The sequence below is a fragment of the Scatophagus argus genome, chromosome 5, assembly GCF_020382885.2.
Source record: "Scatophagus argus isolate fScaArg1 chromosome 5, fScaArg1.pri, whole genome shotgun sequence".
Taxonomy (NCBI): Eukaryota; Metazoa; Chordata; class Actinopteri; family Scatophagidae; genus Scatophagus; species Scatophagus argus.
Window position 1 is genome coordinate 3,217,265 of NC_058497.1, and position 135,893 is coordinate 3,353,157.

At 39.6% G+C, this 135,893-nt stretch overlaps 6 protein-coding genes and 2 non-coding genes across 22 annotated transcripts; 6 read left to right on the forward strand and 2 right to left on the reverse strand.

Annotated features, from left to right (window-relative positions):
- The first annotated feature begins 240 nt into the window (after positions 1–240).
- LOC124058837 lies at positions 241–7,551 on the forward strand. The gene is made up of 6 exons (XM_046388404.1): positions 241–542; positions 1,911–1,980; positions 2,513–2,524; positions 2,792–2,932; positions 5,437–5,576; positions 6,714–7,551. Exons 1-6 carry the CDS (start codon positions 450–452, stop codon positions 6,918–6,920), a joined length of 663 nt encoding a protein of 220 aa, XP_046244360.1. The 5' UTR covers positions 241–449; the 3' UTR covers positions 6,921–7,551.
- Positions 7,534–15,585, reverse strand: sdhdb (succinate dehydrogenase complex, subunit D, integral membrane protein b). Its single transcript, XM_046388405.1, has 4 exons — positions 15,484–15,585; positions 14,290–14,400; positions 12,292–12,442; positions 7,534–9,191 (listed from the first exon to the last, which is right to left on the reverse strand). Exons 1-4 carry the CDS (start codon positions 15,530–15,532, stop codon positions 9,026–9,028), a joined length of 477 nt encoding a protein of 158 aa, XP_046244361.1. The 5' UTR covers positions 15,533–15,585; the 3' UTR covers positions 7,534–9,025.
- A 740-nt stretch (positions 15,586–16,325) lies between these two features.
- timm8b (translocase of inner mitochondrial membrane 8 homolog B (yeast)) lies at positions 16,326–17,635 on the forward strand. Its single transcript, XM_046388408.1, has 2 exons — positions 16,326–16,542; positions 17,220–17,635. Exons 1-2 carry the CDS (start codon positions 16,441–16,443, stop codon positions 17,385–17,387), a joined length of 270 nt encoding a protein of 89 aa, XP_046244364.1. The 5' UTR covers positions 16,326–16,440; the 3' UTR covers positions 17,388–17,635.
- An 881-nt stretch (positions 17,636–18,516) lies between these two features.
- il4i1 (interleukin 4 induced 1) lies at positions 18,517–24,524 on the reverse strand. The gene is made up of 8 exons (XM_046388390.1): positions 24,392–24,524; positions 23,537–23,633; positions 22,943–23,157; positions 22,694–22,806; positions 21,196–21,397; positions 21,027–21,095; positions 20,777–20,913; positions 18,517–20,240 (listed from the first exon to the last, which is right to left on the reverse strand). Exons 2-8 carry the CDS (start codon positions 23,565–23,567, stop codon positions 19,472–19,474), a joined length of 1,536 nt encoding a protein of 511 aa, XP_046244346.1. The 5' UTR covers positions 23,568–23,633; positions 24,392–24,524; the 3' UTR covers positions 18,517–19,471.
- A 1,586-nt stretch (positions 24,525–26,110) lies between these two features.
- Positions 26,111–64,647, forward strand: snx19b (sorting nexin 19b). Of its 15 annotated transcripts, XR_006843332.1 has the most exons (17): positions 26,700–26,853; positions 27,249–27,515; positions 27,653–27,847; positions 28,269–29,504; positions 29,917–30,115; positions 30,387–30,487; positions 30,603–30,722; positions 30,831–30,952; positions 31,456–31,549; positions 31,666–31,825; positions 34,115–34,244; positions 54,369–54,553; positions 54,936–55,023; positions 57,989–59,831; positions 60,091–60,131; positions 60,403–60,480; positions 64,161–64,297. XR_006843332.1 is itself a non-coding variant. In XM_046388374.1 (14 exons), the coding sequence occupies exons 2-14, from the start codon at positions 27,312–27,314 to the stop codon at positions 64,285–64,287; spliced, it is 2,961 nt and encodes a 986-aa protein (XP_046244330.1). In that variant the 5' UTR covers positions 26,111–26,244; positions 27,249–27,311; the 3' UTR covers positions 64,288–64,646. The 15 variants fall into 15 exon arrangements, 6 of the variants coding, with proteins under 6 accessions (XP_046244330.1, XP_046244331.1, XP_046244332.1 ...); XR_006843330.1 differs by having other exon boundaries at positions 57,989–60,131; XR_006843329.1 differs by lacking the exon at positions 64,161–64,297 and adding an exon at positions 62,189–62,347 and having other exon boundaries at positions 57,989–60,131.
- Positions 64,648–73,261: 8,614 nt separating this feature from the next.
- On the forward strand, positions 73,262–74,008 carry LOC124058836. Its single transcript, XM_046388403.1, has one exon. The coding sequence runs from the start codon at positions 73,328–73,330 to the stop codon at positions 73,991–73,993; it is 666 nt and encodes a 221-aa protein (XP_046244359.1). The 5' UTR covers positions 73,262–73,327; the 3' UTR covers positions 73,994–74,008.
- Positions 74,009–75,579: 1,571 nt separating this feature from the next.
- Positions 75,580–75,661, forward strand: trnas-uga. The gene has a single exon. It is a non-coding gene; the product is annotated as a tRNA-Ser (tRNA).
- An 8,156-nt stretch (positions 75,662–83,817) lies between these two features.
- Positions 83,818–83,890, forward strand: trnav-uac. The gene has a single exon. It is a non-coding gene; the product is annotated as a tRNA-Val (tRNA).
- The last annotated feature ends 52,003 nt before the right edge of the window (positions 83,891–135,893 follow it).

The window sequence follows — 135,893 nt, forward strand, 5'->3', positions numbered from 1 at the left end:
AATGTGGGTTCAACATTGAAAGCGACCCATTTCACCGAAGTTAGCTGCTTTAAGTTTATACTCATCAGACTAGGCAAAATATAATCATATACGTGTGTATATGTCTGTGATTCAGCAGTTTGATATCAATACCTATCAACTTGTGTTAAGAAATGTTTATATTACTTTACATGATTGTTTTTGCAGAATAAAGAAGGTTATTCAGAAGACGCAGTTTGACACCTCTACAGGCTTCCTGACATTTTCCCAGCACACCTTTTTGGCCCCCTGGTGGCAGGCGGCAAATTCAACAAGCCAACTTTGTACAAGATCCAACACTTCAGATACTAAAATTAAAAATGCTCTGAGATATCAAACTAAAATTGACACGTCTGGATTTTGCAGAATTTTTCCGAAAATGAAACAGGAATAACATTTTCGATTAGGTAGTCCAGTTTCACTTCCGTCTGATGTCACGGCAGGAGGCGCGCGCCCGTCTTTCTCCTTACATAGTACGTCCCCCCGTAGCACGAACATTAAAGAGCAACACGTCGCGCGGCAAGGTAAGATACCATGAAATGTATTTTTCTGAATTGACTTAAGGAGGTCAGACATTGAAAAAGAGACAGGTGTTCTGCATTTCACAGGACAGCAAAAATAAAATGGAAACAATGTTAAACGAAATTACTTTGAGACTTTAGCTTTAAGTTTTTCATTTTACTGATTTTCCTGTCATTTCCCGTCAGTATGTAGGAATATGTATGTGTCGTCAAAGAGCAGACAATAACCCTTGCTGATTTGTAAAGGTACAGTCGGGTAGACATGCTCCTTCTTCAACGACATGATGACGAAGTTCACCCGAGTATATTTACGTGTCAATAGTCACGTTTGGTTACGTTTATTTATGTTGCGTACATTATTAGGTGTATATGTTACTGGTGAACGTTGTGCTTCTCCACATATAGCGGAGGCTGGTAGTCGTTGTGATGCCAATGTGACGGAAATGATTGTTTTCTCGTCTCAGCATAACTTACATCTCTTTATAGAGTCTCCACTTAACGCTGGTGATCAATTTAGCAAATAGCTTACAAACAGCATTTACAGCTAAATCCCCCTGATGTTGTTGTTGTTGTTTAAGTCGACAGATCAGCGACTATCTGACGTCTGCGACGTTGTTAATTTGTCCAAGAAGCTGTCATTATCTACGTCGATATTTCGAGAAATAGCCCATTGTTATGTGAGATAACATTAAGCCATAAAATAACATTAAGTTATGGTTTAGCAAACTTGTTAAGCGATTACCAAAACGTTTTGTCTGTTGTGAGAGGCAACACAATCATACATTTACGCGACCGGCACTGATGGGGTAACATTATAGCTGTAGTATCATGGATTCTCCTATATGTGCTACTGGTTTTTTTTGTAACAGTCTTCTTCTGTTACTATGTGGCCTTAATTTTGTGACCATGCTCATCTATGGAGGGCAGTCCCCTCTTTGAACTGACTGTTTTCCCTTTTCTTTCTTTACTTTTCCTATGATTCACTTATGTGAGTGTGTAAAGTGACTTGAGACTAGACTGGTGACGAATATATGGAAAAACCTCTTTAACCGCCATACAAGTGCGCATTAACCACCCTGCTGATGTATAACAGTGCCGAGAAGGCCCAGATATCAGCCCGCTTGACGGCCATGAGAGACTCTCTCTCACTCACTAACTGTCTGCCACTATTACCAAAGCACCATATGAAGGAATATGTTTCTGAAAATGCTATCCATCACCGCAGTTGTGTTCCACAGAGAATTAAAGCCTAGGAGCATTGAAGCTTGAAAAAAAGTCAGACACAGTCATTGGCAAGTAGCAAGATACGCCCTGCATACATACACTGTATTCCATAACCAAAAGAGACTCTTATTTTTTTGTTTTTACCAGTTCTACGTAATGGCTACCAATTGCTTCCTTAATTATTTTGATGCAACTGAGACAGCCATCTACTTTGAAGGTAAAAATTATTTCATTCTCATTTCACAACAGGTGAATTATACAGTAAATTAATAATCGGGATGCACTGATCTGTTACTGATGTCCGTCCAGGTATCTGGATCAGGTATATGTTGCAGCAGTTCTACTACTTATCTGAACAGTTCAGTTCAGTTTTACATTTATGTCTGAGTACCTATTTGCACTAAATCTGTACAAAGAATTTTGATTTCTGTTTATTTTGAATATTTTGTTAATACCAAGTTAATTGTTTCTGCTACTTGTGTGAAACATGATTTAATTTGTTGGTGTGCGCTAGTTTCTGACTCCATTGTGACTTATACAAGTTGCTTGATCGTTACTCAGCTAGCAGCTTGACCAGCATGTATCTGATCCAAATTGGAAAAAAAAGTGGGTCAGTACATCCCTAATTGCTATTAAATAGTGCAATTTATTCTGCAATGTATTTCATTTTAACATAATCCCCTTTTTTGAATGTTTGTGTATAAATTCTGAAATCGTCTCTTTTACTGTCCACTTCTCCCTGTCTGAAGAGGCTGGAATAGGTAAGGCAATTCTCATATTGTCACACATATCCATATACACACACATATATATATACACACACACACACACACAAGTATTGGGACATACCTTTTTATTATTCAGTTGGAGCTACGGTATTTTTCAGCTGTTTTTGGGTTTGAGGGAAATCTTAACGCTTCAGCATAGTAAGACATTTTGGACAGTGCTATGTTTCCAACTTTTGATTGTACATGCATGAAATTTCTGGAGTAATAAGAGTAATAACATGTTTTTCTGTCACATTGCAGATTTGAATCAAGATTCTTTCCATATCTCCAGCTTACCAGCTGGACAACATTTGATCCGAAGCAAGAACAACAAATTCTTGATTCTACATGACAAACAGTTTCAAGAGCAAGACTTAACCATAGAGCAGCAACGTTGTTCTGGTAAGATGCAGCCAAAATACTGTAAAATATTCTAATTTGATAACCTTTGTAGATAAGCTTCTAGTTTCATAAACTACTGAAAATGTTTGCTCAACTCAAGCGTAAAAAGCGCATTGCAGCAATGTCAAGATAGCTTCTGTAGCTTCTGACAATTTCATTATTTAGAAATGAAGCCACTTCCTGGAAATCCTTAAAGCCATGTTTTAGGGGTAAAAATGTTTGAAACACTTTTAAACAAAAGGCCATTGTTAATGATGATTATTATGATGATTATGAGTGCCTTTTGGCTAACATGATTCCTGAAAGTCCCGTGAGAAATAGCCACTAGCAGAAATAGTGCTAACCCAGACACGTATGCATGTAGTGAAGCACCTGTGTGTGTCTCAGATAAGAGAATAGAAACCTCCTTGCATTAGATTTTATCATGTATGAAATTCATGCTAATTTCTAGAAATGTATACCAAAAACAGGGCATATATATGCAGTATGTCTTACATTAGTGCTAAACCTATAATATTAGAAGCAAGGCTGCCATCATACAACACTGTCAATAGAGGACTGAATAAGCACTATTTATGGGCCACTAGGGAACACAAAAAAGATGCTGCACTCCTGTTAATCATGACCAGAATAAGAACCCTCAATGCATGACAAACACTTAAATTGGTCACAAAAGCTAAACTTTTGTCTCAACAGGTAAACAGATGAAAAAGTAATAGAGATATTTATTATAAAAACAACAACATCCACCACCTCATTAAAATTCAGGGCTCTGACCAGAAACAAATAACTAAACTCTCTTTTGGAAGGGGGTGATATTAAAAAATAATCGCAGAAGTGTATCACATTCTCAGAATGCCCCCAAGTGTTCTGCTTAGTTTTTTACCCTGTGTCCGTGTGTACTCAGGCCGAGTACATGCTCTTAGTAAGTCATTTATTTGGAATTCTTAAGGAATTGATGATACGGAGGATCAATATAAATTCTTAATATCAAAGACACTGATTTATGGTTTAGCCCATGGGTGCCCAAAGTAGGTGAATACCACCAGTGTTTATTATCACATACATATGTGTATATTTATATGCATGCTGGCCACAACATAACATCGCTCATATCTTAAATAGCACAACCGAATCAACCGAAAAAAAAAAATCTCCACATATGAATACTATAACTTGGTATTATTCATTATGCAGTATTTACATACACATGGGCCACAAATAAAGAGGCCTATCACAACTTGGTATCCACCTCACAGTTTATATTGTGCACATACATATCACTATACCATATGTGTCATCTAATATCTCAGTAAAATCAAGAACAGCTGGATTGGGATTTGGAAGAATAATTTAGAATTCGGAATTATAAATGGATACATTTTTCATGCACTGGAACTCCCTCATGGTCAGGTAGGTACTAAAAACAAGATGGAACGTTTGCAAAGGCATGGTCCACATCGGCTGTGAAGTCATGCCTTCTTAGAAAGGTCCCAATGTAAGAGATGAGGGACAAAATTCACCGTCCTCATTGCATGCAAAAAAACCCCACTTCTCTCATTTCTTGCATGGAAGGAGGCTCTTGATGGACGATGAAACTTTAAATGAGGCCTTAACAACATGATTGCCAATATTATGCAACTATTTAGCTAGCTGGAGAACTGGACTGGCTTGGATGATGTTAGTGGAACGTTTTCACTGGTGTTAGCCAATGCTCAGCCGCAACACACAGCCGGCCACCAACTTCTGCAAAAATATGTTAAAACAGTATGTAAGAATTTTAGTATGTCTGAGCATGAAACCAGGAGTACTTGATGATGAGTATGAGTGACGAGTGTGCAAGCACTATGGTAGTGACAATGGTGCCATCGGCTGCAGTGTTCAGCATCCGCAACTGATATCCAACAAAAGACCTCCATGAAGGCTGCTCTCATGCATCCTCACTTATGGCTCCTAAGCGATCCCTCCTTGCTCTCTGAGATGTATCCAGTAAGAACAGACATCGCTAGTGTTACTTATTTGGACAAGGCAGACTAGATGCTGCAATGACATGTGGCTGCCTTCCCTGATTTGTTATTAATGATCCTTTTGACCGTTGTTTACATTTTTTATTTATTTCAATACTGTGTTGCTACTCCCATCAGTTTCTTCTTTTTAGTCCAGTCATCCAGGTTGAGTAAAGTGCGCAGAGTAAAAACAGTTTCTCCAGCTGCTGCCAGGTCTTTGAGCAGCTTCCTCCTTGAAGTAATGCCAATGTTTGTGTTGATTTATTTTTTACAACTTAAAGAGAGTAAAGCACTGATAAAAGGTACTCTTGTCTACTAGTTTAAAAAAGGAATGGTGCTCGACCCTAATTGATGCACAGATGTAGCAGATAACAGAGGATACCCCCTGACAATATCTTTTATCAACAAAGTCACATTTTGGAACGATGATCCACCATCATTCTGTGGCATCCCGTGTTTATCAGTCTTCTTTTTGCTTATTGTGCATTTTCTTTTTAGAGAGCAAATTTGCCATCAAGATGTACCACAAAGGGCAGGAGGGAAGGCGGGGAAGGGCAGTCATGCTATATGTCAATAAGGATGGCAAGAAGATGATGGTGTGCTGCAATGAGAAACATGAAATCCAACCTGTGGAAATGGTGAGTGTAGTTTACATGTGTTTGCATCGTGAGACATGGAGATTCTTTCTCAGTAGTTTTGTTAGCAAGGCATAGTCGTTATTTGTTTCATGTGAGAAAATTCTGACCAAGACATACTGTGTACATTATTTATGTTTTAGGATGTCTTTCTTGTCTGTGAGCTTTCTGGTCTAATAGCTTGGTATGGTGCAGGACTGTTCGGCAGATGTGCGTCCTCTTGTTGTGCTGATGTTTTGGTTGCTATTTGTCTTCTAGAAGTGACAAATTAAAGCCTCATTTTGATCCGTTCCTGTTTACCCTGTTCAAGTTACTGCATCATGCTGTCATATCCAACTTAACACTTCCTATATCCTTTTCAAATAAAGAGTCCTTTAGCATTTCAGTGGACAGAAACCCTTCATTTCTTAACAAGGCTTTTATTGTGAAATATGTTGGAATGTGCTGTGTTTACTTTTAACACTGCCATTGTGACTAACTAATTATCATTTTTCAATTCATGTATTTATCAGTAACTTCATATTGAGACAGTATAACCTGTGGTGGATGTTGCATTTAATTGGTTACATTTACTTGAGTAACTTTTATTTTGAGTGAATCAGAGTTGTTTTAAGGCAGCATAGTTTTACTTGAGTAGACAAAAAAACCCCACATTTCTTTAACTTTGTTACATTTGGATATCCTTCATCACTTTACTTTTAGTCAAGGCTCCATCTGTGAAGTCAGTAGGACATCAGAGAGCCATGTTTGAAAAATATAAACAAGATAAATCGTATTTCTAAACTACTCCTCCTCTCCACCGTAATGTAAATATTCAAGCTAATGGGGTACGAGTGCCGATTGGTGTGTGCTTAGCCAGTCAGCCTAAAGAGTGAAAGAGAAATAGACTTACTAGACTAAGTAGTTATTTTGTGTCACGACTGATAAAACCTTACATAGATGATCTTCATCAGGTAGAAGTGATGAGGTGAACACACCTGTGTTTATTAGACAAGCGGCACACTTCTGATGTGTGGCGGTTTGTGATGGGAACTGGGACTTGGGACATCTGGACTGGAAAATATTGTACATGCACATGATTTGCAGTGACAGTTAAATTGAATTACAGACTGTTAAATTAGGTCATTTGGTTTTCTATAGGAACTTCCAAATAACATTGAGGAGAATTCACACAAGGCAGTGTTCTACCTGACGGAACTCTCAACAACTGAGTATTTGTTTGAGTCCTCTTGCTTCCCAAGTGAATACCTGGGACTGGAACCTGCTCTAAGCAATCTGAGCAAGCTGGTTCTGCATCCTAAAGAGGAACAAGAAGTGGTTGAAGTTTGCCAGTTTTATTTTTCTTAATGTAATGAATGATTACAAAACTAGCTGCAGCACTGCTTGTCTACATCTTTTTTCTTTCCTATGTACAGTTCCTCAATACTGGATCAGTTCTCAGTTGAGTTCTCAGTTGAAGAAATGATTTTCCTTCCTTGTCATTTATTCATTCAAATGACTGAAATTTATAATTACTTATTATGAACCAACAATCTATGCAACATTAAGAAATTGTTAAAACCCTACTTACTTTTATGATATAATATAGCATTTCATCATTCATTTTCATAGTTTTATGGGATACATTTTTTATTTCATTACAGATGTTTTTTTATTTCAAAATGTACTTTTTCAAGTGTTTTTATATTTCACTTTTTCTATTGACACTTATGTTGTGATTCATATTCATGAGAATAATGTGACACAAAGGTGTGTTAAAAATAAATTGTAGATGTGATCACAATTCAAAACTGTGTGCGAGTCTGTTTTTGTATTTTGGAGTAATAGTATCACTCAATTAAATGTGCAACAATGCAGATCATTTGTGATGTGATCATTTTTGGAAAGCTTCTGATGTCACATACCTTTTCCTGATACTGTATCCATTGTATACGATGTTGGGTCATAAAATGTCAAAATAAAACATCTGTAAAGCCAACTTTATTCTGCTGAGGCAGGAACGGTACATTTTTCGAATCTGAAATGACATGAATTGAACAGACATTACAAATCGATCTCTGCTGTAAGGAGCAAACAGACCAAACAGGTGAGCTCTCATCAACAGTTTGAATGCAGATTTTACAGCAGTTAACTCAACCTGATAAGGTCTGACTGGTCAACCATATTAAATCTTATCACACTGGCTCACTAGTTTTTGAATTGTTTGCCAAGAGGTTAAAAAAAGATGCCAAGAATTTCAAATCAGTCAATATAAACGGATCCTTTTCATAATATATTATAAGTATGATGTGCCAGTTTTAGAAATTTGTTTGCTCACTCACACAGTGAAAGGAGTTTGTAATTCCTACATAAAGTACAACGTGACGCAGTACATAACAGAGGCGTTTGTATTCTTGTTGCTGTCTTGAGTGATACTTTATTGGCAGAGGACGGCATTTTGCAGCTGTTAATTTCATACCCTGCTGTGGACAAGAGTTTTTACATTTCTAGACTTATGTTATCCACTGTGCTGATGCACGTGTAGGTTCAGTATTGGTGGATGGCTTGAGTTTATGACTACACTTCAGATCTAGCCTCCGTTACCTTTAATAAACCTTCAAAAGCGCTGCAGAATAGATCTTCTCCTGGATTAAACAGGCCAAAACAAGCAAATGCAGTCTGCTCTTAGACCCCCCCCCCACCCAGCTCCTGCTGCTCTCCACTCAAACCACAGCATTTGCCCCCGTCAGTCAACAGACCAGGAGTACACCGAAGCCGAGTGAGATGGTGAAGCTGCAGTAGCAAAAGACAAATTAAGTGGAGCTTGTGACTCTGAGGTGCTGCCCCATTATTCACGATAGATTTAAGATTAAAAGGTAATATGTACACACCATGGTGAAAACAAAATACAGTCAAGAAAGTCGCCACAAAGAAGACCCAAATGTGAAATGAAAAAGGGTGCTAAATAAATTAAATGTCAAACAGCACTACGACATGATAGAAGTCATGGCTGTTACGCTGAAATCACACATGTCCCCAGGAAATATAACAAGTACATGTCATGGAACTGAACAGCTCTTACTTGTAGAACTGGTAGTGAAATGTAAAAATCACTGGACATGTTGCTCAGGATTCAAATCTACAGGTGAACATAGCTTGAATTTAGTCCATGCTGAACAGAAACAGATGCTAATTTTCCACATATTCAAAGAGAAAGTGAATGTCAGTTGCAAACTCATTACTGCAACTAAACTGAGCAAGAACTGAACAGAGACAAGCTTGAATTCACCGACGTCGACTACTGTTACGCACTTGTGAATCACTGTAATATTGTCAAAATGATATATGTATAAGAATTTACACTTTGAATTCTTCTTTCTATATATTTTTTTTTTTAAACAATCGGCCAGGAAAATATTCCCAACACATTCCCATGTAGAGGTTCTCCCAAGGTTCCCAGTTCACACTTATGTTCATTTGCTCCAGAGCAGGGCAATGGCTTTGCAGATGCCCACGTCGTTGTAGTTGAAGTAGCAAAGACCAGCGAATGTGACCGTGGACAGGAGGAAGAGACCTGCGTTGGCAATTTTGATTTTTGTATCACCATGAACGTAGTCTGTTAACACCTGCCCGATACCCCTGCAAGACAAAAATATATGCAAACACACAGAGCAGTCAGCATACAGAGAAACCTCAGAGTGCTTCCTAAACAACAAGGGAGCACCAGGTGACTAAGGCAAAACAGAACATACTTATATTCATGATGCATTCACATTTCATTCAGTCATTTATTCAAAGTTTATCTTCAAGTCTTGTCAGTTTTGACACTGAAGAGGGTGAATGGTGACAATGGAGTAATTCACAGGTTATTTCAAACGTCTGATTGCAAGCGCAAGTAGAAGATTCGTCATCATGTCGGCTTTGTTTTTTCACACTAAACCAAACCGCGGCACAACACCATCGCAGTGTGTGATTTTGATGGCACGCCGCCATTCTTGAAGCGAAAAGCAAAAATTACAGTCCAGAAATGAGTAACTAGGTTTGAGCTCGTAAATAAACGCTGTCTGCACTGCATTGTGTGTCTACTGATCATGATAAATATAATATGTATATATAATACAGATATAAACAATCTGTCTTCGGATTGTTGGTTTAGGTTAGCACTGATGAGACTTTCCTGTCCCTCTAAGATATGAAAGTACTCAGACAGGGTTAGGTGTCATTTGAATTTTAGCGATTCAGATTCTACTTAACGATTCCTGTTCTTAATGATTTTTCTGTCCAGTTCCATTCCAATACGTATAATATATATAGGTTTTTTTATTTGTGTCTTACCTACTCTTATCAGTGTCACTGGCGTCCAAATCACAGCAACTACTTTGGTAAGAGCAATGTTATCGTACCCATTAAAAGCAATGGCAAGAGGTATGATAAAACCCGATTTACAATGAAACACAGTTTTCGTTTAACAAATTAGTTACACCATCCATTTTGCCCCTTCTACCACCTTAATTCAAAAAGCCTAATGGCTTATTAACTCCAGTCAACCAATGGTGATGAGGACACCAAATGACTTTTGAGCATTTGCCTGTGAGCGGCCGGTTTGACCCTTCGGGATAGGCACCTGCCCTGGAGGCTGTTGCTTAACGAGACTTATCACTGCTCATGACTGGGATTTGTGGCCTCCACTTGCCTTGTTGTTTAGGCTGTGTTCTAACTGACGGAAGAACACATCGCTGTGACACTAAGCTAAAGCCACCTTCTCAAAAGTCTGCAAACAAAGCCAGAAGTCAACAGGGCTGAATTAATAGCTGCTGACAGCAAAGATGAATTGGCTGACCGCCCCCCAACCCCCCACTTTTCTAAAATATATATATAGAACAGTACAAGTGCAACTAGTCTGGCCATAAAACAATCTGAGGAAAAGTAGCAAGTTTTCCAGGAAGTGAAACTACAGTGGCTTGCGAAACTATTTGGCCCCCTTGAACTTTGTGACCTTTTGACACATTTCAGGCTTCAAACATAAAGATATAAAACTGTAATTTTTTGTGAAGAAACAACAACAAGTGGGACACAATCATGAAGTGGAACAAAATTTATTGGATATTTTTAACTTTTTTAACAAATAAAAAATGAAAAATTGGGTGTGCAAAATCATTCAGCCCCATTGAGTTAATACTTTGTAGCGCCACCTTTTGCTGCGATTACAGCTGCAAGTCGCTTGGGGTATGTCTCTATCAGTTTTGCACATCGAGAAACTGATATTTTTGCCCATTCCTCCTTGCAACAGCTCGAGCTCAGTGAGGTTGGATGGAGAGCGTTTGTGAACAGCAGTTTTCAGTTCTTTCCACAGATTCTCAATTGGATTGAGGTCTGGACTTTGACTTGGCCATTCTAACACCTTGATATGTTTTTTGGTGAACCATTCCATTGTAGCTTTTGCTTTATGTTTTGGATCATTGTCTTGTTGGAAGACAAATCTCCATCCCAGTCTCAGGTCTTTTGCGGACTGCATCAGGTTTTCTTCCAGAATGGTCCTGTATTTGGCTCCATCCATCTTCCCATCAATTTTAACCATCTTCCCTGTCCCTGCTGAAGAAAAGCAGGCCCAAACCATGATGCTGCCACCACCATGTTTGACAGTGGGGATGGTGTGTTGAGGGTGATGAGCTGTGCTGCTTTTACGCCAAACATAACGTCTTGCATTGTTGCCAAAAAGTTCGATTTTGGTCTCATCTGACCAGAGCACCTTCTTCCACATGTTTGGTGTGTCTCCCAGGTGGCTTGTGGCAAACTTTAAACGACACTTTTTATGGATATCTTTAAGAAATGGCTTCCTTCTTGCCACTCTTCCATAAAGGCCAGATTTGTGCAGTATACGACTGATTGTTGTCCTATGGACAGATTCTCCCACCTCAGCTGTAGACCTCTGCAGTTCATCCAGAGTGATCATGGGCCTCTTGGCTGCATCTCTGATCAGTCTTCTCCTTGTATGAGCTGAAAGTTTAGGGGGACGGCCAGATCTTGGTAGATTTGCAGTGGTCTGATACTCCTTCCATTTCAATATTATTGCTTGCACAGTGCTCCTTGGGATGTTTAAAGCTTGGGAAATCTTTTTGTATCCAAATCCAGCTTTAAACTTCTCCACAACAGTATCTCGGACCTGCCTGGTGTGTTCCTTGTTCTTCATGATGCTCTCTGCGCTTTAAACAGACCTCTGAGACTATCACAGTGCAGGTGCATTTATACAGAGACTTGATTACACACAGGTGGATTCCATTTATCATCGTTAGTCATTTAGGTCAACATTGAATCATTCAGAGATCCTCACTGAACTTCTGGACAGAGTTTGCTGCACTGAAAGTAAAGGGGCTGAATAATTTTGCACGCCCAATTTTTCGTTTTTTTATTTGTTAAAAAAGTTTAAAATATCCAATAAAGTGTGTTCCACTTCATGATTGTGTCCCACTTGTTGTTGATTCTTCACAAGAAATTACAGTTTTATATCTTTATGTTTGAAGCCTGAAATGTGGAAAAAGGTCACAAAGTTCAAGGGGGCCAAATAGTTTCGCAAGCCACTGTATGTAGACTGAACTGCTGTGGTTTAGCAACAGAGGGTGTGGGGATAGTGCGGTGCTCAATGTTAAATGCTTACATGAATAAATCCAGAGAAAGAAATGGTTGGTTCCTTTTAAGAACTAGTGCTACCAGGATGCAGGTTAATGTCTGCCAGTCTCACCAGTGTCCATGGAGGGTCAGGGCAGCAGCCAGAGAGTAGTCCATGACAGGACTTGGGTTAAAATAGGCTACAGGTCCCATGGCCAGCAGCAGGATGCTCAGGACTCGCTCGGCTGTCCAGTGCAGAGATGCAGCTTTGGTGCCAGATTCCGCTGTGGAGCAAGAGAAACAGCAGATTTTCAGCAGACTAAATTATCTGCATGTTAAAATCAGATGCCCAGAACATGACTGTCTTTACCTAGCTAGAGGACTCTCTCGAGTTGTAATCCATATGCACAAATGGAAATTTGAAGGAATTCTGGGAAATACATGTTCTTGCTGAGAGTGAGATGAGAAAGTGGATACATCTCACATGTTGCTTTAGCCTCTTTCAGGATTATTTGACAGGTGAAAACAGAACTCATTTCTGTCTCATGTGCTCAGTAATCCATACACACAGCTGGTTAGTATAGTAGTAACACATAGTAACACAATCCCCATAACTCACTTATTAACAGGTCATATCTTGTTTAGTGACCAAAAGCAGCACTGCCGGCTCGGGCCAAGCCACCAACCCAAAGCCTTGGTATTTCACAATACTGCAATGAGCTTAGACAGTAAGGGTAGTTGAATGAGTACAGATACAGCTGACTTTACTCTCATGTGACACTGGTTCGATTCAAGCCATTTACTGTAAAACTGACAGCTAACAGCTAACCGGAAGTGAAGCTAAAACATCCTGACTGCCATGCAGTGACTAGCTGCCCTCTTCCCCTCTGTGTTATGAGATGGGACATGGGCCAAACCAAAAACAAAGTACAAGTCAAATAAATGCTTCCTAAACATGGTTTCTGTCTTTTTGGTAGTTCTTATGTTTGGTTAATTAGATATTTAGATATTTGATGCTACAAAAATGGTGTAAAGAGGGTATAGCTATATCTATAGCTATATAGCTGCAGGAAACTCACTACATTGATGAATCTAATTTACTGCAACTCAGGACATCTCTGCAGCACTGCATAGTCACTAGTCAGTGCTGCACGTGCATTTCAGCTGGTATTAAAAAGTACTGAGGTTTGAGGTTTGATATCATTGGTTTGGTATTCTCAATTTAAAGCTGCTAGTGCCAACCTGACACCCAAAATCAGCATTATATTTAGTATCTTGGTGGACTGTAAACAAGTTTTCTTCTTAAAAAAAGAAAAAAAAAAAACAAGAACTTTTTTCCATTTCACAAAACACTTAACAAAATGAACAAACTTAAATCAGCAAAAATAAGGTCTTGATGAATGTTGTGAATGTAATGAAATTGAGCCCACTTGGTTTTTGACAGATACATCTGGCATTCCCTCACTCTGTGTGACCCCCTAACTGGAACAGTAAGTGAAACCGCTAAGCAGGACTTTAATAAACCTGGTGTCAAAATAGTGCCACCACTAGCAGTTAGTGTTCCAAATCTGAACCACAAAACACTGGTAACATGTCAGAGGCCACCTGCTTTCATACCTAACTAGAAAAACTGTGCAGCCTGTAAACCGAGAGGCACGCACACACATCATTCTGCAGAAAAGCAACTAAACCAAGCCCATTACCAAAATAGCAAAATTAATCAAAAAAGGGTACCAAAAAAGATCATGCTAGACACAAATCAGGCACTCATGCCTGTCCATTGGTATAATATGCTCTGCAGCCAGAATATGGTACACTGGACTTTGACCATTTTAACAGATCATTATCACATGCATACTCCTTGCATGATGCTATGATACCTGGACTGAATATCACTTGGTTTAATGAGCTCTCATTGACAGTATGTTGCAGTGTTAATGGAATTCAGTTCTGTTAAAGATGGAGTAAGTATAGTTTATCATGTAAACAAGTCGATGAAATTGTGTCAGATTCAACTGTGTGGTCACGTTTGAGGCTGCGGTATGTCACGCTGTTGAATTGTTACATATACTACAGCTTTCCTGTTCATCTGTTTACTTCCTGTATTGCATGAACTACAGTCAGCACTGACCGTAAAGTGCCTTTGATGCATGAATCCTCGCTGTCAACACGTGAGACTGTTCCTGGTATTTGTGTGGTACAACCAGTGGCCTGGCCAGCAAAGCGTTTTGGTAGAACAGAGCTGAAGAGAGAAGAAAAACAGTCACGCTTTCATTAAATTATGAAATTACTACAGTTAATAGTAAACCAAAGAAAAAAAGAATATATAATACAGTGTCATAAAGTATGTCATTTTAGAATATCTGAACTCCACAAACAACACATTATGTTGTTAATATTTTCCCTGAAAAAATAAAAACTCTCATGCTGCTGCCACTAATGTATGTTAACATTATTTAAAAACCTGCAAAAATCTTTCAAACAGTTTCTGGCAGTTCTCCCCATGTTGATAAGATAAATGCTCACTCAATTCTGTCTTGTATGCTCAATAAATCAGATCTAGGCCACAAAGGATCAAAACTATTTTTTTTCTTGATTTTGTGCTTACAGCAGCCCTAGGGGTAGAATTAATATATGATATTTTTTTATTTTCACAGGATGGCAGTTTTTTTTAATGTATGGTTGGTATTTAAAAGCTGTGTTAGACGGGAAAGAAAGAAAAAACAATGTGGTTAAACCAATCTGGTTTTTCAAAGCAGCCAAAGGAGGGCGGTGGCGAGCAGTCTTTGCCTCACATAAACTTTTCACTGAAAGAGCCACTGTGCTCTTTGGCTTGTGTTACATACGCCGAATTGAAAACTGAATCCTGACATTTCAGACACTATCGACAGTTAAGTCTTTACTATTATGTCTTTTCGTTAATATATATGTTAACTTATAATTCCCGAATTTCTGAATCGTGTCAAGCATACAGTTCTGCTCCTATCGTGCGAAAAATAACGTCATGGTCGGACAGTCTGATGTCATCATGATTAAAAAAATAAAAATAAATCATTTCTCCCTCGGTGCATACCATTGTTGAACCGTCTGATAAGACCATGTGTCCAAGCTACTAAATAACGTTACACAGTAATAATTACGCTTAAGGTGTGCATAATTGAAGTTGTGAACTTGAAAACAGTAGTGTCTGCCAGTCGTGATTTGTTCGTGCACAGAGCTCGATCTTCCTTCTGAACAAAACGTCCCGGGCTCAATGTAACACACTAAAGCAAGCACATACATTTAAAAACAGACATAAACACTAAGAACCGGCAGAGGTACTCACGTTTGACTCCTCTACAACACACGGAACTAAACCTGACGATAGCCGCCATGATGATCAACTAACCAAGGTCACCACACTTACCCGGATGTAGTTAAGTCGTCAGAAGCACAAAGATGTTGCCTGATTGAGAAGATCATAAACGACTTCAACTTAGAATATTGTGTCGTGCATTGTGTGGTACTTACACTAAAGGCTGTAGAAAGAGAATATCTGAAAATATGGTTGCGTTGTAGTGATGATGATACAGATAAACCCTGGACAACGCTATTGTGCCAACTGGCGCATGGGCAAATGCTTTTGTCTACACCGCTGGAGGCTCCTCATTCAAGTTAAACTGGAATTGAATATGTGGAATGAAGTTAGTTCCTATTTTCGTCTTGGTACATTTCCAAAATGCCATATTATATAATATCATCGTTAATTATGTCCTGGGTGGAAACTGCAATCCAGATGAACCCAAAATAATTAATCATTTAATTAAAAAGTTCTTGTTTTTCTCCTTATTTTGTTGTATTTTGTTTGTTTTGTTTTATGTGAGTTCTCATATAGGTCACTGAGAGTTTACTAGTTTTTACTTAATATATTGGTCATCATTATTGAGGGTCTATGATTACATTAAGGACCCTTAAGATAACCACTGCATACATTAATTGTTTTGTCTGATATGGACTGAACTCTGAAATACATTTGAGTCTGTATCTTTAGCGCTTCTGAGTCAACTATTTCTTCCGCTGAAGTATCTTTGTAAGCGTCACTCCTTGCGTCACATTTGCGACGCTGATTTACAAATCATGAAAGAAGGAGCCGCCGCTGTGCACTGAGCGGCTCATGATTTGTGTATCAGTGGCATTTCACACGCTGTAGCGCTCACTCGTGGTGAAACCGAAGGTCACCTCATCCCATCGCAGCGGCTTGTTCACGGGAATAAAAGTTGCTCTGTAACTATTCAATAACGAAATGGACGGTTTTGATAATTTCAGTGCGTCGGAGAAAGCCGAGGCGTCGGAGCTTCAGCGTATGATCGCTATAGAGCAACAGAAAGCTCAGTTCCAGGCCCAGGTTTGTATGCTAACCATGCTAATCTGTATCCAGCCCTTTAGCATTCATTCACTTTTGATAGTGAGTCGGTACCACACGCAGCGATGTGAGCCGTTCTCTGTTGGTGATATGCCATTTCACTAATGGCTTATTTTGCTAATTGAAAACTTAAGCAAACACTTCAGTCTATGTCTCAAATTACTTCGTTCTTGTAGTTCATACAGGACTATTAGTATAATATACTAGGGGCTTACGGATCAAATCACGTTACGTCACGTCACTTTTATCCAATTCACAGGTATACTGTATAACCTCATCATGGGCTGCTTGTTATCAAAAGCATGACACGTGTTGTGTCAATGTTTGGTTTTGTTTCACATTTATGTTAAGAACGAGTAGTGGCTGATATATCCCCATGAAATCTTTTTAAAAAACTCTTGACTTATGATTGGTATTAGCCTCTAAAAACGTACATTATTAATCCTCCTTTACAAAATCCAGTATCTGTCGGGCTCTTGGTTCAGTCAGTGATCACTGTAAGGCAAATGGTAATTCACTCACCCGTGGTCAGTTCTGTTCTGGAAATCTTGTTTGTGCAGCCTGTTCCATAGGCCATCACCGTAACTTATTAATCCCACATGCTACATGCCACATGTTACATGCATGAAATGTTAATGTGATATTTATATTTATTCCAGGTGCACACTTTTACTGATGTCTGCTGGGACAAGTGTGTGGACAGTCCTGGCTCGAAGCTGGATTACAGGACCGAGACGTGCCTGCAGAGTTGTGTTGAGCGTTTCATCGATACCACCCTGACCATCACCAACCGCTTTACACAGATGGTGCAGAAGGGCACCCATTAATAATGGACTAAAGATGCCAACAGGACTGTGTAACAACATAAATAAGATGTATTCCTAACAAATTGCTAGAAGATAATGTGAAGGGGACAAGGTTTTTTTTATGACTTACTGTTTAAGCTTTCGTCTGGTGGAGCTTGATGGGAAATTGCATGGTTGTAGCTGCAAATGGCAGCAAGAAGTACCTGTTTGAAATGAGAAGCCATGTAAGGTGACATGAGTAAAGTGACTCAATGTGCTCATGTTCAGCATCCTGTCTGTGATCCTTCATGTGCTAAACAAAAGAGAGAATGAAGCAGGGACAGAGTGTGAGACACCAGTGATGGGGGACAGATCTGAGTTCTGTGACAAGTCGCTTTCTCTGTCATACCAGTGGAGAAAGCATGTAAACGTGTGCAACCGCAGCAGCGTTGGTTAAAGACAGATTGTTTTCGTCTAAACATATTCAAAAAATCTTTTAATGACTGTATGTTATTGAAAGCACACATCACAACATTGCTAATTATCAAGACATTTCCTCTGGACTCGGCAGCCAAATTTCTGCCATGGAAGTACTGAAGTAAATGTATCCTGTTAGAATTAAAACTTTAAATAAATATTACACATTACGCAGTAGCACAGCACAGATAATGCTTCAAGTTATGCACAAAAACCCCACTAGAGGTCAGTGTTCAGATACCTGTCTGTTCGTCTTAACCTTGTAGTGAGTGCGGCTCAACTCTGATGAAGTTCCCTATCAGTCACTACATATATCATATCAGTCTGGACAGACGTGGGTGTAAAGTGCAACTTGACTGGTTGGCGGAAACAATAAAAACCTGAAGACAGATATGTGTAGCAGGGGCTCGGTCTGTAGGCTGGGAACCATTGAACTGAACCACCTGGTTATATTATGAGTTCCCGCTAAACCAGCTACAGCAGTAAAATGTTACATATGTGCTAATACAGCAGTATTATGATCAATCTAATGAATATGAATATAGTGATACAGAACTCATTGGCCAGTTTTTGCAGGATAGTTTTGATAGCACATTTTACTGATTTGTACTTAAACTTTAGAGGGATTTTGAATGCGGGACTTTTACTTGCAATGGAGTATTTTTATGAATGTATTGTACACTTTGTACACTTTTATTTAGATTTGTATGTAAAAAAAACTCCAGTTTTTTTGATGGATGTTACCATGTTTTCAAAGCAACAGTGATGGTCCCAAGTAACTGACAATTTAAAGCAATTCATTTATTCAAATATTTTACCTTCACTTTTCCTAAAAGTAAAATGAAATATAAAATAGCTGAAATGGAATAAAAATACAGAAATGAAACAGTTTACTGTGCGACAGTACTTGACAAGTACTGATTTAAGGGGTCACATCAGGAATGCCATTCATCAAACACAAATGCCATTATTTTGCAATGCTGCTCATAAACACTGTCTTACAGGTGTTCAGCGTGGAGCTGAAGTGATAGATAGATAGATACTTTATTGATCCTGAGGAAAATTCAAGGTGACTCACTGATTAGTTGATTGACAAACTATTTATCAGCAACTGCTTTAACAATAAAGTAACTGAGTCACTTTTCAAGCACAAATGCCGAACTCTTGCTGGTTAAGCAGCTGCGGTTTTCATCTTCTTCACAATATTCTGACATTTTCTAGCGCAAATTATTCATTTTTTTAATCAAGAAAATATTCAGCTCATTAATCAGTGCTCAATGTTTTAATCATTTGCAGCTCTAGTTTAGTTATATTCTGTAGAATTCTGTAGTATTCTATAGAATACCCTCTGAATCATTACATACACCAACAACATAACAGATCATGATCAGGATAAATCATAATAACTACATTTATATATATGGTATGATTTGTGGAATATGATCACAATGTCAGTTTATGGGCAGCCAACATACACACTTTGTACAGCCAATCTGTAAGTATGTAAATAAATCATTAAATATGTTCATGATATATCAGAATAGCAACCAGCATTCAAAAGATTCATTGGTGAAACAACATAGTAGACAAACCCTATGAGACTGAACATGAGGGAACGAATGTTAAACTAAAACATTTGCCAGACAAAACTAAACTGTAAGGCTATTAATATTTTTAGCTGCTCTGAGCGCAGACTTCATTGCGGTTTCAATCCAGCCATGCGGCGTGGCTGTGTGTTCTCCTGCGAAGTGCACTCGTCCCTCGCTCTGGAACAGTTCTCTGGCATAGTATTTCCTCTGGTAGGGTGTAAACAGGGCGAAAGCTCCCAGACTGTAAGGATCTAAGCCCCACTTCTTTACCAACCCCCCTGTACAATTTGGCCTGATGTACTCTCCATGGATTTTCACCAGGTCCTCTAGGACTGCAGCCATCAGGTCCTCATCGCTCATCCCTTGGAAGAGGGTGGAGTCGTCAGAGCAGGTGTAGGATGCCAGAAGGGCCCCTGCATTTGTACCAGGGAAGCTGTGGCTGGGGTAGTAGATGAAACGAGAGGGCCGGTCTGTGATGCTTTTCCCCCCTTTGATGCCCTCTCTCTCCCAGAACCGGTCCTTGAAACTGAGCACCACCTTGGTGGAGCTGGCATAGTGAACTGAGCGCAGGGCCTCCATCTTGTCTCCTGAGAGAGGGGGATGGAAGTCAATGAAGAGGCTGGCCTTTGCTGTGGCTGTAACCAAGGCATAGTCCACTGTTAGGTTGGTCATTGAGCCTGGATTACGCCGTTCTTGATATGTTACCGTCACACTGTTGCCGCCTGTTTGACTGATTAGCTTGACCTTTGAGTTGAGGTGGATTGTGGAATTTAACACCTGGTAGAAAGCTCTTGGGAGGTGGTCAAAGCCATCTGTCACTTCGTAGTACCTGGAAGAATCAGAAATCAGAATCAGTTCCCTGACCTCAACTCTACACCAAGTGCCCACCACCCCACAATATATAATGTAAAATACTCTTTTACAAGTGAAGGTTCTACATACAAAATGCTATTTTATTAAGTAACACAAATTAGCAGTAACTACTTGAAACCTCTAATCACTATTTTTGGACATTCTGTAATTCCCGGATGTGAAGCCTAAATATGAAACATTATTCTAACAAGTTCTCCGCATCAAATTTAAGGAAGGTCAGTGTTGTGTTCAGAATTTGTTTCTGCTGCCCTCAAGTGGCCAAAAAATGTATTGTTTTATTACAAGTAAGTAAGTTAATTCTTTTTCAACACTAGGCTGTTCATTAAATTATTTTGTGTTAAAAAGGAATGGAAATGGAAAAATACCCCACAGCATTTCTGTTTCCTGCCCCTTAGACAGTGATATTATTTCTAGTTCTAGAGATGTTCCATAAGAACCAGGGGAGCAGTATTGTCAGACCCATAATAAAATGGTCAAGTAAATATTCCTTACTCAGTGTTGTCATTGATATCTGACTGTATGTACAGCATCTCTATCAGTGATGTGTAGAAGAGGCTGTTTTCATTCAGAATGTCCCCAACCATCCTCAAGGCACCACGACTCAAGTTGCCCTCCTTCACCAGATACTCCTGTCAGTAATAAAATGTAACTTGTTATTTATGTGGTGAAGATTTTCATTCAGATAAAAGATGCGAACTGCGTGACATTTGTTCAGAGAATGTGAAGATAAATAAATCTTTACCATTACTGTGTAGGAATCATACTTATCCAACGTGGCACCGCAGCCCATTGTTTTAAGGTCATCCCTCACCTGTACACAGATCACAGAAGTTGGAAACAGACACTATCCTTGTGCATAAATTTAAAAAAAAGTGATAATTACACTGTCAGTGTGTGAAATGTGTGCACACCTTCCAGAGTGCCTGACTGAAAAGCTGGGCAGCTGATTTTCCCTTCTCTCTTTCATACAAGCTGTAATTGAGCACATCGGGGTTGTTTTCCACGGCATAGGTTTTCTGACGCACTCCATTCACCAGATAGTAGGTGTTGATGTTATCTTCAATGAAGGGGTTCAAGGAAATTTGTAGTTTGGATGCAAATGTCCGCAGAATCCTGTGGGATAGATACTATATGTCACATATATTTTGGAAGAGAGATTTGACATTCTTCTTTTTAGGTAACACCAGTGGTGGACAAAGTATTTAGATCATTTAGTTAAAGCTGCATTCATTAATCTTTTACCACGTGACATATTATCAGTGTGTAAGAGTTCATGGTGAAGTGAATGGGTTTGCAAATAACTGAACAATTACACATTGGGTCATGTCATGTTTCTGGCCATTGTTTTGCTATCTGTGTATCTTTGCTATCTGGGTATCTTGCTGCTAAAGGATCTGCTCTGTTTGCTAGCCAGTTGATCACTTTGCTGTTTGGTGCTGGGCAGGTGTTCAGCGACAGCGATAAGTTTCAGTGATAAGCTGAAAACAGCAGCTGCTGAGTGTATAGCCCAGTCACCAGAACAAAAAGCTGACATCATATGCTTCTGTAAAACATGAATATGTTAACTTTGTCTGTTTCATACGTATCACTTGAACATTTCTTTAATGCACATCAGCTGACTCTTCACTGGGAGAAGGATGGTGATGCTGTGTAACAAAGTGAAACTACTTCTACTCACATTTTTTATCTTTGTGGTGACCAAAGTGCTTTTTTCCAGCAAGTTGTGGGAACATTATTTAGCTGTGTTTGTGTTGACAAAAGCAAAACTGACCCTTTCTTAACCCTTATCAAATGTTCTTTTGTGCCCAAACCTAATCAGACATTAAGACAGCACTGTCACAACAGAAAATTGAAGGTTATGTGATTCTTTTTACATCACACATAGTGGTAATCATTTGTTCCATCAGAAAAGTGAATTTATTAGAGCAGCTTTAGATTAGCAACCACTATAAAACACTCAATTACATTGCCACAACACATGTTCTACATTACAACTTTTATTTCAGTGAAAGCACACAAGTAGCATATTATTAAAATATTTAATACATGATAATTGAATAATGTAAATTGCAAGCAGCAATTTAGAGTAAAAGGGAATTAATTCTGCATCCAGTGCAGAATTAATTTATTAGCACCTTATTAGCAATTGTAGCTCCAGGACTATCAGAAAACACTAAGCAGCCAGTATCTACAGCTGCTGGCAGATTGATAACAGAGTTAAGGTGCAGTGTGAAGTACATGTACTTGAAATTGTATGAAAATCTGGTACTAAACTGAGTACTTGAGTACTTAGTGGCTGTAGTTAATTGTTGATGGAAATAAAGTACCTTTAATATTATTGGGCCATTCACATCCCTGTAATATTGGCCTTACAGACAGTTAAAAGAGACAAGTTATTACTGTACTTACTTATGAAAGCTGGGGATCCTCATGGCACCCAGTTCTGCATACCAGCCTTCTTGTCTGTTCCTGAACGTCTCCACACGTCCTCCAATACGGTCACTGGCTTCTATGATGGTCACCTTGTTGTCCACGAGGATAAAAAAAAACATCATGTAAAACACACTTATGTATTTCAAATATCATCAGTATCCATTCAGAAAATGGATGTTTACAGTAATATTCCATGCAATATTCCCACACTATAAGTTGCTTTACTTTATGTCCAGCGTCTTCTAAAAACTTTGCCGCCGTCAATCCAGCAATGCCCCCACCGATGATGGCTATATGACGGGGTGTTTTAGTCCTGGGAAGACCTTTATCCACAATGTCGAGAAGCTCTCTGTAGTCAGTGTCTTGGAGGCACTCGTACAGAGGGTCTCCAAAGATCCCACTCACAGCGAACACCACAACCCCGACTAAAGCCAAAGGAACTGACGGAGGAAGAAAATATTCCAGTGATTCAAAGCATCAGCTGAAACAACCACATCCCCACCCCTGTAATCACCAAGCAACCGCCAACTTCCAGTTTCCTTTCTTCAGTGCTGAGCATAGAAACATAAAAAAGTCTCATCTCTAAGCAGAACTGAGCATTTATGACAAATCACATAAAAATATCCTGGTCATATTGGGGATATTTTCACAATAATCCCCTTGCGTTACATAAACACTTCTCCCTTCCATGATTCCAGTTTATTTATGCATTCAAGTACACATCAAATATTAATTTCAAAATTAAATCCCAATAGAACATCAGACTTTTAACTATCAAATAAACATATTCTTATTTATCATAATTTATTTAATACTTACAAAATTTGCACAGCGCTGTGTGAGGGATCATATTGACAATGGAGCTCCACAAACTGGATTTCTTACTTCTGCTGACGTTACGAGACGAAAATGAAACCTGCCAAAGACAAATGTGTCACAGGTTTTAGCAGGAAAGTATTAAAACAGGCAGTGTCATAATAAATAAAAAAAAAGTTTAATATTCCACAAAACTAAATATGTTTAATTCAAAATAAACTATTTAAAAAAAAAAAAAAAAACGCGGAATAAAATACATTAAATTTGGTAAAAACAAGATTAATTATTGCAGATAATTGAGGCACATCCATAATTACACAAGTGAAGTATTTAACATCAGAAGAGAAATGGAGGCATCTCAGCGTAGGCTCCACTCACCTTGATCAAAGGTAAAGTCTCGTAAGTTGTTGTAAACCTATGCATGACTTAGGAGAAATGACAGAGTCCCTGATAAAGCTAAACCTTCAATGCTGTCTCTCCATACAAAAGCAGCCTGGAAAACCTGTACACATGCATGTGTGAAAATGCACACAACGTATTTTTTAATGAGGGACTATGTGGCTCCTCAAGACCTCCAGAAATATTTTCCCACACCGGCTCGAGAGTCAACCACACTGAACAAATCAGATTAGTGAGGTTATACTAGTCATCAGCATACCTCATTTCCTCCATCTTCACTCATTTCAATATCTGACCTGAAAGTGCTCATTCAGTGGTATCCAGAAATGCCAAAATCAAACTTAAGGCTATATTACATCATACTTGATTATAAAACACATAACTCAAAGTATTAATTTTTCTATTGCAAATTTCATTTTGTTCAGATTTATTTAAAAATCAATCAAGTAATCTACTTACTTGTCCAAATGTATGGTCTTCCGACTCACTTCCCCACTGTGAGTATAGGACTCTGTGTCCAACAGATGATGTCTTTTATACTCCACAGTAAATGAAAGCAAAAGCAAGAAGAGTTTCAGTTTTCTGACTGCATTCTCAGCTACATTGTGTGGTCTCGTATTCAAACCTGAATAAATGATGTATAGCTCCTTTTGAGAAAGTGATAAAAAATATTGAGAAATTATTTTGATTATAAAAAATGAATGACTAAAAAAAGCTATTGAAAAGATTTCTAACGGTCTGCTGTCTTATGTCAAAACTGGATTTGTTTCGGTGGAAGCCTCGATGACAGAGACGCTCACCTGACCTGCTCGCTGTAGCTCAGGTGAAATTTTACATCACAGGTTACAAAACTATCTAACGATCTGTAGGTGATGCATAGCTTAACACAGCATTGATGGAGGTCAAGGGGCAGGTTTTATTTCGCATTTTTGTCAGCATGTGTAAAAACACTGAGTTCACTGAACTAATGAGGCTTTTCGAGTTAAGTCAGCCATGTTAATGTATAATGTAAAGTACATCTGTCACAACACCCTGAGAAGTCAGGCAGATCGGACAATTAGCTCTAAAGTCAACTGAGCCAACTGAGCCAACTGAGCGTAGCTGTGGAGAATACTCCGGGCGTAGTGGTCGAGAAGAGAATGAAAAGGAAAAAAGAAGAAGAAGATGACAGTAAGCAAACCGGCGGTCAGCTGTTTAACGTGACAAAGGTTTCATACTTGCTGCTGCTTGACACACAACTGCCATGGGTTTTCCACAGTTGCTCAACTGGTTCAATTACTTTTGTTATTTCAAATCCATAAATAGAATATGTACAACAAATGTACAAACAACGCTGAATACCAGGGACATAGCTAATGCATATATTTAAATATAGATATTTAAGATAATTAATAAAACTAAAAATAAAAAAACAACCATTTAAAGTGCATCTACCTTATTCACCAAAACATTTATGTTTTCAGTTGCTTCTTCTGTTTGTGTGCCTGTTTTGCTTGTGCCATAGTCAAAAGAGGTTTGACAAGTGCCCAAAGTATTTTGGAGTAAGTCCATCTTTCATGTGTGTGAAATCTATCCATCATTAAAGCCTATTAAAAACGTTCTCGTAAAGAAAATAAAATCTGTTGTCATCTTTCCAATAATCTTTCTTAGTCTTCCCGAGCAGACTGAAGAGTAAAACGTTTCAATGTGTGTCCACAATATCTTTGTGTCAGTCCAATGAAAAAACATGTGGGAAATATTTTATAGCTGTAAAAAGATAAAGTGTATTGACCCCAGACTGAATATATATCACCACTGTACTTCACGTCAGCTTTCCATAAAGAGATGGTTAATCATCGCCAGACGGCAAAAGCCTTGCCTTATGTGCTTTTGATATATTCTCCCTCTGAGCATATTCTGTTGCCATATGTGTATCCTGTTGAATTAAATTCAGAGACAAACTCCTTGCGTGTCATGTGACCATCTGCACCAAAAAAGCTAACGTCACTAGTTCATCATGATGAAACAACATATCCCGTGAGTCTTTGCCGCTGACAAAATCCTCATGGGAGCTGTAAATGTTGAACGTTAGAAAAAAGTAATCCACTGTACTTTATCCGTACCCTTTTAATGATCATAATTTTAGTTAGCACTTTTTTTTCTTTTTCTGACACCCTTCTTACTGTACCTCCAAAAAAACAATTAGGAGCTCGCGGGAGTCTTGGACAAGGCTTTCATATTTAAACATACGTCATGATACAGGAAGTAAACAAAGCGGGCGACATCAAAACGCTCACGAGACTTCCCACTGAATGCGTTGACAGCTTGTGCAGGTTAAATTATTTTTCCTTTCATTTAAATCGAAGCTAGGGGAAAGAAACGATACGAACTCTACGACAGAACGACATTGTCTATGTTGCAATGCTCCCCTTTTGGGTTTTGTAAATTTTTGCTGGGTAAGGATTTTGAGACGTAGCCTAACGCAACAGTATCTCTTGTAAAATGTTTTGCAATTTAAAAAAAGCTATGCTTATTGATATACACCCCGCAGGACATTACTGAAGAAGGCCTCAAACAATTCGCTAGGAGCTTCCCTCCATTTCGACTTTAATGAATGACGTGAAAAAGCATTTATGCCATTAATGTCCGTATTTGTGATGGAGACCGTGCTAAAGCGTCACCTTGATCATAACGTCCATATTATAGTGAATTGTATTGCTCCAGGTGAATTAACCTGCATGCCGAATTATCTGATATTGTGTGTGATTAAGTCGGCAAGCTTTTAAAACCACGCCTGTCGCGCGTATAAGAGTAATTTAGCAGAGAAACGTTAAATTCTCAAATCTATGATTGGGGTTTGGTCTCGCGGATTCTCACCAGTTGAGATGACGGTGTGTATCATGTACAAGTCAACTTAGTCAAACAATCTCCAGATGGTGGAGGTCAGTAGAAATGATAAATGCAGATAAAGAAATATTAATAGTGTAACTGAACAGTGGCTGGGTAGATAAGCAAGCTAGTATACATTCATTTTCTGCCAAGGCTTTATGCAAACTAACGTTAGCAGTTAGCATAGCTGAACATGTTTTGGCTTTGCAATTAAATCCAGTTAAATGGGTTGTTTATCATTAATGTGGTCAACCGAATTTCCGATAAAATTAAGCAGTGCTTAATAACACTGTCCTTGGTGGGTAATTGCAGCTCCTCTTGTAGTTAATCTGACCGTGCCTTCATCCTCTGTAATTTATATTAATCACATACTAGCATATGTGCACCTTTTCAGTTTGTTTTGAATGTTATACCTAATCTGTATTCTCCCTTGGTTTTGTGTTTAAAGATGTGATGTTGCTCTGACATGCATGATATCCACATTTCACCCTGAGGAGTGAGTAACAGTGCCATGGCTGAGGTGTTGGGACAGAAAAGCTTGTTGGGCTTTGGTGTGGTACTGGCATGGCTGCTACTTTTCCACTTGCTGGTCAACATCTGGCTGCTTTGCGTGTTCACCAGCCTGCTGGTAGTGCTCGGTGGCTGGCTTGGCTCGCAAGCTGTCCTGGAGTCCAACAGTGTGATTCACCTGGAGAGGTTTATCACCTTGGAGCAGGTAAGTGTACGGTTAATGGTTAAGATTAAGATAATCTTAACCTTGCTTGCTTTTGGGAAACTGGGACCCCTATCTCTTTTCCAGTATTAATTAATTTACACTTATTTTGTGTATTTTGTGTTATTGCTAAATTTCAGGTTCCACCCTCTGTGGAGGATGAGCATCACTTAGACCAGGAGATCCACAACACAGTGAGGAAAATCATCAGGGACTTTGTCAGCTCCTGGTACTCCACTGTGTCCTCTGAGAGTGCCTTTGAAAAGGAGGTTCAAGAAGCCATGATCTCTATGGCCATGGAGCTGAAAATACGTGCGAGACAGGTCGACAGAAAGGTGCTGTTTAAGGACACGAGTATTGGAACAAATTTATGGTTGCCTTTCTGAAGTCACTTGATTTATTAAACATTTTGTGAATGAAAAAAATGCTCTTTAAATGCTTTGAAACACTTGGAACTTTCCTCAAAACATACAGTTATTTCTTTCACATTACATGTAATGAGTTGAAGACTGTATCAAGAAAAACATCTGGTCATCATATAGGAGACAGTAAATCTTATTGCAGCAGTCAGACCAACAAACAGGATACATGTTTAGTTGATAATGCCAACAATCATCATTCAGTAATGTCGTGTATTGTATATAATGCTCTGGTATTGAGAAAAACTATCACCAGATTTACTCTTAAGATGTCTTGTGAAAGTGAAATTTGAACACCACAAATGGTCTTTAAAAAGATATTTTTGAATGCCTGCAGGAGCTGACCCAGAGGATCCTGGATCTGTTTGGCTGCCACCTGCAGGACTACATCAGAGCCAAGGAGCTTGTGGGCGAGGAGCAGATGCCTCTGACGTCAAAGTGGAGCGCTGACAGCAAGCATTTGTGGAAAGCGTATTCCAGCATTACCACGCCTCATCTTGCCATGACCAGTGACACAGTGGAAGTAAACTATACCAGAGCAGTTGTGGATTTGTTGCTGCATGTTTTGGTGCCATCACCACACTTGGAGACCCGCACTGGTCGGTTTGTTGTTGGAGAGCTCATCACCTGCAACGTTCTACTGCCTCTTATTGACAGATTGTCTGACCCTGACTGGTTAAACTGTCTCATGATTGAAATATTTGGCAAGTCTAGCAAACCAGAGGAGCCAATCGCAACAGAGCCACTGACACCGCTAGCACCGCCACCTGGTGAGTCAGAGCTTCTTCCACTACAAGAGACGCATGTACCTCAAAATATCCATCAAAATAATGAGGTTCTCCCACTAAGAGCTGACCCTGAAATGTTTAATAACATAGAGGTGGGCACAACTGAGCTTGTTGCCTATGATGTGATTGATTCTGAGGAGGTGAACTGTCCACAGAACAACACTGAAGAGGAAGAACCCACTCAAGCCTTCTTAAGTCACTACATGCGAGGAAGCAAGTCTAACCCATTTTACCAGGAAAATGACTCTGACCTGGATTCTCCTTTAGCTGACTTTAAACAAAGTTCCATAGATTCCCTGGTCATGGTAGGTCAAGAGGAAGGCCTGGATGATCGACAGAAAGAATGTGCCAAATATGCTGAGAACTTCAATGGTGTCAACATGGAGGATGTTGGCATCAGTCCAGTGGATGGCACCTGCCCTAAAGTCATGGTGAATTCACAACCAGTAGAGCATCCTAATGGCTGCAGCTCCTCAGGTAGAACAGCAGAGGGAACTCATAGCATAAGCAGCCTCCAGGACCTGGAGAGAGAGGGCAGTTACCCGTCAGTAAACCCAGCAAGAGAGCTCCTTCTGGGTGTAGAACAGAGTGGACTGGGGAATCCCAGTGAGCTGACAGAAGTCAGTCCGTTGCAGTCCTCTTCCCCCATGCCATCATTCAGTTTTGAGCCCCTTAGCAGCCCTGATGGACCAGTCATCATCCAGAACCTGCGTATCACTGGCACGATCACAGCTAAGGAGCATCGTGGCACCGGCTCACACCCCTACACACTTTATACTATTAAAGTAAGGACAGGACATAACTTATTTCTCTTTTTCTGCTTTGTTTCTTACATTACTGATGATTTTGTTCCTGTGTGGTGATATCATACTTTTTCAGATGCAACACATCAGCATTTTTGTCTTTGAAATATACTTGCCCTATGGTGTGCACTTCGAGTAGCACAAGGCTGACGTAAGACCCAAAGGTCAACGACATCTTTAAAAGTTACAATGAAAAATTGTTGAAATGTTAAAGGTACCCTGTGGCCCTTTTACCAAAAAAATAGATGCAATTTGAATCTAAAATATGTGCTGAATTTTGACAATTGCATAGTCATTTTGAGGAAGTCATCTATAGGGGTCAATATCTTCTAACCTTTACAGTGAACTTAAGAATGCTGGTACAAGTCTTACACTGTGTTGTGTTGGTTTTCAGTATGAGACAGCAGTGGGCTGTGAGAGTGCAGGAGGCATTCAGCCAGTCTCTGAGGATGTTGAAGTTGTACCGTCGTGTTGTGAGAATCCATCACCCATTCAGCCAGTGGCCTATCACATGGTCAACAGACGATACAGCGAATTCCTCAACCTGCAAACACGGTTGGAAGAAAAACCTGAACTACGGAAACTCATCAAAGGTGAGCAGGACGGACTCTCGATCAGCTAAGAGAATGCGTATACGTGCGTATTTCAGTTAACATTTGAAACCATTTGTTGCTGTTTGGAGCCACTGGTGTGCATTGTGGCCCAGTTATCATTTGTGTGGCTCAGAGAAATTCATATATGGCTTCCAAACAGACCTGGATTTGCAGTTGAATTTCTGGCCATTGCTTAAAACAATCCACTCTGCTTGGCATTTGGTATTTGAGCCAACATTCAGGATGCTATTGTTATCGGACTGTGTTTCAGGTGTTAAAGGTCCAAAGAAAATATTTCCAGACATGCCATTTGGAAACATGGACAGTGACAAGATAGAGGCCAGGAAAGGACTTCTAGAAACCTTTCTAAAAGTTAGTGGATTGATTTTTTTTATCACATTAATCAAGCATTCGTTGGCCCAATGTAACATTTTATGTTGTGTATGGTGTCTAAGGTTGTAGACGAGCTTTCTGTCTTCTTTTTCAGCAACTCTGTGCCATCTCTGAAATAGCCAACAGTGAAGAGATGCAGGAGTTTCTGGCTCTCAATACAGATGCCAGGATCGCCTTTGTCAAGAAACCTTTTATTGTCTCACGCATAGACAAGGTTTGACCTTGAATATTTCATTGTGGAACAACTGGATAATTCTTGACAGCATGTATGCGTGTACATGTGTGTATTTTGTGTATTTATATTGTGTGTATTTTTGTTTAGATTGTGGTGAATGCCATTGTGGATACCCTGAAGACAGCGTTTCCTCGTTCAGAACCTCAGAGCCCAACAGAGGATGAGGGAGAGGTGGATGGAGGGAAAATAAGTGGTGACAAGAAGAGCAAGTATGACTCCAACTATGAGAACAACTTTTAATCTCTGGTGGCTATGATACCAGTTTGGTCAGTGATTTACATCAGTATTATCAGCTGACAAAACCTCAAGGTCTGCACGGTTGTTGTAATATTCAGATTTCCATTTGTAATGATGTCACTATGTAGTTTCAAAGGAAAATGTACTTTGAAACTAAAACACTCAGTGTTCGTTAGTGGGAAACCTGTCAGGGATCATGGCTTGCATTAGGAGGAAGAGGGGGTGGGGTAGGGTAGGGGCCACCTGGGATCTGGGGCACAGAGTGAACCTCTGCATGTGTTATACCCTCCTGATGAAACTCCCCTCTGGCAGGTCAAAAGAGCAGCGTTGTTCTTGTAGCAGTTAAAGGTTATATATTGTAATTAATATAATACTATATATGATAATTGATAGATTGCAGTCTTTATGCAGATTTCATTATTGCACAATGATGAGTATTAAGTTATTGCGTGTGTGTGTGTTTATATGATTCTAGGTCTCGTCTGAAGTTCTCCAGTAAAAATATCCCCTTCGTGAACGGCTCAGACATTAGACCATCGGTTTTGTTCAGCTGGGAGCAGACTAACACGGTAAGCAACTTACATTGAAATCTGCATTTTGATAAGCATTACTGATATTCGCTGCTTAAGTATTATAGTGACATTTTCAGGTATGATTCAAGTTTTCTGTTTCTCTGTTCTTGAAGGTTTTTAACGGCATGTCTGTGGGAGATTTGGAAGCTTTTCTCTCTGAACAAGAAGAAGTGATCACCAGAGCTGAGCCAGAGAGGGAGGACAGTGCCATAGTAAGGAAGAAGGGAAGCTGTCTTGTCGACACTTTGAGTGGACAGCACAGTCAGGAACCTGGTAAGACCGTGGCAAGAAGATATATTGTGAGATATAATGTTCTTTGTGCTTTATCTCAAGGTTACCTAGTTGGCACGTGCCTCAAAGCTGCTGTAGGTAAATTTAAAAGATATCCAATTGTGAACTTGAACTTTAATCAGCATGTCTGACCTGTTTTGTCTGCTTCTGGCATTCCTGTCTGCTTCGTTCCTCCATCTTCCATTCAGTATCTCATCATAATTCCAGCAGGACTATCTGATCAAAACCAGCTTGTTCCATATTCCAGTTACTCATCATATTCATCAGATTGAATGCATATTTTGGCAAGTCTTGGCATGCAGCTGTAGCTGAAGGGAAAAAAAAACATGAAAGTGACTTGGTTTTACAGTCCTTTTATTTTATTTTTCCTTTCCACATCTAAAACCTCCTATTAACGCCATATTCATTGACATGGGCTAAAACTGGTGGCAGTAATGGAAAAGAGTCAGCGTGTATCTGAATGCAGTTTGGACACTGGCTTTGATCAATGCGTGTATGTGAGTAAGTAAAGTCTAAAGTGAAAGCGAAACTGTATCTCTTAAGACCTTTTTGCTAAAGAGTAATTTTTTTTTATTTAAAATGAAACACAAGCCGGGGGGGGGGGGGGGTCCTCATCTTGGGAGAGGTGAGTTGTTGCAGGATGACCACAATGGAAACTTTGGAAAATTTGGAGTTTACAGTGAGGACCTGCCAGCAAGAATTTACTTTCATAGTCATGGCTGAATATTTAGTTGTCTTTGACAGTCTAGATGAGGAGACAACTGCAAGAATTCACCTCCGCTGACACTTGTGTTTCACGTGTTTTAAAGAAAAAGGATTTCACTCTTCCACAAAAAAAAATCTGTATTTGTAGGGATTGTTTCGGAAATATTGACATTTGACTTTCACACAGAGTAACGATCTCAGCATTCTGAGTGGCAAAGAAAGCACTTTTGGTGTATGTAACTTTGATGGTGAGAGTTGGTCAAAAGGATCACTTTGCAGCCGCGGCAGGTGATTTATGGGACCAGTTCCAAAATGTTTGGATCACTCACACATGTAAATATGCAAACAGAGGGTCCAAGTTTAAAAATACAAAAATTCCCATTTTATTGCTATGTCACTATCCACTATGTTACATCATGTGCCACCTCTGCTCCACCTGTCTCCATGACAGGGAATCACCAAATGTAAAATGGATGATCTCATGAACATCATATACATGGAAGCTGTCTCTGCATTTGCTTTACTCTGGAGTGAGACATTTATTGCATTTCTTGTTAAGAATTTGGTCATTGTATTTTTGATGTTACAATACCTTGATGCGTGATGTGAACAAGCCTTCTCGGTCTTCCATGGTCCATTTAATATCAAAACAACAATCGCTTGTTGTTCTTCCATGTTAATCTGAATGCCTGTTACTAAGTACTTACCCAGATTCAGGCACTGGTTTGATTGACTACGTGGTTGTTTATGTGGTTTGTAGCACAGGTATACACCATACCAGAAAGTGGAGAGAAAAGTCCCACATTCCAGGTTTAAATGTGACTGTTGAGCTTCAGTTTTAGTTAGAATATAATTTAATTTTTGTTAATTTTGAAACCAAAAAAGTGCTGCCTCAAATTTCTTTCATTGTGCTTATTGTTAGCAATTTTTTGTTGTAAAAATTAAAAGTCAGTCAGTCGTCAGTCTCAAAACATGGAAGCTACAGTCATTTTTAATTCATATTTGTCTTTGTGGGTTCTTGTTACAGGTTTCATAGTAGCAAAAAATCTCAAATGCCTGTAAAGTATAAAACTGCTAATCTTTGACGGTAACCGTTCAGCACTACAGAAAGGTGTGCATTTATATCTCAGGATTCTAAGAAGTCTGTTGAGTTTTGTGGACATCAGTCTGTTTTCTTTTTCTTGACTGGGCTTTTCCCTCTTAGAATAGTCTTAAATATATCCTGCAGATAGCACTTCTGTGGACCGTGATAACCAAAAGATGGCTTTGACTAAAAATGTAGTACATGTAACATCTGATTCTAACCACGTGAGGGCAGTATTAATAAATGTATGAAGTACAGGGCTGATGTGATGACTGCACCCGAAAGTCAGAAGAAATGTATTTCTCGAAAGTAGATTATAATATTTGGTTTCAAATAAAGATTGATGTCCAGCAGATCCATCTGTCTGACAGATACTGCTTTTACATGCTGAATAAAGCTCAACTTTGCCTGGAATACAGTAATAATCTTGCATGTCATATTGAGTTGCTCTTTACTGTTTATCTTTCATGTTGTGGGCATAGCTTCAGAGACGGCGCTGGCTGAGGTGGCTCTGAACATCATGTGTCTGCTGATGAAGAAGCAGTGGAGCTGGCTGTGCAGTGAGAACATTCAGAAGACCATCAGGCTGCTGTTTGGAACCCTTATTAACAGGTGACATGAAATTTATGTAGCTGTTGTGGGATGCCAAAAAAGAATTTGATAAACAGACCGTCAACCCAACTCCTTCATCCACAGTGAAATATCATAAGCATAAACTGAGAGTCAATTCAACGAAATCGGCAGATTGCAGTGTTGAAAATGTGTCTCCTGTTCCCTGTTTTAGAATTTGTAGCTTCTGTGAAGGTTGTCCCAATGCCAGAATTTTACACTTCAATACAATAGGAGTAATACACATAATACAAACAAAAGGCGCAGCACCGGCAACTGATGCAAGTGATGCCTGTTCACAGAACTCAGCTCTGTACCTGGATGCCGCAATCTACAAATCATCTTAGTTCAGGCAGCTCACTTATCAGTTCCTTGGAGAGAAAGCCAAGAATCAGAATCAGTATCAGAATACGTAATTGATCCCTGGAGGAAATTTGGTTTGTCATATTAAGATCATGTTATGTACTTAAGAAGTATTTTTTTCTTTTTCATACATTGGATTCATTCACAATTAAATGATGTCTACAACTCAAAGGCTCTGTCTTCTCAAAAGGTTATGTCATAGTCCTAAACATAATGTAGATTGATTGCTATCCCACAGTCCTTCTGTACATCAGCCCAGTAAGTCTCCTTTTGCAGAAGGTCATACAGTTCCCACAACTGAGTAATTCTGTGACCTGTAGAAGAATTTGCACTTCATCAACGCTGCACTTAGCTGTAAAGGTATGTCTGGTCAGTGGTTAGTTGGTGGCAAACACATGGTATGTGAACTGTAAGTAGACTGTGAAGGAGAGCCTTGATATATATGGCACCCTGTGCATGCTCACAGCATATAATAAGGTATCTCAGATGTTCATCTTGTCAGCCACATCCTCCAGTGCCTTTGGGATGATCCAGAGGCCTAGGGTGCATGGGATGAATCTAATGTGTTTTGGGTCTATCCTGGGAGTCTCCTTCGAGTTCCATGTGCCTTGAAGGCCTTGAGAGGGAGGCATCCAACACACATTCTAATCAGATACCCTAACCATTCTACAAGAACTGACTTCTTCCAAGTGTGAAGGAGCAGTTAGTTTGTACAATGTGTCGTTGCGCCTGACCATCAGAAATGGTCAGATGTTACTTCAATAAGTGAGGGTTGATATTGCCTTCACCATCTCACCCTACCTGTTTGACCTTACCAATCCTGTCCAATCCATGCAGTTCTTTACTGTTGGTATCTTGGCACTACAAAGTGAAAGCAAAGTCTTATAATTTGGCTGCAGGTCAGCCCACTGATGGCCTTGCTTAGTTTTGCGTTTACAAAAGTTGTTGACAAGTATTCCAGAGGAGTTTGTTTACATTCACCTTCCCAATGCTTACTCACTGCTTGTAAGTAGATGCTGGTGACATTTTACAACAAAAAGATCAGAATCATGCTGATGATGCTTCCAGACAACAATGCAAACTGTTCTTCTATGCTTTTAACAGTGATTGCCTGTGGATCACTCTGTCTTTTTGAAGTGCTTTTGCAAGGGTTTCTGCAGAAAGGAAGTCTATGGCTATGTGTTGGAGAGGGGATTATGACACAGACCTAAACAATGAAGTCTTAGACAATTCTTGTTACTATTACATTTGCTGTAGGTATCTGTGTATACATGTATGTATGTAAGAATTTAGAATGACAGACATCAACTCCCCAGTCATTTATCACAGATACGTATAGCTCCTGCTGCCAGTAAACTGAACATGGAGACAATGTTCTCAGGTTCTAGTGTTTGTGCTGTTAGTGCTATGACCTCACGTTCCCTGGGGGTGTCAGGACCAGAATATAGTTTCTTCATATTGATACTGGGCCCTCTATTTTAAGAAGTTCACCGAGCCAAGTATGAACGTCCTTGTACTTTTGTTCAGCCTCGTCTATATTAGGCAGCGATCTGTCAACACTGCAGTGACAGCTCCTAGTGTAGCAGGTATCTCCTCTCATCAACTGGTTTCACTGTGCAGAGGAGATGAGATGCTCTGGCTGTGAACCGCTGCTGATAGAAACACTACATATGAACAGATTGCTCTGTTCATGTATGATTTTGCATCAATTTGAAAAACAAATGAAAAATGGTATATAGACAATAAAACAACCAAAACCATGAACCATGTAACCTTTTATGGATATAAATGTTCCAAGTAAAATGTAAGTATAAGACAGTGAAGGCTTATATAAAGACCATTCCACTATAAAGAAAAAGTAGCCTGAAGAATGATTGCTTATGAATTGATGTCCCTTTCATACCAAATTATGTTACTCCCCTGTCACCGATCACCTACTACCAGTTAACATGTTGACCTGTGAAATGTTTGTGTTTTACAGGTAAAATATTCTCACAGCCATTTTTCTTATTAAAAGGAAAATACAACTGTACACCTTTTGAATTTAGGTTTCTATCTTTTACTGAATGATGAGCTTAAGTGCCTTGTTAAATCATCGTAAAACAATCTTCATTCAAGTTTGGTCGCCATCACCAACTCTGGTTTGGTTTTTAAATCCTCAGTTCACCTGGTAAGGTGTCAAAATATTGGTCTACTTTTACATTGCACTTTTAATGTAATTGTACTAATGTTGTGAAAAATATTTGTTTCTGAGTGACTGGCAGATGCTCTTTAAAACAAGGTAGGCGGCTGCCGTCACAGTCATATTTACAGCTGAACCAGCATCTTGCGCCCTTTCAGTAAGCTACACGTAACCGTGCTTTACACTGTCATACCAGCTAATTTACTGTTGGGCCTCAACCAGCCATGAGTTAATACTGTCAGCCAAATCAGCTACCTTTTTTTTTTGTTATCATGGTAAGATATTATATGCACATAACCTAATGGTATAGAAGAGAAACAAAAAGACTCATTTAACACCACATTGATTGTTATTCTTACTAATAAACTGATCCACAAATTAATCTAAAAATCCCATGTAGAGCATTCTTAGTAGGAGAAACAGCTTACATCATATGCCATGAAGGTTTTTATATAATCTGACAGCAGAGGAAAGAGAAGCTGCAGGCAGCAGAAACCTTATCCCTGCTAGTCTACATCTGTAGTGGATGCATGTCTGTCACAATTTAGTTTGGAATTGCAAGTGAATAGAAAATGTGTGTGTTTGTGTGTGGGGGATGAAACCAGGACCCAACAGTTCAAATCTGGTTGTCTGTGTTTGTGTGTGTGTGTGTGTGACAGGTCTGGCTGGAAAAGCCAGCTCTCTGCTCCTATAAATGGGGTCCAAGGCGAGCCTCTGGTTTGAGCCTGGAAAGGGGGCAGTTTAAGATGAATATAGTCTCCTTCTCTTAGACAGCAGTCTGGATGGAAAATCCAGCCGGCAGCAGATTGTTGTCAGTTCTGAATGTGGTGTAGATGTAGCAAAGTGAAGCCACTTATGCCAACATCACACACATTTGTTGAGATAAACCATTTTCTTTTGGCGTGTGTAAATATAATGCTTCCTTCATTTTGTCAAATAAAAAGCTGAGTAAATACCAGTTGATTATAATGAGGCAGAAGCCTGTCATTACAAATAAATATAACTTACACTTTCGGAAAAGCATGCTGAGACTTATGTCAGACATTAAAATGTGTGAAAGGAGCTCCATAAATGCATGCATGAAGAGTGCTGAGGTAGGCTTGCATTCCAGCCGAACGAAATAGGCCCTTTGAGACTGATGGGGAAAGTGGGTCAGTGGTGGTGATGATACAATATCCTTATTGTAATGAATCAGACTGCTTCAAGTGTCTCACATTTTCTCTGCAAGCAGTTTTGCCATTGGACTGTGGTCAGTAACACACTGTAAATGTGGAACATTCTCCCTGTGAATCCAGAGGACACGTCATATCTGCTGATGGACCGACATTTCTACCACTCCATTACTTGGAGAATACACAGGTTCTCGTTGTCAGTGCACCTGAACTACTGTGCTGATACTCAGCAGTCTTTTTTTGGTTTGTCAGTGGGTTGTTTGTTAGTCTGTCTTATTAGTCTGGTTTCACCTCACCAAACTCCATGTGGCACCTCTGCTCTGCCAGTGTTTTGCTGCACCTGTCACGCAATGACATGATTCATTATTTTTACCCCCTCAAACAGCATATTAATACTTCCATGAACAATTCAAATGGTACCATAAGTCCTCGCTAACAGCTTGATGATGGGGGTGAGCATGAAGGGGAGTATGGAGGATTTAAAGCTTGTCAGCAGTTGACAAAGAGACTGCTCTCACTCTCTCAATCTTTTTCTTTTCTTCGCTCTGCCTCTGCTTCAGCTACACTTTTAATTAATACCCAGGGATCTCCATCTGACATACAGTGGCCTGCTTGGGTTTCGCTGGCACTGAACAACGAGTTGTCTGGCTTCAGGGAAAGTGGTTTCTGTCTCACTGCTACACTATTTAGCCAATGACCACACTGTGGCATTTGGAAAGAACTCTGAAGATGTGGTCAGAAATCCAACATTAAAAAAATATATAACATTGGCTTTCCTAAGTAGTGTATTTTATTCGCCATGAGTCAACTTGCATGCTTGTTTTTCAAGAGGTGTTTTTTTTGTGTGTGTGTGGGGGGGTTTGTTGTATACAGAAGATTATGCACACAGTTTGGGCAGGTGGATTGCTTCAGAGCACTGGAGCAGACTCTGTCTAAAAGCAACAGTCTTTAATGTTAATTATAGTCATTCCTGATATAATGTTTTGCTGCTGTCAAAAAAAGCAAATTAACAATAATTTTAAAGTGGTAGTCAAAAATACTGCCTCATAACAAGTAGTGATGAAAATATGAGTGGGAGTGGGGTTGTGATGAAAACTCAAAATGGAATGTATATGTTAGTGTACGTGCTATTACGATGAGAAGAGCTTAATTTGAATTGTATAAAAATATTTGTGGAGGTTAGCAAGAGACAGAGAATACTGCAGTTAGACTCCACTGACATACAGTATCCTCATCAAATGTGGGAGATCCACTGGTGGTGATCGTGGAATAAAGCCAATGGATGTGGATGAAAACGCTCAGTTGGATCTTACATAACATCCTGAAGGTCATAGCAGTGATGGAAGAGCGGATGGGGTTGGGGAGGTGGGGTCTGAAAGACAGAATGACAAGAGATGAATAAGAGGAGGATCGTACTATTATTTAAAAACCTGCATCCAATAACTGGTTGATTCCAGGAACACCACCAGAAAGACGATTGGCCAGATACATTCAAGTTAGAATTTTTCAAATGAAAGATACTTTGATGTAGGAAAACCTGAGTTATGAAGAACATTTTAAGGTGTCTTTGTCAGTGAGTGGTTGCCGCTGCTGTTTCCATTCAGCCGTGCCACAGAGGTCGCGATCAGCGGCAGTCCTGTCTCTTGGATGCACACTGCCCTTTGCAGCTGCATTTACGGTTTATGATGATGCAACTTTTTTAACTTCCAGTTTATCATCAGCTTCAAAGTCTTATCAGTGCTAATGACATTAGTCAGCAGAACGTGATTGACTGCATCAATATTTCTAAGCATTTTCTCAATTTTAAGCTGCAGCCTGCTCTGTTCAGCTGTGTCATGAGATTCTACAAGGTGGGCAGAAGCAGCTGTAAGATTGGAGGTTGCAGGGAGCCAGAGTGGAATTTCACCCTTTGGCTACCGATTCAAAATACAAATACTGGTGTCACCTGGTGACATTAAAGGTGAGAGCAACTTAAGTAGAAAGAAATAACAGAAATTGTCTAAATAAAGGCAAATTGTGAGAAGAGATCTTTTTATACAGTATTTTTAAATACCTTATTTGTCTTTGGAAAATTCGTAGCAGCAGAAAGCCATTAAATAGATACATATTGAGCCCCCAGTGCCATGTGTGATAAGGCTAAGAAAAAAACAGTATAATTGATTTCAAATTTGATGTTGTTTCACTTTTGCTACCAAATCCGTACACAATCCCCAGCAATAGCAGTACAATTTAGGCACAACTTTCAGCTTCATGCTGCCGTCATGTGTTCAGCAGATCCACATTTAGTGATGTTTACCCACTTCGAACCAGTCCATGGCCTGGTAGCCTTCTGTAGGCCCACTGCCGTCTCCACCAGAGAGAAAGAAAAAAAGTACTTGATCAGATTAATTGGCCCAGACAGTCTGGTCTAAAATTACTACAAGCATAATATGTGAATGTGTATCAGCAGGTATTTAATTTGAGATATTAACAGTATAAGAAAATAGTCATATGTGTCTGGGTCTGAAGACAAGACTATTTTAATCTTCTAGTATTTAGTAGCTGCTTTTCTTAGAATTTATTCTTCTGGACACAGTGTTTCTTTTGGCACCTCTGGCAGACTTTGCAAGTGTCAGAGTTCATTTTTTATAATGTCTTAACATAACAGAAGACCTCATGCCATGTTACTGTGTGTAAACTTAATGACTCTCAGTGACAGTGATGTGGGGAGTCCAGGGATAGTCTCCTCTAAATGATGGGCCCAAAAACAGAGGTCCCAGGATTTTGGCTGTTTGTTTTCACAGTCAGGAGGAGATATCAAAGTCTTCTGCTGTTTTTCTGTTCTGTTGCTGTTCATGACACATGGATCCTTGAGCCAGGCGTGAGGTATAAACAGAAAATCCCGCTTGGAATCTCCATGCTTCTTCTGTCAGCATCAATTCACTCTCAGGCTGTGAGCATGCCAGTGACCAGATGGGTGGGCCATAGATGACAGTTTTGGTATTAATGAGAGGAAGAAGAGGGAGCGCCGGATGGAAAAGATGCTTGTTACATAACCGTGCAGGCTATCTATCAGCCTCCTTAGAGTGGAGGAGGTGTGACATCCCTGGACAGACTGTTCCTGGGATAAGACAAATTCAGATGCTCTCCACATAGTGGGATCAGGCTGTCTGAGTGGTTTATATCTCACCCTGTGTTTTACTTGGAAGCTTGCCCTGTGTCATGTCACTATCATGTTTACTCTGGGCATTATTCCGTTTTTACATCTCTGGCTCTGTCTGAAATCTAAATATTGTCTTCTGTTACAGGCTAATTGTAGTCTGCAGTTGCTTTCCAATTCCTACAGACCTATGTAATCGTCTCAAGGGGACATTATAGGCCAAATACCTAGGTCACTTCTCATGAGGATTATGAAACGCACTTATCCCCAGCCCCAGTGTCCCATCAGTTAAAGCTTAGTGTGTTGTAGGGATGCTGAAATCCTCCCTTGGAAGGACATGAAAGATAATGTGGCTCATAATTGTCTACACTCTTGATAAATGGAGGACAAGTGCCACGTGCTTAAACGCTGTCGAAATGTTTGCGACATTAACTTGATAAGTGACCCCTAGGCCTTTTCACATCTCTGGTGTCTGTTTTCGCTGCTCACCTGAGCCTGTGGCCTGGGGGAGATGTGGCTCAAAGTCGTGGTTCGTCTTCTGTCTCCAGAGACATAGTTGTGCAATGACATCTTGTCTGATGAAAACTGGCTCTAGGTTTATTTTAGCTCAAACAGGACCTGGCTATTCTTGTCTGCGTTTACCATAAATGGAAACTAAGATAAATCCCACGGGAGTCCAACACCTCCATAGTTATTGGTCAGCTCAGCTGATGTTCTACAAATATTTGGATTCTCTTGCGTCACTGATCTTTTCATTTCCTGCCAAGTATTCAAATCATCACCCCTTTATCTTGATTGTCATAGATTAGAGGCTTGATTGAGTTGATTGTTGGAGTTGAGCCCATTAGTTTTTCATGTACCGTAATCCATTGATTCACACTTTTGAGCTGTACTTTCTCTTACATCTCTAGGCATCTTATAGACTGACACAGTGTGTGTGTGTCACAGCTAAAGAATGTAAAGACAAACTTATAAAGAAAATAATCAGCATATATATCCTTAGTTTTTGTTTTGATTTGTGAACATCTTTTGGTCAAATTGTAATTGCGTATACACAAAAAGCTTTAGTGGCCCCTACACTGGTGTTCTCAGAAGGATGTTAAATAGTTTCTGTGCATTTTCAATTTGCACATGAAGAACCTGAGTTGAAATGCAGAAAATTGGGTAACAAACTGTTAACCAGCTGAAAAGACCACAGGCTTCAGCGTTGTCAGCAACTCCATGTTTACAGATTCCTTCCAGACTATTGTGTGGGTTGTACTTACAAATATTGCCATAAAAATCACACTAGTGCTGAATCAGATGATTAATTACTGATTAAATAACTGGCCTTGGAGCAAAGAAATCATAAACAAATATGTTCTCTATAAGTTGCTGTGTAATGACTAGGGCTTGCCATGAAGCCTTTTCTGGTTAGGACAAGTAAGTGAATACGGATCAAGCATGAATTACGAGTTGCTTGTCCTAACGTGTAAATAAATAAACTATCAGACTATGAATGTTAGAGCAGCAACAGGGGATTCACATTTAGACAGACAGGTTTGAAAGCCCACTAGGGTTTTTCCCATATGTTTCACTCACTCAGATGAATTATAGTTTTAATTTCAAAGCCCTGCATGTTTCATTCACAGGCTTTGAGGCTAGCAGGGTGATGTTAGCTAACACGCTAACCCGACCAATGTTGGTCTGGAAGCTCATCGGCTCATTTATTTATTATTTATTCATTATTTTGCTGCCACAAACTGAAACAGGCTGAGAACAGCACAGGCTGTCCCAGTCTTAATGATAAAGGGACAGATATCGTAAAATCACTAGTTGATAGCTAACACCATGTTAACTGTTGAATAAGTTGTTATTAATGTTTGCAGGATAAATATTATAATTTTCTCCTGTCACTAGTGCTCCACAAATCTGTTTACATTTGGACTGTGGGGTCTGGTCTAGGCCTGCTTTATATGAAAAGTGCCCTGAGATAACAATGCCAGCCCTCTGGCATCTCACTGATTGACATTCAGTTAGCATAACAAGTTTGGCAGCTTGCTGAAAACAAATAGATTTAGAGACTAATAGTTTCCATTCAGTCTGTATGAATTAAAGAAGTAGGAAGATGCAGTATGTGGAGCTGTGTCCTGTGTTTCACTCTGTCTGTAATCTTCCTCACAGGTCATATTGGGTAAGCTCTGCCTACTCTCTACACCTGCTACTTGTGTATCTTTAAAATCAAGGGCAGTGCTCAAGGGTATTTTCCTCATAAGATTATAGTATGTCACCTACAGTGTAAATGTCTTTTTCCTGGCAGGCCCAGAGGAGCCGGAGTAATAACTATCACAAAGAGTAGCTGACTAGGTCCTCTGCTCTCTCCTGTGAGCAGCGGTCTTGGGTCTGCAGCAACCATCTGCTCCTTGTTTACAGCACTGCTAGACTAGATTAAATCAGCCTTGTAATAATACACTGTATCTGTCTTTTCCTTTATGATCAGTGGTGTATACTTTCAAAACATTTTTTAAAATGCCAGGAAACAGGACTGAAACATCATTAGCAGGCCGATAGTATTTTGCAGCCTTCTCCCCAGGTGATCTACACTTCTTTAAAAATGTGACTTTAATACAGTTATTCTGCATGTTTTGGTGAATCAAAGCCACAATAAGCCCACAGGCAGGGAGCAGAACATTTGTTGGGCGCTCTCCTCTTGCTTGAAAAATATCTCTGACAGAGTGGGCCTGGAAAACAACTCTGGTGGTTTGCATGGTAGCAATAATGCTGTACAGTCTAAGACTCTACCAGACCACAATCTCTCATATAGAATTACTTGGCATTTGTCGCCTCTAATTGGTTGAAAGCAGTGTGCTCTGTGTGTGTGTGGCTGCATGTGCCAAAGGGAAAAGTAATCTCTCTGTTGATTGCCATAAGACTGTAATGATGATGACAGCAGAGACTAAGTTTAATGGATGTTATTGTTGCATAGACAGGGGCCTTGACCTGTCTGTGTGTGTGTTTGTGTATTTGTCTTAATGTTTGCACACCCTGACCTGAGTGTTTGTCCTGTGTGCTAAGTGTGTCAGTTTGTGCATGGATGTGCTATGCAAGGGGACCAAGACAATGAACCCCTGTGGGCCATGTGTGACTGGATTCTGGCTCAGGGCTGTAACGTCACATGTCTGTGTTTTGACCAGCCATGGGGAATGAGGCGCCACAGCAGTCCTAATAAAACCAGACTGGGCACTTACATGAGCACACTCGAACACTCACAAAGAAACAGGGCTGACTTTAGACAGCAGAGCAGACGGCTGTAAGATGGCCCGACTGGAGGTGGTAATGTGATGAGCCCTGTGCCAGAAAGCTGGACAACTTAGGTGTGCGTCTCACTGATGAAAACAAAGTCTGGCTGGTCTCGTTCTGTTTCTGCTGCTATAGGTCTGCAGGAATGGATCTGTCTGTATGAAGACTGTACTGTGTAGACTATTATATGATAAGAAATAGCACAAGTCATTTACTAAAAGTTTATCATTCAAAAACTCAAAACTCATGTATGGGTGTAGTTAAAATGGTTTCACAGTAGCCTGGAAGAATAACCAAGCAACCCCACAACTGTGATCACAGTTCGAGTCATATGTTGTGAAACTGATTGGTGAAGAGAAGTGTGTGACATCACCCTCTCACAGCTGAGCTCTGTCCTATACTCAAAACAATTTTTTACTTCAGAAGAAAATCTTGTAGGATAATGTAGGATTATATTTAATAAGTAACTGATTGAGGTATGTTTTTTAGGGACCTTAAAGAAAGAGTTTACCCAAAAAATCTAAAATTCACTCATTATCTGCTTACAACCATGCCAATGGAAAGAAGTTTCTTAGTCGACAAAACATCTCTGAAGCCTCACAGCAAAACAGCATCGCAGAATTCTCCTAAACAACTGAATAAGTTGGGTACAAGAAAACAACCCAGAAGCAACATAAAATGGCTCCATACAGCTCTTCTGGTGTAACCCAAGTCTCCAGAAGCCCAGTGATCCCAGACTAATTTAATAAGAGGTTATTTACACCATGTTTTAAGGTAAAATTTTCATGCACGCAGCCTGAAATTTTAGGATCTTGGGGCGCCTGGAGACTTGACTCATGAGCCGTGTGGGTTTCTCAGCACACATTTTAAAAGGAAAAATATATAAATATCTTTTTGGGCGGGAGCAAGTCTATTTGGGTGGGATGTTTTCGTGCTCATACTACTATATCTACAAATAGTGCACGTTGTATATAAACAGATGTAGTGTTAAGTCTCTGCTCTGTCTATGGACTGTTCTGAGTAGGGGTTGGCTGTTAATGCTGGACAATTAACACTTCATCATATTGAGTGACCTCTAATTTTATCCCAGCTGCTAAAACTGAACAGAACTGGTTTTAGTGAGCACCTGGCACTGACTTTATTTATTTATTTATTTACCACCAGAGTTTCTCTTTGAAGAAACAATGGAATGAACTATGATTTCATGATGATTTTTTTTTTTAAGTTGTATCACTAATATCAGAGATCAGTATCAAAACAGTCAGGACGTGTTGCAGTGTCTGGAACTGATCGTTGTTGTTGTGGTGTTCAGTTACTTCAAGATACACACATCACACACATCAGTAAATCTTTCTTGTGCCTGTATTGGCCTCTTGGGAGCTATTCTTTTGCAGTGATGACCTCGTTTGGACAGGATTTATTTTTGAAAGGTAAATTGGATTATTTTCTAATAATGTGTGTGCTGATCAGCAGTTATACTCCTGTTTGGAGTGTGTATATATTTTGTTAATTTTGCTCCCATTAAGACAAAATGGAACAGCAGTGCTATTCAAAGGGGCTTTAGGGAGATCTCAGTACTTCTCCAAAACAGTAACTAGTTAAGTGTCTAAGTTAGTCTTTTAAAGACACCTTGGGGGGTAATTTTGTAAACAAAGTTATGTAAACAAAGGCTCAGTGTTTCTCCCAAAACACACTGTGTGTACCCTTAGGTCTAACAAACCCACTGGACGTTTGCAAGGCTGATTTCTTGAAATATTTCCCAAGCTGCACTGCATACATCTGTGTTTGGTGCAAACGACACGGTCACCCACTCACGCCAACATGATACCAGTGGTCAAAAGTACCACAGGGTGTCCTGAAGACTTGGTTAAGAGTGCATAACAACTTGTTCAGGACTTGACTTGGACTTGGTCCCACATCCGGCAGAAGATCACTAGCGGATGGTTGCGTTCTTCCTTCTGAAAATCTGCAGACACTTCTACAAACTGATTATTCGGATGATTACACTAAAGCCGTTCTAATAGATACGAGCTTATGTGTGCCTGGATCTTGATTAAATAATACTGAGATAATATTATATGAACGTAAACCAAAACATCCATATAATATTACATTTAGGATGGTAAAATATGAATTTGGTAGGAAGAATTTCTTTTTTAGAGCTTATCTAATGGTGTGTCTGCACAGAGAGCATGTCATCTGTGTTTTCAGTCAGATGATGTGCGGTGAATGTGCATTTTCTGATGGCTCCCAAAAAGCAGGTGATCTGTGTTCAGTAGAGACACAGAGAATGGACTGCAGTTTGATGCTCACATCATGCATCCTGTGTAGACATGCTGTAAGAAGCAAAGATCTTTATGCGCTGAGCTGAGAGCTGAATTCTTTACTTTAAGTATAATTTATTTTCCCCCAGAGGGGATGTGACCTGGTGACGTATTGCTCGTCTTATATTTGCAACTTTGGCAGGTCCAAAAAAAAGAAATTGAATGGTGTAAATCGAATCAAGTCATGTGGGAAAAAAAAAAAAAAATCAGGAAATTATACTTTTCTTAGGAACTTCATAATTTCAAAACACATCTGATACAGTTACAACACTACTTCAGACTGCTTACACATGGAGTGAAATTAGCATCAGCACTGACACGATCAGAGTCTTTATATGGTAGCAACAGTGACTCAAGATCCGGTTTAGAGAAAAGTGTATGTGTTCATCCTGTTTGTGCCATGGCTCCACTTGTTTAGCTCTGAAAAGACGTCTGAAGTTTTTATTCATACAAGTGCACTCTGTTCAGGAGGCTTTGCCTGCAGCTGAAACATATGGAGGTAATTTAGGATGCCAGACAGACTTGTCTATGTGAGCGGTGATGCACTCACTTGGGCCACAGCCTCTTAAAATGTGTTTATATGCTGTGTTTGACTCTGCATCCTGTCTGTGTAACTGTGGTCTGAGTACCAGCCTGTCTTTCTAAATCCTGAAAAGTTTCTCTCTGGACATCCAGTGCACATAGATTGAGAGGAAATGGGGCCTGGATGAGTGACACGCTGTCCAGTGAAAACTGATGCTGTCCATTCCTGTGAGGTAAAACAGGCAACATGGAGCTTGCTGTCTACTGTCCAGCCACAAGTTGTATCAGTCTTTTATGGGCTGTGAAGTTTGTACCGGTGTGACAGTGACAGAGCACACGCATGGAAAGACAAGATGCTAAAGGTTCCCTGTGCAGTTTTCATAGTAGTGACAGATATTTTTCGATGAGTCTCTGTTTTGTTCATCTTTTGTCATGGAAGTAGATGTGGATGTAAACAAATAATTTAAAATACTTTAAATAAGCTGTGCATTATGAAGGCAGAAATACTGAACACTTGAGAGACCTCAAGAATACATTTAATGTCTTTTATTGCTCTGTTGTTTGTTTACAAGAAAACCCTGTTTAAACCCAGCTTCCATTTAATTTCTGTTTGCTCACATGTATGCAAATTGAAAACATACTGTAGGAACAGAGTGCTGGTTTGAATACTATTGTGGTTGTTTGAGGGATTTTTTTTTTCAACCTTGTTTTCAGTAACCACTAGGGGAAAAACAAATTTCTAGACTGTTCTGACATTTTTTCTTAAACTGATTTGAATTTTATTGTGCATGAGAGATGATAAATGAGTGCTACACTCATTACAGTGCTCGAAATAAGGCAGAAGAATGCTACTGAACAATAAATCCACAGACAATACTGATATGAAGTTATGAGATATGTTTTCTGAATGTTTTTCCGCTTCACGTTGTCCTACCATATTTCATATGCAGGACATTATGCCACAGTGACATGTTGTTGCTGATATGGGATTAACTTACAGTAAATATGTCTACTGGGCTTTAGTTTTCACTTTGTATGGTGCATGGCATTAGAGGCGGATATTTTGCAGAGATCACTGTACTTTTTACATGTGCTTACAGCGTGGCCATAATTTTAATGAATATTCCCTGTTTGGCCTTGACAAATTGCTGCCAGGTATTCTTGCCTAGTACTTCGTATTTTGTATTTTTTGATCATATTCTGATTGGACTCAGCAGGATGCCTCAGCCTGGAACATTTTCAACTTTCTGTCTGCTGCGTGCCTTCAATTGAATCAGATCCCAGTCAGAGCAGACAGTGTCAGCATGTTAATTTAAACTAGAGTGTGAAGCTTGAAGACTGACAGTCTGTTTTTAAGCAGAGGGTTGTTTTGAGTGCATGACGCCTACCAAGAACAGAGTCAAAACACTGCTAAAGTATTTTTATTTGCTTCCATTTACTGAAGGTCCTCAAAACATTTTCATGGTCCCCACATAGAAACTGATTCTCCTAATTTGTTAATCATAACTAGTTGCTTAAAAGGACAGCCCTACTGTTAATATTTGTGGTGTCAATTATTTGTAATCGAGTTGGCTTGTCATTATATTTGCTTGGCACGGCAAAGACTTTGAAGCGAATAAATTGGTGCAGTCTATTAATGGCCAGTTCATGTGGAAGTCACAGCGTTAGATCCAAGAGCCTATGGTCGGGTGTTGTTTAGCATTCAAGAAATGAATCAAGAAGGTGAAGTCATTTTTCAGAAATGAAACCTCACAGCAAACTAGATTAGCAAACAGATTTTAGTATGACTTTACTCAGCTATTAAATTAAAAGGGGTCTCAACAAAGACAGACTTAGCAGGCAGTGCCCGGCTTTGTAGATTCTGGTTGATGCAGTGGGTCTCAGGTGACCTGGAGAAATCAGAAAGCAAAATAAAATGTCAGAATCACAGGTTTAGAAATGATAAACACACTGTATGTACCTCTGAAAAGTTGTGTGGACTGACCCATGAAACAAAGAGATGGACAGCTGACAGACAGTGACTCAGAACTTGCTTAAAAAATAGATTTCAGAGTTTGTATAATAGACTCAAATTACATGCAACCAACATACCAAACAAAGACAAAGTTGTCTCATGAGACTTTCCATTTAGAAAAGGTCTAGACCAACAAACCCCCATTAGCAAGCACTTGGCGACCATGGTGAGGAGAAACTTCCTTTGAGAAGGCAAAGCCATGTTATTAAAATTAGCACCATAACTTACTTTCAGGTTTTGTTTGTTTTTCTTTGTAAGTAATAAACTATATCACTGTAATGAAGTGCAGAAATATGAATGTATGACTTTGTCATGTTGTCACACAGGTGTGTGTGTGTGTGTGTGTGTGTGTGTGTGAGAGAGAGAGAGAGAGAGAGAGAGAGGAAGAGAGACAGATTTGTGTAGCTACATGTCACTTATCAAACTAATGTGAAGTAGCAGCATTTCAGCTTCATCAAATATGAGACGGCCTCAGAGCCGGCAGTTATGTTATCATTCTGTTATACAAATGAGACACGCGAACATAACCTGAGCCAAAACACATTCATTAAATAGCAATGTATATTTTCAGTGAACTGCAGCTGCTCATCAACCTTCAAGCACTTCTGCCAACTTGACACACAGTCCGTTAATTGTCAGCCTCACTTGTCCAAATGAACACCGGCTTCTCTTCTCTTTGCTCACAGAGCCACCCGACCTCACTCCTCTGCCTCTGTCACTTTTTCCACTCTATTTGTCTTCTAGACAAGGTCATTTTCCTGCTGGGATATTGTGTGGTTATTGCTGGGAGTGATTTTGTTTATATTTTTCCAGTGTCAGTAGAAATCACCCACCAGAACACCCCACTCTAGTTGGAAAGAGTAACAAAATGCATTATGTTTGTCTTCCTTTTCATCTATTCCTGTGCAGCGTTTTCAGTGTGGGAGGCATGAATCAGGGTGTTCACACAAGCCTTAACTGGGCAGTTTGGTTTGTTTACTCGCTGTGTACACAGCTGTGGCCCATTAATCATCATAGCTGAGGGATAATTTTGCTTTTTGCTGATGTTTGTACTAGTAGTAAACGCCTAAGTAATTTTCTTGTAGTCACCTGAAGTTTTTCTTTGTTCTGTCTCATTGGTCGCCCTCATCCTGTGCAGCCCTGATTCTGAAAAAAGCTTTGACGCTAGGCAAAACATAAAAGAAAGCAAACAAAAAAAAAATAAAAACAGTACAAAGAAAATATATTCAACCTTTTTTTTTTTTTTTTTGTAAATGTATGCTTATTCTGAATTTGATACCAGCAACAAATTTCAAACAAGTTGGGACAGGAGCGACAACGCAGTGGGAAAGTTGTGTAGAGCTCCAAAAGCACCTGTTTCCAATGTTAAACAGCTTCTTTGGTGATATTATTGTGGCTGAGTATGAAAGGGGCATCCTCGAAAGGTTCAGTGTTAACAAGCAAGGATGGCCCAAGCTTCACCTCTTTGTCAAACACATGAGTATGTAAAGGATATTACTACATGGGCATAGGAACACTCTGTAAAACCTGTTGGTGGTAAACACTGCTAGTTGCACATAGACTGATGAGCCACAACATCAAAACCACTGACAGGTGAAGTGAATAAAATTAATCATATGTTTGCAGTGTTCTGTGGGGAAACCTTCTTTGACAGACAACACCCACCTAAACATTTCAGACGCCCCCCCCATCAGCAACGGCTCTTCCCCTCAGCAGCAGTCTCCCCACCAGCTGTACAATGTACCCCGTCACGTTTTGAGAACAGCTCAGGAACATCTCAAGGACCATAACGGCAGACTCCCCACATCCCAACCTGATCGAGAATAGGCGGGATGCACTGGAATAAGTCGAATCTTTTACCATAAAACAATTGCAAAGCTGATTTTCTTCCACTATGAATATACCAGTAAGCTGTGTCTCCGCCTTCCTCCTTTGTACATAGACATGGGACAGTTCAGCCTCTCCAGCTCTACTTCGTTCTTTCTATTCTCCTGCTGGCAGTGCACTGTAGAAAGCCATGGAGGAGGTTGTCATCAAATGTGTGATTCCCATTTGTTTAGGCTACAACCACATTCAGGAAAGTTGGTCTTTTTCTGGTCCATGTTTGGTTTTGTTCAGGATACCATCACTTGCCTGCTAGTTCAGAAAAGACACTTAAAATATCACAATTAAAGTGTGGCAGTTACCAAATCATGGGAAGCCTTTAAAGAATGCCAAACATTTTGCTCCTTTACCCGTCAGCAGATGTAATCGTTCTAAAGATTCATGGTCGTAGCACTGGAGAGACGTTGGAATCCCTGACGAACTGTAAATTAGTCCCAACAGTGTCACGGTGCTTCAGCTCTTTAATGTGCCTGACTGTAGGTGTCCATAGGTTTCAGTGTCCGTATGTTTGAAGTGGCCACTCATAACTCAGTGTGATTTAGGGAACTTGTCTCTGACTGGTATGGGCTGGTGAAGAGACAAACTTCATTGTCCACCTGCTGTGCTTTAACCACCCTGGACCAAAATACACTCTTGTTACCGGGGATGAAGCTGGGCTTCAGTGGTAAAAATGCTTTACAATGTACTTGCACAATTTACAGTTTGTGCATGGGTGGGTGTAGAATTTACTTTCAGGTCAACTTTAGGTTTTATTAACATTTTATTCCCTTTACAATCATCTTTTAAACCTTTTAAACCATTTTGACCTCAGATGTCCACTTGAAGTGGAGATGAATATGAATATGAGATGAACAATTGTTAATTTTGCGTACCACTAAGAAAAACTTGTTAGTCAGGCTTGCTAACTTAAGCACTGGTTTCCACTGCATTTTTAATTTGTGTTCTTGTTGTTTCAGTCATAGGTAGCTGCGACACACTTAGTAGTGTCACATTATACAAAGGATGGAGTCTAACTGTCTCTTTCTTTGGTCTGCTGGTGGTGACAGCAAATGACCAAAACTCAAAGCAGTGGTTAGTCCTGTGACCTCAGCCCTCAGTACGTTACAGGGTTATGTAAATCACAACACACAGGGCCTAGGGAGTGCATCAGTCTCAGGTGAGACTAAGTGATGATTGACACCTGGGACCCCAGCTAAATAATTGAATTCGTATTGATATATGTATGTTTTCATTATTGATTTATCTGCCTTTTTGATTAATAGAATAAATGTTTTTTAGAACTAACAAGCAAAAACCAACTGTGCAGCTGGAACCAGGCTTTGGGCCTTTCTGTTCATTGAGGAACTAAGGCCATCAACGAAAGCCCTCCATCCTCTCTGGTCCTGTGCCTTACCAACCGCTTTCCCCCACTGCAGCCTTAATCTCTCATTCTGTGCTTCTTCTCCAGGCTTTAGGTCTTCCTCTGTTTAACTTGCTTTATGGGTTCCAAGTTTATGTCTGCTTGGTGATTGATTGATTTATTTTACTTATTTTATGATTAGCTTCTCATTAAATAGTTGAGTAATTTCTTCTCTGGGCTGAATTATTCAAATAATTGAGTTCTCACATGCATAATTTTATTCACGTGTCCTCAAATTCAGCCAATCAGTTTGTTGTCTTTGGATAGCTTAGGGTCTTAAGCACCAACCAGTGGGCTGGCTTGTGAGATTTATTTCTGTAGTTCTGTGTGTCTCCCATGTATGTTTTTCCTCTGCAGTTGTACAACTTGAGGAACTGAAAAGACCATGAGCATTGGGTATTTGGCTTCTCTTGCACTGTTATAAAATACTACGGGCCACCAAAAATTGTGGCTGGCATAACTTGTCCATCCACATCTTCTGTGAGTGAAGCTCAGAAATGTGGTGACTGGCCAGCACAAGCTAATGAAATAACTTCATTAGAGGCCACATGAAGTGAGCAAAAGGAGCAGAACATTATGCCCAGAGGGAAGTCCCTGGTTCTTTTTAACAGAGTGCTCAGGTTTTGAACAGTGTTGCATAACAGCATCTGCACGGTGTTAAGCATTTTTAGTGTGTGTGTGAATCCTGAAAACTAAGTATATGAAATGATCTTTTTTAAGGTTAAATGGTCTTTAACATCACAGTTTTGTATGTACTTGGTAGTAATCTAAATTGAAGACAGTGTAACAAAATTGCTGTTATCTCCTGCAGCTTTACAGGCCTGACCTGTGCACTGCTTGAATACTTGAGCTACATTGAGATGTTGTTTTTAGCTTTTACTTTGTGCTTTAAATAACCCTCCACATCCAGTCTGGATGGTGACTGACTGTGTTTCCACTCCTCAGATGGTAAATGTTGGTGTGAAAAAGGTCAGGGAGAATGGAAGGGTCAATGACTTCCAGCTTCACACAGCATGTTGAATTTACTCATCACAAGATATTAAATCCAGCAGGTCAGCGGACATCTTGAGGAAAGTGGGCTCAGTCTGAGATCAATTCCAGCATGAGAATGTGCCAGGCTGGACTCCTTCTGTTGCACTTTGAGTCTCAAATCCGTGTGGGAATGCAATGAGGCACGGCTTACATTTAAAGGGATTGGCTGGTCTGGGGCCAGGATCATTCAGTACTGCTCAGGTCAGGCATGATGAAAAGGTCACATTGAACTTACTGACTTAAAGTCAGGAGGTTAACCAACTGTTGCCAGGGTCATTGTGCCATGATACACTTTTATGTTAAGCGGCTGTCACACCACAAAGAGACATTTGCTTGTTGCAAAAATGCTTTTAAGAAAAAGAGCTGAAAGAGCTAACAAACTTGTTAAAGGTGATTTAGCACATTCATTAACTTGTGAACTTACTAAAAGACTATTTTGTATTTGTACTAGTGACTCCTATTTCATAACTGTCTGCAAACCATTTGTAGAACAGGCTGTTATAAAAGTAATAAAAGTGAGTGGTCCAACATAGCTAATAAGCTTCCTGAATTTTGGTCTCTGGCTCTGTTACCATAAGGGATTATTGTTCCAAATGTGTGGTTCAAAGTTGAATGGATTCACTTTGCCCAAGGAACGTTTTTAAATATTGTTGTGAGCAGGCTTCAAGAGGAGATTGTTTCAGTCCCTGCACATCACAAAAATACAACACACATATCTAGTAGAATAACAGAAAATATCTGACAGGCAGGGCTCAATGTTTTGACTTGTTAACTGTGCTCATTTGCTCACTCTCTGTTGTGTGTTGGTACCTTTCAGATGGCTGGATGTGAGTGTAGCCAACTTAACATGCACCAGGTACTGGGTGGTGTACCTGCAGGTCATCCAGGAGGCTGTGTGGCCAGGAGGAACTCTGCCTACGGCCCCTCGACTCGAGCGCAGCCCGCAGCAAAAGGACAGCAGCAGGCAACAGGCCTTACACTGTCTGATGGGGCTCCTACCAGGTGCATATACACACAGACAATGCTGAGCACAAAATGAGAGCCTGACCAATGTCTAGCTTATCAACGATTTATTGAAAACTGCAGATGTGTGGGCCAATAACAAAGTAACTAACTAACAAAAAAATGCAATACAAAAATTCCATAGATATTTTTGAGGTAGTTTATAAACTGTATCACCATTACATAGTTTGTCCCGCAGAGAGCACTGACTAAGCATCATTTGGGCCCTGTTGTAAGTTATGCTGAAATTCTATCATTTGGTCAATGTAAAATGAGTTCCTCAGCTTGCAGTTATGAGATAGACACACACACACACACACACACACACACACACACACACACACAGACAGTTATGTCATTTTCTGTGTCTTTGCGTCTACAGATCTGATCACAGACATGTTGGGCTCAGACAAGTACAAACTCAGCTGGCAGACTGCACTGGACTCCTTTCAAGACCCATACATTAACAGGTGAATATACAGAGTATACTCAGTGGCCCTTTTACTACAGTCAGCTACAGTTTGGAGTATAAGACAACACAGGCAATTTGTGTAGGGCACCAGCATGGGAGGTGCATAGAGAACGGTAAAGACAGGCCTCAGCTGTTCTTTACGCTCCTTAATTCAGTTGAGACATGCAGACATGATGCATGCAGCTGGAATACCTCAAAGCATGATCGGATCTGTAGATTCCAGACAGGAGCAGAAAAGGAAAAACAAGTAATAATGTTAACTTTATCTAGCAGTACATTTCAGTTGTAATAGCGGTATATCTTTAGTAACGGCAGCGTCACATTGAAATAACAATTATTGGATGGTCGTTTTGGTGATCCCCTGACCTTTTTTACCCCACCTTGTGCCACCAGCAGGTCAGTGTTTTCACTATTCAGGGATTATAATTCAGTACTTTGATTTATGACCAAATACTTCAAAAGGTGGTGGCAATTGCATCAGCTGTAATGCAGTAATTACACATTTTAACAATCTGTCCTAAAAATACCAATATATGGCATGTGGTGACTCTGCATCCAGGACAGCCACTGATTACGATCTTGCATGGCCAGGCCAGGCCAGGCCAGGCTAACTCCAGGGCTTCATTTGGGCTGGGACCCAGCTTGTAAAACTTTTCTCACCCACTGCAGTCCAGAACTGTCCTTTCTTGGGAGAACCTAAAAGTTGCCAGCATGTTTTTTTGCTTCTTTTTTTTTTTTTTTTACATTTTTCTTCTTTTTGCATCGTATTTTCTCCTCTGTGTCCCCTTAGGGACCCTGCAAATATGCATTTTGGCCAGTCAAAAATATTCTTGGCCTACCAATCCATTTGGCCAGAGAGTCAAAAAGTTATTGAATAGTTTCAGTAATTGGCCAGTGAAGGTGGCCTCTCTCCCCTGGTTTCCCCTCTCCTGTGTGTTGATACCTCCAGACCTGCCTCTGAATGCAGTCATTCTTGGCAAACAACATACACTGTAGTGCACGGTCATAGGAGGGAATGTGTTTCTGACACATCAAGCTACAATAATGGCACCACACGATACAGCTCACAGGTCATGTCCCCTCCGATATTAAAACAGTGCCTGATGAGCCTCTTGAATCTGCCTGCATGCTTTGTATACTTGGAAGCAGCCACATGATTTCCTGTTTGTTAATGAACCTGGTGTATTCAATCAAGTGGCCAGGGAGCGCTCACTTGTATACAGACACGGACAGAAGCTTACCTGGAATCATACAGCGTGGACAAATGTCTTCACTAAACAGCAGACAGTTGATTACACAACGGCTGGAGAAGTCTGGAAAAGGATGACAGATGTTGAAACAAATTGCGGTTGGAATCGGTCTGCTCCTCTTCATGTGGTGTTTTCATTTGGTATGCCGAGTCCCAGACACACATCAAAATGCAATGAATAAAGAAAATATTGAAAACTCGTTGCTTTTCCCACATTTAGTTTAGATAAAGACTTCATTTACATATTGGATTTGATGCATGCTTACTGAGTTTGGCCAGACAGACTGAAGTCTTACTGGTTTCAAACTTGTTCCATTCGATCGTAAAGGAGCCCACTGTACTTCTGGGAAATGTCTGTGGGAGAGCCTCCTGAACCTGATGAATTTTTGTTCTGACATTGCCTGTGAGTGCTGGCACCTTGAATAGGTATGTGGATTACGAAATCATTTTTCACGTGTGGGGTTATTTTAAGGACATCTCAGGGATGAAGAGACAATGCATTAGGTGCCCAGGCTTTATTTAGGTCCATGTTGCGCTCAGGATAAGTTAGAGTCTGAATCAGACTCTGAACTTGACCCCTTCCTCATCAGTTTATTAGTGATTGCTTCTATAATATAATCAGCGGTGCACTGTTTTATCTCTTCCATTTTCTCACTGTCTGATGTCAGATCACCGTGTTTTGGTGGTTTGAAAGAACTAAATTCGATAATACCAATTTTTTTAAGTGAACCATTCCCAGCAATTGATTAAACAGCCAACAAAAGGAGTTATTTCTGTGAAACATCAAAATGAGGTGGATGTGTATGGTCGCGTTGAGAGTCGATTGCACCAGCTATTCCTGACTACCACCTGACTCCATCTACTTCTGCTTCATCCGGGACCGGGTCGTGGGGGCAGCAGCTTGAGCAGGGATACCCAGACTTCCCTCTTCCCAGACACTTCCAGCTCTTCCAGGCAGACCCCAAGGCATTCCCAGGCCAGCCGAGTGACATAGTCCCTCCAGCGTGTCCTGGGTCTTCCTCGGGGCCTCCTCCCGGTGGGGCATGCCCGGAACACCTCCCCAGGAAGGCGTCCAGGGGGCATCCGAAACAAATGCCCGATCCACCTCAACTGGCTCCTTTCGATGTGGAGGAGCAGCGGCTCTACTCCGAGCTCCTCCCGGGTGACAGAGCTCCTCACCCTGTCCCTAAGGGAGCGCCGCGCCACCCTCCGAGGAAAGCTCATTTCAGCCGCTTGTATCCGAGATCTCGTTCTTTCGGTCATGACCCAAAGTTCATGGCCATAGGTGAGGGTAGGAACGTAGATTGACTGGTAAATTGAGAGCTTCACCTTATGGCTCAGCTCTCTCTTCACCACGACGGACCGATACAACAACCGCATTACTGCTGTCGCTGCACCAATCCGCCTTAAATGCTGTCTTCAGTACTTTGTTACAGCTAAGTTTGAACTTAAAGCGAGCTGGTGCAACTGCCTCTGTACGCTGACTGTAGCACGTCTAGATTTACAGTGCAATGTGATTCGGCACATTTCTTCTCAGCAAATCAACATAAAATATGACCAAATCTATGCACAAAAATGTCATATATTAAACCACAGCACTGATAGAAAGACAAATGAAATAGGTCAAACCATGCAGACTCAAATCAGCATTTAGTCTCATTCACACTGAGTCACTGTAGCAACGGCTCTGACTACTGATCCTGTGTTCCCTTAGGTACCTAGTCTACTGCATATTTGATCTTCTGTTGGAGTTCCTGGTTCCTGAAATGTCTGAGGAGGACTTCCAGAAGAGCCTGTTGCAGACCCTCTCCAAGAACCCAGAGAAGCTGCTAGCATGATAAGAAACCCCACAAGAACACATGCATCATCTTAAGTGATCATTAAGCACTGATGATTAGCTGAAAAGCAGTGTGACAGCTCGGCTGCTCCTGTCCTACTAATGTCTCTTATTGAGAAAGTGAGGGAATGTCACTGTCCCCATTTTAAACTCCTGACATCCCTCAGGTCTCTCTTTAGGTACGTATTGTTAAACAGACTCATGAGGCTCATGAACACCATGTCCTGTATACACACACACTTTAACACAAACTACATTTGACACAGCTTTGATTACATGAGAGCACCTGGTTTGTGTTTAATCTCAGAATGTGTCTGATCTGAACATGTGGCAAAGCCTCCTTCGATCTCCACATCCCGCCTCTTCCTGCCCGCTAAACTCCCCAGCTTTGACTAAACTCACTTCAGATGGTCTTCACACTCTGTCCTCATCCCCTCTTGTAGTCTCTGGGCAGAAAAACCCACACCTGTTGCTCTAATCTGGAGAAGCAGGATTTGCTTTTTCCCCTAAACTTAAATCTCCAAATGCTCTATTGGGATTTAGCATCAGTGTTTTTGTTCTCTGTTGACCCATTCTTCAACATCCCTCTGGCTCTGTATAGAGCCACACATGTGATCCTGACACAATATGGGCTATACTTCCTAAATCTGAGCCTTCCTGAGGGATCACATGTCTCTGGTAGTGTTTTTTTTTAACCCGCATGTGTCCAGGTGTAGGAAAAATACACAATGTTGTGTAGAGTGGTGAAGGACTGCCTGTGATATATTTTACTGACTTCAGAGATGCGTCACCCTTCTTTTAACAGGTCCCTTGGAGAATTATCTGTGCAGTTAATGTCTAAATCATATAGGAACTGAACTCTACGAAATCAGGTTTATGAAGGCTGTATTGGAATGGTTTTGGTCCACATTCGCTCAATAACTTAAAAGTTTCTTTTACTTTCTTACTTTTCTTTCTTTCTTTCTACTTTCTTTTTCTTTTGTTTCTTTGTCTAAAAGTTTTTTTGTAGGTTACTATAAAAAGTGAACTGCTACAGTTTCTACTTAAAGGGACAGCTCACCTAAAAATCAAAATGCATATTTTATCACTTACTGTTTATCCATCTAGATGGTTTTGGTGTGAGCTGCAGAGTTTTGGAGATATTTCCTGTAGAGATGCCTGCCTTCTCTCCTGCATAATGCAACTAGATGGCACTTCACCTGTAGTGCTCAAGATGCCAAAAAATACCTTTGGAAAAACTCAGTAGCAAAGTTGAGAAATCACAAAGCTGTATACTCAAGATAATCCACAGACTTTGTTGTGAGCAGTTTCACATAGGAACTATTTTCTTTTTCCTGAACTACACCGTATCACAGTGCAGAGGGAAACGTGTATATGGTAATGGACGAGAGGCCCGTGCTCATGACAGGGTGGGATGTAAACATTAAGCCGTCCTAACTGGGTGAGCTGTAGCATTAACCGTCTCAGCTAGCTTAGTTAGCTTAGTGAGCTAGCCTTTCATCCATGAGCAGATGTACTAATAGACCTTAGAAACCATCTGAAGAGAGTTTTAGTTGTGTCCCCACACTGTCTATATTCACTTTAAACATTCTGTTTTTTGCACTTTGTTAATCTGCCTTAGCATCTTATTGCCTTCTTGGTGGTAACACAACAATCAGCGCTTCTTTCCAACTTGGATAAACACAGTGATAGAAAGCCATTGCAGTTTACTGAAAGTATCGTAAGTATGTATCCATGTTACAACACAGACCATTATTAATATCTCCATCGCAGACGTGATGTGTTAACACAGATGGTCTTATACTGTTTAGTTCATCTTCAGCTGCAGCTAGCCAGGATGATGATGTTGCAATCTACAGTAAATCAGACTTTCTCAACCTTTTCTGCCAGCATTTTAATGTTCCAATATGTCATGTCTTAAATTTTGAGAAGCTGTTGTGTGAACTGTGATACTGTGTAATTTTGTATTTTACTTTTAGGAATATGAAGTAAGCAACAAGTGGGTTATACTAAGACTAAGGTACGCAGTATTGTCATTGATATTAACACTGACTGAATCTACATATTCAGCAAAGTCATGAAGTTGTTTAAGGAGTGTTACATTCCATCTAGTAAGTGAAAAAAAGAAGTTAAATCTTAATGTTACTATAAATGTTTATGTTTCTGTCATTCCAGTGTTTTGCCCTCTCACTCTTTTCCCTTTGTATTGTGTTAACTTGATTCAGCCTATTTATTAACCTATTTATTTAACTGACTAATTGATGACCCTTTCTGGATTCCGTCCATTAAAGAACGAGCAAGGTGCCAGTGCTGACAGAGAGCAGCATCCTCTCTTCTGAAGTGCTTTTAAGTGGATTTTGCCTTACAAGGTGACTTGATGATGCTCTGGTCTGCCTGTCCTACAGCTGTAATCCAGCTGCAGTGTAGCCACTGGCCACGCCTTAGCAGAACGTCAGCACACAGTTCCAGCTCGCTGTAGTGAATCGCTTCTTTTTAATGTGGCGAACTGAGCTGAATGTTACAGTTGTTTATTGTGAAGAGATTGTGACATGCATATTCATTCTCTTATGTACTGCTGCATATTGCTGCGTCCATGACATCAACTATTTGCTGTGTGTATTAAAAAGTAGCTTAAAATTTTCTTTCTTAACAAGGTCCTATTAATGTCATAATGATAGATTTTTCTCGTCATTACTTTACCTTCTTGTTATCACACCAGATCAGTGTATCTCATTAAAATAAGACATGTTGCTTGTTATAACATGAGGTGGTATATTATTGTAATAAGAAAAAGATCCAGTAAGTGCATGAAGAGAGGACAGTGTACCCTACAGAGAGCTAGATACTAACAGGGACTGGTTTATATTGCTTGATTCAGATTTAATTAGATGCTTGAGATGAGATACAGCAAAAGTATCAGCCATCCACTCATCCAGCCATTCATTCATCATCTAGATATACTTGTGGTGTGAAGGATTGCAGGGGAGCTGGATCAGATCACTGAGTAAAATCTCACCACCAGTCTGTTTCACATCTACACCTTCAGTTCTAACTATTACAATTATGTTTTTTTCTGATACATAAATGAAGTAAAATAACCTGGTGGTGCTTGACTTCAGATACCTTATTAAGCTTGCTACATACTTGAAAACATAGAGAGAGCTGAAGAACTGGGTAGGATGCCACACATGCGTTAACCACTGTTCCACCAGCATGTGTAAGTCAGTGCAATCTGTCTAGTTTTTCTTTCATTTGTGTGAAAAAATGAAGCGTGTTCATAGGGTTTACTGTCCAACACAAACCAGCTCCACTACATCACCAAGTTAAAAGCTTGATCATTTTAACTTAGTTAAAACAACTGTGAGCATAGAAAATAAGTGCATCTTCCATCCAGTTTGATGCACACGTTTATGAGTGAGGTTAGAGTTTTAGTTGTTTACGCTGTGACAAATGAAAGATGTCCCCTCACTTCTGCAAAGTAAGCACAGATGCGCAAAACAAAAGAGCTTTAAAAACACCCATGTTTTATGACTGATCAAGGCTGCAGTGTCTCCTTAGGCCCCCGACTGGACTTTTACCTCAGTATAACAATATACTCATGTTTTAATGAAAAACATTTCTTGTTTTCATGAGACACTTTGTGTAGTGATGAAAAGGTTTCAGTCTGACAAGATGAAGGATGTGATGTTATAGCATGAGAGGTTAGCTGGAAATCATTTTGACATGTAGCAATAACCAGCTACATCATAATAACATACCTTGTTAATTAAAAGGATTAGAAGGATTAAAAGGATTTTCTGTAATGGCAGCAACAATACGCTGCCCTACTTACCTGCTTTGATTAATGGTGGATGTTAAATGTTATATTATTCATCAAAAAGTACTGTGTTGTATGTCTTCTATGTCAGACGTTGACTAGAGCAGTTTTAGAGACAACTTAGACACTAAAGCTTCATCTGTTTTAGAGAAATATGTGGCATTGTACAGTTGTTAACTATAATCCTGCTTATGATGATCTTTTTTGCACTCTTTCTCACCTTTTGACTTTTTAATTCATGTGTTTCTCTACGCTGACAGTGGAGAACTCGTGGAGTCGTGCTGTGCATGTGGCCTCTGTGAATCTGTCTGCGCCTGCTAGCTCAGATTGTGTCGGTCATTTTAAACATTTGCTGGTCTTTCCTGAGCACATTGGCAAAAAACAATAAAGTTACCAAACGTGAGTTATTAAATCTTCAAGTGTTGTTCACACTCATTATTTTCTTGGCCTGAGGTGGCTGATACAGTTTACAAGAGGCTGGTGAGCTGCTCGGTTATCCTTTATGAGATTTTACTTTAAATTCATCCCAGGCATGTTTTAACTGTCTGGAAGTTCACCAGAAATGTACTCGGCCTCTTTTGGCTTATTTATTCATTCCGTGTTATGAGCTTCTAACCCGTTGTATACATGTTGTACATTCGCTCTGCTCCATCAGCTCCCCACTATTTTGCTGTAGCCTGCAGAATCATGGTTCCTATCCAACAACAGCAAAAAGTGTGTGGTTGAAATAGCCTGTAATAAAGATCAGAACCACTTCTTGGAACGGGTTCTGTTAAGCTCCACTTCTCTAACAACAAAGGGGCAGTCGGGGGGTGTTGCGGGCCGGCTTTGCAGTGCCAAGAAATGGTCTTAAAGGGGATTTACAGATAAAAATGTAAGCAACACTTTGGATCAGTCCAGCACAGAGGGATGCGGGTGAGTAAATGTGACTGGACATTTACATAGGTCACTTCTTAATTCAGGTTTGATTTGAAAAAGTTAGTCTGATGTTCAGTATGATTTGCGTTAATAGTTATTTTGCCTCTACCACAGTAAAGCAACACACAAAATCTAAAGCCACTCACAGCACGCTTCTCAAAAAAACTCTCAACTCAAAGTTCACTTGCTTTTGACCGTATCGCACGACCACATCTGTGGAACCTCACAGAGCTGCTAGCTTGGCTCTAGATGCTACAGCTGCATTTACGTGTAGGGCATACTGTTGCATGCAGTATGCATACAATTGGAAGATACTGCTTAATCATAACATTGCTCCTTGAAGACAAAGTATAGGACTCAGAATGCAGCTGAACTGTCGTGTGTGTGCTGTCACGACGGCTCAGTGGATGAAATGTGTCTTCCCCTGTGCAGAGGAGCCATAAAAGCTGGCTCGCATTCTGCAAAATAAGAACAGATGCACATCCTGGTATTTTTGGCATACTGCATTTGACATGCAATGGTATTAGGACATAACACATTTTTTCCTTGCATGCTAAATAATGTGGTAATACTGGTTATTGGAGTATTATACCCCAATGTTAAAAATCATGATTGAATTTCTGTTGATTGACTAGTCAAATTGTTTGTGCACCTGACCAAGACCTTAAATAGGAATTTCCATGGGGTCTGTTACAGTGACTATACATGATCTGGTATTAGTGAGTCCTCATAGTTTAGAGAACAAAGTACCAAAAAGAGCAACAGTGCCAGTAAAGACCTCTCAGAGAGGGAGGAGCCTCAGTTCCTGGAAGGCTATTCAGAGAGCTGGGTCTTACTGATCGGGGGTCTGTGGCTGGGGTGTGACCTGCACAGCAATAGTGATACCTATGATGCATAGATAGATGCAAATAGTATTCAACATTTGATGGGTTTTATTGTCTTTAAATCTAGCAAAAGTCATAAGTGTTCTGTGTTTTTATTGTTTGTAAGGACAACACTAAAGTCAAAACTGAAATGTTACTTTGGTGGTTTGGCAGGGGACCTCTGGGATTCATAACTGCCTCTAAATGAAGAACTGCTGAAACTGCCCCCAAATAATATTGCACAATGAAATGAATAAATGCCATGTCCGATGAAAATAAAATTTAATTATGAGTGTCCCGTGCTGTTTTAATGTGACTGTGGCTGAGCAGGCGCCTCGTGTCATCATGAGTGGCTGACTGGCACGAGGACTGACTGAGGCACAGAGCATCATTTATGGATCGCTGGAAGAGCTTCTTTGTATTGACTGACAGCGTCCTCCTTGTGTTTCAGGACAGTGTTGGTGAAGAGGCCAGGGCTACCACCATCTCACACACATGACCAGACTGACTCACAGTGTCACTGTAGCAACTGCACCCAGAGGGGAGGAGGAGGGTTCGGGTGGCTGCTGCTGACATAGCTGATCTATGCCACAAGTTGCTATGGTGACAACTCATCACAGTTAGGTGTCTTTATTACTTATACCTCCCTGTAAGAGATCATCTAACAAGAATGCTGAAGACGTCTGTGCAAGAACTGTGAAATTCTGACGAAATTAAACTGACACACAAATGAAATTACCTGAAACAATAAATATACTGAGTTTCAAAACAAACTTGGAAATAGCAGTTGATCTCACAGTCTCACCTCAAGGTCCTTTTATCAGCTGTTTATCAGACAGAATATGCTCAATTTTTAACAAGGATGAGATCACAGGAAGCGCCACAATATAATAGAAACACAAAATAAAAACTATGAAAAACTATGACTTCAACATTTGATTGTCAGGATTAAAGAGAAGAGTTAAAACCATGGCTGGATTAACGTGTTTGAAGGCCCAGAGGCAAAACATTTGGGTCCTTGTTGCATCCAAGTCTCCATCAAGTAATTTTACTTCATTATTGTACTATTTTATATGATACATTACGTCATTATAGTTTCTTGAGACTGAGAAACCATCCAGTGGTCTTATATTGGTGTACTACCCGCTTCTCTGAATGTAAATGAGTGTGTGATAATCTAATGAGAAGGTTCAGGAAGGTGTATTGTGGTCACAGTATCAGCTGATAAAGTCATTAGAACTACATTTTGGGCCCCTCTACAAAACAGGGATATGAGACACACTGATGAGACACTGCATGACCTGGTTGATATTTTTTTACTATTATTTTGTATAATTATTAAGTCATCACACAATAACGTTGAGGCCCCTGAAGGTCTGGGGTCCTGGGGCCGTGACCCTTTTTGCAATCCAGACTTGGTCACTCAACACCAATTACAATATCTTCAACTGTTTCATATTAACACCACAAATATGCCTGAACTGAGTCCTAGAATATAAATTAAGTGTATACTGGCACATTCAAACTGTAGTGCAGAGAACCACACTGAGGCAAGACAAAGTCCTAATAAGAGCTGATACTAATCATTATTTTCATTATTGATTGCTTTGAAATCGATAATGAACATTTTAGTTTGTGAAATGTCATAAAATTAGTGAAACATGTGCAGCACTTCTTCCCTGAGCCCAAAGGTCACACATTCAGAAAGCCTCGGTACAACAGTCTCAGAGCCAAACATAATCAGTTTGCAATTATATCAAACAGACAAAAGCAGCAAATCACACTGAAGCAGTGGGAGTCAGAGAATGGTTGGTATTTATGCTTGGAAAAAGATTTAGTTGTTGCAGATTCATTTTCTGTAGGTTCGTTACCTCCAGCATGGAGGCACATGGTTTTCATTGGACAGTGACAGAGAGGTATTTTTTCATAGTGCTTTGTTTGGAGGACGCGATTTTGGGAGACTGTTACAGCAGTGCCAACTAATATGTTATTTATTGACCGTTAAAACAGTCAGATTCACTCCATCTGCTAATGAAGGTCATGTGACATTATGGAAAGCTCCAGAACAGCTGCTGAACTGATCTAGAGCCGAGTCTCTTTTGTCATCTGCACTTTCCAATCTCAAATTGCTCCCAAAAAAATGTAAACATGATTATCTACGTGTCCACGACAACTGGAGTAATAGAGTAATGGACCTTGAGGTACGAATGTTTAACAGACTATAACAGACTTCTGTTGCATTACAATCTGTGTACTTGCACAATGAGAAACAAACATAAATCCCTCAAACAGCCACTTTAAATAACAACATTAACAGACAACAAACTGTCATTTGAAGACAGTACACAGCTGTATCTGTAGCACCGGGTCACAGCAGCACACACACACACTCCTCTGACTGGCAGTAAGCAGCAACAGGTTTGTTGGGAAGCAAATGAATTAAAGGTTTCTGTTGCATCAGCGTCAGTTCACAGCATGGGCTGATTTACATGGAAACCACATGTTCTTCATCCTCGACAGGTTACGCAATCCCCTCTCGTCGCCCCCCTCCACAAACACACACACACACACACACACACACACATACACATACATTTTCCATCACTATTTGACACCCTTTGGTCTCCACACCACCTTTGCTCCCCATCTAAAACTGTTGTTTTCTTTTTTTCTTACATAATAAACTGCAGACAGACACACACACACACACATGGGTCTGCAGCTCTGAGGACATACATGTCTGACTGCCCTTTAAAGGACAAAACCAGAGACACAACCCCAAAAGATATTTAGTCATCCAGAAGACCTGATTACCTGCTTTTCAAAATCCAAATCATACTTAATGCCAGGAGGAGACATTTGAAGTTGTTTCTTTGACAGCCTCATTATGGTTTTAACATCTTGAAACAAATAAACATAACAATTTATTGTTGTGGCCAGCCAGAAAAAAAAACAGCTCAAAGTGTGGTTTTATGTTTTTTTTTTGTTTATTTTTAATGGATCTGTCCAAGATCATGAGAAACGTTTATACAAATTCTCCAAACCGGCTGCTCACGCACATGAACACAGTACTTTATACTGAAATAAGGACAAAAACAAAAACATTTTGTGCTTTGTGCAGTGAAGCTATGAGCAGTTTACTGCATTTCTCTTCTGAGATGAGAAGCAGATTTTAGCATAAACCTGCATTAGAAGCTTTGTCTTTTAAGAGCATCTGTAACTCTGAAATGCCGGTAGTTTTCGTCACTCGCTTGGCCCTGAAACACGTCTCCAAGTCTCACCTGTTCTGAAGGTGCTGGAGTTACGAAATGCAGATCATAACAGTCATCTGACCTGCTTTAACAGAGTGCAGACTTACCCTTTTTTATGAGCAATTATTTGAAGGGCTCAACGGTCAAAGGTTCAGTAATAATATTGCAGTGTCACTTTGTTGAACTATAGTGTCCTCCAGTGGCTCATAGGCAACCTTAACTGCATAGAATAAAACTAAAAAAATAAAATAGAATAAAATTAGATTTCAAAATAAATCCCAGTAGAGTTTTGTAGATGGTACAATATGAGGGCTGATTCAGTTGTATGTTTGTGTGATTTTTAAATGTCTGCTCATAGTTTCACAATTTTAATTAATGCATTTTTATCTGTTAGCTATGATTACTGTTGTCAGACATATAAAATCCACTGTTTAATTAGACTTATATCTCTAACTTTACATGTCTCACTCAAAACACAAAACATGAAGCCAGCTCTATCCCCTATTGATTCAGGGTTCTTCGGGGGAATGTGTGATGTGTGAGTCCTTTACCACTAGATGGCAGTATGACCAAGCTGATGATTTAGTGTCCATTTTTGAAGAGACCACAGGGAGGCACTACATGTTAAAGCAACAGGAATCCACCTGTTACTGCACTGAAAAGGAGGATGTAGAAGGACTGATGAAGCAGAAAGTAACCCCTGTGTGCTGCCAGCTCAGGCTCAGTTCAGGGTGGAAGGTCCGTTAAAGGTAAACATGGGTTTTTGTTTTAAGTGGTGGAATAATAAATATTCATTATGGTTAAGTTGGTTAAGTAACTGTCACCCATAGTGCAATTTTTGAATATTTTGCTTATAAATATAAGAAATACATCATTTTGATTAAATATGATGAGTCAAACACTAAACCTGGTGTCTTACTATATAAGATAAATAAATGATAGTCAGCTTGAGAAACATGATGGAAAAAATGAGAACAGAACAGAACAGAAAGAACAGCTGGATGGTGTTAACTCCAAGTTCAGCCAGTTGTTTGCTGGTAACCAGCTCTCCGCCTCGCTGTTGCAATGCAGCTAAACCGCCGAGCAATAACAACAAGTTCCACAGCTGTATTTGTAACCAGAATCCTCCCCTGCCTAATTAATTTCCCCCGCCTGTATAATTGGCTTGCACTGTATTTGTTATTGTTTCCCTGCCGAGCTGTGTAGAGTTGTGCGAGACTGGGGAAATCAGCCTCCACTGGTCAAACCACACCAAACTTCTTTAAATGGAATTTAACAGTGCTGCTTGCGCTGGGTTTTGTCATTAAGATTTTGTTGCAGACAGTGAGGTCATGGTTTTTAAAAATATGAGGAAACAATGACATCCCAGTAGTGTGCATCATTAGTTAAAACTGCCATAATGATGAATAAACATTTCTTGTATTTCTAGGTAAAAAGAGAAATTTACAGTTAGGTCCATGTATATTGGGACAGTATACATTTTTTGGCATTTGGCCTTTGGACACCACCACATTCAATTTGAAATGAGACACTCAAGATGTGAGCCAAATGAATACTTTCAGCTTTAATGCAAGAGGTTTGACAAAAGGGTGGCATTAACCGTTTAGGAATGACAGACATTTTTATGCACTTGCCCTCATTTTTGGTGGCTCATAAATGATGATACAAACCAATCTAATTACAAAGATAGGGATTGTTTTTGATGGACAATGACTGCCTGAAGTCTGGAGCCTGTGTCGTTTTTCTTCTGCTGTCAGTTTGGTCTTCGGTAAGTGAAAAGCATGCTGTATTGGGCTGAGATCAGGTGACTGACTTGGCCAGTGAAGAATAGCTCATTTATATGCCTTGAGAAAGTCTTGGGTTGCCTTTGCTATATGTTTTGGGTCATTGTGTATCTGTAATATGAACAAACGTCCTATCAGTTTTCATCATTTGGCAGAATCTGAGCAGAGTACAGTATACACAGCTTTCATCCTGCTACTTTTATCAGCAATCAGGTCATCAATACACACCAGTCACCCAGTTCCATCGGCAGCCATGTATGGCCATGCAGTAACACTGCCTCCACCATGTTTTACAGTTGATGTGGGATGCTTTGTATCATAGGGGTTCCTTTCCTTCTCCATACTTCTTTCTTCCCATCACCCTGGTACAAGTTAATGTTGATTTTATTAAGAATTGTATTCCAGAACTGGGCTGGCCACCTCCTCAAGAGTGTGCTTGACTTGGATAGATGTTGTGAAAGGGCTTTCCTTCACTGATGACAGAATTCTGGGGTCATCCACTTCAGTTATCTTCTGTGGTCTTCCAGGCCTTTTGGTGTTGCTGAGCTTGCCAGCTAATTCCTTTTTGTTGAGAATGCTCTAAACTGTTTTTGTTTTGGCCACTCCCAATATTTTTGATATCTCTCCGATGGGTTTATTTTTATTTATATATCTTTTTTTAATGATGGCCTCTTTCACTTGCATAGACATAGACATCTTTGGACCTCATGTTAAAAGTTCCATTGAACAGCTACCAGATATAAATGCAACACTCAGAACCAACTACAGACCCTTGAACTGTTGAACTTTCACGGACTAACAAGGGAACAGGCCATACCTGGTAATGCAACTGCTTATCAGCCAGAAACTGCTTGTCAGCCAAACCCCTTGAATTAAAGCTAAAAAATATTAGCAATCATACCTGCTGTTGAAGAAACAGTTTTTTAAAAGATTAGATGAGATAGAACTCTCATGTCTATGCATTAGGTACTGAACCAGGCTCGGAAGGCAGTTAGCTATTAGCCCAGCTTAGCATAAAGCAAAAAACGCTACCCTGTCTCCTAGAAAGTACATTTGTAGTACGAATTTGGAATAGCAAATATATTATTACAGTATTGCCATCTGAACATTTTAATGAAGATAAAAATTTTCATGATTCATTTTTTTATTAGCAGTGTTAGCAGCATGTCATGTTCCTTTACAGCACTTAAAGTACTAGCTGAGTGAAGCACAAATAAGTTGAAAGTTTATAAAAGTCCACTCAAACAGAGGTTAAACCACTTTTTTGAGAAAGAAGAAAGACAATCAGTTTTGTCTGCTGATTAAGGGATGACAAATGTGTGAAATCAAACATTTTTGTTTTATCATGTGTAGCCCTCTGTGGCACCTTTCCTTAACATGTTAAATATAGTCATTAGATGTTCATGGACTAAAAAGCATTGACTCGAGAGCAGAGTCTATGCTCTGATAGAGCTTAAACATGTAAAATACCTGTTCATTTTGTTATATTTGTGATCTTTAGAGGCACTGATAGGAGTATTTTTTAAGTTTGCACACAGCCAGGCTAACTGTTTACCCTGCTTTCAGACTTCATGCTAAACTCCTACCTTTATCTTCTTACTCAACACACACACGCACACACATACACATGAAAGAGAAAAATAAGTGGATTTTATGAATTCCTTTAACATGTTTTCATACAGATACACAACCTTTTCAGGAAAATAAAGTGTTATCATGAATCTCCTAATGCCTGTTATTGATACTACAGTTAAGTGATAACGTAGCACCTCACTGTTCAATTTTCATCATATTACCTTCATCATAACGTTGATCTGATGGCACATTTCAAGCCTTTTTCCCACTTGTCTTCTGTTTTTGTGCTTGCATCAAATTCAGCACTTAATGTGCAGCTGTTCTCAGCAGCATGACTCTCTGATTGCCTCCACATAAAGTCAATAGAGTTCTCTTTGTTGCACAAGTTGCTGATTTCCTGAAGTGAATGGGAAATAAAACGTTGGCTGCCAAAAGAAGACTTTGACAAGGCCCTCCCATTCCACAGAACTCTTAACAATGCTGGCAGTGAAAATGCACACACGAGACTGATACAACACACCCTTCACACTCAACGTGCTGGTGGTGTGTCAGCAAGACACACACACACACACACAAGACAACCACACTAACAAAGTACACACCATCATGTCTTCAGAACTGCTAAAGAAATATGCACTTTGGCTTTGCAGTGTGAACTTAAAGAGAACACAGTCTGATAATCACATGGGGATATCTGCAGAGACAGAGAAACACACACACACACACACACACAGTCATGTTTCCATCACTTTTGTGGGCATTACATATACTTACATTGATTTCCTGGAGACTTAACCACCACCACACCATGACAATAAACATTGCTTGCCTAATCCTAACCCTTACTTTAATGTAACCTTAAAGCAAGTCTTCACCCCAACATTTAAGGATTTACGTTGTGGTAACTTATATTTTGTCCCCGTAAGTAAGACTGGTCCTGTTAAGTTCTTTTAAGACTAGGACCCCAAAGCAGAGATGTGCTCACTGGTGAGTGGGAACAGAAAGTTCTTTTAATCACTCTATAAGCAAAACTCAGAACAAAAGCAGGCTGAGGAAGCAGGGTGTTGGCTGGCAGGAAGAAACCTTCGGCAGCATAAAACAGGAGAATCTGCTCAGGTAACAGGTGAACAGCACGCAGCGGTAGAGCGTAGAATAATCTGGCAGGAAGCAGGAGTGCAGGCCGGGCTTATAAAGTGGAGGGAATAGGCTGATAGAACTCAGGTGTGCCTCTGCTGCCAAATGAAGGAGCCAGTCACACCCCCTGCCACACTCACGCTCTGCAAAAAGAACAGAAACAGGGAGAGCACAAGGAGAAAAACACAACAGAAAACAGATAAAGCCAAAGCCAGCCTTGGAGTCAGTTTTCGGGACTCAGTCTTGAGCGGAAGATCACAGGAGGAAAGCCAGAACTTCTGGCCAGGCTGATACTGGGGAGCTGAAGAGCGGTGACGGTCAGCCAATCTCTGGTTCCGAGTCACTGTACGGGTACTGCCCAGGCTTCACGCCAGACTTGGTGGACACGCCGGAGGTGCACCTGCACTGAGGGAACTGCCACTTCCACCTCCTGTGCAGGGAAGAGTGGGGGCTGGAAGCCATTAGCAGCCATAAACGGAGACATACCTATGGTAGAGCAGACCAGGGAGTTGTGGGCATATTCAATCCAGGGAAGGTGGGAAGACCAGGAAGCCGGGTGATGAGAGGCGACGCAACGAAGAGCTGCTTCCAGATCTTGATTTGCCTGCTCAGTCTGGCCATTAGTCTGGGGATGGTATCCAGAGGAGAAGCTGGCTGATGCCCCATCGCCTGGCAAAAAGCCTGCCACACACAGGATAGTCAGAAAGGGCCTCCTGGACCAGCGTGACTTGGGCCAGGAGACGACCATCGAGGGCAATAACGTCTTTGGGTTCTGGAAGGGGCTCTGAGGGAATGTTGAACTGAGAAACAATGCCCGCGTCAATGAGATTGTCATCAGCGCCAGAGTCCACCAGAACATGAAGAGGAATAGTAATTTGAGACCAGGAAACAGTACCTTTAAGCTGAATGCGATTGGAGGGGCATTCATACATCCATACTAACTGTAGTATGGCTCATCAGCGCCCCCCTTGCGGCTGATCAGCCCAGTCTTTTGGCTGTTCAGGACAGGTAGCAAGGACATGACCAGCTCCACCACAGTAGAAGCAGAGTCTCTGGAGGCAGCGGTGTTGACGTTCAGCAGGTCTCATCCTTCCCAACTGCATGGGCTCCTCTTTGCTGGAGGAAGATGAGGCAGCTGGGGGGGATGCACAGGAAGAAGGTGACTCCAAAGGTGGACGAATTTCCATGGGACCTGGGTGCTGAGGGGACTTGGACAGAAGTGGAGGGGCCCTCAGTGTGGCTACTCTCTCCCTGCATCTTCCACTGAAACCGGTATGTAGACGGATGGCTAAGGAAACTAGTTCCTAGCTCCTCCCGAGCAGCTAGCTCATCCTTAAGTTCTTCACTAAGCCCACGCAGAAAACCTGGCCTTTTCATCCCACCCACTCTCGGCTGCGAGAATATGGAAGTCAATGGAGTAGGCCGCTACAGAAAGAGATCCGTGACGCAAGGAGAGCAGTCTGTTACCGGCTTCCTTGCTCTACAAAAAAAAAATTGTTTGCATTTAAATTACAGATTGTGATTTTAAAATAAAGAATGTAGACATACAATAATTCAGTACTTAGCAGCTGTTCAGACAGTTACATCATTTCAAACCCTTCAACAGGAGACCACTGTGAAAACGTGCTGCATTACAAAAGAAAATCTTTCTGAGCAAACACTGACACAGAAGACATCTGTTCACTGGAAGCAAATTGTGAACAACAACCAAAGAAAATGCAACAAGTGAGGAGAACAAGAGAGTTCCACAGGACACCTGGACCGAGCTTCACAGACAGGTCTCATCAAAACCAGAAATTGAAGAGCTAAAAGAACTTAGCAAGCAACTCGACGAGACAAAAGAAGAGTTGAAAAGACAGAAAACTGTGAAAGAAATGTTCATCAACAAGGGAAAAGAGACAAAGAGAGACCTGGAGAGACTGAGAGCATACTGTGATCCTCACACTCTCAGCACTGCAAATATTGCCGCTCAGGTGAGAGATACCACCAGAGAGAAGAAAAAGAAAGTCCTCCACAAACATTATGAGGAACTGCAAGTGGCTCACATAACCAGCCAAGAGAAGTTCACAGCTGAGCTCCAGGCAGAGAAGGAGAAAAATCAGCCTCTCCAAGCAAAACTGGACACAATTGATGCTGAATACCATGAAATCAACAACAAGCTTCAAGCTGAAATCAACAGGGCCAGACAGCAGGCTGACACCCTTCAGTGTGAACTTGAGAAGGAATCCCAGCAAAGGATGATCGTTCTAAAGTACTATGAGGAGCTGCAAGAGACACACAGACACAGCAAGGAGACGCTCACTGCTGAGCTCCAGGCGGAGAGGGAAAACAAAACACTTCTCCAGCAAGAACTGGACGGCATCAAACTTTCACACCATGAGGACCACCTAAGGTATGGAACTGAGGTCGCCAATGTCAGACAGCAGGCTGGTACCCTTCAGCGTGAGCTAGAGAAGAAGAACCAACAGAAGACCGTCCCGCTAAAAGAATACGAGGAGCTGCAGGCAGCGCATCCACATCCAGGAGACGTCCTCAGCTGAGCTTCAGGGTGAGAAGGAGAAAAACAAGCTTCTCCAAGAAGAACTGGAGAAGATCAGAGATTCATACGAAGTGATCAGCAAAAAGTATGAAACTGATGTCCTCGCTGCCAGACACCAAGCTGACACCCTTCAGAGCCAGCTTAAAATTGAGGCACACTCAGAAAGCCTTTCAGAAAGTTGGAATACAATAAACAAGCTGAAGGCTGTCTTCTGTCAAAAGATGGTGGAGGAGACCAACGACATGCTGCAGACAGAGAGACCTTATGAGAGAGAGCTGAAGGAGCTGAAAGCTCAGCTCAATGACCTGATCTCACACAACCATAACCTTTCCACTGAGATCGAAGCCGAGAAAAAAGACGACCTGCCTCCAAGAAATATGGCCAGGCATGAGGAGAATTGTGAGGATGAGCCCCACCCTGCACCTGCTGTGGACCCACCGAGAGAAGTTGAAGTCCCTGAGGAGCTGCCGAACAATCAACAGACCTCTGATGCGCCAGACCTCGAACACCAGGAGGAGGTTGAGATCTCTGAGGAGACTCCCAAACCAAAGACGCCTTCCTTCTGGAAAAGAACACGTCACTTTCTCGGCTTGAGGAAAGTGGAAAGTGGAAAAATTAGGACTGCCAAAAACACCATCACCAACAACCAACCCCAAAATAAAACCGAACAGTGACATTCTTTGGACCCTTTCCACAATAGATATTTTGGCTCGTCATAGCGTGACAAGACAAAATGTCTGCAGCAAAAGCGGTTCTGTTTAATGTCCTGATAGACAACAGGGTTTTCTTTGGGTGCTCCGGTTTCTCCCACAAATCCAAAATCTTCCAGAAAAATGGTTGATAGGTTAAAAAAAAAACAAAAAAAACACACACACACACACACACACACGTACATTAAAAAAAAAAATATTAAATACAATTTCTTTTTGACAGTTGTGCAACAAAATTTGTAAAGAACCTATTGTAGAATGTAGGTCTTCGTCTCTCTTAAGGTATAAATTTCACTTAAAACTAAAAACTAAAAGATGTCAAGGTCACGCTAGCAGCTCTGTGAAGCTGAACTAAGGCACAGCTGTACTTGCTAATACAGTGAGAAGGCTAATATGTTGTTGAAAAGCTAATATGTTTACCATGTTCAATGGTAATGGTAATTCACAATGTGAATTTCCCTTTTGTGGGACAATAAATGAATTGTATCTTATCTTCACCATCTAGAGTGTTAGCATACTAATATTTACTAATTATTACAGCTGAAGCTGATGGGATGTTATTAACTTGCAAGTATTTTCTGACAACTGGTCACTTAGAAGCAGTATTGAAACTGACAGTTGTAACAGGGCTGACATAGTTGATTCAGTCTTATAGCCTAAAATCTAAATGCCTCAGGGACCTTTACACCATGACACTGTGTCCCAGGCAGTGAGCAGGGTTACGTGGAAAGGCAGATTTCAAATTAGTTTCAAAAATTCACCTAATATCAAGGAAATTGCCATTCATTTAGACACCATAGGGATGACGTGTCCCATCAAATTAAGTCATGTTTTCATGTTCATTCATATTCCATGTGTCCCGTCTTTGAGTAATATAATCATGGTGGCTGAGAGGTTAAGGTGTTGGACTTGAAATCCAATGGGGTTTCCCTGCACAGGTTCAAATCCTGTTTGTGACGTTCTGCCTTTATTCAATTTCCCAGAGGGAGGCATCCCAAAGGGGATCAATAAAGTGAAGTTTTCTCAGCACTTCTGGAGCATGTTGCTGGGTCCAGAATTTCCTACCGTGGTTTCCTGAGGCCTGGTACCGCTTGCTGGATCCAGAACCTTCTCCATGGCCCTGCCTGGATCCTGCTGCTCCTGATCTGCACTGTTCTCTCTATCCTCCCTGTCTCTCCTCTCTCCCTCTCTTTTTTATCTCTGTCTCCCCCTCTCCTTTCTCTCTCCATCTCCCTGTTCCTCCTCCCTCACCTCTCCCTCCCAGCCGTTTGCAGCAGAAGGCCGTCTACACTGAGTCAAGGTTTCTGCCTGTTAAAAGGTTTTTCCTCGCCACTGTCGCCAAATGCTTCCTCAGTGTGGGGTTTTGCCCTGGGACCTGTTTCTCTCTGATTCTCTTCTCTTTTTTTTTTTTTTTTTTTTTTGAGTGTGTTGTTTACACACCTGTAAAGTGTCTTGAGATAACTCTGTTATGAATTGGCACTTTAAATAAAACTGAATTGAATTGAATTGAATTGAATGGAATTGAATTGAATTGAAGCCTAAATCTAAAACACAGGCTGCTACATCGGTGGAACTTTGGCCTCCTAAATGGTTGTTAGTCAGAATAGGCATACTGAGGCTTTGATAGAAGACAGGGTAACTGGTCTGTCAGGTGTTTCACCTTAATTGTAGAAGAAGGCTCAGAGTAAAAGTGAGTGGGAGGTTAACTGACAGTCAGTCAGCCTCAAGGCCCTGAAGCAGTCTGACCTAATGGGACTGTAGCCCTGAGGGATGGACAGCTTTCTGACATCTAAAATTAATAACTGAAGCTCATTTTAATATTCATCCCAAACAAATATTACCAGGAGTAACCACATACAGAGTGCTCCTTTCAGGAATTGATGGTATGTTGTTTTTTCACAGCTGTATCTGGCCAGGGCAGATGTAGCTGACTATCATTGCTGAGTCTGCCTACCCAGTATGCCTTGCAGAAAAATGTTTGCCTAGCTCTGAGCTACGTTGCTAACTGGTCCACCATTGTTAACTGATGAAAAATAGTAATAGTATTGATTGAAAAAAAGGGTCATCCTTTTTTTAAATCGTACAATCTAAAAAAAAAGTTTAGACAACACTTCAGAGTTCATGTCTGTGAGAATATGTTGCTCCTCTATGGGTTTATATTAATAATATTTTTTGCAATTCAAAACAGTTGTACATTTAATTGTAAAACTTTAAGCCTTTGGGAATCTATTTTTTTGTTAAATTAATCTGACCTTTATATTACAGTGAAGCAGGAATGATGTATCAGTAGTTTAGTGAAGAACTGGTCTCTCTTGGTCTTATATGGCTCTGTTTTTACTGGGCCTCTTTATTTACAGGACTACCTGAAGCCCCTCAGACTATTTTAGCTGACAGCTGACTGTACTGCTCTTCGTATTGGTGGTTGATCAAAGGCTTGAACTCTGTGTGACCTCTCAGTCTACAGTCTGATCCTCACATACTGTAGGTTAATGTTGACATTACAGTCCAATGAGGCAGATTGAGTGGAGAATCAGCAGCAGTCTGTCTTTCTGCAGGCCTGATGTTCCACTCATACATGGATAAACTGAAACGAACAAAAATAAAGAATCCTCCTTGTACCTTCAATTGTGTAATTTGAATTGTATATTGAATATTTCTAGATTAACAAAGTATCAAATAACAATGAAAGAAGCTGTTTGTAGTAATGTAGTGATCATCTGACTTATCTTTGCTCCATCAGGCTTTTAGTATTTTTCAATAACTTCACTGTCCCACCTCACTCTCACTGCACTTATCAGGGCTGTTTTAGCTGTGGCTGTGGCAGTTTTGAAACAAAAAAGCTCTGATAACCTCACTGACCCTCAGCAGCAATGACTTCATAACCTTTTTTAACGACAAGATTTTAAACATTAGAGACAAATTTCAACACCTACTGACCTCAGCTGGTACCGATCGACATCTAAACACTAGAACTTTAGAAACAACAGAAAAAACAGATAATCATCTTGACTGCTTTTCTCCTATTGACCCTCATCAGCTATATTCTCTTATATATTCATCCAAGCCAACAACATGCCTCTTAGACCCCATCCCTAACAACCTTCTCAAAGAAGCTTTACCCTTACTTAGCACCTGTCTATCAGACATGATCAATCTGTCCCTGATAACAGGCTATGTACCCCAGTCCTCTAAAGCAGCTGTAGTCAAACCTCTCCTTAAAAAACACACTCTTGATCCAGAGGTTTTAAGCAACTATAGACCAATATCTAACCTTCCATTTCTTTCCTTGAAAGAACAGTCGCCAGTCAGCTATGTGACTTTCTTCAAAATAATAACTTATTTGAGAATTTTCAGTCTGGCTTTAGAGCTGTTTGTTAATGGCTTGTTTCTGCTTCCCCCAAGTGTCCAAAAGGGAGTGCATGTTGACATGTCTGCTGTCAGACTATGAATAAGAGGGAGATAAGTAAATGTGATTCTGTTCATGAAAAGACTTGTACAGTACGGTTTGAGGGCCATGAGGAGCATGTTGCAAGCTCAATGGCATGGACACTTTTTAGTGACAATTAGAAGTATATGTTAAGTCTTCGAAAACTTGACAGTATTGGTTTGTGAGCTGACAGTACGAACTTGAACAATGCTTATTCATTCTGATAAGAATTTACTGACTGCAAATGGTATTAGCTATAATCTTATACTGTCATGCCTTCTTTATGCTTATTTTTGTTGCCAAAGCATTTTAAAGCTCATTAATACTTTAATTATTGCAAACCTAATTCTGAGCATAATTAGCTATTAATCAGAGCTGTCTGACTGATGGAAATCTTCATCAGGTTCTGATGATCAGCAGAGGTAGAACAAAGCTGCAGCATGATTTGAATTCAAGATTGTTAGCACTTTGTAATTCTGCCAGTCCCTCTGTCTGTTCTTTTGCATTTTAATAGATTGTTTCTCCGTGCCTCCCTGTTTCCTTTCCTCTTCTGCCCCTCTCCCATTACCAGAAGCACTCTTATTTCTGCCTGACTCCACAAACCAACCTTCAGGCCTCAGCTGGTCTCTGGGATCTCATCATTCAAGGGAATGGAAGGTGCACATTTAGCCCTAACTGGAAATCTGCAGATTAGATAATGAAGGGCAGTCTACAGAGGAAGCCCAGTCCATCCATTCTCCCATCCATCCATCCATTTATGTATCAACAGTTGGGACCATGACTTCAGAGGAAGCAGTTGTTTTCATCCCTCTATCTATTATAATCCTTAGTGAATAGAGAGCAAAATCTCTATCCAGTCATGATTGTAATCTCTGTGGATGTGATTTATGCAAAACATGAGAGGATCTTGTTCTCCCAGAATGTGGCCCATCTGCTTCTCTCTAAATAAGAGATGATGAGGTGAAATCTCATCTCATCGTCGGGGAATGGAAGTTAATGGCAGTTGCTGCTGTGATGATCCTGCAGAAAGCAAGATAACCTTCATACTGAAGTGCGAAACTTTTCCGCTATATGACATGTCATCTGACATCCAAAGGCAAAAGTGTTTTACTTGTGATACTCCAACCAGTTTTCCACGTCTTTTTGGCTTGTTTTTGCAGTCTTGATATGAAAAATTACACAAGCATTCAGCAGTGCCATTTCTCATGACTGTGCAGGACACAATAACACAATAATGACTCAGCTTTTGGCAGTTAATTGATTTTTCTTCTAATTTTTTGTTCAGACAGGTTATCATCAAGAGATATTGGGTTTCTTTGAACATGATTTTTTCGAAGAAATGCTATGTTATTTATGTTTCTTCAAGGAGCAACAGCATTTTGTTTGGAAAAAAGAAGATACACTGATTTGAGATCAGGAGCAGTGAACCATACTGGTCATTAAGTAACACACCTGTTGGCCTCAAACTTTCCATCAGTGACAAGCTGATTTGTCGTATGTTGCAGCAGCACAGAGGTTTTATAGTCTCTGGGGGTGAATACACAAGCCCCTTCAGATGTTTAAGGCATCACTCTGTGTTTTCCCATTTCCTCTGGCGCATCTAGCAAGGTTGTGGGTTGTCCATCTGCAGTATTTTTATTATATTCCCATCACACCGTTCTCATCTGGTGTCAATACAAATGTGTAATAGTGCCAGTAGTAGTGATGTTAGTGAAGATTGTGTTGTTTAAAAGGACACACACTGCAAAAATTCATCAGGTGTGGATATATTACTTGCAAATAAAAACAAAAAAAGCTGAGAGAATTGAAACTGTAGCAGATGTCAAAATCTATACCAGCCCTCTAAGCCAGTGTAACTTTATTGTTGTTTTCTTTTTACCACTGTCCTATTCTGACCCCAACCATCAGTTTTAGGGTTTTGCTCATTCACAAATGGCCATTGTAAAGCCATCTCACATTCTTTTGTTGAGTCATAACATCAGCTGGAGGACCTGAGGGCAACTTCTGAGCAGCACACACAGATGACTTAAGACTTGGACAACACTGGTGACCTTTCAGTATCAATAAATCACTGCCACAGTCATTCTGAGATATTAGTGCGATGACCATGAAACCAACAAGACCATCACTGAGCTTTTACGCAGAACAGCTAAATTATGGCTTAATAACATTCACTTAAGACGAGTCATAACTCTGTGGGGGAAAGAGGACATAAAAGCCCCATAGCAAGCATGTATGGAGTACTGTTCTCATGGCTGATGGGATGAGACTGACTAAGTTCTGAATAAGAATGCAATACTTTCAATTCTGTCACATGGTGCCAGAATCAGCCTAAGTCTTACGAAGTTAAGGCTTAAGTTTTTAACATGCTTTATTGACTTAAGCATTGTAATAACAATGGAATTCAAGCTATCACTTGAAAACTTTTTTCACAGTAGACAGATAAGAAAAATATCTGTCTAGTTGGATTGTTTGCTGACCTGCTTTGAGAACAGAGTATGATTTGACAGTCTGTCTACTCGAAAGACTGTTTGGACCAGAGAACAGTTAAGATCAGTAATTCACATAAATTGAGATGACCTTCCCTCTTAATAACGAGTGTGTTAAATAGCATAAAGTAACTTGGACTCCTAATAGTTAAAAAGCAATATGGTATTCTTATTTTATGCTGTTAAATTGGCAAAGATCTCGAAATTTGGAACTTTCCTCAAAGAAAAATTACAGTTGCAAAGATAATGATGAGTCTGTTTAACCCCTATTAGTAGTTTTGGATATTTAATGCTATATCAAACACATTTGTTCGGCAAAGCGTGTCTATAGGCCTGTCTGCTCTTGACTGTTAGCAATCAGAACAACAATTTTTTTCTCTTAGAAGATGTTTTACTCTATAAAACTCATACCTGTGATTGGCATGCAGGTGAACTGTGAACTAGTGTGGGAGATTTTGATCCTTGCATTCAAGTAAACTATTTTACAGTTGGTTTCCTGTGATGGAAAACAACTTCTCCTCTATAAGATATATAGGATTTGCATTTGTCCTGCTTTAAGACAGACAAAGTGACCTTGGTTATTTTAATATTTGCAACATGTGTCCATCTAGCGAAGCCAAGCTCTCTAAATGGGTTTTCCTATTTTTCCTACCTTGTTGCTAAAATTACAGGCGCTACTGGTGAACAGTACACAGACTACACACTGGAAAGCAAAATGATGACAAGGGCAAAACAGTCATATAATACTGGTCTGTTTAGTGGCACAAACCAGATGAAGAATGTTTTCCAACATCTTGGAAGTCACTTCATTTTGAAAAATACTGGTAGTAACATTTTCACCGGTGTCTTACCCTTGAACACATTTAATTATTCTTCTGAGAAATTCTGCTGAAAACGTGGGAACACTGTGAACACCAAAAACCAACTCAGGGCTAAAATCATATGACAAGTCTCGTCAGTACTCAGGGTCCCCCTCACTGACATGACAAAAAAAATACCTTGGAGGTTTCAAAGATCCATGCAGGATCAGATTTATTGTGCGTAATTATATTTGTATTTGTATTTGTATATTTGTATATTTTTTATAAGGTTGAAAAGATCTCAAATCTGAACGTAATTATCTCCTGGCTCTGCAGTTCTTCTGAGCTTTTTCGCCTAACTTAACCTCTTCTGTTTTGAATTATAAATAAATAAAATTTTGTCTCAGTGCTCAATTCCATTTACAGCAGCAAACAAGCTCCTTCACGTTTGCCAGTACGTGGCCTCATCAGATATATCCTCAATTAGCCTGTTTAATCATGTTGCATTTTTGTAGAATCCAACAGTCTGGATTCATTAGCACGCCACTCAACTTAGACTTCCCTTCTTGATATCACAGATGAACTCCACAGTGTCAGAGCAGTCTCCCTGTCCTATGTTTTCATCCTGCTTGACCTTTCCACTGCATTTGACACGGTGAACTACCAGGTCATCCTCTCTACCCTCCAGGAACTTGCAATATCAGGCACTGCATTGTTTCTCCTGTCCTGCTGGGGTCCCTCAGGGTTCTGTTTTGGGTACCCTCCTATCATATTTTTACACAAAGTGGCTTCACTGACATGGCTTTGCTGACTAGAGCTATGACATTGAACTAGTTCTGCCTCACTCAGTCACTCAGTGGATTTCTGCCGAAAGACTGAATTGCTGTGGAAGGCATTCCTGTCTGTAATCCTTCTATTAACTTTGAGAGTTGGTGTCACTGGCTTGGTCTGCAAGGAACCAGGCGTACGACACTGGGTGACCAGCTGTCCTTCACTGCGAGCATTGCTATCACAGCATGCTCCTGAAGATCCATATTCCACAACTTCCGAAGGATATGTCCGTTCCTCACTCAGAAGGAAGAGCAGGTTCTGGTCTAGGCTTTAGTTGTCTTATGCAACTTACCCCTGGCTAGTGTGCCTGCTTGTGCCATCCAGCTTCTGAATCTCACCCAGAATACAGCAGAACAGGTTCTCCTACGTTTACAGTTCTCCTACATTACATTGCTCCTCCTTTACCTGCACAGGTTAACAGACTGCTTGAATTCAACTTAAGTACATGGAACTTGTCCACTGTGTAGCTAAAGACTCAGACCCATCCTACATCCAGGACGTGATCCAACCATACATCCCAGCTCATCCACTCGGCTCGCTTCTGCCAAATGGCTTGCTACTCTGTCACTGCAAAGAAGGCCAAGTAATGAATGCCCTATTGGTATCAGGACAGCAGATTCTACACATATCCCATCACAGACTCATCTGCACTTTGGCCCATGAATATTAAAAACACAATCATAACCCCCAACTCTATCTCTGTCTGTTATTCTTTTTAAATGTAGTGTTTCAGAAGATCAGCTTTTTGACAAAGCTGATGTACATGCATGCTTGATTTTTTTGGTTGTATCCACACAGTTTAGAATGCACATGTTGTCTGAATAAAATGTCACCTAAATAAATGTGACTAAAAAATAAATGTACATGTAAATTAGCAAAACTAATTGTAAATGTGTTGAAAAACTTTCTTGCCTTCCAGTATGTAGAGCAGCAAAAAGGATCTCCACTCCTGTCAGTTTAGAGCAGTATTCTGAATGGCACCCCATGTCTGCTTCAGGACTTTCAGTTCTCTCTCCAATATTGACACCAGATTTCCTTGGGCCTTCTTCTCTTATGCCCTGTCAGGTGCCCAGTGGAGGGCAGTTCTTTTGATGTCATCCTGTTACCTTTGCATGACACGTCCAATCCATCTCCACTGCCTTCTCATGATGATTGCGTCTTTGCTCTGTTGATTGGATTGAGCGAGTACTGAATTTCAATTCAATTCAATTCAATTTTTATTTATATAGCACCTTATACAATCAAAATTGTCTCTAGATGCTTTACAGGGACTCAGAGCCTGAACCCCCGAGCAAGCAGACAGTGGCAAGGAAAGATGGAACAATGGTATTTTATTTAAATATAAGTGCCAACAGTTTTCGGGAAACTATATTCATGTTCAAGTTATTGGGAGCTATTGTGTCTGTCAGAATTTTCTTCTCTTTCATCCAGGAGACTGACATGAGCAGTTTTTCCCACTTAATCACTTAATTAGAGATGCAAATTTAAAGGCAAGTCCTTTTAGACTGAGTATTTAAACACATACTTATATGTACTTAATGTGGTTAAAAGATGCTGCTAACATAGTTGGTTCCATAGTGTAGTGGTTATCACATCTGCTTTACACGCAGAAGGTCCTGGGTTCAAGCCCCAGTGGAATCATTGTTGCTTTAGTAATTTCCCAGTCATGGGACTAATAAAGGTTATATTATCTTAAATACAACACGCCCTATTTTTATTGAGATAACTGATTAGCTGAGAGAATGTGCCTTATGAAAGTGGTGTAATGGTGTACACTTGAAAGAGCTTGAAAGAGGGCGTCACACTGTATTGGTTTTGTTGGGACTACATGAAACACTTAGCCTGCTCTGATTGCTCAGTGTTCAGAGTGAAGGCTATTTTACCCTAAACAATCTTTGGCATAGTACCAACTCAACAACAGCCAAGTAAATTAGTGACGGCTGATTCAACCTACTGACGGCTGCATTTGTCATTTTAATTGGTGAAAGCATCTAAAGTGGCTAGCTGGATGCTGTGTAGGCTGCTCATTATTTATAAGAGAGAAGAGTTTCATTACTGTTGTAGTGGAGGAGAGGTGTGTCTTTACCAAATCAGACATCAAAACAGTAAATCACTGACACAACCAGACCATTTTTCACGTTCACACACTCAGATTGGGTTCAAAATGCTTGCAGTGTAGAGCCTGGCTGTGATTAATAAGAGTAGTGCTGCAACACTTGCAGAGGTAAACAAACACAGCAAAGTTCAGGAAAGAGAGGTTTTTGATTTTGATCTGGCTCATTGTAACTGTTTGACCTGTTATGGTCAGATTGGCACCAATACTGATCCTTAGATTTGGCTCCTCCAAAATAGCCTCCAGCTTGTGTAGCACAGTACAATCCATCCATCCATCCATTTTCTATACCGCTTATCCGTCAGGGTTGCGGGGGAGCTGGAGCCTATCCCAGCTGACTACGGGCCAGCACAGTACAATCGCTCACTGTATATTTGTGTTATTTTTTTAACAAAAAAAAAAGTAAACATTTTCCTCGGGTTTGTTATTCAGATTATAAAACAAACTGGCACTTACTACAGCATCTACTATTAGCTGAAACCTTTGTAGTTTCAACAAATTGATTTTTTTAAATTTGTTCAACAAATAACTACAGCTACCCACAAAAGGCTGATTTTATCTTTATCAGTATCAATATCTACAAAGGTTCTCTTTTATTGGTTGGAATTTTTGCTGTCAAAAATTCTACTATCAGCTGTCCTCTTTGTCCTGCTGTTGTTACAGACATGTCTGAACTTATCACGGCCCCTAGCGCTGCCCACCAATTCACCTCTCCTGTGAAGCTGTGACATTTAACCTGTGATTGTCCAACACTTAAGGGAACAAGGGTTCTTTAGCTCTTGTGAAAAACAGAAATAAAGATTAAAGAAAGAAATTAGTCCTTTTTTTTAAAAAAAAAAATCTAAATCAAAAATCTTTCTCTAGACACATGAATTAACCCATGCAACATACTATTGTGTAAGTTTGCAGGAAGTAGGACCATTTTTGATCTGTGTGCAAGCAATGCTTGCAAATTGCTTTTGTGAAATGGGTCCCTCAAAAACAATATGAAGGTCACATGTTCAGGTCACTATGTGACTTGAACAACCCATAACTCAGGGTTGTGTCTTTCAGCTTGTCCTTCTGTCCTCAAACATCTGTCTCTACCATCATGTTTACATGGGGCATACTGGTTTTACAATTAGTCTGACGAAGACATACTGATTATGTCCTTTATGTGGCATCTACGAGAAATAACAGTTGAAACTGACCGGGTCAAGCAGATGCAGATCTGAAGTACCATTTGTGGTAAATTAGGAAATCAGACCTCAGTGGATGGTTTTTTGTGGGAAACTTGTCAGTACCTGATCAGTTTATAGTCATGTTGCACATACCAACACTGGGTATCTTGCCATCAGCTGGTTTCAGGTAATAATTTCAGCCACAGCTGTATGAGAATAAGAAAGGAAGATGTAGGAGGAGGAAGCAGTGGGAGGAAGAAACAGGGAGGGGAGTTATTATGGCAAGAGAAGAAGAAGGAAAGAGAAGAGGGACTGGAGGAGGAAAACTATCCACTGAAACTCTCCTCCTCACACCCCCTTTGATGAATGACATGGCTGTAGGTTCATTTAACAGCCATTTGTACGTTCAGACACCATGGTTGTCTGACTATTCTCAGACCCAGGATTATAAGCAAAGTCATTAATTTCCCTCTATATCATTTTACCTTTTGTTATTCTACAAGGAATATCATAGAGTGTGATGTCTTGCAGGAATTTTTACATTGTTGATTCCATTGTCCGTTGAAGCCTTGTTGCTCTCTGTTGTGCCAACACTGTTCTGTGATTTGTAGCTTGTGTCAAATACAAGAGGATGAATGTTACAAGCCACTGTATCCAAAACAGTTTCCTCTCATTTGCTCCTAATCAGCTGACCTCATGTAATGACCCTGAACATTAATTTAGTAAAAACTGTAATTTCTCCCTTGACAAGCTCTGGTGATTAATAAGAAGATTTGGCACTATTCCAGATTATACAGATTCAGGCATTCCAGACTTCTAAGGTGGAATGATTGGTTTTAATTTCACACTGCATTTTAGAAAACATAATCAAGTTCAGGATGTGTTAAAGGCCTGCTTTTTTCACTAATGAGTGCCACAAGCTTGTCTTCAGAGAAAATGTCATATATCCAAAATATCACCAGGTAAAACTTCCCCTTCATGCTAAGCTAAGCTAGTGGCTCCTGGCTTTAACTTCACATTTACCACGCAGACAATGAGAGTGGTATCAATCTTCCCACAAAAATACGGATATGATAATAGATATGAAATGCTGTAGCTCAGAGTTTGGTTCTGCACATTAGATCCTTAATTTTTTTATCTCAACTGTAGCATTTTGTTAATGTCACCTCACAGTGTTAATTTTCTGTCAGGAGAAAAAATGGAGTAAATATGCAAACAGTAACTGTTTGCATATTTGTTAAAAATGTTTGAGAAAAGCATTGGTGTAATGGTTTTATGATTTAACAGTTCATACCTAACATTGGTTTTAAAAGGGATCTGACGAGATCAACCCATAAAACAGCTCGTGATTTATAATCTTACCACCACCCCCACTAAAGTTCACCTCAGAGAGCCTTGCTTTTCATCAAGAGACTGCGTTTTGGCTGGGTTCTAGTGTCATCACTCTGAATCAGAGGTCTGTCAACACAGTTTTAAACCAAAACCACTTGGCATGTCTGGATTGCCTGCAACCACTGACGGTGACACAGTTCACCGCAAATCCAGGAGATGGAGATTGGTCAGTCTGAGCTACAGCCTTGACAACAGAACAAACTTCTTTGACTGATGAAGACAGTGAAATGTGGCTGTGAACCTTAATATTTAGCTTTTATTCAAAGCATAAGCTATACTTTTATATCATTATTAGTAGTACTAGTTTAAGTAAAAACAATCAATCAAAAAACAAAAAACAATTCAAAAACAAATATCAGCCTGTAAAAAATCCAAAATATATGTACATTCACAGTTAAAATTCACAATAAAATCATGGCACTGTATACTACAGCAAACGTTTATGCTTCGCATGTTTATATTAGTCACACCACAACATTTCGACAATACGTCACATATCATATTTTGATTAAAAGCATACAAGCTTATTTTCTGGTGGAATGTTCAGCAGTGGTGTGGGTGAAACCATTTCAACCAGACAAATCACGTCATTTTATCAACACTGGGACATTTTGGAGTCATTTTTATGGCACTAAAAGCAGAGTGAGTTTCTTCAATGTTTGTGGAGATAAAACCAAGTATTTTAAGGCAAAACATGATCTCTTCCTAATGATAACCAAGTGTTTTTGGTGCTTAAACCCAACCAGACCTCAGTACAGCACTGTCACAATGTAAAATTGAAACATAAAGAAATTTGAAGTAGCTTACATGCCAACATTTATTCTAGCAGTTACATTGATATCCAAAATCTAGTTTCTGGTTTAGTTTATAACTCAAACCCTGGAAAATGTCAGGATTTGCATTGTTAGTAAAGCATCATAAAACACTGTCTGTTGGAATGCGTTATGCGTAATGTGAAAAGCCTTGATATCCGCAGAGTGACGACTGCACTTATACCCATTATGGACTCGAGTTTTGAGCCTGGAGTTCTGGAGTCTGATGGATGAGGAGTGTCTGTCCAGAGAGCAGCTGAGATCTCTCTTATTCTATCTGGTGAGGAGCCAAATGGACGAAAAGCAAATGTTCCCACTGGGAGAGGAGCAGAGTGGAGTTTTTCCTCTTGCAAAATTCCTTTAAGAGAGAGAGGGATTAGTTAATCAGCTGCACCTGTTGCAGACTGGGACGGCTTGGTGGGAATACACGCAGACGTTTGCACACGCATGTATAACCACACACCCCTATGCATGTAAAAACACAAGCACGCACAAGAGCAGACGGCCGAAAACACACAATCACACACAGATCCGGCGTTTGTGGGAACATGCCTGTGTGATTGGTCAGTCTCTCTGGAGGTAACTAAGGTCAGAGGTGAGTGTTACGCAGTGTTGTGATCATTGCTTTCACATCTCACTAGAAACAGAGGGACTTTCCACTGCAGAGGGCTCCAGCAAAAAAAAAAAAAAAAAAAAAGGTTTATGCATTCATGATGTCATCTTTCAGTGTGTCACAGCACATTTGGAAGACGTTAACGCTTCAGCCTGGTTTCAGCACTTGGATGACATAGCTCAAGAAATTCTAATCGTCTGTCTATGTTTTTGAAAAATATCCAAAGACATACTTTTCAAGGTCACTTGGAAGATTCCTGCACTGGCCCATACTGAAGCTTTATTTAATGCTTTGCTTGGGCTCAAGCCACATGACGAACAGCCAAGGGAGGAATGGAGGAGGCATATGATTTTGATGATAACGTCTCCAAACAGTTGTGCGTTTGTTCATGTTCAGACCGAGGGGCTAATGCGGGGCAGCACTTTCCTGCCCCCTATTAATCCGATTATCTGATTGGTCATTGTAGTATTTCTCTCATGAGATTAACATTCCTCTTCTGTTTGACTTGATTGTCACCATCGATTCTGGTCAATACATCGGCCAAATGCTGAGAGATTTCTCACAATGACAATGAAATGTCCAAGGGTGGGAGAGGAGGCTCTGTTAGTTAGTGTTTGTCCCGTAAGGTGAGCTATAGCCAACAGAATCCTCTTGCCATGTTTATGAATATCATCATTATGTAACTGTATCTCTACACGTATGTAAAGTCAGTATTTCTCATGAATCAGTACAGATGGTAATAATGAGCCTGAAGCTGAACTGTGCTCACTTTACGCCACAGTGATCACACTCTGCTTACCATCTCATTATACAGTGTGTGATATACAGTACAGGAAATATTTTAAATATAATGTAAAGTAACAAAAAGTTTCTTGTATTACTTAGACCCATAGACCCGTGTGGACCTTCAACAGCATTTCCACCCATTGGGAGTGCTAGCTAGCAGACATGCTAATGCAGAACATCTGCCCTTGCTCAAGTCCTGTACTCCAACAACATTATGACGTAAACGACTTCACCAAAGAAGAGCGAGCAAACGTGGTGTAAGTACTGAGTCTATATTTGGAGAGCCGGAGAGCTCCAATCTGTCAGGAAAAATGCGGATGATGCTGTTGGCGCAGAGCGGCAATGCAGTGCAAAACAAGCACATCGGACCCATGTGGGCCTCATTAGTGTAACATTTACCTGGAACAAGCTGATCCACAATGAGAGCAGGGCAGGGAAAAAGAGGGGTAGAAAAAGGGGATTTTGGGCTGCGTTGGTTTTGGGTGTGGTGGTTAGATGATGGTGTCTAACTGAGCATTAAACTCAGCGAGGCGTTTCAGCTGTTAGTGTTGGCCAACATGCTGTGTGGTTACTAACTAATGTGGTGGGTCTGGCCTCAAGGGGAGATTTTCTCTCTCCCCACCTTTCTCTCATTTCCCTCTCATTCGGACTCACGCATACACACATGCCCCCCACCCCAGTCATACACGTGGTGCACACATGGCACACACACACACACACACACACAAACGGGGGTGCAGAATTGGAGGGTGAATTCAGTTCATCCTTTGAAATAAATTGACCTCACATTAGAAATTAGTATCAAATTTGTATGTAATAATTATGCTTTATATATTTTTACAATCAATGCTTCGTAAAATTTTTCTCAGTTTGTTTCAGGTTTCAGGTTCAGGCGTGTTTCAGGTTGTTAAAACATCACTTCACATCTCTTTTTTTCTGTAACTTGTCCTACTTTTTTTTTTGTTCGATCATCATTTAAAGCTATACTGAATTGCACTGAATGCATTGAGACACTTGAGCAGTGCAGCTTTGATAACTACATTCAGTATATCACCTTAAGAAGCTGATATGGTGAACAGTCAGCTAAATGCTAAATGGTAAATGTCTATTTTTCATTTGCATACCAAGTGTTTCCTTTAATATTTTTTATACAATCAGTGTAGTAGTGCGGGAGTACAGATCAGATAAGATAATCTTTTATTAGTACCGTAACTGGAAATTACAGTGTTACAGCAGCAAACAGGATATAGAGGGTGCAAAACATGCAAGGTTAAGGGAAGAACATTCAAAAAGAATAAATACACAGGAAACAGGTACCTGCAGCTGTACACAGTACAGAAAAGACTATTCACACTAGAGTCCGTCAGGTTATGATTAGTGGATGGATTGATTATTGTACTGCTTTGTTGTATAGCACATACATACTTATTTTTCAGTCAGCATTTTGCCCAAAATAAAACACACAGAGTGTTTGTCCTTGTCTAGATGGGGTGTAAATGAAGAGTATAACCCCCTCTCCACGAGCTATTACACCTTTGCATGAAATACAAAAAGCTTAATTATGGAACTTGAACAGTTCAGTTTTTTTTTGTTTGTTTGTTTGTTTTTTTGCAGACGAGGCACAAACCAAAGACGTTGGAGCAAGATGAATACTTTATGGGTAGGAGTTACAGGTGATTAAAGATTAATCAATATTTATCAGAAAACTGTTAGAAGACTGAGAGAAACAAATATATTAATGACAGATTCAGCTTTGTGAAAATCTAATCAAAATCAATGCAATAAGAGCGCCACAGCACTGCAGCGGTGAGAGACTATTCTTTTAAGGTTTTGACATCACAAGATGACTTTTTAACATCACAAAGAGTCATTTCACTCCGTGTTTATGTAAAATGTTGTTCAATTCAAGTTAAATAAACATCCTGAATCTATGATTAATTTCCGTAATGCTGGTGATGATTTGCTTTTTGATGAGCACAATCTGGAGTTCATCGTTTATCAGAAGTCATATTTACAGCACCACTACAAAAATGCACACATCCATATCCACCCACCATGTACACATACATTTTTACCCACAGTGTTGTGCCCCTCGGCACCTAGACTGTGATTGACAGCTGGGTGGTGGGTGACTCCCTGTGACAGCAGCAGTGATCTCAGACGGGATGACGTCGCAGCGGCTGGCCAGTGCTGCCAGATGTGAGGCTGCTGCAGGTTTTCACAGCTGTATGGAGAAAGAGGCATGGACAGTGTCCAGTAACAACCTGCTCTAGTTCCATGGTCCCAGGAGACTTGTGGCCACGGGAAAAGAGGTTTTTACAGGAGTTGGAGTGAAGAGAAGCAACTGTTACTGTAAGCTATTGTATGTTCCCATAAACAATCTAGACTTTGTGACTGTGTGTTAGGGTTTGGCATGTATAGACTTTTAAAGACATTAAAGACAAATGTACCCAGCTCATGTAAAAACTATGAGTATGTACACCTTACCACCAAAGAATATAACTTTGGTTTTTGAGATATCCTACATGGCATACATTTCAGAGGTAGACTATATTGATTGACATGTTACTTTTTGTATGTTTTGAGTTTTACATTAGTATTATTATCATTATTAATATATTTCAGGGTAATGCTTGTATTTGTGGGTGGAAGCTTTGGACTGCACGGTGTCTCCTGGGACAACGCCACAGTAACTCCAAAAAATGTTCTCTCCACTGATTGGAAATGAAGCATAGGTTGTTTATTTGATCAGGGTGTGTGAATGGAATTTAGCAGAGCTGATTGTAATGTAAATACTTCACACTGTGGTTCATTCCCAGAATGAATATTTTCTCAATTAGGTGTCCTTTTGTGTCTCTCAAATAGCATGTTGTGTGTGTGTGTGTGTGTGTGTGTGTGTGTGTGTGTGTGTGTGTGTGTGTGTGTGTGCTATTGGATGCATATGTCTGATTTGTGATGTGTTTTTAATAGAGGGTGGTGTAAAAGGTTCATGTTTCTTCTTCAGTACCATGTGGATGAGATATAAACCACAAATGAACTTGTATTTAGACAGCTGACTTAATTTAGACACCTCTCTCACTCTCCTTCTGCATGACCTCATGTGATATGAAGTTCTCTCCACATTGCTGTGCATGTTGTTTTCTTCTTTCTGAACTCCACATGTTCACACCAGGCTTCTGCTAGATAATTAGTGCCTTTAACCCCTGATCTGTCAGCTTGAACCCATCACCATTATAATAATTGCATCTTTAGTTTAAAGGCAACCTGCTTCATTCATTCTTTGATAAATTATTTTGTACCCACTGATAAAGACAATAGAGGAATTTATAAACCAGTGTTATTTTCGTCAAACAGCTAAAGATAAAGATAAAATAGATCTTCATTTAAAAAAACTGAACGATCATCTGTTATCAGTTTTCAGTGATGAGACGAACATGGGACTAAAACGTGGTGGGCTATCACATATTGAAAAATTGATATTTTCCCCCGGTTGTGCATCTGTCAGTCTGTCAAAATACGAACATCCCTGTCATTGACTGATGTGACGTGTGTCGAGATTCCCATACTTTTCTAAACCAACAGCGGGTTAATGACAAACAACAAGGAAAAAGTGTTTTTTCTTTTTCTTTTTTATTGATTGTAAACAAATCATGTTTGTCATCCATCAACATGACAGAAAGCGGACTTTGACGCTAAAATAATGAGTGGATTAGCCGTGTTGTTTCAGTCAGCACAAGAGGAATAACAGAAAACATGAATGTGTGTCACCAGCTTGGATAGACTATATTTGTCTCTGCCAAGCACAGGACAGAAGTCTAGTCACTTTACATTGGGTAAGACACAAAGTTCTCACTTGTAAGTTAACATTAAGTTGTTAATAGCAATCAGATGTGAAACTGGTGTAGATTGGGTCTTTGTCTCTTGATCCAGGTTTGGGTCCAATATTTCTCAGCCTGAAGCCCAGCTTTCAAATTATATATGGCTCTGGTTCAGTTCTGAACCTGTGGAGATCTGTGCTTGGAAGGGTGGGGTGGCTGGAGTGTTCAGTTGGGTGCAATCTGCAACCTCACCACTAAGTGCCACTAAATCCTAAACTGGTTCTTTTAAAGAAAAATGACCCTTGTAATAACAATTGGGTTGCCAAATTGTTAAAAATAGGTTGGTTGTATTTTCTTCCTTCTGAAATTCATTTTCATCCAGTTCTCATGTGGTGAAGAGCTCTGGGAACAAATTTATTAACAAACGTGTTAACATTTACAGCTGCAGACTTATTGGACCAATGGGAGAATACAGACAGAAAAAGACGAAGAGTCTACTGCTACGCTGCCAGCTCTTGAAGCTGTAATGCTTCCCTGCGAGGACTACCAAACCAGTTCAAAATGTTGGACAAATTACAATTTTGACCCAATGGTGGTGAAATGTTAGGGGATCACCAAAGTCATGATGATTCATCAATCTGGGGAACATCTGGGGAAATCTGGGATGTGGGAGAGCTACAAGAGGATATCAGTAATAGTTAGAAGTTGATATCACTGGATATTATTAGTCATCTAGCATTCTAGTATGAATCAAAAACACCAGTACCAGTGAGTTCATACAAGTTGGACCTGTTCTGCCTGAGTTAATAAAATATCCTATTTGTTTAAGCTTTCATATAAAATGTAAAGCATATGAAAATAGATCAATAGTGAAATATAGAAGGGTGTCGAAATAAGGGAAAAAATGAATGAATATGTGGAGAAACATAAGGAATGCAAATCCTTCAAACAGGACACAAGGGTTCACTCAATGCCAAGACCGTCACAGTCGCCAGATCTGAGCTGAACACCTCTTACAGTTACACGTTACACAGTGCTGTCCACCACCATCATCAACACACTAAATGAGGAAATATTGTTTAGAAGTATGCTCTTCATTTCTAGAGTAGAGCTAAGAGACTTGGAGAATCTTTAACAAGTAGTAGTGAAGTTGTTCTGGCAGGTCAAAGCAGACCAGCACCTCATGTTGCTTTTTAGACTGAAATATCTCAAGAACACTTGATGGATTGCCATGAAAATTTGTGAAGCGGTGTGTGATGCTCAGAGGATGAAGCCCAAAGATCCTCTGACTTTTCGTCTACCGCCATCATTAGGGCAAAATTTCAATTTGTGAAATACAGTGGTTTTTAACTACATATATGCAAAACTAGCAGCCCCAGCTGTACATCATATTTAACACTAATCAGCAAAGTAAAGCATGTTGACATGCTAAACTAAGATGGTGAAAAGCATACCATTATGTTAACATTGTTGCTGTGTATTTTTTAAAGAGCTGATATTAGTATTTAGCTAAAAGTACTTCTGTACAAATACACAACCTCACAGAGCCACTAGCATGGCTTTAGACTCGCAGTCTCGTTCGCTTGTCTCCCACCTGTATGCACTGAAAAAAGTCTGGGCCAAAAATTTCCTTCACGGTTGATCGTAAGAGAAGCTAATGTGTTAACAGCTCAGGTTAAAAGTGGATCTCTGACACGCTCACACCATCACCCCAAAGGCAATATAACGGTGCACCTAAAGAAACATTTCAGACAGTTATTATGTGTCCAGAGCTGGACAAGGCTCGTTCTCTGAGAAATGATTGTTCTCTGCTCTTTCGCTGTTGTGGACCGTGTGTGGGCCGTAGTCAAAGAAATTTGTAACAGCAGGTGACTTGACTAATGAAAATGATACGGGATGTATGTGCAACTATAATGAAAAGCACACTGAGTGCATGACTTTGTCCCAGGGATTGGGGTGATAAAAATTTTGATGACCTCCTCATTGGATGAGTAATGGCTAGAGTAACATTAGACACATGCAGAATGTAGAGCACATTGCGTTCTGCTGTGTTCTTGTCCTTTCTGTTAAACTAATATATAGAGTTCTCGATTACATAACAATATTACGTTATATCATCTCCTCCAGGGGCGTGTTAGCCCTCTAGTTAACATCTCTAAAAAAACATTTACATAGTGTTTCACTGGGTATCAGGTGACAAGTGGATTTCAGTGGTATGTTGAGTCAAGATGGGCTCTTAAGTTGTGCACCTTATTAAAAACAACAACATATAGGGAAAGCCAGCTTGGAGAAAAAAGAAAAAAGCTTGTGATAGTTTGTTTTTCACATTTCTAAGAGAAAACATGAGCTCATTTTATCTTCATCATTCATATGCCGTAATATATTTTCATCAATAGGCCTATTACAAATATAAACAGAAAGGCTGAGGACACAGTGAGTGTGCAGCCAAAACCTGTTCTTCCATTTTGTCACCTCTGTATTAACTCAGTGTGATGCTGGAAGAGTCAAAAATAGAATCTTTCTGTGTTTCATTTATGACATATGGCAAAACTGTGCCCAAAAAAACCCAATTAACCCCAGAATAAAAATTAATGTACTAAACAGTCGCCTTATTTATTCTAAATAATAAAAATTAGTGACCTAGTTTTTCCAAATGTCCAGACTTACCCTCTCATCCCCAAACGGGGTGGGGAGTACATGTGGCTAGTTTTTCATCAAATACATCAAGGTCATTTAGTGAGTGAGTTAATGATCTGGTTCTAACTGCTCCTGACACATTACATGACAGTTATACAACACAGGAACAACACAGTATGCACGGCATGAAACTAAACAGGACTGCTCAGGTCAGACCAGGCAGCAGACTAAACATTCTGAGGCCCATGTTGCCTCAATACCCACAGTGCTTTGCCCTACAGGCAAACTATAGTGGGCCCAGCTGTGTGCAGTAGCATTTTAACATATTCAGCCAACCCAGTACGATGCCAAAGTGTGTATTAGACCCCCGTGTCAGTGTCACCTTTTGCCTTACCTATAGGCATGCTCATTAATTATTCAAGGTAGCAATGTTAAATATGCAACAGCCAGTTAGACTTTCAAAATAAAGCTTGCTGAAAAGCATTTGAGTTTAAAAAGGTTTTGGCATCAAACCTACTTCCTGTTGGTTGAGAGAAAAAGAGTTAAAGAAGACACTGCATAGTCATAGAACCAGTAAATATCAATGTGATACTTATATTTTCAAGTTTTTACAGTTGCTTCTGGGTCTGATTCTGTGAGCTCCGGCAAACAATGTGACAAGAAATTACGTATTTTACAGCCTGCTGCGTGCATTGCGCAACATTCTGGTGGCTCCAAGGTCCTGGGCAACAGACGGAGATGAGCAAAATCCCTAAAAACACAGAAAAATATTGTTCTTCAGCATGACATTGCCAAGTGAAGTACTGTTTTCCCTGGGAAGCTTTGAGTAAGTGGAGAGGTGAGTGCATGCACACGTGTGAACAGTTGATGTCCTGCACATATTGCAGCCCCCAAATCTCCCCATCTTGTCAGCCAGACAGCATCTGTCAGCGGAGAGAGCTCTGTTCTCTGCCTGGGCTGCAGTCATCTACCCCATGGTGGGTTACCATGGTACTGAGATACACTGGAGAGAAACAGTGTTGTCCCTACAGAGACTGTGTCATCCACTGTTTGCACATTCCACATAGAACCTCATCTGAGGCACAGGGAATTAACTAAGTCAATACTGAAGAGAGGGAAAAAGAAAAACTAAACATCACATTTGCTCTGACCCAAGCTTTATTTGGTTTAAGTTTCAACCCAAGGTACTTCTTTCTCAAACAATACCCCTTTTACAATTTTACTACCATTACGTAAATGCAGAGGGGGCGAAATGTTGCACTAGGGGGTAGATGTAGAGTGCAGGTATTCTTTTTCCTGTGTTCACCTTTGATTTAAAGTAGTAGTAGTTGGTAAGGTAGCTCTCAAATAATTGCATTTTCCTGTGTGGCACAAGATATTCATTCTCTTTATGGTTTTCAGCTGATGATTTGACAAAGTGCAGGAAGAGGCCAATTTTAACAGAAACCCAAATGAATGTTTTCACAGTATGATTTTATGACACAGTGAAAACGATATGAAAAGCTTGAAAAAGTTTTTTTTAGATCATAAAACACAAGTAGTACAGGTGGCAGTTACTGGTGGCTACAGACAGTATCTCAACTTGCACTTTGCCGCTGTATTTACACAGGTTTTAAGTGTCGGTGCAGGCTGCCACATCGACATTAACTAAAAGTATGAAAGTTTTCTGACAATCCTTGGCATCAGCAGATAATAGCACATGGTTTTGAAATGTAATTGCCGTGTGGATTATGTTCACTTTCAACATGTTTTTCCATTCCACAAAATGCTACACTGTTGGATCATAAAAGAAAAGAAGTTAAAAACATGCACAGAAATATACAGTATTATCATATTATAAAGTTCATATGGTGAAGTTGTTATTAAACAGTTTCCTATTTATACATCTAGTAGAGACAGAATAAAATTGACATTCATTTAGAGTTCTATTTCTGTATACCTGTTGAATATGATGCCATTTTAACCACTCCAACTCTGAATGGTTCTCCACCAACTCCTGAGAGAAATATCTGTTTCTATAGACATTGTTGGGGACTTTTTAACCTTTATTTGGAAAAACGATTTAGAGCAGTGATCATCAATTTGGCCCACCAAAGTCTCCCATCCTTTCCATAACTTTCACTAGGTGTTTTAACTAAGTTTGTTGGCACCAGTGGATGATTTAGGAAAAACAGATGCAACACGCTGACAGTGAATGTTTTGCAGATACTATTATTCAGATACATAATCAAGTTAACATCATCCTTCAAAACGTGTTTTCTGTTGCAAAATACTAGTACATAACTCTGCTTTTTACGAGACAGGCTATTGCTGGGAGCGATTTGTCTGCTTAAGCTCGGTTGACTCTTAACCAAAGCACAGTCCTAAAACTGTGTCATCTCCAAAAAATGTCCTTCAGTTTGCAATGTTGCATACCTCAGGAATCTGGATAAGAAAGAAAAAAAATGCACATAACTCAATGTGCATGTCTTTGTGCCAAAACAAAATATCAGTCATTAAGTACTGTCTGGGCTGGGGCATAGTTAGATATGGTTCTGACTGTGAATTCTTCAATGCACAGACATTATTTTGTTCTTGATGTATGAGACTTGGACATGAAAAAAGGCTTGGACCATGAGGGAAAATATTTCAAAGCTGAGCAAAGGCAAAAAGGGAGAGAGACAGAGAAAGAGAGAGAGAGAGAGAGAGAGAGAGAGAGAGAGAGAGAGAGAGAGAGAGAGAGAGATTTTGCCATACACGAAATAGAATACACTCACAGAGTCAATAGTTCTGCTTTATCTATTCTAAGTTAAACATTATCACACACATGCATGCCTGGACACATTCTCAGACACACACACACACACACACACTTCATTTCCTCTGAATTTGTTCACTTAAGTTGTTCAGTGTTTGCACGATTTCAACAAGTCTTTATACACTACTTGTAGAGCTGTAAACAGCTGAAGTGGAGCACTGTGGTGAGAAGAAGCTGACACTTCCTGAGGTTTCAGCACAGTGACATGTAGAACAGCTGCAGCTCCAGCCTGACTCAGCCTGAGACAGAAAGGAATGGCCATATCTGCAGCATATATCACATCACACTGCAGCAGCCACATTTATTTCTCTTTGGTGTCTGAGTATCAGCGTCACCAGTGCTGTTCCAGTATAATATAGAACAGAAACTGTCATCAATCATTGCATTAATTTTCACATTTATCTGTCAGCATTTATTCATCTGCTGCAGATGGGTGATATTCACATGAACTCCATTAGGGTTTGACTGACACTGGAGTTTTTAGGCTCATATCAGTATTGACTTGTGCGTTTAACAATATGCTAATAGTGTAGTCACCAGTTTAAGTTATTTATTCCAGTAAATGTTTTTGTCCATTTGATGACAAAAAAGAAAAAAAAAAATCCTTTCTCTCTGGGCTCCGATGTGATTTTGACAGCACAAGTGCTCTGTTAGCTATTAGCTTGTCTTTATTCTGTCTCTGTTACATTACATTTATTTGCTTTGACTTTGCTCATGACCAGATGCATACCATGTTGTTCTACGCCAAAGCACTGTGGATTTATGTCATGCTTTACAAGTAAGACATGCAATGCCCACTGGGACACAGAGAGTACTGTGTTACATTTGCCTGACAAACTAATGGTTAGTATCTGAAGAAACAAAGGAGAGCTTCTCATAATTCCTCCTGAGGTTTGAGAACATTGTGATGTGGTGTGACCTGTGAATCACAGGCTGTGATTGTGCCTGTAAATAATTCTGTTCTCACTTATGACTTTGAACTGTCAAGTTCGGCTTGGAGTGAAGTCTGAGTACTTTTCATCAGGCCAGTGTTGAGAAAAGGCAAAGATGAGATTGACATTAACTATAAGATAAAACATGGTTTTATAAGATCCATAGCAGCAGTTTTTCTTGAAGTGTTTTGAATTAGGCGTCTGTCTTAGCTAAAGTAATAATCCACACTGACTCAAAAATTCTTTCAACATTCATTACCCTGTCAAAATAAATTGTACAATCTTTGGTGGTCCTTTGACTTTTCATCCAGCACTATCATCAGGGCAGATTTTTCACATGTCCACTACTGCAAGACTAGTAACACTCCAATCAGCAGTATCTTGTATTTAGTGCTAACTGTCAAATGTGAACAGGCTAAAGTTCATGTGTAAGGTGGTGATTATGGCAAATACATTACCTGCTATTGTCTGCATGTTAGCATTGCTTGTATGGTAAGTAATATTTTATCTTAAAGCACTGCTGGGCCTAAGTACAGCCTCAGATAAAAGTGCTGACATGGCTGTAGTGTCGAAAGTAATGTCACAATTAGGGCTTAACCCTGATAGTCACTACTTATTCTATAATGATTGTTTTGTCTGCAATTACTGTAGACAAATGTCAGGACTGAAGACTGAGGCAATAAACTGTCGCATTGCTTTCCGAGGTGCTCAGCCTGCTGCTGAGAAAAGAAAAAGAATTTTAAATACGTCAGAATTCAAAAGATTTCTGCAGTAAAAAACAACCGAAACTCTGATCTGCACACTTCCTAGCACAGGAGTCTCATCACATATCTGATTGAACTGGTTGGTGTGCTTGTACAGTGATTCAGAGCACACAGAACACACACTTTCACCAAAAAGAACCTGTACTCCCTGGAGCTCAGTCTTACTAAGCGTTGCAAGATATGGTAACTACATTTAAAAACATGTTTAAATATAATTACAGAGAAGCTATACTTATTGTATTACTTACAAATGAGCAGAACGTAACAACATCACAGAGACCCAGTGTTTTCCAGCACAGGCATGATTTCAATTAACAGAAACAAATTTCTTCTGACATCCAGTCACAAGTTATTCAGTATGTCAATAATCCCTCCACCTTATGGCCACACGCCATTTAAACCACAAGGAAAAAAACAAAACAAAAAAAACAGTTTACTTAGTAGATATGAAATCATAATCTGAGTTACACATGCCACATCATACAGTATGTGGTTGACTTTGAAAGCCTCAGTTATGCAATAGCTGTTCCACTGACTCATTGTGCTGGCAGTATATTATATTAGGGACTTTTTGGAATGGCAATCATCCCACTAGCTCATAGAATAGATGAGTAAATTCCCCAGTTTACTCTAAGGCATATATTTACTCTGTAATGTATGTTTATGGGTTGTTGTGCTCACATTAATCCTTTTAACATACACCCATAAACCTGAACTGATGAGTTGGCAAACCTGTCCAGTCTAAATTAGTAACAGATGTGTTATCTGATATCACATATAAACCTGTGTCTACATTGTAGAGCTACATGTATGCCTCATGTGCAAAGGTGATTTGGGTTTTGAACGCTCACGTGTGTGAATTTGTTGATACATGTATGCCAATGTATGTATGTACATGTACTAAATTGTATAGCGTTGCAAGTCACTACACAAGCATACTACCTCATTTCTTATACATATGGTGGAATGTCGAGGGCCTGGCTTGGCAGCATTGCGGCATCATTTAGTGCAGCTGTGGAAGTCTGTGCCAATGGCTCTGCTATCCATCAGTCATGGAGTCCTAGCAGGCCAACAGCTGACCATGCTCCACACAGCCCCATGGAGCCCATTCTCAACCACACACATGCACACACATTAAAGAAAACTGACAAAACAGTGATGTCATTGTATTTGACAGGACATAACAGCAGAATTGGCGTGGATGTCCTGCGGTTTGTGGAAAATATCCCCAGCTATATAGAACCAGAAAATCTGCAGCCACTAGTCCAAAAGTCTCCCGTACAGGGCCGTAAACATGGAGTCAACATTGGAGGGGACCTAGCCCCAGTATGTGAACTCATTACATCTCTAAAAAAGTCACATTCGGGTTGAACTCTTTTTTATGTCTAATAGTTACCAAATTACATTGCTCTGTTTTCTTTCTTTTTTTTTGGCTTTGTCTTAGGAATGAATAAAATACAAATATGACTGTAATCATGTAATGCCTGCACGCAATGCTCATAAAGACTAGTTAGACTAGTTCAGATTTTGTGACCAAGGTTCAGCAAATTGTTGTATGTATTTTTTTTTTTTTTTTTTTTTAATCTTCCATGCACACTGGGGTGGGCAGCAGGGCCATTTGCCTGTCATGTCTTTCATGGTCAGATTTTCATAATTCACTGCTTCTCACAATTTTCCTAAAACATTTAACAAATTTTTTATAAAGGTTGGAAAAAGCAATGCTCTTTCCATGACCTCCCTTGTTTTTTTTTGACAGTATTAACCGTGGTCATCACTGAATCATTCTCAAGATAAGATTAAGATAAGATATTAAGATTAAATCTACAGAGTTCACATGGTCAGTGTGTACTATTATGGACTAGGGTTTTTGTCACAGCCCTTAGGGCTGCTGTCTGTTACCTGCTGCAAGCTCACACACTTTGACATTCACATAACATAACAGGAGGGTTAATCCATCAGCAAAAAAAAATGTCTCAGCCTTGTGTTGCTCCATAAGGGCCTTTAAGCATCACTACCAAACATCCCCAACCAAAGTTGCTCATAAGCTTTAATTGTTCAAATGAATAAATAAACTACATTTTTATAGCGACCTCTCATCCCAGCCAATAGGTCAGAATTGTAGTTTTCTGAACAAGGCACTGAGTGACAACCACCGCTTTTAGTCCAATTAATTTTGTTGCACATATTTAATAGTTCTATTGTCTGCAGTGTGTCACAGTAACTGCAAGAAACATTTTTATAGCATGTAAGCCAAAATCCTCCAAGCACATTAAATGATAATGGGTGAAATTTGTAAGTGCTTAATATCTCCACTTGACACAGGAAAAACTGAACGTAATTGTCATGAGTTGTGAAAGTATGAGAGCAGGACACTTTCAGCTCCTAACATCTTCCACATGATGGTAAATACAACAGATTTACAACACTGCAATAATCAATTCCAAATGATATAAAACTCTGCAAGCAGCTGTATAATCCAAATGGGAATTGTGCTCTGAACACTGTGTACAGTACAGGATGTGATGTTCATTCATGCACTTTCAGTCATATGTTTTGTGTAGATGGAAATCCAGTGGACTTGGGGCCATTTAAGCACATGTAATTTTATTATTTCTCCAGCACATTGTTTGGCTTGGAAATGTAAATGAACAGATATGCACACTGGCAACATACACGCTAGGTGAATTCTAAATAAACAAAGTCTGTTCACCATATGATCTTTACAGGGGTAGTAACACAATGGCAATCCCACATGCACACACAGTCATCAGCATAGTTGGTAGGACTATTTCATATCATTCCAGTGCTGATGAAGACATCTTGATAGAAGCTCAGAGCACTTTTGTCACCCTTCAGGGGAAAGGCCAGTGAGGCATCACTTGAAATTTTCTAAAAGATTTATTCAGATTCAGGACATTGAAGATTTGTGTTGACCAGTTCATCTCTTGGCTTCGAGGATGTTGTCAACTCTCTCCACTGACGTCAGTGTTTTCCACAGTTTTGCTTTTCAGTGCACTGACCTCATCAGTTTCGCCACCACAGAATACGCAACAGTGAAAAGTGCAGAAAGATTGTACCTGCCTTACCCACAGTGCATCTCCCGCATGTCCCTCCAGGACATCATTCCTCACCCTCACCTATCATTTAGGGAAATGATAGTTACAGGTTTTCAAAGTGACACAGTGAAGAATTGTGCTGTGTTTTGACAGTACCCTCCTACTCAGGTAACAAATAGGACTTGCTGAGGCCAAAGCCCTCATTTGTAAGTGAGGCATTTGTTAATGCCAAATAACTTCAACTTTTCTTTTCCTCTTTAACGAATCCTGTGTCTTCTGTCTGCATGTGTCTGTCATTGCCCCAGCTCCCACATTTTTTTCATTTAACTTTACAGGTATTGTAGGGTTTACCTGCACACAGTACATCTAGCAGGATGATGTAGACTGAAGGATACATCTCTGCAGTTCTTGCACTTCAACATTGTACTGTATTGTCCTTTTAGGGCCACCAGATGATACCTGCTTCCTTTCTAGATTTTCCAATGTCACCCTTACTCTGTTTTTTATTCTGGAAAAACTACTATGTCAAGATTTGCAGTATCAACACAGTAAATAATCATTAGAGCTGTTGTTGTTGTATACAACATTTCAGCATTCACTGCCATTAGATATCACAGTAGACCATAACAAATGCATGTATCGTTCACTCAATAAAGTTGGAATAAAAAAAAAAAAACAGCATATGAACACATTGCTAACAAAGCTCAGAGTACACAGTAGTAACCTTTTAACCTTGTAACACCAAAACAATGAGCTGAAACATGCTAAAACTGCAGACATGAGTGTAAGTTTCTGTGGATATATTACTACAGTAGGGCTTTCATCTTTTTACAGCCGATCACATTTGGCCCACTGTGGACTAAAATACTGACTAGCATAGGTTTAAAGATGTCAAATAGATCTTTTGAGTGTACCTGGTATCACTACAAACTGCTGCTTCTGTGTGATGTACAATCAAAAATGATGGGTACAATTGTAAATAGATTCTTATGAGCATCAAAACCCCTTGTGGTGCATTTCAATCTTTCAACCAACAATTTGGTACCGTACACATAATAATGGCCACATTCTCTGAAAGTATGTTTTTTTTTCTGGATTTTTTTTTTTTTTTTTTTTTTTTGTCACAAACAGAGGTGTAACATAAAACGTTCTGAAGATTTTCCTTGGGCTGTTTCATTGACATACTCGGCCTCTACATGTCTGAGTGGCTTTAGACTTGGCTTTTACCAGTTAGCAACCATTATGAGTGGTCGTTCATTCAGTCAGCCAGTTCACAGCTGTCTCACCTTTGATGGGCAGCTAGAAACTCAAGCCTTACAGTATTTTGGCTTCTTCTCAAAGCTGTTTTGTTCTTTGGCTCAGTGAGACGAAGTCCTGGTGGTTGACTAAAAGAGGAATGTTTAGGGCTGTCAGTGGGATCAATTCAACCCCCACCCTCCCAAATTGTCAGTTGTGTGAAGTTTAGGAATTACTTTAGCCTAAAGCAATGCTCTTTTCTCTGCGCTCTTCCCACCCACTAAGGACAGCAGAGCTATGGTACCTTTGATTTAGACATACAAAGAGCCTTTATTCCCACTGGCATCTTAAATACTCCCCAGCATGTATTGTTATTGTTCTTACAATCACTGCAAATGTTTTGCAATATTCAGGGGCCGATTTGTTCAAAGTAGACTATATTTACATTTCTCAGATAGGTTTGAAGTTTCTGAAGAGTTTCTTTTATTTGTGTGTCTCTTTTCTCTCTCTTCTTCTTTTTTTGTGTTTGTTATTTTTAGAATTTATATATATTTTTTTTTTGCTACAGTCCTAACAAATCCAAAAATGGACGCAGGTAATTTTTTGAATGGCTTCTCCAGTCCAGTTGCTAAAGGTTACCCATTAAACTTATTAAGACTATGAAATCTAACCTTGCTGTTACAAGGTCTGTTACAGGTTAAATAACTAGGCTAGTTAGCTACCGTACCTCGACAGCCCCACGGGATGACAGTTATGAATATAATTCATATAAATAAACTGAACTTTAACTGTCCTAACTCAGTTCTCTGAATTGAATCAATTATTTGCAAAACTAGCTTATTTATTAATTACCTTTAACCACCTTAAAGCATGCAGTGGGCTGTAGCACACAGTACATTTCAATACATGAATTGTAACATTTTCGCATCTAGATTTCCAATATTAACAGCAACTGCTTGTTGAGTTGCGTACTGACATTATTCCAACTGAAATCTGTCATTTTATTTGGGGTATCAGTGCATTTCATTTGTCACTACACCTTCCAGAAGAGAGTAAGAGATTAGGGAGGGGAGTCAACAAACACGACTAAATCTTACAAGACCGAAACTTTATCTCATCTGTGAACATCTCGGAGTCACATCACTCCCATGATCCCGTGGTACTTGCATCTTTTGATTGAAAGACCCCTAGTGGCAGAAATGACATACTGTTTGTTTGAAGCTTCTTTTTAAATGAATACTGTACATTAATGAATACTGTACATTAATGGTTATGTTGTCTTAGCTGTGTAGCCAGAATTATGGACTCTCTTTTTGTTAACTATTACTCTAGTAGAACCGGATAGTTATGTTTATGTACTGAAAGGAAATCATAAAACTAAGTAACCGGTTTTAGGTTGTGGTACACCCTTGTTCCATTCTCCTAAAGCTTCTTGATTTTTTTAACTGATAATCCAATCAGAAGTTGCCTACTACCATTGTCTGGTAAATTGGAATTTATTAAGGCACAATTTAGTTGAGTAAGCACAAACCAGGCCAATCTGAAAGCATGAGACATCAAAAGAGTAAGAGGAGTGTGAATGAGTGGTTTGTAACACACAGCAGACTCACCGAGAGGCTAAATGGTTAAAACTGATTGAAAAAGGCTGTTATTATTAGTTTTGTTGACAACACATAACATATTACATAAGATAAAATAAAATAGCACATTTTTGAGGACCAACTAGATTTTTGTTAGCTTTTTTCTTTACATGAAAATGATTTCTACAAAATATAATTTATGTTCTTTTAAAAAAAAAAACAAAAAAAACCCCTTACATTTACCCATAACACTATAGACACAAAGGTAAAATGCACAAATTAACACGATGACAACTCATGACCCCCGAAAGAAACGAAATGTATCATACAATTAAACGCACTTTACCTAAGTACATAAAAGCATATACAATGGCTGACTTTTATATTACATCATCTCCCAAGGTAGAAATGATCATCAACAAAATTGTGAACCACTGTGACAAAATGTGTAAAGAATGCGGGACAGCAGCGCCACAAGTGAGCTTTCATTCTTCAGGTTAATGGTGTGGATGTAGAGCAGTCTACCTCTGGCCCATAAGGGGCAGGTGTTAGTTGTAAAATTCAACTGCTAAGCTCCCCCCTGCTGTTTACTAGCCCAGCAGGCTAGGCCAGGCGTGAGCCTTGCACGGATTGTACACCAGTGCTCAGCTCTACCATAGGTAATCTCTACCAGGTGCTGTCATTCATGCCAACATGAGCATGTGATCGCAGAGAACTACCATGAACAGCATGAACATAGTATGTTGAGGCATTTCACACAAAGACTGTGTCTGCTTGGATGAAGTCTAAGCACAAAGAACTCGTTTTAGTCTGGGCTTCACTTCAAGGAAGTTACACTCAGACACTAATTATTAGAGATTTACAAGGAGCAATATAATTGATTGACTTAATTTAACGCAGTGTGAATGGTCATTTCTCACTCACTCTGTAAAATGTTGCTCCAGGTGGATCAGGTGACAACTCTGTCTCTGGAGGCAGAGTGTAGTTAAAGCAGCCCTGCACAGACTACAAGCATATGGTACCATTATTTCTCCATGACTAAAAGCGACCTCTGACAAGAACGAGATTCACATTATATGTATTACACGGCTTAAAAGTCTTTCAATGAGACTTATTATATAGTTAAAAATCATTATTATATATAGTTGTATGCTAGGTAAGGATGTATGGATGGATATACAGTACATAAGAACAACATGACTGCAGTGCACAAAGCAAAGCTCCATAAAGACATGGCTGGATGAGTTTGGTGTGGAAGAACTTGACTGGCCCACACAGAGTCCTGACCTCAACCCCATCCAACACCTTTGGGATGAACTGCAACACAGATTGTGAACCAGGCCTTTTCATCTACCATCAGAGCCTGATCCCAAATGCTCTACTGGATGAATGGGCTGAAATTCCCGCAGAAACACTCCAAAATCTTGTGGAAAGCTATATAATGTATCTGATACAGGGCATACCACAATTTTGTTTACTCTATACCCTTGAGACATATTATCCCTCACCACAGCATTCTTTTGTAGGTGTAGTTTTTCCTTTTCTAGTTATTTGGAAGGTACACATTCATACCAGTCATTCAAACCTGTAGACAGCAAACTTGCTTCACTACACACCTACTGTATACCTAGTCATGTACCTAGTGTATAAGTCTACATTTAAGTCTGCGTGCCCCATAGACAGAGGTCTTGTCAGGTCACCACTTCCTCACACAAATACAACCACTCCTCGATGACCTCACTTTGAACATAAATTCAGTCACAAAAAATGTGAATGCTATATTTGACTTTGGCTTGAATCTGGAAGAACATGTAAAGAATTTAGTCCAGTCATGTTTATACCAGCTGAGAAATACCACTAAAATACAAAGTGACTATATGTACCTTTAAATCCGCTGTATCGATTTGTAATGCGATGTTTAAATGTCTTGAAGAAGCAAGTCAAACTTTGAGGGAAAACCCTCCAAATGGTACACAATACAGGTTCAAATATTGCAAGGGGCCCAACAACAGTGACACCCACTTTATCAGTTCATCAATTTTGCTATTTTTGTCTTTCTAATTTCTCATGTTTTCATGACCATGATCTTTGTGGTCCTCACCTTTCCATCATCTCATTCATCTTCTCTTCTGTCTCTTTTCTCATGGAATCCATCCCTTTCTAATAGTTCTGTGCAAAGAAAAAGGGGAAAAAATAGTCTTACCATGGCACTATTATCTCCAGGAAGTCAGTAGAACCTTCAAGGAAAGCACAACCTCCTCAGTGTGTTTAGGATTCTCAGAGAAAATATATAATATGTTGAACTGATAAAAGAAGCTATGTATATTCAAAATAATGTATATTTCAAAGTTGTTATGAAGGCGCAAGTAAAGACCAAAGTATGTGTGAGTGTGACCAGAGAGTAAAATCTGGAAAATGAATTAAAAGCAAAAGTGAAGAATGGGGTGGACACCCAAAATGTTCTTAAAAGAAAAACTTTCAAAACACGTTTAGTGATGAAATGCCATTGCTTGATTTACAACATGAAGTTGTTATTTTATTCCTATCAACCACAAGACTAACACCAGCTGGGCTCTTACCTCCCCACAGTTAAATTGCTTTGCGTCTTTTTGGGTGACTCAACAACTAAAAAACAGAAAATAACTGAGGGACTGAGCTTGACAGAGGAGAAGGATGATGAGATAGGAGTGTGGATGGAGAAAGAGAGGTGGGTGGGGTAAACAGTAACAGACACACCAGTAAAATAAGAAAAAGAAGAAGAGCTTTGACAATACAGTATATGCATCAGTATAAGCTTTTTCTGCTCCTTTTATTTGTTACTATTTATTGAAGCACAAGTCACCACAGTCAAGTTTATTATGCAGGCTCTTCTCCCATTTTTGTCCCCTTGTTGGCTCCAAGATTTTCTGTTTGCAGTTATTATAGTCCATTAATGCAACACAAAACAATTTCCCACTAAAGTATTGTGCATTTCAATTTATTATACACATGCCAGTATAAACAAAATTCAAATTTCAAAATTCAACCATGGACACCCAAGGGGTGAATAAGATGTCAACTGTAGCATTGTCCCTTGGATCCATCATTCTTTGGTACTCAAGCTAATAACTGGGTTAAGATTTTTTTTATAGACTTCCATTTAAAAAAAAGCTGAACAACTTAACTATTTTCAGATTCCTGCTAATACATATTTGGTGTGGCTATTACTAGAATTAGCCAGCAAGCACAGGTTACATTTGATCAGTTAGGAAACACTGTCAGTGAACTGGTAATATTAGCCTATATTTTGTTAAGGTTTTTGTCTTAAGTGCGACATTTACAGTTTTACATCTTTTTCCATGTTTCCCACCCTGAGTGTGACTTGCATCAAACATCCTGTCACATGAACGAGGCCAATGACGTTACTCTGAGACGCAGAGTTACAAGGGGTCACTGAACATACCAGAAAACAGAACTGCTTTATGACTGCTGGAGACTCTAAAGCTGTAGCGCGTGCCACACTGCCAACCAGCTGTTTTATTATTCCTCCTGCCATCTGTGTTTGTTAGGTGTCTGTAATGGGACTCTGCAAGCCTCTAACAGACAGAATGCAAATAACGCAGTGTTTAGTCTAATTACACAATATGTAATCAATATCCTGTTTCTAGAGTCAAGGAGACAAATATCCAAGCTAGTTTTGAACTATATTATCATGATCACCACAGTAAATAAATGGGTGTGTTGATACCATAGTTACATATGGTATCAACACATCACACATACCAGAGGATTGCAGTGATGTTTAACACATGCAGGTGTGTTTCCTCTGCCACATGTGATTTAATGTTTGTGACTCAGAGATCCTACCATCAGTAATAACACCTCTGTGGCATTATTACAGAGAAAAGCTCTTCTGCCTCTACTCAGGCTTATTAAAAGTCACGTTAAACAGCACTTCAGTGGTATGTTTGTTCAGTGTTTGACACAAACATGTAGAGCTGTTGCTATATAGGATTACCTATTCAAGGATAACAACAAAAAGATTTCCCATTGTTATCCTAAAAAATAGGATAATGAGAGTTGTTGTCTTCCTTGTTAAACAACCACCAGCTGCTGAAAATCTATCTGATGTGATTCAAGCTAAAATGTTCACAGAAGATATCATGTTTTAAAGTTTGAATTCATGTTACACGTTATCATGTTCTCCAGTTTCATCCCTCATTCTCTGACTCTCTCCAGATTTCTCTGGGTTTAAATATTGTTGGAAACATTTGGAATAATCTAAGAACAAAAAAACCAAACACATAACAAAGGTCGAATAATTTTTCCACATTATAATACAGAAAAATTACATATGTCTTTAAATGTAGTCCTCAACAAATGATTTACCAGTTTTTCTAAGCTAATTCCTTTCAGCTATGGTGAACCTTTTAGTCTTCTCAGGAACAGCATCTACTGCTGATTGTTTTTGGCCAGGCAGTGGAGGCAGTGCTGACCTGTTCTGTGGTGGAACTGCTCATTTGTGACAGATAATGCTTGGGCCATCATGTATGAAGGTTGTGGTTCATGTTCTGGTATGGCATCATCTGTAGAGTTGTTGGGCAATATGCAAAATTGAAGAGTTTCCGTTAAATTAGTTGTTGAGGGAGAGCCTAGCTGACTCCTTATAGGAGCTGCCCAGTTAACTCATTGTAGGCACTGGGCAAAGTGCTAGTCAGAAAGTCCAACAGTGCCTAAAACTTCATTCCCCAACACTTTTCTGGAGTAGGAATGGGGGACAATTTTTGTAACTCTCTAAAACCCACAATTCAACAACTACGCCCACTTTAACAGGAATTCACCAGGTGTGCCGAGGTGAAAAAGCATGCAGGATTTAAACTTTTCTGTCAAGCTTTTTTTCATTGTTACACAGCAAGTTCTATCACTTTTTATTTGTACTAATGTGCACAAAACTATCAATACTATCAAGGAGAGACTGCCAAAAAATGTATTCCATATCATCTTAAACATTTCATTGTGTCTCACCATTTTCTCTGAGGCTTTGTACTCCTGTTTTATGTGTAATCATTTACACTTTTGCTGTGAAACTTTGCATGAAATGATGCGTTTCATGCCTTTCTTCAGGCACCTGGGTAACAGTGGCAGCTGTGAAGTCAGTGGTTCAAATATTTAATGCATTTGCACTTTTTGAATCTTTAAAAATTATTCGGCTTGTTTGGTCATGCAAAATTTGGTGACAAAAGATAAAAGTACAATGACTGAAGTACTTAATGATTAATTCTATACTTATGTTGTGGTTCATTTCACAGAAAAGGCGCAGCAAAAAGGAAAAGTTGCCAGTATTAGAAGAAAGAATAAAACATGACAAGCTTGCAACAAGTTAAAACATAGTGCACCTTTTTAACAAAGTTAATATGTAACCCTTTTAATCAGTCATCCATACTGATGAAGCTTTCTCAAACTTCTCTTTCTTCATTCACTGCAAAAATATTGTATAATTACATGTGAAAAAACAATTTCCTGGATGCAATAATCACCACTGAGCTTGCTGGCTAGTTCAGATACAATCAGCGCTGGAAAGCTAGAAAAATCAAAATAAATAAATAAATACAAAGCGCTTCTTTTTTACGCCAGCTTGCGAACACCAAACGTGTTCATTAATCAGCTGTTGGTGGTGTCTATAAAATGCAGGGAATTTGCTGCTAAAGGGGGAAACAGTTGTTTCAGACAGGATTTCAAGCGAATGTTTGCTCAAGCAATAATCACATTAACCCTAAGAACTCCGTAAAAGAAACTGATCCTGAATAGAGATTAAAGTGAATTAAGGCTCTTTCAGAGTGGATTGATGTCATGAAATCAAGTACTTGTGTTCATAGCAAGGGGATAGCAAGTTTTTCCAGAGCCTTGTGTTTGCCAGAAGTTACTGTAGTTTCATAATAGCAGCATATTTCTCAATGCAATTCTACACTGAAGTCCTTGGAACAGTCTCCAGACATTAAAGTTTTCCAGACCTGTCAGTGATTCAGACTATAACGTGTAAGGGTAGGAAAAGGTAGGAGGCACCTGTACTTTTTGTGTTGGGGTAGATTTAATTGGAAATCTTGTGAAGTATGCAGGTTATCCATCAGAGGCTGTCGGGGGAGGGCCTCCTCTCTTCCCCGCAGCCAACACATTCTACATATGGAATCTGAGAATGATGAATAGAGCTGGAAACGGTGAGGCAGTCAAACACCCCTGTCACTCCCACACTTCTTAATCTCAGGTCCTCATAGCATCCTCACACACCCCTGGGTTTTATCTTTCAACTGCTACAAGAGGACAGCTGTTAGAGGGAGATTAACTGGCTTTTTTTTGTCTTATATCAACTTTGGCTCTTGTGTTTGGCTAATATTTGGATGTACATGGCAACAAATCTACACGGACCAAATGTCTGCAGTGTGCCACCCATAACTTTCAACAGGAGAGCAGCAATATGTATTACTCAGTCATTATGATGTTCTGTTCGACATTGTGCTGTTTCACTGACATGTTCTATTACGTTCTCCTCAAACCCCCAAAGCAAAATTCCTGTATGTTTCAACTAGTATATTTCCCCATGCTGTGGGTCATGCTAACCAACACAGGTTACTTTGTAGACATTTGGGGAAACAAGGACTCGCAGAGAACATTATTTATTGGGGCAAACAGAATTAAATAAATAAAAAAAAACAGAATAAACAGAATTTTCACATGAATTATGGATGAATGCATGTTTCTCCAAATGAAAGCAAACACAGAGCGTCGCCCCATGGAATGCCAAGACTGCAGAGGCATCTACCTGGATGGTCAACTTGTTGGCTCTTTCTCTTAGCTGCAATTGTAATTTTGGACATAGTTGGTAAAGACAAATAAGTAACCACATGCTTGTGTTGCAATACATACTGTATTACATTTCCTCACATAAAATTTCTTTTCCTGTCTTGTAATCACCTTTCTTAGTGTCTTGGCAAGTTAAATTTGGGGATATGAAACAAAATTACCAGAATGACAGTACTTATCAGAGCCATAAATTTATTGTAATGTAGTAACACAGCTTGGATGTTGGATGTTCCAAATCTGGCATTAACTGGGAAATGGGTTAAAATATGCCAATATTTTCCTTTTAGTAGTCATAGGTTGAAATATCGCTAAAACTCAATGTGCCATTAATTAAAGAAAGAGAATAATTTCCATCTTCTAAATTATATTAAATCCTTTTTCGCAGTTACATTTTACTTTTGGTCAGCTTTTAGTATAATGGTCTTAAAACTGCATTTCCAGGACCTCCTCTTGCAGAACTTGAATCATTGCTCATGTCAGGACAACCCAAGAGGATTCTGATAAACTACACCCAAGTGGCCTTTGTGGAGGTATTTCCGCATTATAGTCAATGAAGCTGATGGATTAGAGGATGGAAGCTGTCAATGAAGGTTGTCTGATGGATATCCAACTCAGCCACTAGTCTTGTTGGAGTGGGATTCCTGTCTGGAAATGTAAATAGATTGCCCATTCTAACAAAGGAATTATCTAGAGTCAATAACGACTGGTCATGTGTGCTTATGCTGTGTTTTTATTAGCGTCATTGCTAGCCTATTAACCGTAAAATATTGCCACGAACCAGTCAAGAGATTAGCCATTACAGCATTGATCTTTTGAAAATAAACAGATGCTCTTAACTACGATCGACAACAAGGACAAGAGCTACAACAACCTAAAACATTTCCATTGGGAGAGATGTGCTGCAGCTTCAGAAATTAAACTAATTCAAAAACACATATGAAATCCAAAGACTGTTGTTGCATTTTCAACCAGTTACAGAGACAGACCAGACCTGTTCCTTTTTTATACTATTGTAAAAGAATAGGGAAAAGGGATAAAACAAATAGCATACAAATACCTTACCTACCTACTCCATTTCTCTCTTCAAGAACAAAAACTTCATCTAGTCAAACTGTTTAGACATGTCATTTAATGTTCCTCCTAGAGGCCTGGACAACTTCAGCTGTATTAAGGGGATAAGCAATGTTTTTCTGTTGCATTTGTTTTCAGGGTTTTCAGGGTGTAGGCTTGCATTTAGAGCACGCACGCATTTGGCTTGTCTCGTAATGGCAAGCATTTTGGGTTGCTTAAAATTCAGCCAGTTTGATCCATGCTTGAGAGAACACTCTGCTTGTTTTTTTGAATGCAAGAGACACCTACATCGCTTTCCACCACATCATGATTAATTAATCAGAAACAATGAAAATAAAAGTGTGTAAGCCTTACTTGAACTGATAAGGAAGATGAACTTGTCATTTCTCCAAACATGGATTAAGAATTTGCTTATTAGATCAAATATTTGAAGATACTGAAAAGCTTTAAGTACAGAAACTGATTTTAATGACTAATGTAAAGTCATTTGAAAATCATCTTCATCTTCCAATCAAAAAAACCCCAAAACAATCTTGATCCATTCTCCTTTAATAGCTCATACGTGTGGAAAGGGAGGGGAGCGTTGCCTGCTCAGATACTCATCACAGGCAGGCCCCCCTTTTTCTACTCGGACAGGAAGGCATAGCAGGTACAAAAAGCTCCTGTCACCATCAGTTCATTTTCTATAGTCACTGTGTGTGCGTGTGCGCATGCATATTATTATGTGAATTATATTAAACCAACTACTTATCTGTTTCTCAACTTCCTGACAGAAACCATCAACAAAATGATCACTAATCAATCTAAGTTTTTGAAGTTGAAGTTTATTAGCTAGAGGCAACCCCACAGGATTTGTAATTGCATTGTCACATGATGCACACAGAGTAAAGAAATAGCACAACCCGCACACCAAACGTGAAGCCTGGCGAAAGTTCAATTGGGAAGACTACCTCTTTAAGTCACAAGCGTTTTCCCGTGATCCTTTCTAACTCCACTATGTCATTCTTCCCTCTTCCAGTCACAGCCTGTCATGTTTCTCCTACAGCCAACTGCTATGCCAAATTTTAAAAGTGTTCTCTCTCTCCACTTTCACTCAGCTGTCTGTTCAGCCCCGTGAATATTTTTATCCCACCTTCGCCCCTTCACCACTGCTGCTACGATGTCTGGCCATCTTCCATCAAATCCTCCATCTTAAAATTACCCTTCCAGTCAGTGTCACTCCTCATCACCACCAGTGTTAGGGGGGAGTCTCCTTCGTATGGAAGCACCTCATTCGTCTGAGAGATTCCCATGGTGATCTACTTCGTGTCGGGGTCTAAGTGCCAAACTCTATTTTGCTCTTCACAATAAATTCATTTGATTATCTCATTCACTTTTCTCTCTCATTAGTCTCTCCAGACTGAAATACACTATATGAGCAAAAGTACTGGGACATCTGCCCATTACACCAACAGGGACTTTAATGACATTGACATTGTGTGGAGTTGGTCCCTGCTTTGCAGTTGTTACAGCTTCCACTCTTCTGGGAAGACTTTCCACAAAATGTTTCTTGGGGAATTTTTGTCCATTTATGCAGTAGAGCAATAGTGAGGTCCACTGATGTCAGAGGAAAAGGCCTCGCTCGCAATCTCTGTTCCAGTTCATCCCAAAAGTGTTCACAGTCAGGTTGGAAGCATAGCATTGTCCAAAATGTCTTGGTATGCTGAAGCATTAAGATTTCCCTTCACAGCTAATGTAGCCATAATTTTAACATTGTGCCAAACTCCATTTAAAAATCCAGACCTTTAACACAGATAAGTTGAGGAGAACTCATATTTGTGCAAGTGAAAAAGGTACATTTGGCTGCCTTCAATGTGTTAATGGAGCATGTTCTCTTCATGGAGTTATACTTACATGGATGACTATTAGATGATATCATGAAAGTAGAGGAACCAGATGTTTAGCATGGCATTTGCACAGGCATTTTTGTGGTTTCATTTGACACAGAACAAATACTGGGTCAGGTCTGTGTTTTGTCCTGGATGGAGAAGTGGTTTATTTTAGTCGTCATCTCATCTTGATCTTTTTAAAGACATCAAACTTGTATCAGCTCAACCATTCACTTGCTACAACTGTGTAATTGACCTCCAAATGCTTGTTTCCAGCTCTTCCACTCTTCTTCCACTTCTTTTTAGGATTCTCACTTTTTTTCTCACAGTTCAAGGGTTAGGTCACCTCTTTGTACAACATGAAGGGTGTTTCATTTGTCAAGACAGCACACAGTTTTAGAGAAAATGCACTCACAGGTCCGTAGGTTACTTTGGATGAAAGTCCTATGAAACACTTTGTAATTTTGGCAAAGGAGCACAATTTCAAACGTGTTTTATAACTCTTTTCAATGCCAAATTTCATGAAGCTGACATTTATGGCAAAAGTTTTTTCAGTTGTGACAGAATGACAAACTTTTAACGGTGATAGATGAAACCTAACTGACTGTGTATGGGTGTGAAAGCTGTTTTCAGGCTGTTTCCTCCCTCTTCTCTTCACAAAGGCCACAGGAAGCTACATTCTCACGGTTTGTTCCAGAGATGTGAGCCATCTCATAACTGAGAGGCAGATGATTTAAGTGTTGGAAACCAAACCCATCTTTTATGTGGAATAACAGAGAGGAAACAACAGACAGCGGAATAGCAGAGCTAAACGAGACATGAGGGCGCACATTATAATGACAAGCAAATTTTGCTATCATGACATTCTTATCCAAAAAACTTATTAGACTTTAAAGGTTTAATACTTGTCACTATTTTGTCTGTCTTTACACAAGCAGAAAAGTTAAAATACCAACCTGTGGTTTAGGAGTTATGAACTCTTTCTTTACTAACTTTGAACAGAGCTAAGCTAAGAATTCCCACAAACAGACAAGAGTGTCCTGGCAGCAGCATCTGCCCCATATTCTGCACCACCTACACAAGGAGGCAGGAGTCCCATTGCATTGCGAAGGTTACAGGGAAGGAGACGCTCTTTGTTGCACTTTTTTGCAACTCCAAATAAGAGATTTTTAAGTGGGTATGGTATTCAAAATCATTCCCAGATTCCCTGGTTAGGTTTGGTCTCCCAAATTAGACCTCATGGATGTAGTAGGTTAGAATTAGCATGGCAGTAAGCAGTATAAGCAAATTCACACAAGTAGTTTATGTTCTAAATGATTTAATTTACTTCTTTGTGCTGAGCAGACAAAAGCCAAGTTCATCTTCCTGCAGGCAACAAGCTAAAGACATGCTTTCTAATGGCCGTAACTATTCTTTGCAAATGAAAAAAAATAAAGAAGCCTTCAGAAGACTGAGAGATGAACGGATGAATCGATGTTTCACTGCTTTTTCATTTTTACTGAGTAATTGAGTTGTTGAGAGTGGTTCTCAAGGCTACTGACGAACTTTTAGGGCGGACTGCTTTCTTGCATGTTACTCGTGAATTGATCAGCACACCTTCAATGTCAATATGACATTGACATTGAAGGTGTCAATGTCATATTGACATTGAAGGTGTGCTGATCAATTCAATGTCAATATGACAACTTTGACCAGTACTTTAAAAATGTATATTCATTTTGACTGGATTATTTGTGTACAGTGAATATTCAGTTCCTTCAACTGGCAGATCATCATTCTAGTGTCTTGTGGCAGCACTACACCTGGGAATCAATCGGACTCTAGCTGACAACAGTATGTCATGTGGTTTGACTTTCCAAAAAATTTTGGCACTGCCTCAATGCTTATCCATCATGGAAAATCTCATCCAAAAGTAACATCCTGTCCTTCAAAAGTAGCCTCCTGCCCTTTTAACCAAATATTTGGTTAAAAGGACAGGAGGTTGGATCTGAATTTGAAAGCGAGACATCACCTGTAACTCATTAATTTCCTTAAAGAAGGTAAGCGAGAAGGCTACTCCAAAAATGTAATATGTCCCAGAGTTTGTTATTCTTTTTAACAATCTGATAAGAGTTACGAAATCTCTGCCAAGTTACAATTTTTTCATTAGTTAATGATACTTTTGAATAGGACATGATTTGCGCCACGTATGCCACTAATAGCATCCTCTCTCTGAGCTGAATTTTTAAGCAGTTGTGCTACCTCTACAATTTTTGTCATGTTCAGTCTGAACACACTTTTTGGCCAACCATGTTTGTATGCTTACTTTTTGAAAAAGGCAAAAACCACACTAAAGGAGCAGAAAAACTTGGTGTTTTTTTTTTTTTTTTGTTTGTTTTTTTTTTTTTTTGCAAAACTTAGAAAGTTCTTTCACATGTTATATGTCTGTCAAACTTTTCTAATGTAATACTTCAAAATGTGTACAAAAACCTGTTGATGGAAACGCAGCTTATTTCTTGCCTTAAGTACTGCAATGCAGTGGCATGGCTCTAGGAATGGCAGTGTCACTCTACTAAATGCTCATGAGCTTCTCTCATTCTATGCAGAGCATACTGACAAGTTTGGTTTTGACAATGTGCAGTAGCTGCTCATCTAAAACATATTAGTCATTCTTGGTTACAGTTGCACGTTAGTGCGTGTCTGTTTATATGGATGATGTTATCTATATAGAACTACATGATTCATTGAACAGTAGTATCTAAAACATGTGTTCTAACATTTAGCCAAATAATGAATATCCAGCCTCGACTTAAACTGATATCATGTCCTTCGTTTGTTTCAACAATACAGCTTTTAGCATGAATATCTGTAAGGCGTAGTATACAAAAACATGCTATCATGTTCAAGTGGGCCCTGTCAGACTAAACTATTTGGAACGAGGCTACATTTGCCATGACAGTGATGTATTGCAGAATGTGGTCAAATGATAAGGGGGTAACTTGAGAATTCCCACACTCACAAAGACAGACATGCATTTATGTGCACCGTTCTTGCTCACAGACACATTCAAACCTCTGACTACCTCCATGTTTAATACCTCTGATATTGCAGTTGAACAGTATCGTGCAGTAGACTTACTGACAACCTGACAGATTCAGTGAAAAAAGGTGAAAATGCTCATGAGCTTCTCTCATTCTAAGTTAGAGCAAATGCAGGTCAGAGAATAGACAGCTGAGTGTTTATAAATTGTGCTCAGGGTTTGCAGGGAAGGGCTAGAGAGGAGTGATGAGAGTTTCATGTTGACAGCCATGACTTTATCATTTAGTTCTGCTGTCTACATCTCCAGTCAATGTGAAACATCCTGTTGAAGAATTTTCACTGCGGGTCCTAAAGGTGCATTCGTGTTGAGATCATCCAAAGTTGAGTCTTATGTGAAGCTTTCTGATGTTTTTTTGTGGAAAAACAGTGGAGCATGGTGGAACATGTTGGTTTACAAATTTGGTAATTCATTTGTGGTGTGTTCCAATACAGTCTCTAAAAAGGTTTTCTTTACAAAGCATAATTAAGACACTTCAAAGGAAGGGTCACTCTGAAGTTATCAACTTCATGTTGATATGTTCATGTTGATATGTTCATGTTCATGTTCTGCCCTCCCAGCCACAGATTTTGGAAAGAACGCTGGCAACTAAAGAGGCAGAAGTGTGAATTTGAGTTGCTTGGACTTGATCCATTTGACTTGATGGCATCACCCAAGCCCAAAGAGGGTAATGTATGTTATTTAAAAAACATACAGTTATTTCACTTGCACTTTCAAGAAATGTTCCCATCACAGTGTACCTGGCAAATGGCAAACACCATGTATGGCATTGTGTTGGTGAGCGGTTTAGCAATGTCATCATGGTGAACAGAGTGCCCCACGGTGGCAGTGAAGTAATGGCATCGACACAATCTAAGGTTAACAAACATGAGTGCATTTATAGAGGCAGCTTGAGTGCAATGAGATACCGTGATGAGATCATGAGGCCTGTTGTCATGTCATCCATCCACCACCATCACCTCATGCTGCAGCATGATAATGCACAGTCCCATGTGGTAAGAATCTTTATACAGTTTCTGAAAGCTGAAACTTTTCTTGCATGGCCTGCATACTCCCCAGCCATGAGCATGTTTGAGATATGTATGACAGCATATTCCAATTCTTGCCAATACTCGGCAACTTCACACAGCCATTGAAGAAGGGCTGACCAACATTCCACAGGCCACAGTCAACAACCTAATCACCTCTGTCAGGGAGATGTGTCATACTGCACGAGGCAAATGGTGGTCATGTCTTGCCGAATCCTGCCAAGTTCTTTGGTGTATCTGGGCCCAAAAATGCACATGGCTAATCCTAGTTATGGAAAGTCCATGGTTCAAACCTAACAATGCATGTCACTAACTTGACTTCTTCCCCGGAATCTTTGTGCTTTCTTGTCTCTCAGGTTCCCATGGATCGTGTCTGGACCTCCTGATGCTGTCCTGGTTGACACCAGCAATTGCTATCACCACATGTTGTTTTTCAACATTTTTATTATTACTTTCAAATTTGTTATTCTTAATACTGCCATTTTCATTCCTGTTGTTATACATCTTTATGTAACCCCCTCGTTTTCTCTCTCTCTCTGTCTCTCTCTCACAACCTAACCGGTCAAGGCAGATGGCCACCCACCTAGAGCTGGGGTCTGCTCCGAGGTTTCTGCCTTCTAAAAGGAAGTTTTTCCTCGCCACTGTTGCCAAGTGCTTGCTCACGTGGGGTTTGTTGGGTCTCTCCAAAAATCAAATTCAAGAATTTAGTAGAGACCTGCTCTAGTTGGAAAGTGTCATGAGACAGTTTTTGTTGTGATTTGGGGCTATATAAATAAATTGCATTGAATTAACAAATGTCTTTCTTTAAAGATAAAGCTTTTAGAGTGGCCTTTTACAGTGACCAGTCCAAAGCATAACTGATGTTTGATCAGCATCTGGTTATGCCTGACCTGTGTAGTGGGCAGCTACAATATGGTGCCCAGAGAGATCCAGATCTAATCATTTCCAGCATTTCTTCTCTTTCTTCAGCATGTCCAAAAGTAACATCCTGTCACAACAGGGGTTCTGTTGTGACAGGATTGATCTCCATGAACCTCCAACTGCAACTTCTTTCTTTAGAGCCTGCACCACTTGCCCTTGCTTTTCACTGCTGCTGCAGAGGTTCTTTGTGGCTTGCCATAATCCCTCACCACAAATCCCTGACTTCTTGAGTGAACTACTGTTGAATGTATTTGTAATATGTCAAATCTCCATAAGGCATACTTTGTGTGGCGCTTTTCCTCAGTAAGCCAAGATTGATCTCTAATATGCGTCATGTACCATGTGTGCATAATGAATACAATTAAATATCATGCTATATGACATAAGAGTCACTGTTGGATTATTTAGCTTTGATCAGCAATTTGTTGACAATACTGGAGTGGATCCAGCTGCTTGTTCACCCTCTCACGTGACCACACATTCACTCTTTTGATGGAGTTTGCTCACGTTTAGTGGAGAAGAAAATGCTTTGTAGGTTCCTAAGAGCTGAGGACTTTTAAACAAGGAAACCCAACATAAAAGGAAGACCCAGTTATTGGTCCCAGCACCTGAGACCACACACAGTTCACAGATTACAAGGTCTTCATGTTCCTAAAGTGTTAGCACATTTTACTCAGAATGTCTCCCGATTGTCTGAAGTCTTCTCATATGTTCAGTTCAATTTATTTGTAAAATGTTGTGTTTTTCACTTATATCTGACCTTAAATGCTTGTACAATATAACAAGTCCACAGTGATGCTGCCATTATCATCAGTGACGTAAAATGTAGTAAACTGGACAGTTTTGGCAATTTGGTACAGCTCTTTCCTTATACTTAGTCACAACTTTTTTTCAGAAAGTTACTTGGAGAGTGTAATGAATTGTTAATAACAAATTACTGATTAGAAAAAAAAATATTTAGCAATTTTATTGAATTAATTAGTTTTTTGAGTTACAAGTAAACGTATGTGGACAGCAGGGATATTTGCTCTGCTCTCATTTTCTCCTTAAGTCCTATCTTCCCTTCTCCTGTCCTCTCCTCTCCTAACCATTCATAAAATTATAATTTTCACAACTTTGATAAAAATTCATCAATCAAAATCAAAAGTCATAAAGCCTATGTGACACTCATTTTACACAAAACATTTGAAAGTAATACAGCGATACTACTGTGTTTGACACTGACTGAACCTTCTCACAGCAATGGCTTCTGATGGGGTACGGCAACATCACTTGGACAATATTATTATGTCATTATTATTATTGCTGCCTTGGTCCACTGAAAGTATAGAAACAAACATGATGTTAACCATCCAATCAAAGTCATGATAAAAGAGCATAAAAACTTGTTTGAAGTGAACGAAGTGCGTTACATCGCTTTTGCCATTTCTCATGTGTCATGTGTAGCACTTTTAAAATAAACATTCCACTAAGTTATGGTGAGTTTTCAACATAAGACAGCAAACAATGATAATCCTACAATGCTGAAGTGACATATTGTTACAATTAGAAAGTACTCCATCTCCTTTCTTGAACATTTACATGTGGTGTATCAAAAAATGCCAGAACGTTAGACAGAAAATCAAAACAAAACCAAAATATTTTATTGCTTAGCTGCAGAGGAAAAGTTGGCGTATTGATACAGAGAACATGTATTTAATGTTGATTAAAACCATTTTTTCCAATACATCCTGCAGTTTTTTTTTCCAGGATGGGCAACGTTTTTCTGCCATGTTTCCGCTCACTGTTACATTCATCTACTCTGACAGAAAGCTAAAAAAATTGAATAAACCAGCAAAATACAATTCTGATAGCAAATTCATTTAAAAAAAAAAACATGTCTTGTTAGATGGAAGGCAGCACTGAAATGATACAATTAGTTACTGGTGCTCAACTAAATATGTAATGTTAATGTTTGTTCAGTGGTAGTTAGTTAATGTAAACATAGAGTTCTGCTGAAAACTCAAAAACTCACTCAAAATTTGAGCATCAAAAACATAACTAAGAAACATAACTACAGAATAGACAAAAACAAAGAAAAAGAGGTGAACCTGCTACAGAAAACGTTACTGAATATGGTTTTACTTTGGATGGGCTCAGTTCCCATCCCAGTTAAACTAAGCGGTCCATTGTGGGGCATGGGATTGCTTTGAAGACGTCAGTGATTAATGGCCTGTGTGAAAGTCCTCTGCTGTGTTGGTTACATCACTCTCTGTTGCTTGCTCTCTTTCCAACATGACACCTGATACCTTGTCAAACCAAAAAGATCATGTCACCAGCATCAGAGTTGTTTCATATGTTTTAGTATAGCTGTCTTTGATCCAGTGCTGTCACATTGAAAACAGACTCATGAGAACAAACGTCATAAAAAGAGCTTTTTTACTGCTTGTGCGTACAGGGCTGACCGCATGTTTTCCTCACTGCACCGTGTTGTTAAAATGCTATATCACACACACACACGTGCACAGCAGTTTTATGGTATGAGCTTACTGTATGTGCACGCGTCCTGCAGGTGGAAAAAAAACAGCATTATGTAATACAATTCAACCTTGTGATTTAGATAGAGGTGCTCTGCTGAGAGATCAAAACCAGTGATTCATGCAAAAATGTTGTCAGCGTTTGGCAAAGCAGAAAAATACTAATACTACTACAATACTAACCATAATGATGCCTAAATCAAGGCCTGGAATTGAACTGTAGATGACTGTTTGAACTGGACATAACTGAGAGATAGACATAGTTTGTTAAAACAACAAAACACATCTGTTGTGTTATGATAAAGTGGACAGATGGGATGGAACAGGCTGGTCAGAGAGATCTGTGCAACTAACTGATTACTAATCAACTAATCAACTGATCGACTAATCAACTCCTCCTGGCCAAAGCTACATTCACCTAAGGTGAATGAAGAGGAAACATCTTCAGATGTATTTACAGTGAACATTTCATAAAACCCCTCCCATGAACAGCTGTTTTCAACTTTAGTAACTGGCCTTTGGATTTCGTGCTGGACTGTTGTGCATGAAGCTGGAGTAACATTACTAAACCCCTTCCTGAAACGTATTAGCATGCCTGGCTAGCTAGTTAATTAGCTGTAGTGCTTTAACAGAGTTGATATTTCTACATCTAAGGAGCACATACATTAAGTAGTAATGTTTCTCCACAGTTTAGTGTAATGTGAACAGATCTGTTCTACTCTTTAAGGGATTTTGGGAAACACTCCCATAACCCAAATGTTGTGTGAATTGTGCTGTTTGCTGAGGTGAGAATACAGATTTTATGAATAAAACAGCTTTAATCTCAGTCACTTATGTTTGTGGCCACCAAGTTCATACTAATCAAAAAAAAAAATTCATCAAAAAGAAGGCTGCTGAAAATATTGAAAAAATCAACAGGAGACAGTGTTGTCAACCAGTTTACATTAGCATTAAAGTTAGCTTAGCTTATCAATGACAGTTGGTAAAATCCGCCAGTGACAGTTATCATTTAAGGCTGCAAAACTGGTGGTTGCCACCTTTAGAAGCCTGCTCTACTTCTGTCTGAAATTAAGAATTTTTGACACCGTTATCATTGTTAAACTGTCTGTGTGCTTTATGAGAACAGAAAACTTAAGTGGGGCAGGATGGTTGGTTAAGCTGCCAGACATTATTGATGCATGCTCAATAGAAAGGAAGAGAACACATTTCATTACTTTATTTCTGTGCGTGTGAATGTGTCCAGATTGTCTCTCATTTGTCTGACTGGCTCGCTGTGAGAGACTCCTCTGAAACGTCGCCTCCCTTCAGAGACGCTCATCGGCACAGGCCGAGGTGAGCTGCTCCAGTCTAAACTTGTTAAGCAAACACAACGTGTTGTGATGAAAACCATGCTGACTCACTCCACGCCTTTACAGGATGATAACAGTCAGCGTTATTACAGCTGAAGAATAGCTCTCACTCTGCTTCATCGTCCCTTTCTTTCCCCAGCACTTGGTATTTTTCCTTCTGACTCACGTTCCCCTCCTTGCTCCCATTAAACTAAGTCCAGCTCAAAGACTGACCATGCTATGGCTGTCAGCCAAAGCAGTGCAGAGGCCACTCTGTGGGATCAAAGCCCAATGGCATCTTCTGTGGATTCCTGCCATCCATCAGTTCCATCTCCTTCAGATAACAAAAAGCGTTATTGTTGGGCAAGAGCAAGCAAGCGTTTAAAATGTGCAAAGTCTCTGTCGGGCAAGTGAATCACTCATTGTTGGTGTCTTCAGCAGGACAGCATGCAGGATCCCAAAGGTGCTGCTCTCACTTTTTCAGCAACATGACCTTTGCTAACCAACTGGGATTCAGTGTATCTCTGAATCCACAACTCTGTTGAAGAAGTGAAGACATGAAGAAAACTGTCTGTTTTGGAAAAGCTTGTGATATGTAAAAAGATATTTTATCTTGACGGTATTCTCAACATTTTAAGAGTCCAAACACATTTGTAAAACTATTGTTGCAGGCATAAAATCTATAAAACTAAGACGACCGCAGTGAGAGTGTTTTTTTTTCTAGCATGCTGCTTTTCATTACAGCCAAGATGATTGCTGAAACATTAGGAGAGCAGTTAAATAAGCCAGGCCCTTATTTTGCAAAGTCTCCATGGCAACTTAAATCTTGTAGGTGCTGGAAATACCCCAATTTAGTTCTCATTACGTGTTTTTACTTTGTGGGGAGCAAAGAGGAGAAAGAAGGGAGAAGAAAAGGATACAGAGGGACTAATGTCTCTTTCGTTTGTCATGAAGGTAAATCCGAGTGGACATGAGCCACACTGAGCGATACTGGCAGTATGTAGTCTTTGTAGGATTAAGTTAAACGTTTCCCGTATGTGTGCGCATGAATATGTGTGTGTGTGTGTGTGTGTGTGTGTGTGTACTTTAAAGCTTAAATTTTAATGCTAATACTTTTGCAATTCCACTACTACTTAAGTACAATTATGAATTATAGAAATTGTTGTCTTCATTGTTAAATAACCACCCAATCTGTCTGATGTGACTCAGGATGAAATGTTCTCAGATGAGGTAATCTTTTAAAGCTTTCTTTATGTTACGTTTGTCACATTCACTGACCTCCTTTCTCACTCTCTGTCTCTCTTCTGGTTATACTGTCTATCTGGTTATTGAATTTCCCTCGGGATCAATGAAGTATCTATCTATCTATCTATCTATCTATCTATCTATCTATCTATCTATCTATCTATCTATCTATGTACTGACATGTGACCAAATGAAATGCACCATTACCTAGAATAAATGTAAAGATTTCTCTGCATTTGAATGTTGTTGGACACATTTGAGATAACGTAAGTACACAATTCAGCAGATGTCAACAGACATATTACAGTGTATATAAAGAGCATCCACCCACTTGGATGTTTTCACCTATTATTGCTTTTATCAATGGAATGGAGTCAATATAATTTGGCTTTATTTGACAAAAATGAAGAAAAACAAACTCTTTAATGTTAAAGTGAAAATAGATTTCTACAAAGTAATGTCAATTAACTAAAATATGTAATGTAAAATAAATAGGGTTGTCAAGTGACTAAAAAAAATTATCTAATTTCATGCTCTGTGATTAATTAATCAAAACTAATCGCATACATCAGTTGTTGCTCTGGAATTATTTAAAAATATTTCAGTTCAAATTAATTTTGGCAGATGGAGAATCAATGAATAATTGACATAAACTTTAAAGTTCAATATCTCTTTTATTTCAGATTAAGAATTTTTTTTTCACTGTACATATTCACACTCGATGTCAGCACCATTTCTCCAATACTGCACGTGCCAGAATAGCCAATGGCGGTTTGTAAATTTTGTCAGAGGATGCTATCTCTGCTAACCCCCTGTCCTCTACCACCGGAACTAATCTGCAGTCCATTGCAATCCATTTTGCAAGGGAGTTACTTTTTTGCGCTTGAACTCCTGGTCTAGTGTGACTCTGAGAGGCTGGCTGCTAGCACTAGCATCAGGGGCTGTGCTAGCTTGGGCCCCCCCGGTTTGCTGTGACATGCTTTGCATTATGGTGATATTTCAGGCTTGAAGTACTCCAACTGAACACAGTTAATCATTAATTTTTTTAATGTGTTATTTTTTTCTGTGATTAATTAATCAAAGTTAATGCATTATTTTGACAGCCCTAAAAATAAGTGATCACATAAATATTCACTCCCTTCAAGTCAGTATTTAGTAGATGCACCTTTGGCAGCAATCACAGCACAACATGCACAATGCTGTGAAATGTTTATGGAATTTGAAAGAATAACATTTTACTGAAAATATATTGTCATGTGATCCTGGGCTCATAGTAAACTGTATAACGTTCAGAGCTTTACAAGATCGTCAAGTCTGAAGATTTCCAATCATTCTGATGTACTCCTGACTCCATCCTGAGAAAAGATGTAATTAAATCCACATACTGCTGACATCACACATGTGGCTGGCTATACTACAGCACCTCATCTTCATTTGCAGACAATCAGTCCTTTAATTGAAAAAGACTGGTGCAGGGACATGACACTGCCAATAAATTTGTGCAGAGGAGGTCTTCACCATTAACCCCACATACACAACGCTGATCTGTTAATTTAAACCACAGCTTCTCTTCCTCCAGGAGACAAACTCCTGTCTGGCCTAAGCCTAACTAACCTGAGTTCAGTTGTTACAACACAGGAGCCAGTGAAATGAACTAAAGTTGTGATTTTGAAGCTGCAGTTGGAAGCCTTGCTGTATTATATTAGATTCTAATATATCACATCAGATATTCAAGCTTCAGATGAAATACCAAACTCACTCAATTTCCTGAAATATGTGGCTGTTCTACCACAAAATGAGACCTAAGGCCGGTCACCATTAATTGTGGGACCCCATTTACAATTGCCTGCGCAAAGACACACAAAAAGAAGACACACATGAAGAAGGCAATGGCTGAACTGACTTCAAACACACAGAGACTCACACAGGCTCGCTCAGTGCCTGCTGTTGCTTAGCTTATAGTTGATGTGCAGTATTCTGGCTTTTTGGGGTGAATGCTTTCAAGAAATGTATTTTTAAAAAGGTGTCATTTGGCCATACAGAAACAGTTCAGTAAGCTTGAAATGAGCAGTGTGTCATCAAAATACAACTGAAGGGTACACAGTCCCTCCATGTGTTTGTGTTATTTTAGGGATTGTTGTTAGTTAAAATGTAACTGATGTAACTAAAGTGCTAAAGTGTACAAGTTATTTTTCTCCTGTTTTCAACTAGCTTGGTGCTTTATAATGATTGACCACTTTAGACAAGACTGAAATGTCATCATACATCAGCATACTAATATTAGTATTCAGCTCTGAGCCCTGACCGTGCTTGAAGCTGGTCTTCGTCTTGATTTATTAACCAATACCAGACAGCTTAATGTGCGTTTCTACCACCCTAACAACTAGAATGAGACTTACAGTGATTTGCATGTAACCTGGGAAAACTAAAACGTATACAGTCAGATTTGTACACTGAGCAAATGATGTGTGTCAACAAAAGTTCATTCAGTTGAATCTGGATTTTAACTTGTATTTGTATTCCCCAAAAATATTATACAATATTTCTTTCGTGTTTTTTTTTCCCAAATAAGACTTTCCATTTTTTGGTATACTTACCTTTTTTATCTCCTTTCTCTAATGTGTTCATTCCATAGCTAAACCTAAATAGAACTTTACACTCACATTATTTACTTTGCTTAATACATCAATAGGACATATGTTGCTGGGACTGAACCTGAGACTTAGCAGGTACAGCATAGGACAGTTTCTGCAAGTTCACGTGTACACTGCACAACATACTTCCATTAATTTAACACACCATAATGTAAGGACAGACCCCTAAAAGCACCAAGCGTCAAACAATTGCCATTGCCAGCGTGGAAAAATCTATCTCCCAGCGCCTGTAATGGAATAACTTCAAGGCGAGGGGAGTTGCTAACAGGAGCTATAGGTCTTCTGAAAAAGAACAGAATCATTTGTCACACTAGGGATCCTCTCAAAGACCACAGCAGCAACTGCTTGGCCTAAAATGGTGCTTGTGGAAAGCTTGAGATCAAAATCAACTTATGAATCCAAAGAAAACTTTAATAGTACAATTTGCACATTTCAGTTTAAGAGACTGAGAGACTTGACAGAATGAACAAGATGGAGGAATGAAGAAAAATGTTATCTAAATTCCCTCATCCCTCATTAGCTCAATCTAGGAACAGACAGTGTATTGTGGATTTTACTGATATAAAAGTTTAGACTGCAAATAATTACAGAAAAAAAGTGCCCGTAAAAATATTGGCAGCCTTTCTGTGTTGTTTCTGTCCAGAGCCCTACTGACACTTCAGGCAAATAGTGTAGTTTTATCCTGTGTTTTCTGTGTTAATGTACTATTGCTCTTGTAGTATCTGGAAATTAGTATGATTGATGTTTTCTTGGATTTTGGAGACTAGGATGATGTTTTTCTGAGGCCCTTTAGTAAATATGTTCCAAGTCCATGTTTAGATAGGGGTCCCAAGAGTCAGTGTCTAGATGAATACTCCCCTTTTCTTGTAAACAACCAGCCTATAAAAGTAGAGGGTTAGAGATGATTCTAGAGTGTGGTTCTATTGGCCTGAATCCACTCACATGCATGGAATTAACGCTGGGCTGCTTTGTAATAAACCTTTTAATGCAAGCAAGACAGTGTCAGTGAAGATCTCTTTCAACATCTTCATATCATCATTATCCAATATACAACACTCTTTTTGGTATTGTTTGTTGCTTTACATTTCCTGTCTGCCTGTTTTCTCACCACTGTGATTGCTAGCTGCACCCTGATTTGTTTCACCTGTACCTTGTTACCTCCTTTATGTGCCTTTCCTAGTGTCTTTCATACTAACATAAAGCCAGTGAGTGTATATTATAAGTTTCTATAGTCAATATTGAGTTTATGAGTAGACAAAATCATTCATAAAACACTTCATTATAACTCACATTTATGATGTTTCATTAGTGTCAATGTAGTACAATGGGAAGCATTATACTATGTTTTTATGAATATAGTCATAAAGTATTATAAATAGTTCATAGAGCTTTATAGTGCACTATAAATGGCCCCATAACACTATAGATATGGTTTTCATAAAAAGTGTTACCCAGTTTGCTTATTGTTGCATGGAGTTTGGTACAAGTACTGTGGAATGTGAATCACTGGAATGTCCTATTGTATCTTGCACTGCATACTTTAGTGAATGGTAGTTAATTTTAGTTACAGCTTGAATTCAGTGCATTTCTCCACAAAGAGCCTCTGCTAAACAAGCGGCAATCTTGATGTATTTCCTGGCGCCTTGGCTTCGTAAATGAACTTCACAGCCAGTTGTTTACAGCCCTCCACATGCATTTAGTTCTGCAACGCTGGTCATTTTGACTTTGAGATTCAGTCAATGTAAAGAAAGGCCAACTTAAAGCCTCAGTGGTTCCCATGGACTGGGAAACATTAACCCTTCATGCTCATTAGCCACGTGAGCACGGTCTGAATAGCTGGACAGGCCTCCAGTTGGAAAAGAAGGGGGAAAAGTAAATCAAAATCCACTCAGCTCTTGGCAGAGGCTGGTGTCAGTTGCTGTGTTGTTGTGTAAAGCAGATAATGTGATTTCCGGACAAGAGTCCTCTTCACACCTCTACGCAGCAGTGGCCCACTGTGAGGTAAAACTCTTTAAGATGAACTCCAAAAGGGCGATTTTCTAAATGGACCAAAGCTCACGCTCAATAGAGCCCTGATCCATTCAGGATGCTACAGGCAAAGTCCAGGTCCATTAAACTGGCTCAAGACTCACACAGTGATAATGATACAAGAAGACACTGCAGGTCTATGTTTCCTCACTTTTCTAAGAAGCTGTGAGTGGATGAAATGGGTGGAGCAGCTGTGTAGGCCAGTGGAACAGAACAGTAATGGATGACTAAAGAGAGTCAATCTAATTTGCAGACAGATTCAAATCAAACATTTTATTGACGTAGCGTCACACAACTAGTCACTCCTCATAAGCAGTCCAGATCACACAGAAAGTGTCAGACTGTTTTTATAATTAGGAGGACTTCAGCCCACTATTCCCACCTGCCCCACCCATCACAATAAACACATTTCTTTGCAAACCTTCACCAAACACTCTTCAAAGACTAATAGGGAGTTTACAGCTGACCATGTATGCATCTAGCATGTATGAAGTTTGTCAGATTAGATCAAGTTTTTCATTTATTGTAATACTGCAACATTTTAAAAAATCCATTTTGTGAATCTTTCAATCAACACACAGCAACAGGCTAATAAAATGAGGCAGTTTTGTTTTACAGATTTAATAACATATTTTTGTGTCTACTAAGCAATGAAATGGTAAATATAAGAATATATTAGAGTTTAAGAGGCTCTAGTAACAGAATGTGGTTAAAATGAGCTGAGCTCTATCCTGAGGGTAATGTAGGATCACCTCAAATTTTTACACCTTTTAAAGCTTGCTTAGTTTTTGCATTAACAATGAATCAGATTTCTGTGTATGTGAAATGTGTTGTTTGTAGTGATGAATCCATAGAAAATGATCATCCAACTCTGTAATTCTCTTCAGAGTGTTTTAGCAACTTTCAACTCATTACTTTGGTTTTACAGCCAGTAATTTTAACATCTTAGTTTACACTCACTGCTCTCGTCAGCCTTGTTTCTAGATGCAGTAGAAATCTCAGATTAACCCACTGCTATCCATCCCACATCAAACAACAGACAGACACAATGACTAAGCATAATGGAGCATTTGAATCCAAAGGACCCAAATATTGCCCTCACAAGACAACTTACAAACTGTACAAAGTTTGTTGTACAGCTCAAAGTGACCAAATGCGTATGATGTTATGGGCTGCAGTAAAGATAAACTCAGGCCCCACAGAATCAAAATGAACTTTAATATTCCTCTGCTTCTTTGCGGTGCATAAATGTGAAAGGGTTTTGCTAACCATCATACCTTTACGAGGCGTTAGAATACAGAAAGACAAGGGAACCTGTTTGAATCTTCTTAAAGTTGGTCATTAGCATGTCATTAGCTAAGACCACAACTCCACAAGCAACATAAAAATGCTCAGCTACTCCAGCTTGTATGTTTTCTCTTCTGATTTATCCATCTAACGTTTGTTCCCTTGTTTTTTTCTTTTCTATGAACCAATTAGAGAGAAAGACAGTACTCACCGCAAAAATGATAGCTTTGCCCATTTATTCACCCTTAAAATAACATATGCTTTCAGCACAGACAGTTGTGACAGACATTACTGGAAGCAGCGAAAATGGAAGCAGTGTCATATTGAAAATGACACATCCCACCTTGTGCTAAAAGTATACATTTTGTTTTAAGTTTTTTTTATCCATGACAGCAACGTTTTCCCAACCTTATAGTTTTAACTCACCCGAACAAAGAATATTTAGTTGTCTAGCTATCTAGCTAAACCTCAGGCAGATCAGAAAATGTTCTTGTGAGTTGCTTTTGGAACAGTCATGTGAGTTGCTCAGGATGACACTGACAAACCCATCTGATTCCATGACGGTCTGGGTTCACTGGTCTCCATCCATCCCCTCCCTGTTGAGTCAACCAGCCTACCCAGCATGCCATAATGTAACTTCATCTCTCCAACATCATTTCATATATGCTCCAACAAATCTCTAAATTCATCATAGGATCTGTTTTTACTGGACAACTAAGAGTTATAAGATGTAACTTCATTAAATAGCACACAGCGGTATTTGCCAACCCAGGCTCTCTGCACTGTACCCGAAGACACTGAAGGGAGAGAAAAGAGAGAAAAATATCCAATGCTGATGTGTCACTGCACTTTAAGAGATGGTGTGTGTTTTAATTAAAAACTTCTGTGGGGGGAGAAGCAGACATAGTGACATCACAATGTCATTTATGCAAATCTAAAGCATCTCAGTTTATGTAGATTGCTTTCTCATCTCTTTTACTTTGTGATTCAGAGTGACATATCTGTTTTGGATGATTATCTTGTCTAGAGCAGCTTCAGAAGAAGTCCTTTGGATGACAAGGAAATAGTGTTTGTTTTTTTAACAGACTGCCTTCACAGACTACACTGGCAGACAGACTAAACTTCCTCCATCAGATATCATCTGTAAAAGCAAAACAGAGTGCACATCTGGTTTACTGGCACAGTGGTTTAGGTTTGGCTTTTCAGGTGCAATCTTGTGGAATTCAGAACATGTGGATATTTTCTTTTGTTGAACAATTAAAGGGCTGGACACCTGGCTGCCATGAGGACTGTCTTTACCAAGAAAACAATGAGTCCAGGTCTCAGTCTCACATTCCTCCATGTCCACTTTAGTCTTCTACGAAACCACATGCTGATAAATATTTACAAAGAGTTGGCATACTTAAGGTAAGAGACAGCATCCAGATAAGATAAGACTGGTATACTGACCCCCAACACTTTCTGACTTAGCCAGGTGTTGACTACATACATTATACTTGTTTTGGTCTTTTCATGAGGTTTTGCAATAGTAAAATTATACAGTATTAATCTTTAAGATTGTGTGTAGGATTTAGCAGGGATCTATAGGCAGAATATAGTAGTGTATAATCACCCGAAGCTAAGAATAGTTGCATTTTGCTACCTTGTCACCACCATGTTGTTCTGCCACGCATCTACGGTGGCTCAGAAAGAACAAACTCAGCACTGGCTCCACAGACAGCCACACACTCAGGATGGGAGAGTGTGGCAAGGACTATTCAGTTGCAATCCAAAATCTTTACCAGTGGTTGCCACACTGGAACTAAACTGCTCTCCAGAATGAAAAGAAAAAAATAATAAAGAAATAGTATCAAAACTATATGTAACAAAATGTTAAGGGGATATTAATTTTCAGTAAATGCTAGACAGTAATTTTGCAGTATCAGTGGTAGCTAAGGTTTTCTGATCACTGATTTTCCAGTTAACCATACATACAGAAGTGTACCTTGGCCACACTTCTGTATGTATGGTTCATCCATGCGTGCTACTGGCACCTACTGAAGTGTGTCTAACAGTGAAATATATGGACAATATGCCTACACTTTCTCCTATTGTGCAAAAATGATCTTGTCATGTCATTTGGAGCTAGGGTCTGTGAAGTAGTGATCAGACGGTGGAGTCGCAAGTATTAACTTCCCACCCATACACTCATCAGACTCAATTATGACATTTCAAATTTATATCATCACATGACTTATTAAAGCCAAACACTTGAACATACATCAGAACAAGAGCCATTTAAAATGGCAGAAACCATATTTGGGGAAAAAACATGTACTTTGAGTTTTTAATTTGGCCCATGTCCCATCTGCTAACATGGAGGGAGAGTGGCTTACGACCTGTACTGGAGCCAAACACCAGGGGGCAATCAAGATGTTTTTTTCTACAGCTCTTTTCTGGAGAGCTGTCTTATCATCCATATTTAGATATGTAAGTGGTATCAGGCAAGAATTTTATTTGGTCCACCAACTACATCAAAATGCAATTCTTATTGTCTACACATGGTTTCACTCTCACAATGTGAGGAATATCAATCACAAGAAGGACAGAGCCTCCACCTGGTTGATGAAGCAAGTCCCTTTGGTATTATTAATTTCATCTGATCAGCACTACTTAATCATTAGGAGGTTCAAGCTTTCTTGAAAATTGGAAATCTTAAAAATGTGCAATACAAGGCTATAATCAACCACTCAGCTGTTCACTGGCTTCGTGTTTGGAGGGATGTAGAGTAAAATTGACTTTTTTTGTAAGAAGAAAGTCACTGTCTTGTTTAGCTGAACTGTGCTGCGTGGTTGGCAGACTTCTCATCTTTTGTTGGTCTCCCTTGCCTCTCCCTTGTTGCTGAACTCATTAAACAAAAGCTTGTTTGCACACACAATATTATGAAGCTATGACTTTAAGAGACCAATCATTGATGGCAATGCTGCACACCTTCCATGTCTGCAATAAATTCCATCCAACTCCAGTTTCCCAACATTTTTCTGTGAAAATGTGGAAATATGTGACTGTGTACTCATCACTGATCAGGGAATTTAGCCAGCACTTTTAAGATTTCACTGCCATTGAGTCATGTGGAGGGAGTAGAGGAGGGCGTGCAGCTGGAGCTCATTGAAATGCAATGCGATGCTACTCTGCAACTCCATCAGCTTCCCTCAGAGTTCGACAGAGTTTGGAAAAGTCCAAAGATCCAAACTGAGGCACCATGCCGAAATGATGCTCTGTTTATCTGACTCTAAATACATATCTGAATAAGCATTTTTTTCTGCTGACACTGGACAAGAGCAGACTGAGGTCCAACATGACTGAGTTGTAATTTACTTTGAATTTTCACTATGAGATTTAGATTTGACCTGACAGCAGCCAAGGCCAGTATCACTGCTCCCATTAGTATTGATATTTATTGCTGAGTGAAATATTACAGTGATAAAATCAGATTACCACAGATCCCAGCATACAGCAGTAAGTCTCTTAAACTCAAAGGTTTATGGCTCAGGGCCATATTTGTCTCCATCAGGTACGACACTCTCTTGGCCCTCCTACGGGGCCTTGGTTATGGCTATGGTAACTGCTTTCATCCCATTTGAGTTTCAAGTTTGATCTGTCCACCAGAACATAAACAACAAAGGCAAAGGGTTTGTTGAGAATTTATGTTATGTTGTTATACGAAGTGTATTTTTTTAGTATCAGCAACTTTTCCTACATATCTAAAACCATTAGCATATTGTGAAGTGTTTAAGTAGTTGTAGGCTGAAGAGATTTCTGCCTTCTCTCAGATATAATGGAACTAGATGCCACTTCACTTGTGGCGGTACCAGAACTTTTTGACAAACTCAACAATGTCTCTTTCCAGAAATCATGAAGAGGTTACTCAACTTACGCCAACTGACACCAAACAATCTAGACAGATTAATAGCACTACAGATAGTAAGAAGAAAAACAAAAAATAAACAAAAAGTATTTTTGATTTTGAGGTGAACTGTCCCTTTAACCATCCACATCTTCTGTCCAAAAATATTGATCTTGGCATGAACCTATAGACCCTCATATGGG

What these genes read in the sequence shown, in the direction of transcription:
- LOC124058837 (XM_046388404.1), top strand. Translation starts at nt 450, where the DNA reads ATGTCACGGCAGGAGGCGCGCGCCCGTCTTTCTCCTTACATAGTACGT. An exon ending in GCAACACGTCGCGCGGCAAG is followed by an intron (nt 543 to 1,910) that starts GTAAGATACCAT and finishes TGTTTTTACCAG; the next exon opens with TTCTACGTAATGGCTACCAA. An exon ending in AAATCCAACCTGTGGAAATG is followed by an intron (nt 5,577 to 6,713) that starts GTGAGTGTAGTT and finishes GGTTTTCTATAG; the next exon opens with GAACTTCCAAATAACATTGA.
- sdhdb (XM_046388405.1), bottom strand. Translation starts at nt 15,532, where the DNA reads ATGGCGGCTATCGTCAGGTTTAGTTCCGTGTGTTGTAGAGGAGTCAAA. An exon ending in TGCATCAAAGGCACTTTACG is followed by an intron (nt 12,443 to 14,289) that starts GTCAGTGCTGAC and finishes CTTGCTCCACAG; the next exon opens with CGGAATCTGGCACCAAAGCT. An exon ending in CTGACCCTCCATGGACACTG is followed by an intron (nt 9,192 to 12,291) that starts GTGAGACTGGCA and finishes TTTGTCTTGCAG; the next exon opens with GGGTATCGGGCAGGTGTTAA.
- timm8b (XM_046388408.1), top strand. Translation starts at nt 16,441, where the DNA reads ATGGACGGTTTTGATAATTTCAGTGCGTCGGAGAAAGCCGAGGCGTCG. An exon ending in AAGCTCAGTTCCAGGCCCAG is followed by an intron (nt 16,543 to 17,219) that starts GTTTGTATGCTA and finishes TATTTATTCCAG; the next exon opens with GTGCACACTTTTACTGATGT.
- il4i1 (XM_046388390.1), bottom strand. Translation starts at nt 23,567, where the DNA reads ATGATCCCTCACACAGCGCTGTGCAAATTTT. An exon ending in AGGATCCCCAGCTTTCATAA is followed by an intron (nt 21,398 to 22,693) that starts GTAAGTACAGTA and finishes TCTATCCCACAG; the next exon opens with GATTCTGCGGACATTTGCAT. An exon ending in TCAGTCAGGCACTCTGGAAG is followed by an intron (nt 21,096 to 21,195) that starts GTGTGCACACAT and finishes ATCTGTGTACAG; the next exon opens with GTGAGGGATGACCTTAAAAC.
- snx19b (XM_046388374.1), top strand. Translation starts at nt 27,312, where the DNA reads ATGGCTGAGGTGTTGGGACAGAAAAGCTTGTTGGGCTTTGGTGTGGTA. An exon ending in ACACACTTTATACTATTAAA is followed by an intron (nt 29,505 to 29,916) that starts GTAAGGACAGGA and finishes GTTGGTTTTCAG; the next exon opens with TATGAGACAGCAGTGGGCTG. An exon ending in TCTGATGGGGCTCCTACCAG is followed by an intron (nt 54,554 to 54,935) that starts GTGCATATACAC and finishes TTGCGTCTACAG; the next exon opens with ATCTGATCACAGACATGTTG.
- LOC124058836 (XM_046388403.1), top strand. Translation starts at nt 73,328, where the DNA reads ATGTTCATCAACAAGGGAAAAGAGACAAAGAGAGACCTGGAGAGACTG.